The sequence below is a fragment of the Lepus europaeus genome, chromosome 17 (assembly GCF_033115175.1).
Source record: "Lepus europaeus isolate LE1 chromosome 17, mLepTim1.pri, whole genome shotgun sequence".
Taxonomy (NCBI): domain Eukaryota; kingdom Metazoa; phylum Chordata; class Mammalia; order Lagomorpha; family Leporidae; genus Lepus; species Lepus europaeus.
Genome location: NC_084843.1, coordinates 20,970,973 through 21,115,151, shown reverse-complemented (window position 1 = coordinate 21,115,151; position 144,179 = coordinate 20,970,973).

Below are 144,179 nucleotides of genomic sequence, written 5' to 3'. Positions count from 1 at the left end.
AACATAGACTAGAGGCTCAGATACCTACTTGTCCAGAAATGGTATTAAAACAAGAAAACATTGTGAAAGAGGCACTTTGTAGATATTAAAGACATACAAATATTTAGGACTCAAAAGCTCAAGTCCTTTAAAAGAGCAGAATCATAAATGTGCACCATATACAACTGGTTCATGGCACAGTTGTTCTCAATTACTTTTCATATAGGTACAAATATGTTTTAGTCAAAATCAATGGTTGCTACTATTCACAACTCTCTATGGAAGTCCAATAACAATCATAACTTCTTTGAAACAGAGAATTACATCCCGATTGCCACCTGGCTCTTGTATCAGAAAGTCACTAAACTATTGAATAAATCCATTCTATTTTGCAGCACCCAAATTAAAACCTGTACCTGTGCTTTCTCCTGAATGTTTCTGATCTAATTCTTCAAAATTTCTTAGAAAGCAACAAATTTCAGAATGAGAGTCAAGGATAAAGAGTGAACTCTCTTCCTTGTTGGATTAGGGACAGCCGGAAAGTGGCAAGCATGCTAGCTTCAGTCCATTAACCATACTTCCCTAGGAATTTATTTATTGAAGACAGTTTCTATTACTGTGTCTTGCATTGCCTCAGTGCCAAAGATTAATGTTGGACAGAGTAGTTGATAGTGCTGAAACAGAGATCTCATAGTCATCATCATTTAAAAAGGGTCACACGTGTATCATATTTGCCTGCATATGACTATAAAGAAAATATAAAACAAAGGCCTGAAGTTATTTGAGATGTGATCTTAGGAGAGGGCTGAATAAGGAAGTTAAAGCGACAAAACCAACATAAAGAGGCCTTGGGATAATTGTGCTTGACCCCAGTGAGTCTGAGAAGTCTTCAGAAATGCATCTCAGAATTATTTTTTCAAAAGAACGAAAGGGGAGACATTTACTAAATTTCTCATCCTCTCTATTGCTCAGGTAATACAGTTATTGTGTAGGACATGAAACGAGGCTCTGTCATTTTTCATGAAGCAATCCCCAGATCATAAGGAATGTCATTTCCACAGATACTGAAAAAAATCACATTTTGGTGAACTTGCAAAGTTTTAGGACTTTTACATTTAAGATAAAATGTTTATTCCTATTACCCATAGAGTAGTAATTTTTCATTCATTATCAGGATGCTTAATACTTTTACTAATCCCTGCACGATAAATCAGGGAGTTTTATATCTACTTGAATATTTTTTCTTATTCCAAAATCAAACTATTGTGTTATGCTGATTCCAAAGATAGGCTTAAGGTCTGTATGTACAGTATGTATAGAACCCATTGAATTACATGGCAAGATTGATAGATGAGGTTTCTAATCTCCTCCTTGGAATGGTTAGGATTCCTGAAACAGGTACTGGAATGTCTCTGAAAGCCTTAGAAACCTTTGGCATTACAGAGGGATAGAGGAGCTGAGTACCACAAACCAATGAAGCCGTCATCAGGACACACCCATGTGCTCACCAAGCCAGTGGGAATCTCGGCATTCCTGACTTCACCTCTTGCTTCTAACTCTCATGCACAATCAGTCATTGGCTGAACAGCCAGGCGATAACTGAAATCAGCACATCAAGAGGCCCCAAAGGCATTTTGGGACCTCTTAGGTATGATCCAGTATGTTTTTTTCTTTTTCCTACCGAGAACACTTGGATGTGTGTACGAAACATGCCAAAGAAAGCAGAGACCGTGAAAATGCTTTTTCAGTAAACTTTCAATTCCTAAGTACAATGGGCTCCCATGAACTTCCATATCTGGTGTTGTTTTCTAAGAGGGCGGCATCATAAAGGAGACAATGTGCAATAGGATAAATGACACTGATGATCCAGAAGACTAGCTGAAATTCACGCAATGACACCCAGAACAATAAAACATTTTGCATCATAAAAATTTATACCTGTAGTTTCATCTTCAAAAACGTCACGAAATTCATGTCAAGAAAATTCTCCATGAAATGATTCTCAAATTTTCAAGGGCAATCGTATTTGTCATTGCTGACGAACCAATATCAGTGTTATGTCAAAATCCCTAAATACAAGATACTATAAACTATGGGACATGTTGAACAGATAGATCTAAGGGTTACTGTATAAACCACCTAACATCTTCCCTCTCCCTTTTTAGAATAGTTTTCATCTAAATATCTATTTATCATTCTGTCATGTCATATATAACACAAGAGTTTATCTTTTTCTGTGTTAATATAATCTCACCTGAGCACTATGCTTTATAATTCATGAGAATACTTTCACATGAATTTTTATGTTGCTTGTAAAATTATCTAAGGTAGGTAATGAAGGTTTAACTTTTCCCTACTCTTTGAACTAAAATGTGGGGCTGAAAGAAGTTAAGAATCACCTTGGTTTTCCATTTTTGGTAACTAGAACAACTAAGATAATAGTTGGGAGAATAGTTGTCATTCATTAACCTTACAAATTGGGATATCTCCATCAGAACAATGTTCATACAACCTAGCTAACACAAAGACTTTAAAAATTATGAAAGATGGTATATGGGGCTGGTGCTGCGTTGTAGCAGGTAAAGCCACCTCCTGCAGTGATGGCATTCCATATGGGTGCTGGTGGAGTCCCAGCTTCTTCACTTCCAATCCAGCTCTCTCCTATGGCCTGAGAAAGCAGTAAAAGATGGCCCAGTTCTTGGATCCCTGTACTTGCTTGGGAGAACCGGAAAAAGCTCCTAGCTCCTGGCTTCTGATCTGTGCAGCTCCAGCCATTGTGGCCATTTGAGGAGTGAACCAGCAGATGGAAAACCTCTTTCTCTCTCTCTTTCTCTAACTCTGCCTTTCAAATAAATAAATCTATAAAAATGATTTATGAAATTTTCTAAAATATCACATATTGGTCCCATGGCTAACACTACAGAGAGTCTTCCTAATGTCCCTATGGATTTCAGTCTTACTTTTAAGAGCAGAAACTCAACAGTTCTGTCCTCACTCTTAATGGTTTACTAAACTCCAAGAGTGGAACAACCTGAAAATTGCACAATGATATATCATGGGAGAAGAGATATATGGTTACAATCAATGCTCCCCTCTGTCCTCTAAGTCACAACTTCTTCCAGCAACAATAAGCCTGGAATTTTTAACTATATAACAGAGGTTAAAATATTTTCTTTAAAGAAAGAACACTATTTCAGAAAGGAAAAATTCCTTAAATCTAGAGAAGGTATCACCAAAGGGTACCAGACCATAAAGTCTTTTTTATGGTGAAATACACAGATCCTCTTATAACATGGTAGCAGTTTTCATAATCTGTACTTATGGAAAGCCAAGACACTGTGGCAAAAAAATGACCTAAGTGAAAGATGTCTATGAGTGAGATCTCAGTGGAAAGAAGGGGCCATCAAAGAAGGAGGTACCTTTCTCTGAAGGGAGGAGAGAACTTCCACTTTGATTATGGCCTTGTCTATATAATGTCAGAGTCTGTGAACTCAAGAGGCTTCCATAGCTTTGGCAGCTCACGACAAGAGCCTCCGGTGATTACTGACATCATAAATAAGAGTGTCAATTGTTAAATCAACAACAGGAATCACTGTGCAATTACTCCCCATGTAGGATCTCTGTCCTTAATGTGTTGTACTATGAGAATTACCAGTAAAACAAGTCTTCAAACAGTACTTTATACCTTGTGTGCCTGTGTGGGTGCAAACTATTGAAATCTTAGTGTAGAGTTGATCTTCTGTATATAAAGGTAATTAAAAATGAATCTTAAAGAAGAATGGGTTGGGAGAGGGAGTAAGAGGTGAGATGGTCTGGGGATGAGAGGGTGGGTACGGGGGGAAGAATCACCATAATAAAAAAGTTATACTTAAGAAATTTATATATATTAAATAAAAGGATTAGAAAAAGAAAAAAAACCCCTGTGCTTAAAAATGCTACCTAAGAATTCTTTTCTAAAAATAATATATTTATTGAGTACCAGTTGTTTGTCTTCCAGTGTGCCTGGCATTTATATAAACTCTGATGTAATAATTTTTGAAGACTCACATTACAGAGAAAGCTTTTCAGATACCACAATATTGTGTTATTTATTGATTTAACTGCAGAATAATCACATCATTTAAAAAGGGCAAAAATAAGAGGTGGAACTAAAGATAAATGTAACTTAGCAAACAAATTCCCATGCACTTCAGGCAAAAAGGATGATGTAGCCAGTGCTGTGGCACAGCAGATTGAAGCCCTGGCCTGCAGCACCAGCATCCCATACGGGCACTGATTCGAGTCCTGCCTGCTCCACTTTGGATCCAGCTTCCTGGTAATGGCCCCTGGAAAAGCAGCAGAGGATGGTGCAAGTGCTGTGTCCCTGCAATCCACGTGGGAGACTCAGAAGAAGCTCCTGGCTCCTGGCTTCAGATAGGCTCAGCTCCGGCTATTGCAGCCATTTGAGGAGTAAATCAGCAGATGGAAGACCTCTCTCTGTAACTCTTTCAAATAAATTAAATAAATCTTATTTTTAAAAGAAGGATGATATAAGTGGTTTCCCTGAGCACTTCTTGTATGCTGCATTTTCTAATGTCAGACATTATTAAAGATAGGCAGTACTTTCACTTGATGTTGAAACTTTAATGCTAACTTAATTTTTAAAGATTTATTTATTTATTTGAAAAGCAGAGAGAGAGAGAGGGAGGGAGAAAAGGAGACAGATCTTCCATCTGCTGATTTAGCCTCAGTGGTTGCAACTGCCAACGTTGGGCGAAGCCAGAGCCAGGAGCCCAGATCACTATCTGGGTTTCCCATATGGGTAGCAGGGCCCAAGCACTTGTGCAATCTTCTGCGGCCTTCCTGGTTGCATTAGCAAGGAGATAAATCTGAAGCAGAGCAAACAAGACTCAGACTGGCACTCAGATACAACTGCTGGTGTTGTAAGTGGCAGCTTAGCTCTCTGTGCCACAAAGCCAGTCCCTTTAACATCAACTTAATGAGGGGACCAGAGCTGTATTATAGGACTGTTTTAAACAATTTCCATTTGTTTGTAGGTGAAGGCACAGACAGCATGTAAAACAATATACAGATGATTTCTGGCTAAGGAAGTTCAACACTCAAAATCATATATAGGGCATTCAGCTAAGAGGGAAAGTATTTTTAAAAGGTAGCAAGATCTTTGTTGCTGTTATACAGAAAGTAGTAGTGTGTAAAGTACAATATACAAATTCTTATGTCTAAGATGGTAGAACTATGGTTTAAGAGCTATTCATTTTGTAGAAAACTATGAAGGGGTCATTGGCTTCTACTTGATCACGAACCTGTAGTTCAACCAGCAGAATGCCTCATCATTCTTCATTACGTGACTCGTGTCGACATGGTGCTAGGCATTTTATATGACACATTTAATTCTCCCAACAATCACAGGATTAATACTGTCATCCCTATTTTGTCACCAGGATTCAAATGTGGATCTTCTCATGTAAACTTCCTCCTATTAATTCTGCACTGTACTGTACTCTCTCCCAACAATGTCTATCAAGGACACGCCCTAGGCATTTGAGATGACACTGGGAACGAGCTAGATGTAATACACAGAAGAAGACAACAAAAACAAGAAAAAGACTTGAAAATTGGCCCATGCACAAAGCAAATAGAAATTTTCTTTGAAAAGATGAATTATTTGTCTAGGGAAGATGGTGTGCAGAGACTATTCTAGATAGTGACTATACAAATACAGCCCTGTATGTGACTTAAATTCCTCTGGAAATCTGAAAAAGAGTTGATGCTTCACTGCTGTAATGAGGCAAACGTTTTCTCAGTACAAAGAAGCAGCATAAATTTCAGAATCCATGCAATAGCATGAGTCAGTCTGTAAGAGTAAATTCCAAGGCCGGCACCACGGCTCACTTGGATAATCCTCTGCCTGCGGCGCGGGCACCCCGGGTTCTAGTCCCGGTTCAGGTGCCGGTTCTGTCCCAGTTGCCCCTCTTCCAGGCCAGCTCTCTGCTGTGGCCCGGGAGTGCAGTGGAGGATGGCCCAAGCACTTGGGCTCTGCACCCTCATGGGAGACCAGGAGGAAGCACCTGGCTCCTCGCTTTGGGTCGGCACGCTGCAGCCGTTTGGGTTGTGAACCAACAGAAGGAAGACCTTTCTCTCTCCCTCTCTCTCTCTCTCACTATCTAACTCTGCCTGTCAAAAAAAGAGTAAATTCCGTATTATTAGCTGTTCAGACATACCAGTATTGCAGTTAAGATTTCCAGAGAAAAACAACAACCAATTTCCATATTCATCTTTTCTTTTCATGTACTCATTATTTATCTTACCAGATAAGGTTTCTGAACAATGTTTCACTTACATTTTTCATCAGTGTTCACAGGATAAGGCAATAAATCATTGAAGATTGTGTCATCTGGTCCAGTGAGCTGGTGTAGTGGGTTTAGCTGCTGCCTGTGACACCAGTATTCCATACAGGCACTGGTTTGAGTCCTAGCTGCTTCACTTCTGATCCAATGCCTTACTAATGCTCCTAGGAGAGTAGTGGAAGATGACCAAAGTATTTAAGTTCCTGCCACACATATTGGAAACCTAGATGAAGCTCCTGGCTTCAGCCTGACCAAGGCAAGCACTTGTAGCCATTTTGGGAGTGAACCAGAGGATGGAAAAAATCTCTCTCTGTCTGTCTGTTTCTCCCTCTCTCTCTGTAACTCTGCCTTTCAAATAAAATAAATAAATCTTTAAAAAGATTGTACCAGTTATCATTTTTTTAATTAATTGATAACCATTAGCTTTTTTGTAATTACCTTTAAATACATCATTTAGCTTTTCTTTCCTTATTTATTTATTTATTTATTAAGATTTATTTACTTCTTTGAAAGGCAGAGTTACAGAGAGCAGCGGCAGAGAGAGAGAGGCAGAGAGAGAGAGAGAGAGAGAGAGAGAGAGAGAGAGGTCTTCCAACTGCTGGTTCACTCCCTAGTTGGCTGCAAAGCCAGAGCTGCACCGATCCAAAGCCAGAAGCTTCCTCCAGGCCTCTCACGCAGGTGCAAGGGCCCAAAGACTTGAGCTTTCCTCTTCTGCTTTCCCAGGCCATAGCAGAGAGCTGGATTGGAAGTGGAGCAGCTGGGACTCGAATCAGTGTGCATATGGGATGCCAGCACTGCAGTTGGCGGCTTTACCTGCTACACCACAGCGCCAGCCCGTAGCGCAGGCCCCTTAGCTTCTCTTTCAATACATATCTCCAGTAGAGTAATTAGAGAGTGGTGTAAATGTAATGATTTAGCCATGGCTTTCTTCATACTCAAAATCAGTTTAACAATATACAAGGGAAATTTTAACCATCACTCATTAACCTTTTATTTTTGTGGAATTTTATTGAAAATTTCTAAGTCAACATTTGCGCAAGTGACTCATTATAAAATATCATCTTCACCCACTAGAGGCTGAATCCAAATCCAGTTTACCACTGCTACTGTTGTGGGCTAGGCTGGGGTCTAAAAATCCCTATTCCAGGCTCTTGCCTCTGACCAAGAGAAGCATTCTAATTATAGATACAAATGCGACTTCCAAAGCAATAAAGTTTATTACAAGATGAGAAAGTCACGCATGCACATGGCTGCAAACACACACACACACACACACATGCACGTCATGTTCAGGAATACAGTAGGCCAGGAAGGGAAGAAATGAGAGATTTCAGTACCCTACTCCTTCTAAGTCCATGGCAGAGCAGAACTGCTCAAGATAAGAAAGTGAGAGGCCGGCACTTTGGCAGAGCAGGTAACACTGCTGCCTGCAATGCTGGCATTCCATGTGGGAGCCAGTTCGAGTCCTGGCTGCTCCAGTTCCAATCTAGCTCCCTGCTAATGTGTCTGGGAAAGCAGCAGAGGATGACCCAAGTACTTGGACACCTGCACCCACATGGAAGACCTGGAGGAAGCTCCTGGTTCCTTGCTTCGGATTGGTCCAGCTCTGGCCATTGCAGCCATCTGGGGGAGTGAACCAGCGATTGAAGACATCTCTCTCTGCCTCTGCTTCTCTGTAACTCTGACTTTCAAATGAATAAAGAAATCTTTAAAAAAAAAAAAAGAAAATGGTGCCCCAGGGGCCATTTCTTGATGATTATACTAATTAATGATAAACCATTCCTTTCTAAATAAGTACAAGAGTAGATAAATGAGCATATAAACAAACAGTGCTGGCTTTAACCTACCAGCCTACATCTTGCCTTTCTCCTGAGTGCTCTGAGAGTTCCTATGCCCTGCATATGCCAGGGGGTTACAGTGCTGCTTCTCTGCCCATGCTGTTTCCTGTGTCATCAAAGACCACCCACTCCTCCCATCTCCCTGTGACCCTCCCGAGAATCTTCTCATCCTCAATAACCGCTAAAAGAATATCAGCTTTTCCTGAGAGCCCCAGGCAGAGATGTGCTCCTTCTGCACCCTGGTGCATTGGTTCGCATCACTTTATTTTATTGAGAAATATGCTACATAGTCCCAAATGTCTGTTTTCAATAATACCCTTTGTGTTACTTCAGGGCAAGAATATGATTTCTTTTCATTTCCTTAGTGTTTAATTTCATATCTGACACAGGCTAAATGCTAAGTTAATGTTTATTTTTGTATTGCATCATATCCTAAATTCCATGAAAGGAGTACAATTTAAAAAAAATAATAGCAGGACATGCCCATCTACATTAATGTACTACTTGGAAAATCAAGGAAAATAATATATAGAAAATGATACATCACAGGACAGAATTCTACCAAGTAAATTTGTGTTACCTAGAAGTAAACATCATTGTGTTATATATGATTATTTGTTAAATTCCAATGAATGGATCAATGGAACATCAAGAGCTTTGGTTTAAAAAAAAAATCACATTAATGCCAAACCTAAGATGTTTCATTGCAGGCTCAGATGGTAACTGACAAAGACTATATGAAATACCAGCTCCTCTAAGGAAATTTCTAAAAGGTCGGTATTCACATTTGGTGAACCTAGGTCCAGAACAGCACAGCAACACTACAGTGCCTTAGAGTCCTCTGAGATACTCTTGACCGTGGAAAGAAATCTGTGAAATGTATGTGTGTTGGAAGTCAGGAAATAAGCAACATGAGCAGAGAAAGAGAAAATATAAAATGGCCTTGAGAGACCTTCTTTCAATTACACAATGCTCCCTTGACATAGAATATAATAGTGACAGCCACTTTAAAACCTTAAGTAATATGGTCCCAATCTGCACATGCATGTTTATTTGTCACTATGCTCTCTACACCTCAAATAAACAATAACAAAATTAAACTAATGAATCAACAAAGCCAACACCTGTTTCACTTAATCTTCTACTGATAGTGGATTCCTACTGACTTCGCCCAGAACAGGCCATTCTATTATGTTGATTTCCAAAACCACTCTACTCCAATCTCAACTCCTATGGTTTGTGTGTGACTGATGACTTTGTGGTGGACATGTGACTCCAGACAACCTCTTTGTCACACAAAGTGTGACATATGAACTGAGTTTTGTGGTAAGAACCTTACTGAATCTAAACAAATCATTACAAAAAGACTGCTTTGTTGCCAGGGTTGTCAAGAAAGTTGGATTTAGAATTGGGTCTACTGGTGGTCATTTTTCTTCAATGTGTAAAGAATTTTTTTGAGAATTAAAGCAATGTTGAGAAAGCAAGGTGAGAGAGGAAGACAGAAATATTTCCAATGACATTCTTCCTGTTATGACAAATAAAGATCATTTTTTCCATTTAATACAAATGTATTATTTTCCCTACTTTGCAACCAAAAGATTCTTGAATAATATGTTGCTAAAGATCCTGTATTGCATCCCCTCTCCAGAGCTAGGCACTCTTTGTCTCATTTATATGTACACCTGCAACATACTTTATTGTTAATTTCCTGATTAAGGCTTACCTCCTCTGAGAAGTGTCTTCCTAACCCAGAAAACATGGTAGCCTCTTCCTCTGCCCTCCCAGATCACTGCTAGTTTGAGCAATTCAGATGAAATGGCCTTGGGGTTTAGGGTTTTGGAGCCATCCTTTTGTAATTCAGATTTTAGCAGGGACTCCATTCCCAGCCAAGCCCCATCCCTTTTCATCGCATTCCTCAGATGTGTATTAACACAGCTTAAATCACTAAAATCAAAGCACTTCAAAAGCCCTCACCACCTCCATGATCTCTGCAAGTCAGGGTGCTTAACTTCTCTTAAAGCTCTCAGGCTTCTAGGTGTCTTCACATAGGATTTATATTTACCTCATATATAAGCCCTTGTTTATGTTTTATGACTAATGCCCAGATGCCAAGGATCTAAAAGTTAAAGAAGATGTATGTGTTGGTAAAAAGTACAGTTTTCTACCACCCTAATACTCTCCCCACTTTTTTTTCTCTTCCCAACTTCATTTTTTATCCATCTCTGTCCTTTTTCAATAACAGTATAAACCCTTAAATTTCTGGATTTAGTAAACATCTCTCTCTCTCTCTCTCTCTCTCTCTCTCTCTCTCTCTCTCTATTTTCAGACCATATACAATACCCAAGTGCTTGTCAGGCATATTTCCTCAATCAATATTTTGGTCTCCCAAAGAGGAATTACAAGAGATAAAATTACTGTTTAAGCAAGTCCTGTCTTCCTACCTTGATTCTAAGAACTTTGATAAGCAATGCAATAAAGTACAAAAGGGTCCAATGTTATAAGTAATTACTGTCAGTTTGAATCCTGCCTCTACTGCTTTACATTTTAAGTTACATAAATTATCTAACCTTTAAAGTTTTCAACTACCAGATAACATTTATTTTAAAAATGAAACAATGCACACCAAATGCCCTGTACTTAGAATTTCCTAATCCATGTACAATATACGTTTAGCACTTAACATAAATCACTGGTGTAGTAGTTGTTGAATAAACAACTAGTGGTGTAATGATGGTGGTGTTCTAGGATTATAGCATAACACTGCACTGCTGAAGAAAATTTATTTGCCCCCACATTCTGACTGCTGGGCCTCTGTAGCCTCCCCTATCATATTGTATCCCCTAGTCAGTCCTTTGTCCTGAAGTCTAGTGATGCATTGGTTTAAATTTAGTATTTTGTGAACTTTGCCAAAAGCTATGATTCATAAACATGAATATCAAAATAAAAATGATATTTGCATGTGTATATCTGTGTGTGTTTAGCAACTAGAAAGACTAATAGAAGACAACTCCATTTAAAAAAAATTCCTCTGTAGAAACAGTAAAAGTGCATAATATTTATAATTATATATTCAGGAATTGCTACCTATTCCATTACCCAGGGATCATCCTGTATAATTCCAAAGCTGCTATAATTAACACTAGTGCCCAGCATGGCAGGTGGCCCATCTCTAATTCCTACTGCATCATCTGGCATACTAAATTAAATCTTGCCCCCAAGCTCAAATCCTCATTCTATTTATCTGATAGAAAGAGCTCCGAAGCAGTCCCAGACAAAGGTGAAGTTACAAGTAGTAAAGCATGATGGCAAGTTTGAAACTAATACTACCAGTGTTGTTCCATAACACTGTAATCAAATCACACCTTGCTTTACTTCTATGAAAAAGATAGAGCCAAAGAATATATTAGAGCAATATGTTCCAAATGAGGCCTGGTATGCATAAAACCAGAAAAAATACTTTGATAGGCAATAATCTTCAGATGAATATAATTAACTGAATTGATGAAATTGAACATTCTGTGGAAACCTTATATAAAAAGAGTATACAAAATAGAAAGAGAAGTCTCTCTCCACCTCTGTTAAACAAACATACACACAGAGATGGAGAGAGGGATAAAGATACAGAGACAGAGGAAGGAAGGGAGGAAGGGAGGGAGGGAGGGAGGGAGAAAGGGAGGGAGGAAAAGAGGAAAGGAGGGAGGGAGGAAGGGAGGGAGGAAAGGAGGGAGGGAGGGAGGGAGAAAGGGAGGGAGGAAAAGAGGAATAAGGGAAGGAGGAGAGGAGGGAGGGAGGGAGAGAGAGAGAGAGAGAGGGAGGGAGGGAAAGAGGGAGGGAAAGAGAGAGAGAAGGAGAGAGGGAGGGAGGGAGGGAATGAAGGAATATCAGAAAGCCCCTTTTGCTCTTGGATTTCCTGCTGTGCTCCAAACACAAATTCCCTTGCTTTGTTTCTCATTTTTCCCCTAAAAGTCTTCTCATCTCATGCTTTAACAATGGGGTTGTCATATTTTAAAGTCCTTTCTTTTCAAGCTGTGGCTGCACATGCATAGAGGGAACCCAGAGCAGAAAATTGTGTGTCACACAACCTGGATATGTGCAGAAGAGGAAAATCTAACTGGCAGAACCAAAGAAATCAGAGCAACACTGAAACTTTAATACACAGCTTTTTGAGAAGCAAGAGATCTCTTAAACAGAAATCAAAAATGTTAAGTCTATCTTAGCATACTGCCCAGGGGCTGGTGCTGTTTCAGAGAAGGTTAATCCTCTACCTGCAGCACCAGCATCAATATGGGTGCCAGTTTGATTCCTGGCTGCTCCACTTCCAATCCAGCTCCCGCTAATGGCCTGGGAAAGCAGTAGAAGATGGTGCAAGTGCTTGGACCCATGCACCCATGTGGGAAGACGTGGAAGAAGCCCCTAGCTTCTGGGTTCCAATTGGCCCAGCTATGGTTGTTGTGGCCATTTAGGGAGTTAGCCAGTGGATGAGAGATCTCTCCTTTGTCTATTCCCCAACCCCTCTCTCTGTAGCTCTGCCTTTCAAATAAATAAATAAATATTTAAAAAAAAATACAGGTCTAACTCCAAGTGCCTCCAACAAGAACTTGCCTCACCAAGCACTTCTGCACACCAGAATCCTCTAACTTGATCCAGAACCTTTTACCCAGACACTCTAGCAGAGGAGGAAGATTTGAGTCTTTTCTCCTGCCTTCTTCCTCATCAGCAACAAAGCCTTTCTCTTTTCAAAAGAGTGGCATCACTGAATGTACTGGGAGCAACAGGCAGATGAACTTATTTCTTTCTGTAGCAGAAGAGAGACAGGAAGTAAAGGAAGGATGAATGTGGGGAGGGGAGAGGGAGTGAGGACATTCTAAGCTGTTGTAGATCAATCATAAAAATGTCTCCAACTTTCCATGTCTCTCTGTATGCACATCCTTTGCCATCTGACTTTGCAGCTCTTTCTACTAACTGCACCATACTTTCTATCTGGCTTGGCTTTTTTATTTATTTCAGCCAATAAATTGAGATGGAAATGACAATGTGTGTGTGTTCTGACGTTGCAAGAAGAATATCAGTTAACTCTCACTGTACAGTATACATCCCTGCAACTCAGTAGCTTAGAACAACTAGTGGTTTGGTTTTGTTTTGTTTTGTTGTTTTTTTTTTTTTTTTTTAGTTGTTCAGAAACCTACAGATTAACTGAGAGTCTGCTGATCTAGGCCATGAGTGGCTGACCTTGGCAGAGCTTGTTCATCAGACAGAAGGCAAGTCCAGACCTTTCACAGGGCAGTAGCAGGTTTTTCATAACAGCTAGAAGTGACAGGTCCCTTCATCCTTAGACCCAGAACAAGCACAATGTCACATGTACTCATTCTGCTTTTAGGGGTGCTAAAAATGCACATGTCAAAGGGTGTGGATCAGTATGAATAGATAACTGGGGCCTTTTCCATAATTACTCCAACATAGAAAACCTGAACGTTTAGGCTCACCCTTTTGGAATCTGTCCTCAGCCATGAGAACAACCCAGCCAGCTTTCTAGTGACGTGAGACATGCAGTCTCACTCTTGACAACCCAATCAAATGGCAACCAACTTCCACCTTCTGAATCACATTATTTTAAGAAGATTTTTGCATATTTTATTTGAAAAGTATCATTACAGAGAGGGAGAGATAAGGAGAGAGAGAGAGAATCTTCAATCTGATGATGCACTCCTCAAATGGCTACCATGGCTGGGGATGGGACAGCCTGAAGCCAGGAGGCTCATCCTGGTCTCCCTCATGGCTGCAGGGGCCCAGGGGCTTACGTCATCTTCTGCTGATTTCCCAAGCTCATTATCAGGGAGCTGGATTGAGAGTGGAGCAGCTGGGACTTGAAATATTGCCCATTTGAGATGCCAGCAAGGCAGACAGCAGCTTAACCCACTATGCCACAACAGCGATCCCGGTCAAATCATTCTCAACAAGATAGACTCCAGAAAACTGACCAGCTCATCAAATATGCAAGAGGAAAACAAGGAAAGCCAAGAGCCACTTATCTGTACCAACCCAAACTGCTGACCCATAGAATATTGAGCTAAATAAATAAAACTATTGTGGAGCAATCAAATTTTGGAAAAGCATGTTATTCAGGAGCACTATAACATTGACAAATCACTGGTGCACAAGCTTCCAAATGACATATGTGACTGAATTTATGATTAACCTACAAGGCACAGTGAATAGTGCAAAGTGGATGTAGAACACAATATTTGTCCCATGGTACTGACAGTCTTGCTGGTAAGACAATGACACAGACCACTACTACTTTAATATATGCCTATGTCTACGTATACGAAGCTGCTATTCCATGACCTTCAAGAATGAACTGACCTCAAGGCATTCTTTATTTGTTTAAATGTTTATTTTCATGCAAATGTTTAACTAGAAGCAGAGTTTTTGTATACTGAATTCATCCATCTGGTAATGTTTTGCATGATCTAAAGCCATTTGTTTTTCATCAATCATCTATTTGATCATTAATTAATCCACATATCTGTTGTGGGCTCTAGATATATGCAAATTGCTGTGGAAGAAATTAGATATAGAATAGTAAAATATATTCAACAACTGACAGGAAGAGGCTTCCAGAACAGAAACAGAACATGAGAAGAAAAAGGCAACTGCGCACCAGGTGATCAGCGCTGAGATGGGTTTACAGGAGTGTTATGTGGGACAATGGGCCAACTCACATGGGACTGGAGAGGTTGTGATAGTGATATCCTCTAATAGCCATATTTTTAAAATAATTTCAGGGGAAAAACATCTTTAATAAGGATTCAGTATCTTGTTAGAAATGCAGATTCTAGGGCCAGCATTATGCAATAGCAGGTGAATCTGCCGCCTGAGATGCTGGTATCCCATATGAGTGCCGACTTGAGTCCCAGCTGCTCTACTTTTGATCTAGCTCCCTGCTAATGTGCCTGGAAAGCAGTGGAAGATGATCCAAATTTTGGGCCCCTGCTACCCACATGGTAAACCCTGACAAAGCTCCTTGCTCCTGGCTTTGGCCTGCCCCAGCACTAGTCATTTCAGCCAGCGGGGAGTGAGTCACCAGATGGAAGATCTCCCTGTCTATGATTCTCTCCCCTACTTGTCTCTTTAAAAATTATAAAATTATGTATTTAAAAGTCATTTTAAATATTATTATTTAATATTGTTTAATATTATTAAGTTTTAAATATTATTTAAAATTTTAAAAATATTTATTTATTTAATTGAAAGGCGAAGTTAGAGAGACAGAGGCAGAGAGAGAGAGAGAGAGAGAGAGAGAGAAAGGTCTTCCATTCACTGGTTCACTCCCCAAATGGCAGCAAAGGTAAAGCCGGGCCAATCAAAAGCCAGGAGCCAGGGATTTCTTCTGGGTCTCCCATGTGGGTGCAGGGGCCCAAGGACTTGGGCCATCTTCTACTGCTTTCCCAGGCCATAGCAGAGAACTGGATTGGAAGTGGAGCAGCGTCCACTTCCTGCGCCCATATGGGATATCAGCACTGCAGGCAGCCGTTTCACCTTCTATGCCACAGCACCGGCCCCTAAATAATTTATTTAAAAAAATGCAGACTCTAAGACTCTAAAATAGAATTCATGTATTAGAATCTCTGGGCCCAGGACTGAGTGTCCCACAATTTTACAAGTACTCCAGATGACTCTTGTACCCAGTAAACTCTGAGAACCACTAGTCTGTACTGATATCTATCTGGATATCTGAATACTCAATATGATTTAATTTAACTCTTACTTCCTCCCTAATGCATATGTAATAAGTGCTCATCAATTTAATATACAATTCAGTTGTAGAGACTTCTGAGATAGCATTGATTCAAATTCATTCATTGATACATTGATTTTTAACTATGGTAACAAATTAACTTGCAACATACTTCATAACTGATGAAAACATAGGAGACAGAATAACAGTTTCAGTACTTAGGGGCAGGTGTTTATCCTAGTGCTTAAGACACCAGTTAAGATGCCACCGATGGGGCTTGTGTTGTGACTTAGCAGGTTAAGCTGCTGCCAGCAACGCCAACATCCGATCAGAGTGGTTGTTCTGGTCCTGGCTGCTCTGCTTCCAATCCAGCTCCCAGCTATGTGTCTGGGCCCCTGCCACCCATGTGGCAGGCTCAGAGCTGGCTGTTGTGGCCATTTGCAGAGTGAACAAGCAGATGAGGGAATCTATTTGTCTCTCTCTCTCTTTCTCTCTCTCTCTCTTTCTCCTTCCCTGTGTCTCAATTGAGTAAGTTTAAAATTGTAGTTAAATCCTGGCCCTGCCACTTACTTTGGTAAAAGTAACCTAAAGCAAATCACTTAATCTCTCTGTGACTTCTTTTCATATGTGAAACAGAGATCTTAGTGAGATATCCACCACACTGGCAGCTGTGAGGACAAAATAAGTTAATATATGCAAAGTACTTAATACATGTTAATATATGTAAATTAATTGGCACATTAAAAGTGCAAAGAAATTCCTAGGTTTTACCTTCAATCTGCCTCTTGATCCTTCCTGTCTATAGCCTAACCTAGTTTCACTATCTTCCCCTTCCTTACTTACCATTCCCCTGTCTTTTCTGACAGAACATCACTTTTTTTCTGGACAGGGCCAATCTATGCTGTTCATAGCAGGGCGAGAGAGATTTGCTCCCCCAAGAAGTGTGGCTCTCAGGCTGGGTCAGCATGATCTTGAGGAGAAACAGTCAATTTGCCCTTAGGATAGTAAAAATCTACAAATCTGATATTTCAATTTTATCTCATATAAGCAGCAAATGATTTTGCTCCCTGTTCAGCAGCACACTCTTTGGTCCTTCAGAGCAAAGTTGTTGGCCGTGAGGATTGGCTGAGAATGGGAATATTAGCCAGTGGGCATTTATTGGAAGCAGCTCTTTTATCTTCCAGCGTGCTGTGTGGAAATTACAGTGCTGCTTCCTTTCCTCTCTGCCAGCCTGCCTTCCTTGTATGTGAGGAAACACATTTCTCAGCTCTTCCATAGGGGTCATTTCAAGGCCTGTACTCTTGAAACCCCCTTGAGACTTCATGGATTCTTCAGATAATGTGTTCTGTAAACTGAATTTGGAAAATTTGAATCCCATCACATACCTTCACACTCTAAAGTTTTGTAAAATTCTTGTACAATTAAACAAACTTTAAAAAGAATCATATTGAATGTTTGAAATCCTGACAAAGAAAATTTTAGGTACATATTAAAAACAGATCACTGCTTTAGAAATTAAACCTCTTCAGTTCTCTAGTGGACACTAGTTTTCTATGTCTTTAAAAATGAGTCACTTGCATATTTTTATCAAGTATAATACCTTATTAAAGAGTTGTAAGGGACCATTATTCTTTCTGGATATAAGTAGTTTATCAAATATATTTTTACAAATATTTTCCCTTAGCCTCTGACTTTCCATTAAAAGTATCTTTGGAAAAGTATAGGTTTTGATAAAAATTTTAAAATTATTTATAAAGTCTTAGGAACTTTTGGTTTTATGATTCATGATCTTGTGTCAGACCTAAGCAATATTGGTGTAACATAACTCACAGATATTTATACTTTTTTAAAAAAAGAAGTCAGTAAGTTTATATATATTTCAAATTAAAATGTACAGAATATTTTAATATTGATTTTACTTATTTGAAAAGCAGAGAGGTGAAGAGACAGACAGACTAGCAGAGATCACCCATCAGCTGGTTCACATCCCAGAATAGCACAAGAGCCAGGGCTAGGACACACTGAAACCAAGAGCCAGGATCTCACTCCAAGTTTCCCAAGTGGGGTCAGGCACTCAAGTACTTGATCCATCACCTGCTGTATCCTAAGTTGTGCATTATCAAGAAAATGGACTCAGGAGGGGAGCAGGGACTCAGGTATTAAAATATGGGATGTGGGCATTCCGAGTATCATCTTAATTACTATACCAAACACTCACAAATTATGCAAATGGGAAATAGGCATCATAAGTGAGGTGCAATATCATCACTCATTAGGGAAATAAATGAAAACCATGAAATACTACTCTATCCCTGGTAGAATACTTAAAAGACTGACAGTATCAAGTGTCAATGAAAGGAACTAACTACTGCTATATGAAATAAGACAAATGAACCTCAAAATCTTTATGTTCAGTGAGAAAAACTGAACATAAAAGCCTAAATAGTAACTCCATTTGTGTGAATTCAAGAAAAGATAGAACTATTGTGACAGAAAACAGAGACCTGGTTTTCAGAGCCTGGGGCTACAGAGAAAGCTTTGACTATGAAGAGATCAAGGGAATGCTTTGCAACAATAGCAGTACTTCTATTTTTAATTTATTTTCATTTCATTTGAAGAGCAGAGAGAGAGACAGAGAGGGAGAAAGAGAGAGAGAGAGACTGACTCTTCCATATTCTGGTTTACTTCCCAAACAGCCTCAACAGCGAGGGTTGGGATAGGCAGAAGCCAAGTGCCTGGAACACCATCCAGGTCTCCCACATGAGAGTCAGGGACCCAAGTACTTGAGCCATCACTGCCTTCTAGGCAGGGGAATAGCTGGAACTTGAAAAGGCACTCTTGTGTGGGATGAAGGCATCCCAAGAGGTAACTTAAGCTGCTGCTCCCAATGCTCATCCCCAGTCTTTGGCTTCTTTATTGCAGTAGTAGTAAATGACCATATATATTCGTCAACATGAACTGAAGTGCGCTCTTTTAACTGGTGAATTTTATTGTATGTGAAATATTTTTTGGTAGTTGGTTTTAAAATGCAGTAAAATTAAATTGTCTTTAAATTGGAAAGCAGAGTAACTTAAAAGTCTGATTTTCCCTTCCCCCAAAATAAATAAAGTAAAGGTCTTCGGTGGATATAGACATAGTTAACAGCATTTACACTGTACTCTAAGAGCCATGTCAAAGCTTATTGCTTAGTGTAAACTCTAACAATTCTAATTACTCCCTTTCACTGCAGCATAAATTGATTACAGTCACCACAAAGAGGTAAAGGCACAGTTACCGACTCATTATTTAAAAGCCATTCTTTTGTCTTCTAATGGGAATTTCAAGTACTTTTTCAATGGCTACAACACTTTCATCTGGAAAATTTTGAAATAATGAGAATTATTCATTCTTTAACAAAACATGCAAGGGACAGTTCAAGTAAAAATGATCTAAAAGCATTATATATACTAATAAATTAGAACATTAAAGTATCACGATCTATTATTGTTGTCAGCACCTTCTTTGCATTTTAAGCCACTTAAAACCTTTTTGGAAACAAAGTGAAAGACAAGAACAAGAGGAGGACACCAAGGGTTTCCAAAATAGGTAAAATGTTCTCTAAATGTTTAAGTAACAAAACAAGGAGTTCACAATGGGGCTGTGGAAATTAAGCACTAACAAGATAAAATAATAGGATATTATTTATACAGAAGCTTGCCATCCCCGAGTTGCTGAAAATTTAAATATTAAAAGATGACAGGGGCTGGCTATGTAGCTCAGCTGGTTAACGCCCTGGCCTGAAGCGCCGGCATCCCATACGGGTGTTGGTTCAGGTCCTGGCTGCTCCACTTCCAATCTAGCTATCTGCTGTGGCCTGGGAAAGCAGTGGAAGATAGCCCAAGTCCTTGGGCCCCTGCACCCACGTGGGAGACCAGGAAGAAGCTCCTGGCTCCTGGCTTCAGTTCGGTGCAGCTCTGGTCATTGTGCCCATCTGGAGAGTGAACCAGTGGATGGAAGACCTCTCTCTCTCGCTCTCTCTCCCTCTCTGCATCTCCTTTCCCTGTATAACTCTGCCTTTCAAATAAATAAATATTTTTTTTTAAATGACATAACTTCTGATACAACCTGTAGCATTCCAAAAACAGTGCTTAGAAAGAGCAAACTATCAGGAGGTCAAAGGAGGATTACCAGGTTCTCATACCTACTTTTCATGCCATATGTACAACAAGGATCATGTGTGAGAAAACGAGAGCAAGGTTTCAGGATGGAAAGAGGAGGACTAGGACAGTCAGACATAATCTTAAGAGATCTGGAGTTTTTGGTTGAACAGTATTTGGATGAACAGAAGGGAAAACAGAGTTGGGAAACAAGATAGAATGGACTTATAATAACACAAGTGGGGAGCAGGTGGAAATGTTGTCAACCATAGTCAACATGCCAAGCAGAGCCTGGAGATGGTCAAACCAGGACTACTGGACTTCTGTGAAAACAGAAATAGTTTTCTAATGAACATAATGTGACTTTTAAAAACCTTACTATAGACTTATGATTGAAAATGGTTGCTTCCAAACAAAGTTATAAAAAAATGTTCAGCACTGAATGGCATTCAAATCTGGGTTGAAAAGATCCCCTGAGCTTTCATTTGGTGGGCCTGTGGCATAGCAGTGTGATATGGACTTGGGATGTCAGCATCCTGTATCAGCATGCTTGGGTTCCAGTCCCAGCTCTATTCCTGGTTCCAGTTTCCTGCTAATGTGCACCCATGAGGGAGCAGGTGATGGCCTAAGAATTGGATCCCTGAAAGCCACATGGGAGACTCAGAGATTTCCCAGTTTCTGGCTTGGCCCAGCCTTGGCTATTGGAGGCATTTGGGAAGTGAAGCAATGAATGGAAGATCACTTTCTCCTGTGTGTGTGTGTGTGCGTGTGTGTCTGTTCTCTGTGCCTCAACTCCACCCAGCTTTTGAAATAAGTAACTTTTTAAAATAGAAAAAGGTGAAAAAAAACCCATTGAAGTCATTAAAACAAAACAAAACAAAAAGGGGGAGTACAAATCAAGGTACATATGAGGGTGTTTAACAATGTTCATGGAAAATGGAATTAAAACAAATTTATCTTTAGGCAAACAATTTTTTAAAAGTTAATGAAAAAATGTATATTATGAAATAAACTATGAATAGAAATCAAATTTTTTTGCATGAAAACAAACCTATGATTTAATTGTATTTTCCACAAAATGAGTGAGGTACCTTCATAGCAGTGGAATTTGAATGTATGAGATATAAGATCTTACATGCTTTTTGACTGCTAGAACAATATGAATATCAGAAGGGCACCAGTATTCTCCTTGGTAGGATTGGATGCTAAAGAAAATATAGCATGGGGGCCGGCATGGTGGTGCAGTGAGTTAACACCCTGGCCTAAAGCACCGGCATCCCATATGGGCGCCAGTTCGAGACCCAGCTACTCCACTTCCTGTCCGGTTCTCTGCTATGCCCTGGAGAAAGCAGAGGAAGATAGCCCAAGTCCTTGGGCCCCTGCACCCATGTGGGAGACCCAGAAGAAGCTCCTGGCTCCTAGCTCTGGATCAGCACAGCTTTGGCCGTTGTGGCCATCTGGGGAGTGAACCATCGGATGGAAGACCTCTCTCTCTCTCTCTCTTTCTCTCTCTCTCTCTCTCTGCCTCTCCTCTCTCTGTGTAACTCTTTCAAATAAATAAATAAATCTTGAAAAAAAGAAAATATAGTATGTAAAATTTTAGAGTAATTAGTTTAATGTATACTTATGTATTCAAGTGAACTTTCATTAAATTTGAAGATAAGGTGCTGGTATTGTGTGTAGTGGGTTAAGCCATAGCCTGTGATGACAGCATTCCATGTAAGTACCAGTTCAAGACCCAGCTGTCCATCTTCTGATCTAGCTCCTGCTAGTGCACCTGGAAAAGCAGTGGAAGATGGCCCAAGTGCTTGGGCCCCTGCACTCCTGTGGGAAACCAGGAAGAAACTCTGGGATCCTGGCTTCAGCCTGGTACAGCCTGGCCATTTTGGTCATTTGAGGAGTGAACCAGAGAATAGAAGGTCTCTCTCTCTCTCATTCTCTCTCTCTCTCTCTCTCTTTCTCTCTCTGCATCTCTCGAATAAATATAAATATTTTTAAAATGAAGACAAAAAGAGGATTTTTATATATAAGCACTCTTTTTTGCTGTATTGTTTTGATTTATTTTGTTTTTGTTTTTTGGTCCTGTCTTCCTCAAGAAACTACTACTGAGGAGAAATCCAAACAAATGAAACAGATGACAAAGTCAGAAAGAAGGATATAGACTCAATATCCAGAATATAATAGATAAAAGAAAAAGGTCTAAAAAGTCATTGGTAAAGACTCCAGTATTTGGATGGAGAAAGAAAATTTTAAGAGGCAGACCTTAGGGGCACTAAACAGAGTCCAGTAGTTCAACTAAAGGTTAAAATGGCCTATTGTTTATTTTATAAAGAGACAGGATATTGGGGCTCACAAGCTCCAAAAATACAGGAATGAAATGGACATGGAAATGCTCATTATCTGGTTTGATCAGTTCATACTACATACAAGTGAAATCGGAGAAGACCCCCTAAAATCTACACTGAAATGTGGCCCCTGGAAGTTCCCTAGAAATGCTATCCAGAGTGCCACATGTGCTACCGGAACTTGGGGTGCCTTACAATTTCACCACGGGCTTATTACTAAATCCCCGATATTAATAAGCCCAAGAGGGTTCTTGCCTAATATTTAGAGAAGAATTCTAAATACCAGCACAGATAAACGAGGCAGCATGGTACATTTTAAGCTTTTATTTAGTGAGAAAGATGCATAGGAGAGTGAGAGCTTTATTTAGGAGAGAGAGGTGAATAGGGAACGAGCCACATGGATGAGCATCTAGGCCTGTATCTGGGCCAGGAAGTAGAGCACATGGCCCGGAGGCCATGCGCCCTGGAGGCGCGGGGCTACAGCAAACCCCTCCTGACAAGAGGCCCAGGAAGAAGAGCCTGTGGGCCACACCATGTCGGGGCTTTTAACCCACTTCCAAAGCGGAGTGGTTAATTAACCTGATTGGCTGGTGGGCACCCAGGTGTGGCCATGTAGGGGCATGAGGCCACACAGGGGCATGGCGAAGATGTGGTCTTCCAGTTCACAAATCTAATCAATTTTAACTTATATGCCTGCCTACTTCACAAGTGTTTAAATATTATACTGTATCCCCCCCCCAAAAAAAAGGGTACAAATATTACACATTAACCAAAATTAAATGAATTTATGATTTTCAGAATTGCTTGAATCATTTGGGGAAAAATACTGATTATCTTACAATAGTAAAGACAGAAATAATTTATTCCAGCTATGTTAAAAAGTATGCAGGGAAAGAACAGAAAATGATCCGGGTTTCTATCTGGCTCTACAGGGACTAATATATACAGAATCATAATAGCATTATGACAGGCTAATATTTTATTATTTTTATTCATTCTATTTTTAAAAATTGGAAAACAATAGCTGGTGATAGTGATAAATGTCTATCACAATACAATATCAAAAAACATAAACTTTTAAGTTGTAAAACAAATACATCAAGACAGCATTTTAAACTTACATAAATAATTAATGGCATGCTTCTTATGAACTGGGGAATTTGAAATGGTGAAAGATTGTACTGTAGAATCGGAATCAAAATGGAGTGAGTGTAGCTAAAAACTAATTGCAGATCTCTTGCTTCTGTACATAGTAGCTTTGCTTGCTAACGGCTAAGGGCGTATGTTGTGAAACTATGTGGGCCCAAAGTCCCAGGAACTAGTGTTAGGAAAATGGCAGTTTTATCTGTGGCGTGATCCACACCCTGACACCATCCTTGGCTCTAGCCCCTGCGGCTATTTCTGGAAGCCAAGTGGCCACATGGCCCAGCCGCCTTTGTCAAGCTCCACCCCCATCCTAATGGGATTCGCTGCTTCTGCTTCTCTACCCACCCTCCGGCCAAGTTTTAAAAGGACCTGCTGATGAACACGTGGCTCTCTCCTCTCCCACCCGCTCTCTCCTCTCTCTTGCTCCCCTCTCTTCACTCCTTTCTCCTGTTGGCTGGCTCGCTTGCTCTCTTCTCTCTCCTCTCCTCTCTCTCCCTCTCTCTCTCTCTCTCTCTTACTCTTTTTCCTTCTTCGCTCAGGTCTGCTGGGTTATCCCCAATAAACCCTTTCCCTTACTCTGGTGTTTGGTGTGTTTTGTGATGATCTTACACATAGGTTGACCAAAACGTGTCCTTCACTGTTATCTTACAACCATAGCTTGGATTTGGTATTGAGTTTGTTGTTAACTGTTATCCGGTTTTCCTTTTTATTGTTCACTGCATGCCAGGGGCCCAGTTTGAAACTGTAAGCCCTAGTGGACAGTGACAGAATACTATAAAAAGCTATGTAACCCGCTGTTGGGGGCCATATCTGGTATTTGTTTGGCCATTCTATTACATTTGAATATTTCTCATATATTCTAGGTCTATATGGATTTCACCTGGAATATTGACTTAATCTAGAGCGATAGGAAAGTCTCCAGATCACACATTTTCTGAGTGGTTGAAGGAAGTTAAGGTTGCTCCACTTAGAAACAAAGATCTCCTGTAACGCTGAGTTCTAATGTGAGCAGGCCCGTTTGAATTTTGTGTAACAGAGCAGAATTCAGAATACTTCACAGAAGTTATGGCAGTGGAGGTCTGAGCTCTCTGTCCCTATAGTTACTCAAGGAAAGCCAACAATTCTCATATCTTACACATTACAGCAACCGAGTAGTAGCTTTAGAGTATAAGTAATTTAAATATTATTACATTTTGCTTGATTTAATTCTATAGTACTTGAATTGTAAGGGAGATTTTAACAACAGTCAATTGTAATTCTCCAATTCACAGATAAGAAACTAAGAACCAGAGCTATGGAAGGAATTCAAATCAGTTCATATGCTGAATGGGGATGGCATGGGAAACAAAGGCTCCTTGAATTCAACTCCATACCTTTTTTTACTCCTGAGGGGACCCCTAAACAAGAGTCTTGTTCAATAAAATAGAAAGACATTCAGATGAAGAGAACAAAGCAACATAATGGAATGACAAACATGGGGATTAACAGCTTATAGCAAGAAGCCATCCAGTCCTGAAGGAGGACACAAAAAAAGAATTATGACTCAGAAAGTGCACTTTTTCTCTGGCTTAGTTTGAACGGAAATGCTAGTAATGAAGTCGAGACCAGAGATTGGCAAGCTTTTTCTCTGTAATAGGGCAAATTATAAATAGTTTATGCTTTTCAGGCCGCATAATGCTTTTTGACATTTATTATTTGCTTTTGTTTTCTTCTATCCCATTATAGATAGGAAGATCACTTTTAGCTAGAAGGTTTTCTAAAAATAGGCTACTGGCCAGATTGAGTTCACAGATGGTAAAATCCTGACCACTGGTCTAGGCTATTATAAATGCCCTGTAAAAGACAGAAAGTGGGCATCCATCTATTGTTAGCAGCAAATAATTTCAGAGCATCTAGGCTATAAATACTCATCTTGGTGGGCAATGTGGTGAGCAGGTGAATTTGTTGCTTCGAATGCCCTGGCCCATATTAGAGTACCTGGGTTCAAGTTCAAGCTCCTTTGCTTCTGGTCAACCCTACTGTTAATGGAGGCAGCAACTGATGGTCTAAAACACTTGAGCTCCTGCCACCCATTGAAATCAGGCATGACCCCCTAAAATCTACACAAAGATGTGGCCCTTTAAAGTTCCCCAGAAGTGCTATCTGGGGTGCTGGTAGCTTTGGGATCCATAAGGAGAGAAGGCCTATACTTCCAGGAATGGAGAGTCCCTACCTGTACTCTCAGGGAAGAAAAGTCCTTGTCAAGGTCCCCACAGGTGCCTTAAGGTCAACCCATGAGGATCAGACCTGCCTCAACCTTTAACCCCCACACCCTGTATCTATAAAAGGAGCCCTCCCAACCTCTGATGCATGACTTCCCCGGACCCGCTCTGTTGGGACCTTGGAACCTCGCCCGGGAGCGGAATCCCAGTAAAAGCTTGTAAATTAATTGAATCATCTGCCTGAGATTTGTTACGCACCGGACAACTTGTAGGTGCCACGTATGCTACTGGAATTTGGGGTGCCATACGATTTCACCATATGCTTATTAATAAATCCCCAATATTAATAAGTTCAAGAGGATTCTTACCTAATATTTAGAAAAATCTAAATACCGGCACAGATAAACGAGGCAGTATGGTACATTTTAGGATTTTATTTAGTGCGAAAGATGCATAGGAGAGTAAGAGCTTTAGTAAAAGAGAGAGGTAAATCTGGGTTCATACCAAACACCAGGAACCAGCCACATGGAGGAGCATCTAGGTCAGGAAGCCCAGAGCACGTGGCCTGAAGGCCATCGCCCTGGAGGCACAGGGCTATAGCAAGCTCCCTCCTGGCAAGAGGTCAGGAAGAAGAGGAGGGCGGGGACACACTGTGTCCCAGGCTTTTAACTCACTTCAAAGAGGAGTGGTTAATTAACCTGATTGGCTGGTGGGCACCCAGGTGTGGCCAGGTAGGGGGATGAGGTCACACAGGGGCATGGTGAAGGCATGGTCTTCCAGCTCACAAACCTAATCAATTTTAACTTGTGTGCCTGCCTACTTCACTATGTAGGAAACCCAGATGGGGCTCCTGGCTCTAGGCTTTGGCCTGGCCACACTGCCACAGATACTGTAGACAATTGAGGGGTGAACCAGAAGGATCTCTCTGTCTCCCTATCTTTGTCTCTTTCTCTCTGTCATTCTGCCTTTCAAATAAACAAACACATGAATCTTAAAAAAGAGGGTCCTAAAATCTGTGAGAAACAAAAAGTAATATCAGAGACAAATTATATACACTAGATGAGAGCCTTGTGCAATCATTGGGACTCAATGTGTTCCATGTTGCATGATATTATATCAATTAAAGGCATACATAGCAATTAAAAAGTAATTATAATCAAATCTAAAAATAGATGTTAAGAACAGAAAGAAGAAGGAAATATTACACAAAATTCAGTGGTGAAATGTTACTTACTGCATTATTAATCAAAAACATAAAAATTGGTGGGTTTTAGAAAAATCTCTATTCCATCACCTCTCACAATGGGGAAAAGGATAAGACTCCAGTGTGCAGCCATTAAGCAGATGATTTTTCATTGCAAAGCAAAAAAGTAAGCAGAGGAAAATGAAAGCATACCTGTCCTCCAGTTCTAAGATTTTTGAAATGCTACTGGACATTAAGCTTTCTGTGGATATGTACGCAGACAGATATATAGATAAATAACACACATATGTACATTCATACATAGACAGATAATGAATGCAGACCCAGAGAAATAAACTGATAAATCATGTGTACTATGTACTCTACTAGTTCATGTATACACATTGATTAATTCTCACAAGGAAAATTACACAGTATGTCATCTATTCCTCACTCTAGAGGTGGGAAGCCAAGGCTCATGGGGTTAGGTGTTTGACCAAGATATCCTAGGCAGGATGAGGTGGAGTCAGGATTTGAATACTGATTTCTTTGATGCCAAAGCTTTTGTTGATTCTCCATTTCTTGCTTCCTCCCTGAGAGCCACCTTTCACCTCTGTTAACTCTAAGAGCCTCCCAGGTTCTATATTCTCATAGACAATCTGCCTATGTGTTGAAGTTAGCCAGGTGATTCCAATGCAGAGCCAATACAGGACTCTCCAGAGTGCTGCCTCCTTGGAGATGCTGCCTTGAAGAAGTTATGCAGGTATGGTTGAAGACAGTGGCACAGTGCCAGAGTATGATGCTAGGTGAGATTATGCACATACAAGTAAAATCAGCAAAAGAATTCAAGGATGCCTGTGTCTTAACCTCTGAATCACTCCATCAATAGGGACAGCAAGTTCTTCCACCAAAACTGTATATGGTAAGAACTTTAAGATTTGTATGGACTATCACATGTTGCTTATATTTAAATTTAAGATGAGAGAAGAAGGAGAGCAATGGAAATCCATGCTCAGTGAAAGCTCAGAAACACCAGCAGAGAACCCAGGAAGAAAAGCCCGAGCGCAGCAGCGACATGAAGTGAAGAAGATCAGAGTGTAAAAGCAGCAGTGACAGCGGGAGTAGCTTCCTAAGTCAATTGGAGGACTGAGGTCATCCCTAACAGTGCTTCACAGTGGAGGTCATGCTGGTGATCACTCAGCTCCTGCGCTTCAAAACTGAGCTACAACTGTTTCAGGAAGACAGTCTAATAGGCAGGAGCAAGTCTCTCTGTGTTATAAGTACCTTTTATTCAGAGGAGTTGTGTTTGTTAATGACCTTTTGTTAATAAAAATTTCCCCATTTTTTTAAAAAAAGATGGCATTCAGAAAATATAGAAAAACTGTGTCCCAAGGTATTGCTGTGGGAAAACTGGTGAGATGAGTCCGAGTTCTGTCCTGGTGTGGATGATGAGGGCTATTTGTATGCCTTTATCAAGGCTTTATCAAATTATCTACAAGGAACAAAGATAGTGGTTCTATATTAGTTACTGTGAATGGGGGCAGGGGGAGCAGTGCTATCTTAATTAATTTGAGACATATCTTGGCCTTAATCTAATTGAGACACCTATCTTGGCCTTGAAATCCAGCTCTTGTCATCATTGGCAAGTATCGGGGCTTTGCTTCTAGTCATGGGCTCTCTCAGCATCACTGAGGGATTGCATCAACCCAACCCTAAAGAATCCCCAAACTTCTGAGGTCTAAGGACTGTTCCCTTGCCCCTAAAATTTTCTGTGTTTGTGTATTCATTCTGTGGTCTAAAAATTAATTTCCTTATATAAGATCCCATTTTCCTTACATATTAACAATGAGATCCCTCTTTTCGTTCTTCCTATCCTCTTGTCTGCTGCCTTGTGAATGTCATTCTCTTTTTTCATGTAAGAAACAGAACAAAGTATAACAGTTTTGCCATTTCCCTCAATGCAATCAAACCTTAATCCTCAGAGGCTGGAAAAGGAAGGAGCATCCCTATCGGTTGAACTAATACAATCACCAAGATCTCCCATAGATAATGATTAAACTATCAATCTCCATTCAGTATCTGTTTGCTTCAGCTATGAAAGTAGGAGGGCTCCTTCCATAATAACTAAGAAACCTTTGGATTATTTGACTCAGTTTAGGATTAAACACAAGTGCTGATATTTTTTTCTTGAGAAATTTTGTTTTATTTGGCCCTAATCTTTTAAATGTCATATTTCAGAGGCTAGAATCTTGTATATGGTATATATCTATACAATTTTTTTATTTTTTTAAAGTTTAATTGGTCATTTAAGGATAATTATCCTCCATTCTAATGTAGTCTCATTCTGAATCACATTCCGAAACTAAAGCAATATGCTAATGTCATTTGGATTGTAATCTAAACTTGCATTTAAGTGTATTGCAGAGAGAAAAGCCAAGGCTCTTAGGAATAAATATTGATTACTTGGAGGGCATCTAGGATGCCAAAGTAAAATCCCCAGAGGAATTATAAATAAATGATTATGCCAGGGAAAGGATAGTTACCCTGACATTTGGATGAGTGTCCCTTATTGGAGACTAAAAGGGCCCACACCCTGTCACAATGGAAAAACCTCACTTCCCCATAACACAGGGCAGGTGTGCTGTCTCAACTTCGGTCTTAGTGTTTACTGCCTGCTACTGCAATTTATCTTTTGCTACACATATTTCTTTATCCTGGCTAGGTTAGGCGCCCTTTCCAGACAGTTCCATTATGTATGTATCTTCAATATTTACCCTGCATGATGCCTGGATGTTACTAAAACCCATGAAAGCTTTGTTGCTGTAATTTATGCAAATGAAATACATTGGAGTTTCTGTAATTTATGTTGACTTGCCTAGAAAAGAATAAAAATTGATGACCTGAAAACTATACAAGAATATGAAAAGATACAGAATTTCTCATTTTTGAAATATATTTCATATAAAATACTAAAGTCTAAATGAGAGGTAAAACTCATTTGCACTACAAGCAACATAAGCAAACAAATCATATTCCAAGGGAAGGTAATTTCATTCTTCAAGCCAGCTGGTGACTATAGAAGTCAGCCTATGATGCCTCTCTTCCTGCCACAATATTAACAATTTTGTAAAAAGGAACTGGATTAATAATATAACAAATCAAATCTGAATGTTTTCTTCCATTATTTCTAGTAGGCAGCAATGCTCTCTTACAATGAAGCATAACCAAATTATCTATTATATATTTACTGTTGCTCCAAAACAAGTTAAATTTATTTTCTGGAAACCACTGAGCACTTACCACTGACATAAGATCGATTCTGACTCTCTCTAAAGAAGTCTTTCCTTTTATATTTTTATTTTTATGCTTTAATCGGTGTTAATGTGCCCACATTGGCTTGGTAAATATCAATGTTAAAATATTTCCACCTGGAGTATTTTATATATGTAAAATATCCAGTCATTTCTGGAACTTAATAGTTAGAAGAAACTTCTTTCTAAATCCAATATTGTTTTTAAATAAAGATCTTAAGAGGAACTGAATGAGAGAGAAGAATTATACTGTTCTCAGAAAATCTACTAGTTCTCAGAAAACCTTTTTGTGTCACAGAAAACTTCAAGAGGCAGTAGATGATAATGACACTTCTTGAAAGATTTTTGTGGTTTTTTTAGTTCACAAATAATCTAAAGTGGAACAAGCTATTAGGAAAAATTAAACACTATTTGCTAAAAGTTGATATTTACTGAATAACAAATCTAAAACTTATTTTTACTAATAATGATTACAAAATGAAACATCTTTTAGAAAATGCATTTTAAAGGAAAATCTCATAAAAGATGTTTTCCTTTGCACCATGATCTGTTAATCTTAGTAAATATTCCACTTGCCACAAAACAGTAGCATAATGTACAGTCACTACCACTCATTCATGCTTTCACCAATTTATTAAACAACTACTCTATGCTAGAAAGAAATAATAGGTGCTCTTTAATTTTACAATTACATCTGTTTTCATAAGTAACTATCCAACTGCCCCTTGAAATCAAAGCAAGTCTTTTCCTATTCTTAAACCACATGGATAGTTCATTTAAAACAATCCTTTATAATTTAAATGTCTATACTGCTTTGGATGACTATCTGGAGAAGAGAACATTTGATGTATTATTGATGTCTTTCAAATTTAAAAAATAGCATGACCCATGGTACCATGGTGTGGATGTGGCATTAGTGCTTATAGTTCTTAACTGAATGTCATTTAATGAAATGTTAAGAACATATATAGTCTGAGAGTTTCCTGATTAGATGTACACAGTTTGTTTCTGAACACATGTCCAGTTACTAAAATGTAACACCAGATAGATTTTTTTTTTAAATATAGAAGCCATGTAGTGAGGTGATATTGTCTTTTCTCGGAGTCAAATGACACTGACATACTCCAGGGCTTAGTTAGAGAAGAACGTGAAAACTGGCCTTCTGCTTTCATTAATGCCTCTAGTAGAATTACTCTTTTGTCCTAGGCACCATCATGGTTAGCTTGAGAGCTGTTAACATCATCCTCTTACAGTGTATGTCTGTCCATATTAGTGCTTATGTGAGTGTAGGATCTCTACATGCATGATAACTGTATGATGTATGTGTGTATGTGAATGTTTATTGAACAACCTACAGTATAGGTATGAAATAGACAGTTTTTGTTTTGAGCCTTATTCCATTATTTCTACATTCATTTGATAATTAGTTACTCTGACCAACCATAATAGAAGCTTTGGAAGCGTGATTATCTTAGAAACCAATGCATAACAGACTTTTAATACAGGGAACTGTCTTTTTCTTAATGCAAGGAATGTTCTCATAATTTATCCATATTAGCAACATTTAGTGAGTGGAATGCTTTGGATCATGTTTCTAGGGAGACATAATTATCAGCAACTGAAACCATTACTGAAAATATCGCCATGACTATGAAATAGTAGCCATCAAAAACTCAACTTTTCTGTAACATATTTAAATCAATAGTGCTTTGTAACTATTCCTAGGAGTAAACATTGAAAAACCGAATAGTTCCAGCATCTAGATTCTTCCCTCTGGAACATTAATAAAAATGAAAATATTTCAATTTCAAAAGGTGATAAATTCTTTAACGACCTATATTAGCAAACATATGAAATGAGTTCCATTTCTTATTTTTGAAAATGAAGAAAGATATTCAATTCGTCCTGTGCCTTTAAAACACTATTATTATTAATGCCTAAAGCAAATTATTTCATAAATTAAATGAGAAGAATTTTCTAAAGAAAGTTATTTACTTTTGCCCTAAGTCTAAGGTGCTTAACAAGATGATTAGGCAATCAGAGTTACTACTGCAAACAATAATTCAGCCAAAGGGATTTAGTGAAATCTATGAGAAAATAATTCAGTGACTAAATTCCTGTGTTCTCATTTGTTTGTGTCTAAGTGAAAACAAATACATCTTATTTACCAAATAAAATTGCTTACAAGCCTCAAAAACAGTGTGTAAACCAGTGGTTACATGAGTTAGAAGGAACCACAAGAAGGATACAAAAGAACTATGGAGTTGAGAGTCACAATATTGTTTCCATAACAATAGTTTGCTAATGTTAAGAAAATATAATCAATGTACCACTTAAACATATCTATTTACGAAAGAGCAACTGTGGATAGGCGTAAAATCATTTGGATGAAGATATTATTTGATCATAAGTGTTTTAATGAAGCACAAGAGCACAGCATTAAAGTCATGTTTAGGAACCTTTCAAAGAGGGAAGAATCCTATTTCCCAGACCATCTTTGAGACCAGCAATCATATTATGCAAGAAGTCAGCCAAAAAAAAAAAAAAAGATACCAAAATGACATCTACAATTTAAACACGTGGTTAACATCAGTGTCATTAAGTTTTATTAGGACCTTGTGTGTTGGTTAATGATTATCTAGAGGCAAATACTTCCTTGTAAACATAGCCATGGTTGAATTTTTCACACCCTCTCTGGAAGATAATCCATGTCAAGGATTGATATGTCATGCTTGACCCAAATGGGTAGCACAGTGCATGAGTTTCACCAGTGTTGGTATTAAAATGCTCTTGTTTTATTCCAGCATCTGATTTTGTTCTCTTTACTATATTTTTCACAGTTTTCTCCTATCCCAGAAATTAAGGATTCTGTCTTTGTCTTGAGCCATTCTGAGATAGTATATGATCATGAACTAAAAAGTAAGAAGCCACAGGGTGTGAAAACACTATGGAAAGAATATGATAGACTTCAGTAGTATAGCAACTTAGAAAAAATGCACAAAGTAGCATAATCTTACTGCACTGATTTTCTCATATAACAGGTGGTAGAAAGTTCCTAATTTGGTTAAATGTGCAACACTGTAAAATTATCAATGACCAAGATGCTTTAATGTTTTCATTTGGTATAGACAAAAATTGATCTTTATATACAGGTTTAGTCATTTTGCACATACAGTGCAACACCACTCCAGTCATCAGGTTCTTACCCAAATACAAGAAGGAAAAACACTCCTCCTGCCTACTTTTCTCAGAAGTCCCTCTATGGAGCTATGGCATTGTTCTTAGGTCTCATTGGCTGGGGTTAGGTTACATACTTATTATCCTACTGCACAGCCAATCACATTTCTCCCAAGTTGACAAGATGAAACCTTCACCCATAAGGAACTCTATTCAGAGAAGAGACTTTACATGGGAATCAAAGTTAAGTTAAATTATAAGAATGGGACTTTGTCTCAACAAGTTAGGTGGCCTTCTAAGAACAAAAATAAGTCATTGTCTTTCTATTGAGCACACAACAGGAAATACCATGTGAGCATAAAGTGAGTGTTGAATAGAGGAGGTAGGACTCAGTATTATGGCAAACATATCATATCTTTTGTCATTAAATATGATATTAACAGTAGGATATTTTTATAGATACCTTTTATCAATTTTTTTCTAGTTTGTTGTATTTTTTAAAATCCCAAATGGTTGTTGGATTTTCACAATTTTTTTACTAAAACAATTTCATAACCTATAAACTACACAAATTTTCTTTTCTTTTTAGTTCTTTAATCTGATAGATTGCCTTTGTTTGATTTTCAAACTCAAAGTTTGATTTTTTTTAAGTTTTCCAAAGTTGATTATAAAATTTTGGTTATGCTTATTACATATCACTGGTTTCAATTTACTATAATTTTGTTAACAATAGTCACATCTATGTCTATAATGTATATTGTTATTTAATTTTCTTTATTTTGTTAGTCTTTCTTCCTTTGGTATAAAGTTAATGTTAGCTTTATAAAGTGAATTTAGAAACACTTATTTTTCAGCTTTTATTTTGTAGATGAGTTTGTGTGTATTTCATATCATTTATTCCTAAAATGTTCAATTGAACTACCTAAAAAGTTCATTTGGACCTATAGTTTTCATTGTGAAGATGTTTTTAACTATTATTTCAAATATTTTAAGTGAACACAGATCATATCAAGACATGTTTTCTTCAGTAGGTGTGAATAGTATGTGTTTTTCAAAATGTATTTTCTATTTCAGCTATTTAAAAAAATTATTTGCATCTACTCATTTATAATAACCTTATTATCACTTAACTTTTTAAATTGAAAGACAGGGAGGTAGGGACAGCATCAGAAGGGGTTGGACAAGATCAAAGCCAGGAGCCAAGAACTCAGTCCAGGTCTCCAAGTACTACAGCCATCACCTGCTACCTCCCACGGAGTACAACAGCAGGAATCTGGACACTCCAATATGGGGCTTGGGCATCCCCAAAGGCATCTTTTTTTTTTTTTTTTTTGACCCTCTGAGCCAATGCTGAGTTTATAGCCTTCTCAAACTGAAGTAGAACTTGAAGGACAAGTTGAGGGGTGATCTGTTGAGACTGAATGAGCTCATCTAGGCTCTCCTGAAGACTGTTTCCCAAAGTCGTATTTCTGTACAACTGATATGCCATGGCTCAGAAGGAAGAAAGTGCTCTTCTTATTTAGGCTTGCATTTATGTCTGCCTGTGGGGAAGGCACTTCCCGCCATAGAGGGGATAGAAGTGGCACAGCAAGCGGCCAGGAAGGAGGTCCCTACTTCCCCCAAAGGCATCTTAACCCATGCACCAAACACTTACCTCTCCATATTATTTTAATGTGAGTAGAAATTCTAATGATGTTAACTAGACTGCGATATGAATATCTCATCAACTTTGATGCTAATGCTTGAGTCTTTTTTAACCAGTATGGTTAAATTTTATCAATTTATTTACTTTTAAAATAATAAATTATTCTTTTCTTTTTTTTAGTTCACTGCCCATTTTTGTTTGTTTGTTTGTTTTGTTTGTTTGCTTTTCCTTGCCTTCACCTTCATAATTTCTTTTCCTTTTGGTTAATTTGGGTTTAATGCACTTTCAGCTCCTAGGAACTTTTCTTTAATTCCTAATTTTATATTTTCTTAGTATTTATTTATTTATTTGAAAGTCAGAGTTGCAGAAAGAGAGGGAGAGAGAGAGAGAGAAAGAGAGAGAGAGAGAGACCGACCTTCCATCCTCTGGTTCACTCCCCAAGTAGCCACGATTGTCAGGGCTGAGCCAGACTGAAGCTCTGAGCCAGGATCCAGGAAACAGATTAATCTAGGACTCCCACATGGGTAGCAGGAACCCAAGCACCTGGGTCATCCTCCACAGCTTTTCCAGGCCACTAGCATTGGAAGTAGAACAACAGAAACAGGAACCAGCACTCATATGAGATACCAGAATCACAGGCTGTGACTTTACCTCCTATGCCACAACCCTCTCCTAGGGTTTTAAAGTAGAAACTTAAACCATTGCTTCTTGACCATTTATTTATTCTAGAATAAGCAGCTGAGACTATAGAATTCCCTAATACATATTGCTTTAAGTGCACCTGAAATTTTTATGCTTTTTCTTTATTGGTATTCAATTTTTTTTCTAATTTGTCTTGTGAGTTTTTTTCTTAACTGTTTAAGTGATGTGTTATTTAATTCCCAAGTATTTGAGGATTTTCCAGAAATTTTTGTTGCTTTCTATCTCCAGTGTAATTTCACTATAGTAAGAGAAGACACTTCATATAATTCTAATATTTTTAATGCATAGAAAAATTTTCTAGCCCATAATATGGCATATTCAGTTAAATGTGCCATTTTCACATGAGAAGAATGCATATTCTGCTATTGTGGGCTGAAATATTTGATAAATGTTAATGATGTCTAGTTGGTTTATAGGGCTCTTTAAGTCCTCCATTTTCTAACATGTTCTTACTTTTTTTTGTATAATTTAGAAAGTTTAAAAATCATTAACTATTAATTGTGGAGTTAACTATTTTTGCTTCAATTCTATTTGTTTTGAGTTACATAACTTGAAGTTTTTTAATATAAAATTAGGTAACAGTTTATGTACGTATATTGGTGTGTGACTAACCTTTCCTCCTTATTGACAAAAGATTAACTGGAAGCTTCTAAATAGGAACCTGGATACGAATGAAGCTCCACTGCCCGTCAGAAGTCTGACAAGAGCAAGTTCATGATTTCTCTTGGCCTCAGTTTGGCATGTACAAAATGAGAACCAATATGTTTTATATCATAATTGGGAAGATTAACTCAATTTATAAAATATATGAAGTTTACCATAGGGTCTCAAAAGTGCAAAAGACAATCATTGCTATCTTTTCTTATAACAACCCATTCTTCACAGGTTTTGGAGCCCTCCTGTGGAAAAGTAGGATTAATTACAGGATCATTCAGAATTAATCTCCCTTTGGCTCCTGTTTAATTCCACAGACTACTCTTACGGAATACTTCATCAGGCCTCTAAGCTTAAGATATAATGATATTGTCATCATTATCATAGCACACAGTGAAACTTTCAGCTCAGTATACAAAGGTATTTCAAAAAGGTCATAGAAAATGGAATTAAAATGTTTATTTATTTATTTATTTATTTTGACAGGCAGAGTTAGACAGTGAGAGAGAGAGAGACAGAGAGAACGGTCTTCCTTTTCCGTTGCTTCACCCCCCAAGTGGCCGCTATGGCCAGCGTGCTGCGGCCGCTGCGCTGCGCCAATCCGAAGCCAGGAGCCAGGTGCTTCCTCCTGGTCTCCCATGTGGGTGCAGGGCTCAAGCACTTGGGCCATCCTCCACTGCTCTCCTGGGCCACAGCAGAGAGCTGGACTAGAAGAGGAGCAACCAGGACAGAATCTGGTGCCACGACTGGGACTAGAACCCAGGGTGCCGGCGCCGCAGGTGGAGGATTAGCCTAGTGAGCCGTGGCGCCGGCCCAAAATGTATATTTTTGAAACAATTTTATTTTTAGAAAATAAATAAAATTGATTATTTAAACCAATGCATAGTTCTCTTCATAGTACACATTTTTTCACAAATTTTTTAACAGCCATCATAGTCATGTTTTTCAAGAAGGTTTTTCATCGAAATAAACTTACTTTTAATCCCATTTCCATACTCTTTGGAAGTACCCCATATTTTGTATAGACTCTTCTGAGTGCAACATGTTCTACTATCTATTCACCTGGAAAGCTCTTACTAATCCTTCAAATCCCAGCGTATTGTAAAGCCCTTGGTAAAGCCTTGGTTAATTCTCCTGAAGTATGCAAGATAATCGCTCTACTTATTTATAATCCACTAAACATTCTTTATGCTCATAATTACCCTCAAATGTTAACATTAGGGTTTTCCTGTTTACATAACTCCATCAGGCTGCAAGCACATCTAAGGAAAAAAACACAGAGGTTTTTTTGTGTGTTTGTTTCATGTTTGTATGCGCAACACATAGCAATTATTATTTATCAGCAGGATGTAATATATATGCATGTTTGGTAATTCAATCACAAAGAGTTATTAGGCATCAGTATGAGCCAATCGTGTTCTTGGCATAAAGATGGAAACAGAAGCATAAAACACACTAAGAGTGGAAAGATTTAGACTCTGACTCTCTTGAGTTATTGCTGGTTGTAATCTTAAGACCCTTGTTGATTCATTTTAAAAATAGAATTATTGTAAAATACTATCCCACATAATAGTTTTTAAAAGTGAAATGAAACTGCAGCTGTAAAAATCTAAAATAAAAATTATAGCTGTCTCTAAAACATGGCCCTTTGATTTTATGGAATTTTGAAGGTGTGCATTGAATTTAACTGGAGTTTATGATCCATACATACCCAAGATAATTCAATAAAATCTATAATATGATAATAATATGACACTGTAATATGTGTCTAAAAAATAGAGCCATTAGTTTATTTTCTAACAACTAAGAAAAGAATGACAGGTGTGAATTGAAAGCATTAGAGGAGTCAACACAGAGGAGATACATTTAGAAGAATTGGTAAGATTCAAACATATGGGTTGCAAACTAATTATGTATTTGTTAAGGCTGCAGGTACCAAATCACAATATGAATTTGCAATTCATTCACAGACAGTTTCAATAGGCATCTCCTGTTTTAATTTGTATGCAAGGATGGAAGCAATAGCCAATTACCGATGCAAAATGACAACAGTTCTCTTTTTATAACATAAGAGTTGGCAAATGTCATTATACAACCTGAAATATGGTGACAGTATGGTTTCGATGAGAATTTGGGTATCACATAAAGTGGCGGCTATAGAAACAGAACTGTAATATTGCCCCAAGAGTATCAGCAGGTTCCTAGTTCTTCACATGAACACAAAAAATTCTGCCTTTTACCTGCCCTGTCATTTAAAGGCAGCTTCTGACTTTTCATTATGTTTATATTACACTGCAAGTCAATGATTCTGCTCTTTTTTCCTTCATGAGTGTCCTAACCCAACCCACATGTTGTTGGATTTGCTGAATAGTTTAGCCAAATGTTTGTATGCATATTGCAAGCCAAAGTTGTTTTTGCAAAACTGTCAGTGTTAAAATGAGATATTTTCATAATTAAATACAAAAGAAATAAAATACGAATTATATTCATATATTATAGCCATTGCATTGAGTAGGATTTTTCTAAAAAATTAAGGCTTCCCCTTAACTCTCCTTTCCTAACCACTGATTTATAAGGGACATCCTAAATACCCCAGGTCACTATTATCCAATTATAAACTTGAAAGTTGTCTTCCTGTTTCTATTCTGTTGGCATGATATTCCAATTCTTTGTATAGCAAATGTATTATTTGTAAACCTAGCAAGCATGTTCAAAAGTCATTTGCATTTTGCTTTCACTCACAGTAATGTTCTTTTGGGCAGAGGCATTGCACTTGACAATCACCACCTGGAGGCCTGAAAACAATGAATAAATATATATTTTAGAATGATAACAGTTTCCAGAAGAAAAAGGTAAACATAAGCCCTAGTTAGAAATCATTCTAATCATTTATCACAAGATCATATTTTATCTGCTTGACCCAAATGAATGAAAATACCATGGAGCCAAGGATATTGGATACAGATATATGGATATAGATCCCTACTTATACCAATACAAGCTGACTAATCCAACCTCTTATGAACAGGGTTGGCTAGAAATGCCCACTTGTTCTGTAACCTGATAGTCTTCAAGAATTAATCACATATGTAGTAAAAATTGCCCAGAATCACAAAGTATTTCACTGGAAAGACTAGATTATCCAGCTTAGACTCAAAATACTTGCCTTCTTCTTTAGATTAATTCACTATTGTGGGAGGAAGTGGTTTTGTTATAGACCAGACTTTTGTGAACTGATACTGTGGATTTAAATCCATGTTAGAAATAATAGCAAGTATTCGCTATTATGAAGGTCCTGGACTAAGCTGGTTATGTGTATTACTTTACTTCTAGCTCCAGCAGCTCCCACTCACATTCCAGAATCATTCCCACACATCTCAGTGTTCGCTCTTCTTACATATGGGTTTTCCTTAGGCTTCTATTAGATACTATGCTCTTACTTATACATGATTTTCCTACACACTTGTTCCCTATGACTAGAGGTCCTTTTATCTGCTTCCTGTTACCATTCCTCATTGCTTAATATATTCTTTTATATTATTTATGTCCCATTTGAGACAATGTATTAGAGAATATTAATCTATTACGCATAACAGAAATTCAGGGGCTCCTATCTGTAGCTTTTATCACATTGTTCTTTGGTTTCAATATTTATCATCTCTATGTCTGTCTCATCTTAAATTCAAGTACCAAATAGTTGTTACATTTCAGTTTACATGAGACTTCTCAAGGACAAAAAACATAGAACAAAGGACATCACGTGGACAATTAATCAACATAAAATAGCCAAATAAACTAACAAATGAATGGAATGTTCACACATTCAGTTTCAAAATTTTATTTCTACCTCCGTCATTCCCTGTCAGCATGGGATACCAGTAGTTCAGATGAGTCTCTAACAGTAACACAGAAATTTTGGGTGTTCAAAAGATATACTCTACTCTGTTGATTCATCCAATTTCCACCCTATCCTACTCAAATATCAAGTCTCTGAGAAAATAAAACAATCAAGCTCTTTACTTGCAAATAAATATTCTATTCTCCTAATGCAATGGATGAAGTTTTAAAATATCACGTTGTTGTGAATATTTCCCCAAGATGGTTATGCACTGTCAATTCTAATTCTAAAATGGAGGTAATGATTTTATTATCTGTGTTTCATGCTGGTAGCTGTGGCATTCATTTACAAATGTATCTAATTTAGTGGCAATAAGTGAGATACAAATCCTCACAAATATTAATAATCCCTTTGAAGGCACAAAATGTCACCATTTTCTCATGAATGTCTTTTGCTGTCATAGGCTTCAACCACAACGAGGCTTTACTCTTGGGTTAAGTGAATGTTCTTCCCTATTGGTGTTCTATTTGGGTTGCATCATGTGAGCATGTGAGTGTTTTGTTGCAAGACATTTCCACTGCTGCTCTATTAATAAGATACAATGTATTTATTTATTGCAACAATAAACACAGCTGTAAAATGGCCATAAAAATAGATGACATGAAAATTTCTGTAACTAATGTGTCAGCTGTAATTGAGAAATAAATGAACCATCTGCTTCCCACCATTGATTCCCATATTTTCTTCAGAATTTGGGTATTTAAAATGAAGTCAGTATTATTTATACTAATTATTCAGTAACAAGAATGGTACATTTATATTGATTAGCTTTGTAATATTATTTTGCCAATCACTAACATATTGTTGCTTTTTCCAATACCCTTGAATTCAATGAGCACATGAACTCCCTGTCTCATTAATCTCATTTTCTCTTTAACTTACACTATTAAGTTTTGTCTGTGTTGGTGACTTAGAAGATTTTGTGCAATGTGTGGATGAATTACCTAATCTATTGTTGTCTTGTAGCATAGTGTATGGTGCAAGTTGAAGCAGTTAACAATAATCGGAATGAACTATTTATATAATTATATTACTTATTTTCTCTCATATTTTTAAGTGGCCTATAAGTAGACAGTGCGTCAAGTCAGGGACCACAACAATGGTTTATTTTATTTCTTTAAAGGTTTATTTATTTTTATTTAGTTGAAAAGAAGAGATAATATGTAGATGATAGATAGATAGATAGATAGATAGAGATATCTTTCATCAAATGGTTTACTATCCAAATGCCCACAAAACTAGAACTGGACGAGGTTAATGTCAAGATCCAGCAACTCCATCTGAGTTTCCTACTTGGGTGGGCATACACAAGTCATCATCTTCTGCCTATCAGGGTGAACATTAGCAGGAAGCTGACTTGGAAGCTGGACTAGATTCCAGCTGGTCCAATATGGGATAAGAGAATCCCAAGTGACAGCTAAGCCTTTACTGCCACATCGGCCTCATGATTTTTACTTTTATTGTTTCAAATATGTACATACATAATTTTAATTTTAATCTTTTTCTGCTGCTGAAACCATTTTTTCTCCCTCTAGTGCACAACATTATTTTGGTCTTGGCCCAGTCAATGATTTGCAACATTTTTGAGAGACAATTATAATACAAAGCTGCATGTGTACATGTGTTTTCTTGCAATGTTTTATTAATTTTTTTTTTTTACAGGCAGAGTGGACAGTGAGAGAGAGACAGAGAGAAAGGTCTTCCTTTTGCCGTTGGTTCACCCTCCAATGGCCGCCGCGGTAGGCGCGCTGCGGCCTGCGCACCGCGCTGATCCGATGGCAGGAGCCAGGTGCTTATCCTGGTCTCCCATGAGGTGCAGGGCCCAAGGACCTGGGCCATCCTCCACTGCACTCCCTAGCCACAGCAGAGAGCTGGCCTGGAAGAGGGGCAACCGGGACAGGATCGGTGCCCCGACCGGGACTAGAACCCGGTGTGCCGGTGCCGCAAGGCGGAGGATTAGCCTAGTGAGCCGCGGCGCCGGCTGTTTTATTAATTTAATTACATAGATAATTCATATTCATGGTGATAATAATAGACAGTATGGGTAAGAAAGCAAAATAGAAATCATCCTGGTATCTATAAAGACCTATAACAAGTTTTTGTGTGTCTGTTTCAATTATTCATCACTTTGTAACAAATTAATGCAAAATTTGATTACTTTAAATAATCACAACATTTATTTTGTTCACAAATCTTCAGTGTGGATAAGGCTGATGTGTCAAGTTTATCTTTACACACTGGGCCATACCTATTTTATTTGGTAACAAATGTTTCAGTAGAGTTCAAACGACAGTAGTAGCAGCTTTCCAAATCCACATCTTCATTTCTAAACTTCCAACATACCTTCCCTGCTTGCCTAACATTTCCTGCCTGGATGTTATCTGACATTCAAAAGATGATCCAGAATTGGGCTCATCATCTGTACTCCCAAACCATGTCTTCTCCCTTTTATTTCTTGTTAACAGTGCCCATATCTACCCAGCTGTCCGATCACACAGAATTCCCCTTCATTCCTCAAGGACCCAAAACTGAATTCATAGTAAAAATAAGATGATGATTCTGCACGTTCAAAGCCCGTGACATACAGCTCTGGTAGAATTAAAGAGGCTTAATCTATTTGGCCTAATTCCATTAGAAGTCAAAATTATTTCGACTAAGGAATTACATTTATAGCACATGAAACCCAAACCCCCCACTCCACATATACACACATAATTACAGTTCAAGGCTAAAAAACTGGCATTTCTGGTTATGTGTCAAGTTTAAGCAACACACATTAACGCTGAGAAGCTCAGAAATTGTCAAAAACATAAGAAATATATTAATTACAACATGTTTCTGCCTATTCATTTTTTAGCTTTTATTTAATAAATATAAATTTCCAAAGAACAACTTTTGGATTATAGTAGCTTTTTCCCCCCATAACCTCCCTCCCACCCGCAACCACCCCATCTCCCACTCCCTCCCCCATCCCATTCTTCATCAAGATTCATTTTCAATTATCTTTATATACAGAAGATCAAATTAGTATATACTAAGTAAAGATTTCAAAAGTTTGCACCCACACAAAAACACAAAATATAAAGTACTGTTTGAGTACTAGTAATACTGTTAATTCACATAGTACAACACATTAAGGACAGAGATCTTACATGGGGAGTAAGTGCACAGTGACTCCTGTTGTTGATTTAGCAATTGACACTCTTATTTATGACGTCAGTAATCACCCCACGCCCTTGTCATGAGCTGGCAAGGCTATGGAAGCCTCTTGAGTTCACCAACTCCAATCTTATTTAGACAAGGCCATAGCCAAAGTGGAAGTTCTCTCATATCATCTGCAAAGAGTGATAGTTTGAGTTCTTCCTTTCCAATTTGTATCCCTTTAATTTCTTTTTCTTGCCTAATGGCTCTGGCTAAAACTTCCAGTACTATATTGATTAGCAGAGGTGAGAGTGGCCATCCCTGTCTGGTACCAGATTTCAGCGGAAATGCTTCCAACTTGTCCCCATTCAGTAGAATGCTGACCATGGGTTTTTCATAAATTGCTTCAATTGTATTGAGGAATGTACCTTCTATATCCAATTTGTTTAGAGTTTTCATCATGAAAGGGTGTTGTATTTTATCAAATGCTTTCTCTGAATTTATTGAGATAATCATATGATTTTTCTTCTGCAGTTTGTTAATGTGGTGTATCACATGGATTGATTTGCAAACATTGAACCATCCCTGCATACCAGGGATCAATCCCACTTGATCTGGGTGGATGATCTTTCTCATGTGTTGTTGCATTCTATTGGCCAGAATTTTATTGAGAATTTTTGCGTCTATGTTCATCAGGGATATTGGTCTGTAATTCTCTTTCAATGCTGCATCTTTTTCAGGATTAAGAATTAAGGTGATGCTGGCTTCATAGAAAGAATTTGGGAGGATTCCCTCTTTTTAGATTGTTCTGAATAGTTTGAGAAGAATTGCAGTTAGTTCTTCTTTAAATGTCTGGTAGAATTCGGCAGTGAATCCATCTGGTCCTGGGTTTTTCTTTGTTGGGAGGGCCTTTATTATGATTCAATTTCTTTCTTGGTTATGGTTCTGTTTAGGTTTTCTATGTCTCCATGGTTCAGTTTAGGTATGTTATATGTGTCCAGGAATATATCCATTTCTGATAGATTTCCCTGTTTGTTGGCATACAACTCTTTGTAGTAATTTCTGATGACTCTTTTTATTCTTGTGGTGTCTGTTGTTACACTCCCATTTTCATCTCTGATTTTATTGATTTGGGTCTTTTCTCTTCTATTTTTAGTTAGTTGGGCCAATGGAGTGTCAATTTTGTTTATTTTCTCAAAAAACCAGCTCTTCATTTTGCTGATCTTTTGTAATTTTTTTTTATTCAATTCTATTGATTTCTTCTCTAATTTTAATTATTTCTCTTCTCCTACTAGTTTTGGATCTGGTTTGCTGTAGTTTTTCAAGTTCTTGAGATGCACTGAAAGCTCATTTATTTGGTGCCTTTCCATTTCTTGATGTAGGCACCTATTGCTTAAACTTTCCTCTTAACAGTGCTTTTTCTGTATCCGATAAGTTTTGATATGTTATGTTGTTATCATCATTTACTTCCAGAAAGTTTTTGATTTATCTTTTGAATTCTTCTATGACCCAGTGTTCATTCAGGAGCATGTTGTTCAGTCTCCATATGTTTGTATATGCTCTAGGGATTCCTGAGTTGCTAATTTCCAGCTTCATTCCACTGTGGTCTGAGAAGCTGCATGATATGATTTCTATTCTTTTGAATTTGCTGAGGCTTGCTTTATAGCCTAGTATGTGGTCAATCCTAGAGTAGGTTCCATGTACTGCTGAGAAGAATGTGTATTCTTTAAGTGGAGGATGAAATGTTCTGTAGATTTGCTAGATCCATTTGGGCTATAATGTCGATTAAATCTGCTGTTTCCTTGTTGATCTTCTGTGTGGTTGATCTGTCTATTGCTGAAAATAGAGTATTGAAATCCCCCAATACTATTGTATTTAAGTTCCTTAACATATCTTTTAAATAAATCAGTGCCCTGTAATTAGGTGCATATACTTTTGTAATAGTTATATCTTCCTGTTGAATTGATACCTTAGTCATTATATAGTGCCCCTTTTTGTCTCTCTTAAGAGTTTTTGTGTTAAAGTTTATTTTGCCTGATATTAAGATGGCTACACCAGCTCTTTTTTGGTTTCTGTTGGCATGGAATATCTTTTTCCAACCTTTCACTTTCAGTCTGCATGCATCTTTGTTGGAAAGATGTGTTTTTTGTAAGCAGCAAATCGATGGGTTTTGCTTTTTAATCCATTTAGCCAGTCTGTCCCTTTTAACTGGAGAGTTAAGGCCATTTACATTCAATGTGACTATTGATAGTAGTGACTTTGCCCTGGCATTTTCCCAAAGATATTTCTAATATATGCTTTGAACTTCCTGTGATCTTTTACTGGGAGATTTTCTTCCTTTACCTTCTTTTGCATTGATGGCTGTGTCTGTGTTTCTGTGTATAATACATCTTTAAGCATCTTTTGCAGGGCTGGATGAGTGGTGACAAATTCTTTTAATTTGTTTGCTAGGAAACGTCTTTATTTTACCTTCATTCACAAATGAGAGCTTTGCAGGATATAATATGCTGGGCTGGCATTTTTTAATTTTTTTTTTCTCTTAGTACCTGGGCTATATCTTGACATTCCCTTCTAGCATGTAGGGTTTCTGAGAAGTCTGCTGTGAGTCTAATTGGAGATCCTCTGAGAGTAATCTGACATTTCTCTCTTGTACATTTTAGAATCTTTTCTTTATGTTTCACTGTGGTAAGTTTGCTTTCAACGTGTCATGGTGAGGATCTCTTTTGGTCATGTTTACTAGGGGTTCTATGGGCTTCCTGTACTTGGATGTCTCTGTTCTTCTCCAAATCTAGGAAGTTTTCTGCTAGTATCTCACTAAAAAGGCCTTCTAATCCTTTCTCTCTCTTCATGCCTTCAGGAACTCCTAGAACCTGAATGTTGGGGTTTTTAATAGTATCCTGTAGATTCCCAACAATATTTTTTTAGATTTTTAATTTCCTCTTCTTTTCTTTGGTTTGACTGTATACTTTCCTGTGCTCTGTCTTCTAAGTCTGATAGTCTCTCTTCTGCATCACTGACCCTGTTTTTTTTTTTTTTTTTTTTTTGACAGGCAGAGTGGACAGTGAGAGAGAGACAGAGAGAAAGGTCTTCCTTTTGCCGTTGGTTCACCCTCCAATGGCCGCCGCAGTAGCACGCTGTGGCCGGCGCACCGCGCTGATCCGATGGCAGGAGCCAGGTGTTTATCCTGGTCTCCCATGGGGTGCAGGGCCCAAGGTCTTGGGCCATCCTCCACTGCACTCCCTGGCCACAGCAGAGAGCTGGCCTGGAAGAGGGGCAACCGGGACAGGATCGGTGCCCCGATCAGGACTAGAACCCGGTGTGCCGGCGCCACTCTCAAATGTGTTTTTCATTTGTTCTATTGAATTCTTCGTTTCATTTTGCTTTCTCTTCAGGGTTAAGGGTGTGCCAAAGGTGACACACCCAGGTTTGGGGTAGTAAATCTTCTCTCTCTCTCTTTTTTTTTAATTCAGAAGGGAAGTAATTCCACTCAGCTGAGCTCTTCTTGATGGCAATCAGTACCTGAGCACTAGCCTCTGCCCCAGTGACCACACAAAGGATCTGTGCAGTCCTCAGTGTAAGCTCAGATTTCCCTGCAATGTCTCCCACCAGGTAGCCAAGGCTACTGAGTTTGTGGTATCTCCCAGTGAGACTACTCACGTCTCAACAACACCATGAATTCTCCCACACACCCTCATTTTTTTTTTTCCACAGTCCTGGTTCATAAGCTCCACGCATTCACCAGGTCTTAGTCTCCTGTTATTACTCCCAACCAGAGTCATGTTTTTCTTCTGGCTGAGGGCTGGCACAGCCCCGAGCTGGTGCAGTTGTTATGTATATCCAAAATGGTGCTTGCTCTATTGTCTCGCGCACCTTTGTAAGCTGTGTGGAGACAGAGAATGGTGTCTGTACCATCCCTTTTGTTTTTTTCTCTCCTGTAGTTAGGCTGGTGTACTTTCCTCCATGGGGCTTCAAGCCTCATTCCCTTTAGGCTCTTCCTGCCGCTTTTCTGACAGTGTGTCGGGCTACTGCGGTTTCACCTCACCTCTCTTTCCAGCGCTGGTGTGGAGGAGAAGATTCTCAGCAGCTGGGCTCCCAAGCTGTGGGTGCCCATGTCCTCCATATAGATCCACCATGTTCCTCTAATTCCAGAAGAGTTTCCTCTGCAGTTTTTTCCCTAACTCCTCCCTGAGACTTCACTATCTCCACTTTTCCTGGTCTATCAGTGAGCTCCCTCCCTATTCTGCCATCTTGGAGCCACTCTGCCTATTCATTTTAATATCTTATTCTATTTATTTGAAAGGCATAGTTACAGAAATAAGGAGAGACACAGAGAAATAGAGTGATCTTCCATTCACTAGTTCACTCCCCAAATGACAACAGTCAGGGCTGGGCCAGGCTGAAGCCAGGAGCAAGGAGCTTCATCTCTGTCTCCTAGGTGGGTGCAGGCACCCAAGCACTTGGGCCATCTTCCACTGCTTTCTCAGGCACAGTAACAGGAAGTTTGATGGGAAGTAGAGCCATTGGGACTTGAACCAGAGCCCATATGCAATGCCAGCATTGAGGGCGGTAGCTTTACCTGTTGTGCCATGACTTTGGCCCCATCTGCTCATTTACTTATTAGCTTTGATACATCAAAATTTGTTTAGGGAAATAAGGCCATATAATGTCAAAGGACAGTCTTAAGAGATCTTGCAGTATACACAAAAATTATCTCAAAATAGATTAAGGATGTAAAAATAAAACCTAAATCTACATAACTCAAGTTAAAACAGGGGGATAGATTCAAGATTGAATTTAGTAATGATTTCTCACAGCAACAAAAGCAAAAGTTGACAAATGGGACTACGTGAAACTAAAAAAAAAGCAAAAAATAAAAAATATTCTGTACGTCAAATAAAACAACCAACAGAATGCAAAATAAGCAGTTAATATCAACAACATACAAAAGACACTTGTAAGTCCACAATGAAATAATCAAGATTAAAGCTGGTCAAATATTTGACTACTTTCCAAAGGAGATATGTAGACAGAATAAGTATATAATAGAATACAAAGATTTAAAATAATATGCTTCTTCTATGAACTTCCAGAAACCCTTATATGCATGTATTTCAAAATAAATTTTCCATTTTATTCCATTTGTCCATGAACATTTTGAAATATTTCTTACACTTCCACTTATATAAGGTTTCTAATGTAGTCAAACTCACAGAAACAGAAAGTAGAAGAGTGATTGACAGTGGCTTGGCAAAGAGCAATGAAGAGTTAGTGTTCAATGGGTATAGAACTTAAATTTTAAGTTTTATAGCATAAACATCCCTTTGATCTGTTGTACAAAAATGTGAACATAATTAACTGACTGAACTGTACACTAGGAAGAATCCCTATGTTCATAAAGTTGTATTTATGAAATGCATGAAGTTTCTATACCTTAAATAAAATGTTTCTGGGAACTTAAAAATAAAAAATATATAAAGCATTTATTTCTAAAAAAAGGTGGCTAAAGTGGTAAATTTTTTGGTTTATGTATTTAGCACAATTAAAATTTCTAACTCTTTGGAACACACAGAAATTAATCTCCAGGTTGTCTTGAAAGAATTTCTGTTACCAGAGAAATCATCAAGCCCTAATAAGGTCCTGGAAGGATATTCTAGAATGCTGTGCACAAAAAGCCATCTACCCAGCAATTTCCCAGAAGAGTGCAAGGACCTCAGGCGATCGTTTTTGGTAAGTCTTCATTGTTAAGTGCACAGGTCTCAGGGGAAATCCACAACTCTCTGGATTTGGGTGAGGATGCTTTTTGTTACAAGGTAGAGAAATACTGTCATAATTGGCTTACATAATAAACCTAGTTACTACCTTACATATTAAGAATTTCAGAAGCAGGAATCTCAAGGGCTCAATGTCATCATCATGGCCTTGATTCCTGCTAACTTGCTGCCCTGCCAGTTTGCTCCTCGTTTGGTCAGATCATGTCTGCTACAGTAGCATCAGGAACATGGTGATAGGCAACATTATGCTCAAGAACGGGTCTCTGGCTTCTTAAGAGTCTCTCTTTAAGGTAAAACATAAAATAAAAATAAGAAAGAAACAAAACCTACCACAAAAACATTCTATCCAGAGCCCTGTTAGAAGACACCCCTGATTTCACTGACAATCACTCTCACAACATTAGTCAACGGGAATGCTATAACCTTGTTTTGCAGACAAACAACAGTGTCTCCTATGCCGCTACTAACTAGTTTTACAAGTTAAAATACATGTTTTTTCTTGGATTCAACTTTCTTTTCCTTCATTTTGAGGTATAAGGTCTAACTTGGACTATATGTGCTTCAAAACCCTAATTCAGGCAGTACTTTCTATGCTTTTGGTGTGTGTAGGCTTCTATGCTAGGTTGCAAGTGATTTAGAGGACAGAGGTATAATTATTGTGTTCTAGGATCTTAGGTTACTAAGAACAAAAGACACTTTTCAGGCCACTGGAATGAACCTCAGGAGACAAAGGTCAGAGCTGCTAGCAAACAACTTGACACCTGGTAGACCCTGAAAATGGAACTCACACTGGATTAGAATCAGGAAGTAGAGACTGGATTCTTAGGACATCATTTGAGACAAATCAATATTCCACAAAGTCTAGCAAGTTCTGAATTTTTCTATAATTTGGACCAATAAAATTTCCTCTAATTTAAATGTTAAACCCGTATGGCAAACAAATGCATAAAGCTACAGAAGCCCTGAGAGTTTCAAAAAGAGAGAGAAAAAAATAAGTGAAGTATTTCTTAAAATATAAAAAGAAAAAAATAAAAGAGAGACATACTTTACAATATAAGGTATTATTCAACCAACACATTCAAGGGTTGACATTTTTCTCCAATGTCAGTCCACATCATGTATGTCCATGAAAATCAATCTAAAATGAAATAGCAAGTGAGTCCAAGTTGATGAAATGTCATTTTCCCTGACTGCCTGATTTCCTTTCACCCTCCTCAGGTTGCCTCTCTTACTGCGTCACACGTGGGTTAATTGACACAAGATAGTTTTCATTAAATGAAGCATTTTCTGTATACACAGTTCAGATTGGATCAGAAATGCACATATGAGCCAGGATAAGAGGAAATGTGATATTGTTGGTTATGATGATGATAATAATGAAGATGTCAGTAATGCTTAAGTATACAAATCTTTGAGTGATTTTCAAATTCTAAACACTGTTACACTGTGCTAAGAATATCAAATACATAATTTATACCATTACTTCCACTCTATTAAAGGCTGCTGAAGATCTGATAACATAAGCTGATTGCTTATGGAGTTTGAGTTTTCAAATGTTAAAACTAAAATCATACAGAAATCTGTTTGATTCCAAGCTGTGATCTTTTACATAATACGTGTAATTTCTCCACATATTTTCTGAAGATTCATAAACTCATAGTGCATTGTCACAATTTATACCTAATAAGTACATGAAGTGTAAATAGAAAGCTGCTATCCTTCTCTTACTGGCAGAAAAATTATCACTGCTTTATTTGGACAAAATCTTGAGTGTTTATTTGGTTGCCCACCTTAGTTTAAGTCTGAGTTTTGCAGCCTCAGCCTTATTGGTATGTGGAGCCAGATGTTGTTGTTATTGTTATGGGACTGGTCTGTGCACTGTAGGACGTTTAGCAGAACCCCTGATTCCCCTATAATCCAAATTCCAGCAGCACCCCTTCTAGGTGTGACAACCAAAGATATTCCCTGATATATCTGAAATGTCAAATCCACATCTGGTTGAGAAAAACTAGTCAAGAACCCTGCCACTAAAGTTTCTTGACTTCATCTGTTCTGTGCTGCTACAACAGAATACTTGAGATTGGATAATTTACAATGTGGAGAAATTTATTGCCTTACAGTTATGTATGCTAGGCACCAGTAGATCCAGGATCTGGCGATGCCATACACTTTTCCCAAGATGTGCCTTGCAGGCTGCATTTTCTGGAGAGGGAGAAGGCTAAATCCTCACAAAGCAGAGCCAAAAGGCAAAAGGGAACGGAATTCACTGTTTTCCAATGGCATTAACGTGACTTGTGATCTTAGAGCCCTAATGGCTAATCACATTTCTATTTTCTTTTTTTTTTTAAATCACTTTTCAAAGGTCTTGGTTCTTAACACTGTTACAGTAGCAATTAAAATTCAACAGGAGTTTCAGAGGTGACACTCATTGAAACATAGCATTAGTGGTGAAAACATGAAGACTGAACTTTGTTGTTTGAAACTGGAACTATCAAATGGCATGTTATTCTGGAATATGCCATGTTCCTTTTTATTAAAAACATAACTCCTATTGATGAAACAAGAAACACAAGGGCCCGACAAGGTATGCCAGCATTACCATGATACCAAATCAAAGACATTATAAGAAAACTGCATACCACCCTGCCTTATGAACAATAGTAAAAACTGCCCAACAAAATACTAGCAAAAACAAATTTAGCAATATTATGAAAAGATTTTAAACCATGACAAAGCGGGAGCTCTTCCTGACATGCAAAGATGTTTGAACATGCTGGAGCAGATCAGTGCAAGAGACTATCACCAAAATGCAGGACAGACCCACATGATCATCTCAACTGATGAAGAAAAGGTATTTGAAAAATTCAATTCTGTTTCTTGATTTAAAAAATTACTCAACAGAGTAGAAACAAACTATATTAACATAATAAAAAGCAAATATTAAAAATCATGGCAAATATCATACTCATTGTTGAAAGACTGATTTATCTCTAAGATCTTGAACAACACAAGAATGTTCACTTGCACCATCTGTACTCAACATGGAATTTGAAGCTCTAGGCACAGAAATAATGTTAAGAAAAAAAAGTAAGGTGTCCAAATGGTAAGTGAGGTAAAATTATCTCTGTTCACAGATGATATGATTTATATGAAGAAAGTCTTAAAATTTTCACAGAAAAAAATCTCTTAGAATAAATAAAAACTCAGAAAGGAAGAAAGGAAAAAAGTCAACACACAAAAATCATTTACATTTTTACATAATAAACAATGAACAACTGAATACAATTGAAAATACAATTCCACTTATAATAACATTGAAAAGAGGAAAACACTTAGAAATTAACTCATCTAAAGAGATGAAAGACTTGGCAACCCAGTGGGAGACCGCAGGAGAATTGAGCCCACACTGAGGGCAGCACAGATTCCCTGTGTGGTCCTTGGGAAAGAGCTTCTGATCTCTGGCTCCTGTGGGTATATCACTCACCTGCTAACTACCTTCAATTCTGCTCAGCTGTGCAGAATTCTCTTCTGAATCAAAAAAAAAAAAGAAAAAGAAAAGAAAAAGAAAAGAAAGAAACAGAGAGATTTACCACACCTAACCTGGGAGTGTCACCTTTGGCACACCCTTAACCCTGAGGAACCAAACAGAGCTCTCAGGCCACACCCATCTCAAGCCTCTAAGGCTCCATCAAAAGCAGACAGTCCACTTAATACAGTCATAGTATAACAAGAAAAAAACACCACAGTGAGGGAAGAAGAATCCAAATAATATCTCCACGGTGCCAAGCAACAAACACAGAAACCGAGGTCCCCGAATGAACAAGACACTCAAACCAAGATTATGAAGATGATATGGAAGAAATACAAGATACAGATTTCAAAAAATTTATAAGAACATTTAGAAGTTTTCAAAAACAAATGCTTGAGCTATATAAATCCCTATTGGACAGGATAGAAAATCTCTCTCATGAAAATGAAATCTTAAGGAGGAATCAAAATGAAACACAGAAACTAGTAGAACAGAAAAGTGTGATAGTGAAGATAAATCAAAATGAAATGAAGAACTCAATAGATCAAATGACAAACACATTAGAGAGCCTTAAAAACAGAATGGGTGAAGCAGAAGAGAGACTATCAGACTTAGAAGACAGAGCACAGGAAAGTATACAGTCAAACCAAAGAAAAGAAGAGGAAATTAAAAATCTAAAAAATATTGTTGGGAATCTACAGGATACTATTAAAAACCCCAACATTCAGGTTCTAGGAGTTCCTGAAGGCATGGAGAGAGAGAAAGGATTAGAAGGCCTTTTTAGTGAGATACTTGCAGAGAACTTCCCAGGTCTGGAGAAGGACAGAGACATCATACTACAGGAAGCTCTAGAACCCTAGTAAACATGACCAAAAGAGATCCTCACCACGACAGGTTGTAATCAAACTCACCACAGTGAAACACACACAAAAAAGATTCTAAAATGTGCAAGAGAGAAATATCAGATTACTCTCAGAGGATCTCCAACTAGACTCACAGCAGACTTCTCATCAGAAACGCTACAGGCTAGAAGTGAATGGCAAGATAGCCCAGGTACTAAGAGAGAAAAACTACCAGCCCAGAATATTATATCCTGCAGAAATTACTACAAGGACTTGTATGCCAGCAAACAGGGAAATCTATCAGAAATGGATAGATTTCTGGACACTACAAACTACATAAATTGAACCATGAAGACACAGAAAAATTAAACAGACCCATAGCTGAGACAGTAATTGAAACAGTAAAAAAAGGCCCTCCCAACAAAGAGAAGCCCAGGACCAGATGGATTCACTGCTGAATTCTACCAGACATTTAAAGAACTAACTCCAATTCTCCTCAAACTATTCAGAACAATTGAAAAGAGGGAATCCTCCCAAAGTCTTACTATGAAACCACCATCACCTTCATCCCTAAGCCAGAGAAAGATGAAGCATTGAAAGAAAATTACAGACCAATATCCCTGATGAATATAGATGCAAAAAATCCTCAATAAAATTCTGGCCAATAGAATACAACACATCAGAAAAATCATTCACCCAGACCAGGTGGGATTAATCCCTGGTATGCAGGGATTAATCCATGTGTGCAGATCAATCAATGTGATACACCACATTAACAGACTGCAGAAGAAAAACCATAGGATTCTCTCAATAGGTGCAGAGAAAGCATTCGATAAAATTCAACACCCTTTCATGATGAAAACTCTAAACAAATTGGGTATAGAAGGAACATTCTTCAATACAGTCAAAGCAGTTTATGAAAAACCCATGGCCAGCATCCTATTGAATGGGGAAAAGTTGGAAGCATTTCCACTGAGATCTGGTATCAGACAGGGATGCCCACTCTCACCACTGCTATTCAATATAGTTCTGGAAGTCTTAGCCAGAGCCATCAGGCAAGAAAAAGAAATTAAATGGATACAAATTGGGAAGGAAGAAGTCAAACTATCCCTCTTTGCAGATGATATGATTCTTTACTTAGGGGATCCAAAGAACTCTACTAAGAGACTATTGGAACTCATAGAAGAGTTTGGCTAAGTAGCAGGATATAAAATCAATGCACAAAAATCAACAGCCTTTATATACACAGGCAATGCCAAGGCTGAGAAAGAACTGCTAAGATCAATCCCATCACAATAGCTACAAGAACAATCAAATACATTGGAATAAACTTAGCTAAGGACGTTAAAGATCTCTACAATGAGAATTACAAAATCTTAAAGAAAGAAATAGAAGAGGATACCAAAAAATGGAGAAATCTTCAATGCTCATGGATTGGAAGAATCAACATCATCAAAATGTCCATTCTCCCAAAAGCAATTTATATATTCCATGTGATACCAATCAAGATACCAAAGGCATTCTTCACAGATCTAGAAAAATGATGCTGAAATTCATATGGAGGCACAGGAGACCTCGAATAGCTAAAGCAATCTTGTACAACAAAGACAAAGCCGAGGGCATCACAATGCCAGATTTCAGGACATACTACAGGGCAGTTGTTATCAAAACAGCATGGTACTGGTACAGAAACAGACGGATAGACCAATGGAACAGAATACAAACACAAGAAATCAACCCAAACATCTACAGCCAACTGATATTTGATCAAGGATCTAAAAACCAATTCCTGGAGCAAGGACAGTCTATTCAATAAATGGTGCTGGAAAAACTGGATTTCCACGTGCAGAATCATGAAGCAAGACCCCTACCTTTCACCTTATTCTAAAGTCCACTCAACATGGATTAAAGACCTAAATCTATGACCCAACACCATCAAATTATTAGAGAACATCAGAGAAACCCTCCAAGATATAGGCACTGGCAAAGACTTCTTGGAAAAGACCTCAGAGGCACAGGCAGTGAAAGCCAAAATTAACTATTGGGATTGCATCAAATTGAGAAGTTTCTTTACTGCAAAAGAAACAGCCAAGAAAGTGAAGAGGCAACTGACAGAATGGGAAAATATTTGCAAACTATGCAACAGATAAAGGATAAATAACTAGAATCTACAATGAGATCAAGAAACTCCACAACAACAAAACAAATAACCCACTTAAGAGATGGGCCAAACACCTCAGTAGACATTTTTCAAAAGAGGAAATCCAAATGGCCAACAGACACATGAAAAAATGTTCAGGATCACTAGCAATCAGGGAAATGCAAATCAAAACCACAATGAGGTTTCACCTCACCCCAGTCAGAATGGCTCACATACAGAAATCTACCAACAATAGATGCTGGAGAGGATGTGGGGAAAAAGGGACACTAACCCACTGTTTGTGGGAATGCAAACTGGTAAAGCCACTATGGAAGTCAGTCTGGGGATTCCTCAGAAACCTGAATATAACCCTACCATTCAACCCAGCCATCCCACTCCTTGGAATTTACCCAAAGGAAATGAAACTGGCAAAAAAAAGCTGTCTGCACATTAATGTTTATTGCAGCTCAATTCACAATAGCTAAGACCTGAAATCAACCCAAATGCCCATCAACAGAACCCTGGGTAAAAAATTATGGGACATGTGTTCTATGGAATACTATACAGCAGTCAAAAACAATGAAACCCAGTCATTTGCAACAAAATGGAGGAATCTGGAAAACATCATGCTGAGTGAATTAAGCCTGTCCCAAAGGGACAAATATCATATGTTCTCCCTGATCGGTGACAACTAACCAACCACAAAAAAGGAAACCTGTTGAAGTGAAAGTGACACTATGAGAAACAGTGACTTGATCAGCCCTTATCATAACTGTTGATGTACAATTTAATACTATATCCCTTTTAATATTTTTTGTTCTAGTTAATACTATTGGTTGAACTCTGTAATTAACACACAATTATTCTTAGGTGTTTAAATTTTAACTGAAAAGTGATCCCTGTTAAATATAAGAATGGGAAAAAGAGAGGGAGGACATGTACAATTGGGGACATGCTCAATCGGACTTGCCCCAAATAGTGGAGTTAGAAATGTGCCAGGGGATTCCAATACAATCCCATCAAGATTGCATATACCAATGCCATCTCACTAGTCCAAGTGATCAATTTTAGTTCACAGTCGATCACACTGATAGATCCAAGAGTTAAAGGGATCACACAAACAAGACTAGTATCTGCGAATACTAAGTGATAGAATCAAAAAGGGCGAGAATGATCCAACATGGGAAGCAGGATACACAGCAGACTCATATAATGGCAGATGTCCTAAATAGCACTCTGGCCTCAGAATCAGCCCTTAAGGCACTTGGATCTGGCTGAAGAGCCCATGAGAGTATTTTAGGCATGGAAAGCTAAGAGATTCTGGCAAAAAAAAAAAAGGACCTAAATGAAAGGTCTCTTTGAGTGAGATCCCAGTAGAAAGAACGGGGCCATCAAAGCAGGAGGTACCTTTCTCTGAAGGGAGGAGAGAACTTCCACTTTGACTATGACTTTGTCTAAATAAGATTGAAGTCAGCGAACTCAAGAGGCTTCCATAGCCTTGGAAACTCATGACTAGAGTCTAGGGAGATTTCTGACGCCATAAACAAGAGTGTCAAATTGTTAAGTCAACAACAGGAGTCACTGTGTACTTACTTCTTATGTGGGATCTCTGTCTTTAATGTGTCACCCAATGTGAATTAATGCTATAACTAGTACTGAAACAGTATTTTACACTTTATGTTCTGTGTGGGTGCAAACTGATGAAATCTTTACTTAATATATTCTAAACTGATCTTCTGTATATAAATATAATTGAAAATGAATTTTGATGTGAATGGAATGGGTGAGGGAGAGGAAGATGGGAGGGGTGCGGGTGGGAGGGAAGTTATGGGGGGGGGAGCCATTGTAATCCATAAACTGTACTTTGGAAAAGTATGTTTACTAAATAAAAGTTGAAATACAATAAAAACCACTCCATGAAAAAAAAAAAAGAGATGAAAGACTTGTACAACAAAAATTAAAGAACAATGCTGAAAGAAATTAAGGAAAACACAAGTGAATGGAAAGACAGCCCAATCTTCTGGATGGAAAGACTGTATCATTCGGATGTAAACTACTCAGTAATCTACAGTCAATGTATTCCCTGTTAAAATTCTTACCATATTTTTTGCAGAGATAGAAAAATTTACTACAATGCTACAGTAATAAAAAAAAGTGGTATTGGCTTAAATACAGGCACAAAAACAGTAAACTTGAATGCAGAGCCCTTGCATATATATTCAGATGATTTTTGACAAAGGGTCAATGATTATTCAAGGAGGAAAGGTCAGTCTTTTTAATAAACGTTGTTGGGAGAATTGGAGATGCACACACCAAAAAATGAAGTTGAACTATAACCCCATATACAAAATTATCTCACAATGGATCACAGGCCCTAAAGATCCAGAAAACTTTTAAGATGCTTCTAATAAAATTTACAGCAAAAGCTTCCTAACATTGGAATTGACATGACAACAAAGGCACAGACTTCAAAAGAAAATCAGCAAATTGGACTTTATGATTATTTATTAAAGTGCATCAAAATGTCATCAATAGGAGTCGGCATTTGGCACAACAGTTAAGTCAGTGCAAGTCAGTGCTGCTGTTCCATAGTGGGGTGCCCGGTCTGATTTCCAGGTGTTTCACTTCTGCTGATATGCGCCATGGGATGCAGCAGAGAGGATGGCTCAAGTACTCGGGTCCTTTTTACCTACATGGGCGATCCCCGATGGAGGTCCTGGCTTCTGAACTTAGCCTGGCCTAGCCTCAACTGCTGCAGGCATTTGGGGAATGAATCAACTGATGAAAGACAAATACACCTCGCATTTTATGATAGTTTCCACCTTTTTCCATTGTACCTAATTATTATTTTTCCTTCACCAGACACAGGTGTGGGTTATGGAACTACAAAAAAGGAACTTGGAAAATAACAACTAGGTATTCCTGAGAACAACATGCAAATGAGTCTTTTAAAATTGTTCAAACCTATGGCACTGATGTCGATACCATGGTAGTAAAATTCAAGTTGTTATACAGTGCTTTTGTGGGAAAGAAAAAGTAGGTGAACATGTATTCATACAGGCAACACCTCACCCGTAGTCTAGAAATGTGGCCTCATCTCTTGTACCTTCACTCCTTAAATACATACATTAGAAAACTTAAGAGGGGTTTGCTAACTGGCATACATGTCCTCAGGTGAGTCCTGTAACCATAGCCTGAGCTTGTGCTGCAGCTCAGATCTGCCTACTCTCTGAGGGGTAACACCTTCACTCTGGGTAGTACTCTGTATTCTACTTCAGGAAGTGACCACTTTTCCTGGAAAATATTTCTTGAGATCCGAATGCTAGCAAAAAAAAAATATGGGGGAATTATTCAGAATCTATAGTCTCACCAGCAAGACTCAGCTTAGTCCCCTTCCCAGGGTAACCAAGTAACAACTCCACTGAGAAGGCTGTGCCTCTCCCAAGCACCAAGGATAGATGGTCTGCTCCTTAGGGAAGATGGCACGCATGATATGTGAAGGCTCTTAGCATTCATTCCCTTAGAGTTTATAATTAACAGAATATGTGGCCCTTAAGATGACTAACACTGCTAGTAAGTTAAACACATTTCAGCAAAAAAATCCCACAAAGAAGAAGGAAGGTGATGAATATTTAAGCGGTGTCCCACTTTACCAAAGGATAAGTAGACATGGCATGTGGGGCACTCATCTGATCCAGACATTTCATGACTGCCTACCACGAGTGGGATGGCACTAGGAACCTTCCTGTAGTGCCTCATTTCATCCTTTTGATAGCTCTGTGATCCAAGTCTGATTATGTACTTCATATAAATCACTTAAGACTCAGAGAAATGAATTTATACCTGAGGCACTGGTAAATCATGAGGCTGGGACACTAACCTGGACTTCTTTTCCCAGCCCAACATCCTCAAGCCTTCCCAACTATGCCCTGTACACACTCTCTTGGCTTGCGTTAGTACTTAGGAGACGGAACATTACTGAGGAACACATAAAATGAAAATTATTTGTGCAGAAAAGATAAGTAAATTATTTCAAGTGTATTAAATTGCATGTGCCATAAAAATACTATATGAAGTAATAAAAATAATATAAATATTTTAGTCTTATTATCCAAGAATAGGCTAAATGCTTTTTTTCCCAATTATTTCAAGGAAATCTACACAGTTACTCCAAGAAGAAGGTACTACTATTATCATCCATATTTTACAAATAAGAAAATGATATTCTAAATAGATTCTAAGTAATACTTTTCATGTCTATAATTTGGAATTTTTTAAAATATTTTATTTTATCTGAGAGGTAGAGTTACAGACAGTGAAAAGGGAGACAGAGAGAAAGGTCTTCCTTCCGTTGTTTCACTCCCCAGATGGCCACAATGGCCAGAACTGCGCTGATCTGCTAGGAGCCAGGTGCTTCCCCCCTGTCTTCCATGTGGGTGCAGGGGCCCATGGACTTGGGCCATCTTCTACTGCTCTCCCAGGTTATAGCAGAAAGCTGGATAGGAAGAGGAGCAACCGAGACTAGAACTGGCGCCCATATGGGATGCCGGCGCTTTAGGCAGAGGATTAACCTACTGCGCCACAGTGCCAGCCCCTATAATTTAAACAATTTAAAACAAACAACTTGAGTAAAAAACAGTGTCAAGTAATAATATTGAACATAATATTTTTTAGATTAAAAATTATGAACAAACTTGCATTTACCAAGTACAACAGATTGTGTTGAATTTTGTATGCTTTGTGGATTAGGTACATCATGCTCATTAACATATGCATTATTTCACATACTTTTTAACGGAAAGAACATTTAAAATCTCTTAATAATTTTCAAGAACACATGTATTGTTAAGAGATATAGTAGTCATACCATATAATACACTGCTTTTTAAAAAAACAGATTTTATTAATTTATTTGAGAGGTAGAGCTTCAGACAGAGAGAGGAGGAGACAGAGAAAGAGGTCTTCCATCCACTGGTTCACTCCACAAGTGGCCACAAAGGTCAGAGCTGGGTCAATCCAAAGCCAGGAGCTAGGAACCAGGAGCTTTTTCTAGGTCTTCCACATGGTGTAGGGGCCCAAGCACATGGGTGATCTTCCACTGCTTTCCCAGGTGGATTGGAAGAGGAGCAGCCGGACACAAACTGGCACTCATATGGAATGCTGGCAACACAGGTTGGCCTAGTAGGCCAACAGAGCTGGCTCCAACACTTCTCCAATATTTCTATCGACAGTAATTTGTTACTATCTTAACAAGCATAAAATGAACCTATCTTGATTACGGTAAGTGCTTGAATTTCAGTTGGGGTTGCCACTGCAGAAATCATCATGAAAGAGTGGAAAGGACATACTTGCAGAATATATATAGCATACATAAAATTGATCTGAAAATTTTTATGAAAAAATAATGTGTTACTCCTTTTTTTTATTTAATTGGTGGAAGCATTGTCAAAGCTGGGACTGGCTTACAGATCTGCATCCAAGAGCAATGACCCCAAAATAACAATGAAATGGAAGACTCGGTTCTCATCCCATACTTAGTTTCACACACACACACACAAACACAGGACACAAAGGTATCAGAGAAATACCTAGCTCTCAAATTCAGCTTAGGAACAACAGTTGAGGGACACATACTAACACAAATTCTATTGAGCATGACCCCTGTTTCCATAAAGACAAACTCCACAGAAATGTTATAACATTGTATCACTTAGGAAGTAATTTTTATCAAGTTATGCTCCTAAGTGAGCTTTGGCTACTGTCATGAGCAACCTGTGTTTTCTGAAGTCTAGGAAAGGTAATGCGGTTTCAGTCAAGATGAGAGTGCTCACAAAGAATAAAGGAGAGGGGCTGGCGCTGTGGCATAGCAGGTAAAGCCAACACCTGCAGTGCTGGCATCACATAGCGGCAGCAGTTTGAGTCCTGGCTGCTCCATTTCCAATCCAGTTCTCCGCTATGGCCTGGGAAAGCAGTAGAAGATGGCCCAAGTCCTTGGGCCCCTGTACCCATGTGGGAGACCCAGAAGAAACTCCTAGCTCGTGGCTTCGGATCAGCACAGCTCCTGATGTTGCCACCAATTGGGGATTAAACCAGCAGATGGAAGACCTCTCTCTCTCTTTCTCACTGCTTCTCTGTAACTCTGCATTTAATATAAATAAATAAATATTTAAAACAGAGAATGAAGGAGAAAGAATTTTTGGGCCTAATCCAAATATAACACAAGATTTCCCCTTCCCTATGGCTGCAGCAGAGCTTATCTCTCCTCACTGTTAATCAAGAAATTATGACTCCTCAGAGAAATATTTTCAGTCAGACAGGTAGATTTCACTAACAACTGGGTAAAGATAAATTTCACATGCAGGCAAAACATGGACTCTAATGAATCGTAGAAGATCGAGTTCAGTGAGACAGATAGACATCGTGTATTATTCTTATCTGATTCCCATATTTGATGCATGCCTGATTGCATGTCCCTGCTCTGTAGTCATTTGGGCAATGCTAGAACACCAGCAATAATAGGGAGATCACTACTCCCACATGGCTGGATAATTGTGATCATTATTTACTTATACAAACATTTATTAAAGGCTATTGTTTGACAGATAGTCTACATGACAGTGAAACAGATACACACAGCCACACCCAGAGTATCAATAGCCTAGCATGAAGTGCTTCTAAAGCATCAAAATATGTTTAACAATCTCTGTAAGACAAACCCTTCAGCTATTAAGATTTCATCAGGCTGCTCTTTTGCAAGCTGACAATCCCCATTTCAACCCACAGATTCCCTGATTCATCCATTCACTTCACAGATGTTTTTATGCATCATTATGTACCAGATCCAGGAGACACAGGACACTGACTCTATCTTCATGAAGTGAACGACCTGATGCTCTAGCATCTTCCATACTGTTTGGTGAAGTTATTCTTCTACAAATTTCCCTCCACTCATTCCTTGAAATAAAATCAGTGTATAAAAATTTATGCTACATAAACCTTTTTTTTCACAGAATTTAGCATTGTTGAGCCAAGTACAGTTTCTGTATCCTTAATTTTATCATGAGTTGCCAAGGCAATTAGTTATATAGTGGTATTTCTGATTAACATATTTCCCTATACCATCTTATCTCAAACATATCTAGATATCTAATATATATGTTTATCATTGAAATATATATATGCATATATATGTAATATAAAGTTTTTTTGTTGAACATATGCCAAATATCTTATAGTAATTATTGGGCTGTGTGTAGACTCTGAGAATTCCTCTTCTAATGTTTAAATCAGAAAGGTGTAAATCTACAAAAATCGATGCTTTTCCTGGGATGATTGTTGAAAACTTATGACCTACCAGTTTTCCATAAACCCATATAGCTTCTAAATAGTATAGGAGATCAGGATGATAAACCCAGCCCTGCTTCTCTCTGGAACTGGCTGCACTGTGCCTTCAGTACATTTAGTGCTTCCAACATAATGCCAAGTGAGGGGTAAGTGTTTTGCATAGCAATTAAGATGTATCTTGGGATATCTGTAGTACACATCAGAACGCCTAGTTTTGAGACCATGGTCAGCTCCTGGTTTGAACATTCTGCTAATTTGTACCCTAGTAGCCAGCAGGTGATAGTTCAAGTAGTTGAGTATTTGGTACTCAGTGGGAGATCCAGACTGAGTTCCTGGCTCAGGGCTTTGGCATAATATAGTTCCAAATGCTGGGGGCATTTGGAGAATGAGCCAACAGATGGGAGATCTATGTTTCTCTGTTGGTCGTTTATTCTCTCTCTCTCTCTCTCTCTCTCTCTCTCCACACACACACACACACACACCCTTCAAATGAAATAAATGTGTTTTGGAAAAGCCAAATGCCACTCCAGCAAAGATTCTAGATTTCCCAAGAACCACTTCAATATACTCAGGGTTTAAAGTGATTGTCATTTGTTCTCTTCTTTTTCTTGGGTTTCTTTTTTTACCTTTCATGGACAGAGTTACTGCCTTTCTCTACTCAGTCCACAAAATCGCACTAAAGTTTTTCCATCACTACAATATAATCACATGATTTTTTAATGACCATTTTCTCATGTGGATGCATTGATATGACATATTTTAGATTTACCTGTTCACCTAATACAAAACTTCATACACAGTAAGCTTGTATCATGGGATCACTGTTTCATTTTCTAATTTTTTTTTGACAGGCAGAGTGGACAGTGAGAGAGACACAGAGAGAAAGGTCTTCCTTTTCCATTGGTTCACTCTCCAATGGCCGCTACGGCCGGCGCACCGTGCTGATCCAAAGTCAGGAGCCAGGTGCTTTTCCTGGTCCCCCATGCGGGTGCAAGGCACAAGGATTTGGGCCATCCTCCATTGCACTCCCGGGCCACAGCAAAGAGCTGGACTGGAAGAGGAGCGACTGGGACAGAATCCAGTGCCCCAACCGGACTAGAACCCAGTGTGCCGGCGCAGCAGGTGGAGGATTATGGTATGGAGCCACGGCGCTGGCCATGGTTTCATTTTCTATGGAACATTTGCTATTATCTAGAGTAATTTTGATAATCTATATATATATATATATAATTATTTGTTTATATTTTTATTATCCCACTACAGACCATCCCCATTCCTAACTACAGTGTCAGTTCTACAAGAATGGCTGATACAAAATAAACAGGAGGGGCCAGCACTGGGGCACAGCAGGTTAAAGCCCTGGCCTGCAGCACCAGCATTCCATATGGGCACCAGTTTGTGTCCTGGCTGTTCCACCTCTGATCCAGCTCTCTGCAATGGCCTGGGAAAGCAGTAGAAGATGGCCCAAGTCCTTGGGCCCCTGCACCCATGTGGGAGTCCAGGAAGAAGCTCCTGGCTTCTGGTTTCAGATTTGCTCAGCTCCAGCTGTTGCAGCCATTTCAGGAGTGAACCAGCAGATGGAAGACCTCTCTCTCTCTCTCTCTCTCTCTTTCTCTCTCTCTCTGTATCTACCTCTCTCTGTTAATCTTTCAAATAAATAAATCTTTTTAAAAAATAAATAAAATAGGAAAAAATTTACACCTATATACATACACTTGCTAAAGAATAATTAAACCAGGAGAAATATGTTTTTTCATTCCATCGATTGATGTCAAGTGTTCATTGTTGAAATTTTACCTTATGTGGGTATATCTAGTATTTTCTCACTTCTGTTCAACAGTAAAAATTAATTAATATTTTGTTTTCATTTAATAAATAGATTTATTGGCTGGTGACGTGGCTCTCTAGGCTAATTCTCCACCTGCGGCACCATCACCCCGGGTTCTAGTCCCAGTCGGGGCACAGGATTCTGTCCTGGTTGCTCCTCTTCCAGTCCAGCTCTGCTCTGTGGCCCGGGAGTGCAGTGGAGGATGGCCCAAGTCCTTGGGCCCTGCACCCACATGGGAGACCAGGAGGAAGCACCTGGCTCCTGGCTTTGGATCAGCGCAGCGTGTCAGCCACAATGTGCTGGCTGTAGTGGCCACTTGGGGTTGAACCAACGGAAAAAGTAAGACCTTTCTCTCTGTCTCTCTCTCTCACTGTCTAACTCTTCCTGTCAATAAATAAATAAATAGATTTATTTGCAAAGTCACAAATTTAATTTTTTTCATCAAATCTCATGTTAATATATTAACACAAAGAGAACAGACTCAATCTAGTTCATGAATGTAATTTGAAGAATTTGATCCTTCCCTTCCTGACTCCCTCCCTCTCAATTTCCTCCATACCCCTTCCTTCCTTCCTCCTTTGTTCCTTTGTTCCTTTCTCTCTTGAAATTCACAAAGCATATTTTTATGTACTACTTTATTTTTTTTAACCACATTGAAAGCCACTGCAGTGGACTGGCCTGTTGGGTCTCCTTGAGAGCAGATCACTGTACAGATCAGCCATTAATAGGCCTGCCACCCATTGCTTCTGATGCCGAGCTTTCTTTTCCTCCTGGTTTGTGTTAAAGCAGACGAGAGGATGCAAGTCAAGGGAGTGCCCGTGTCCCATCTCTAATCTTCGGTGGCCTGAACTACAAGTCTATAGTCACAGGCATGTTCTGTAGTAGTTTTTCTAAGGTAGACAATGCCCATGAGGAAAATTATATTCTCACTTTAAAACTTTCTTTCCCTTTGGTCTGAAAGGGAGGTTTTTTTCTACTTACTGTATACTTCGCTGATGGCGAAGTGAATCTAGCTATGAGATTATTATTTAAGTTCTTATTTTGGCTATGCTATTACAGAAAAATGTTAGCCATTTCTTTTATAAGGTCTAAAGATTAAATTGTGCATCCTACAGATTCCTTCATAATAGAATTAGTTTCCTACCTTGAAGAGAATAGAGAAATGAAAGAACAAGTTGGGCTTAGAATAGAGAAATGAGGGAGCAAGTCCTAGATCACTTGCTGACAATAGCAATATCACATGAATACTTAGCAAACAGTTTCAACCATTAGATAACAACTTAAGAAAACATTTACCAGAAGGTCCAATGCCTTCTATAAATTTTAAGAATCATGTATTTGAAAACACCTCTTAAATATCTAACATGGTATAGTTTGTTTAACCAGTAAAGCTTGATTTTTATAAACATATAATCAAAATTTTTCATTCATTTAATTTTTTAATATTCTTAAAACTTTGCAAGATAATCAAAGTTGATGTAACTTGTTGCCTCAGACCTAGATCTGAACCTGTGAAACTCAATTTACACTAAATCACAGCCTTAACTTCTCTGATTGCTAGAAGATGAAACAATAAATCATAAAATGTTAAACTTCAGGGGCTTGTTCTCCCAGCATTCCTCTTTAGGAAAGGGCCAAAATGTGACAGACAGATAAACCTCACTGGTTAGGACAACAAACAGAATACAGTAATTTTAATTTTTGTACAATCAGGAAAATATACACCATATACATGTAAGTGGCCAACACTTTGGTTTCTGTTTTTGCCTTCTGAAAATGGAACAAAACCACATTAAAGAAGCAAGGGGGAGGCCGGTGTTGTGGCTCACTTGGCTAATCTTCCGCCTGCTGCGCCAGCACCCCGGATTCTATCCGGTTGCCCCTCTTCCAGTCCAGCTCTCTGCTGTGGCCCGGGAAGGCAGTGGAGGATGGCTCAAGTGCTTGGGCCCTGCACCCGCATGTGAAACCAGGAGGAAGCTCCTGGCTCCTGGCTTCGGATTGGCGCAGCGTGCTGGCTGCAGCGCACTGGCCGTAGTGGCCATTTTGGGGGATGAACCAACGGAAAAAAGGAAGACCTTTCCCTCTGTGTCTCTCTCTCTTTCACTGTCTAACTCTGTCTATCAAAAAAAAAAAAAATAAGAAGCAAGGGGGAAAATTGCTTCTTGCATGCAGATTTCTCACCTTCGAGAGCCTGGCTAGAAAATCAGCTATCTGTTTGCATCTTTGTTCATGCCTCCTTTCAACCACTTACACAGTTATTACATTCTTCATAACCTTGAAATTATTCCATAAGAAACAGAAATGCTAACAAAGAAACTTCAATAAATTAGATGGAACCAATTCTTTGACATGCAAATATATTTTAGTTTTGCCCCACTAGGTCGTATGTTTCATTATGATTAAAAATGTCAAACAATATTTTGCCTGCTGGGAGTATAGGTTTTACTCCGTTTTTCAATTTTGCTCAAAATGCCTTATTGCATAATTTATGAGGTACAGCAGCCTTTGGTTGTTGTTTTTTAAAATTACAAGCTATGAGCCCCATGGTAGCATTTTGCTAAATGGTTGTACATATTGGCTTTTGAACATTTATAGAACAAAAGTACGCAATGAGCAACTCTTTTTGGATGATTATTCTCTTGTGTGCAACCTTCAGCTGTGAAAATAGTCTAGCCTCATTAATGGAACAAGGAAGTCTTGCCTTCTGCATACTCAATTCACAAGTTCTAATTTATTGTGGGAGGTGAAATCCTCAAACTACTTTATTAGCCTCTCTCTCTCTCTCTCTCTCTCTCTCTCTCTCTCTCCTTCTTCAGTAACTCTCCCCCACAATCCTTTTATTGAGAAACTCATTTATTTATCAGGGATTATGTGTAGAGAACTTAGGATCTTAAAGCTGGGTGGACAGCATATTAAAACCTCTGCTTTCTCCCCAGCCTTCTTCTCTGGGGATGTGTGAACAAAATGAACATGCCATGTCCGCTTGCAGTGTGCTAAGGCTGTTGAAAAATAATTCCCTTTAAAATGGGAAATATTTGAAGGGTACCTGTGGGAGAAATGGAACAATATATTTGAGAAAATCAACAGAGTTGTGAACGCTAGTGTTTTAAAAGTGGGATTTTAAATCACTAGGTTTTGTTTAATAACCTTTCTGAAAAATTTATTTTTATGAGCAGAATTTCCTCTCAGTATGGACAGGTCGTGATTATGTATGTTCAGAGGAAAATCTGGCCTTTGGAAAATGTATGGTATTGTTTTCGCTTACATAAAATTCACCGTGATTATACCAAGAGGATCTGGAATATCTTTTTGTTAAAAAAAAAATCACTTATTTGAAAGGAAAAGAGACCAAGAAAGACAGAAACAGAAAATTCTCCCATTTGCTGGTTCACTCTCTAAATTCTCGCAACTACCAGGGCTGGGTCAGGCTGAAGCAAGGAGGAAGAAACTCAGGTGGGTGGCAGAGAGGCAAGCGCTTGAGCCATAACCTGCTATCTCCCAGCGTGTGCATTAGCAGACTGCTGGAATCAGGAGCAGTGACAAGACCTAAGTTGCAGGTGTCCTTGTGGCATGTTATTCAACCACTACATCAAACACTCATCCCTAAATATAACCCGTAAGGAGAACTCTGGTTGTTTCAGAAAAACTAATAAGAAAAGGGAATATTGACATTTTTGCAACACAGCTGCATGACAAGCAGGAGCTAGTACTTTAAGTCCTCTAGGATTGCCATAATCAAAAAGACAAAAAAATGTTTTGGTGACTATGAGAACCAATGGAAATTGCTGGTAGGATTATAAAATGGTATGGCTACTATGGAAAGTAGTTTGACAACTCCTTAAAATTAAATATAGAGTTAAAATATGACCCAACAAGGTGACTGCCAGGCATATGCTCAAGAAAAGGAAAACACGGGCTCACAAAAACTGCATGAGAGACAGCATTACCCGTAGTAACCAAAAGGTCGAAACAACCCAAATGTTCATCAACTGATCAATGGATAAACAGAACAGGTTATGTGATGAAATATCTGTTGGCCTTTCACAGAGAATGACACGCAGTAGTTCCCACTTATCTGAAAGGGATATAGTCTAGGACCCATGATGAACGATTGAAACCCTGGATAGAACAAAAGCCTACATATACTGTTTTTTTCTATACCCACAACCCTATACCTACGATGAAGTTTAATTTATGAAACAGGCACAATAAGAAATTAACAACTAGTAACAAAATAAGGGGCCAGCTTTGTGGAGGAGCAGATTCAGCCTTCGCGTGTGATGACAGCACACAATACAGGCACCAGTTCAGGACCTGGCTGCTCTACTTCTGATCCAACTCTCTGCTAATGCACCTGGGAAAGCAGGGGAACATGGCACTAGTCTTTGCACCCTTGCACCTATGTGGCAGACCCAGGAGAAGCTCTGGGCTCCTGACTTTGGCCTGACCCAGCCCCAGCTATTACGGCTATTTGGGGAGTGAACCAGTAGATGGAAGATTCTCTCTCTTTCTTTCTCTCCCTCCCTCCCTCTCTCTCTTTTTCTCTCTCTCTGTCTTTCTTCCTCTCTCTGTAACTCTGCCCTTCTAATAGATAAAAACAAAAATAAAACAATCACAGCAATATATTGCAATCAACTTTAAATCAATGGATTATATGTATTATATAATTATAATCGATCCAGTGTATGTATTACATATGCATTATATGTTTTACACAATCTGCTTTCAACATCTTATTGTACAGTACTGATCATCCTTCTTGTAGTGATGTGAGATGATGTGATGTCTGTATGATGATAAGAAGTGACGTGTGTGAGGCAGGCATTGCAACACAGCATTAGGCTACATTCCGTCAGAGGAGGATCATTGGCTGCTGGGGATGCTGGATCACTTGCCACTTAATATTTTCAGACTGACATCACCTTCATGCAACTCAAGTTAGAAAGTAGAACCTCAGATAAGGATGATTACTGTACTAATATATGCTAAAACATGGATGAGCTCTGAAAACTCATGGTACATGAGAAAAGCCAGAAGCAAAAGACTACGTATTTATTATATGATACATTTCTATGAAATGTCCACGATCGTGGCTGGCACTGTGCCGCAGAGGGTTAAAACCCTGGCCTGAAGCACGGGCATCCCATATGGGCGCCAGTTCCAGTCCTGGCTGCTCCGCTTCTGATCCAGCTCTCTGCTATGGCCAGGGAAAGCAGTGGAGGATGGCCCAAGTCCTTGGGCCCCTGCACCCACGTGGGAGACCTGGAGGAAGCTCCTGGCTCCTGGCCTCGGATTGGCGCAGCTCCAGCCATTATGGCCATCTGGGGAGTGAACCAGTGGATGGAAGACCTCTCTCTCTGTCTCTACCTCTCTCTGTAACTCTGTCTTTCAAATAAATAAAATAAATCTTTAAAAAAATAAAGCATAACAGAGGGTATATTTTGACCTCTTTTGTGATTGCCTATTTCTACACTAGCTCTCCTTTTTACAGCAATCAGAGCTGTGTATTAGCATTTTTTCCTGCAGTTGATTGGTTTAATTTCACAAATAATGTTGACAAAGCACTTAACACTTACATTTTCTATTTTATTTATGATTACAGCTGGCATTCTGGTGAGATCAGGAAGACTTAAAACTTTGACTATATATAAGTGGTTATGAGTTATGAGTGGTTGGCCCTGAGATATATCTAAACTGTGGCCTTCATTTTTATTTTTCTTTCATAATCCTTTTTCTGTTTGAAACAGCTTAAAGGAAGTCTTGCTCAAAAGTCAACCTTGGAAAACATATGGAACAAAAATGACGATGTCTGTCCAAATAAAGTAACCTTGGCCTTTTACATATGGAGAGAATTAAGGATCCCAAGACTTTATATTCAGCTTGAGAACCTGAGGCTCAGAGCTACTGGTACCCAAGGCCATGTTTAGTGAAAGACAGAGAACAACCCTGCTTCTTACTTTCCAGGCCTCTCAGGATCGTCTATCTCCCTGACCAATGAATCAGCTAATAAAGTGAGCAGTGCCCCAACCTGACTACAACTTTACATCATCTGGGGGACTTCTAAAGGAATTAGTATACGGATCATCAATCTAATCAGCTCAGTAAGACTTTCTGGGGACACAGGTGCTAATTAACGTGGTTTTTTTTTTTAATTTTATTTTATTTGAAAGGCAGACAGAAAGAGCTTTCATCTGTCTATTTATTCCTCAAATGCCTACACCATCTGGCACTGGACTGGGCTGAAGCCAGGAGCTGTGAACTCCGTCAACATGGGTGGAATGGACCCAGCCACTTGACCCTGGTGCCTCTCAGTGTGTGCACTAGCAGGAAGCTAGAATTTAGAGCAGAGCTGGGACTAGAAAACAGGCTATCCCATATGGGATTCAGGCATTCAAACAATGGCTTAACAACTGCACTAAGTGCCCACCAAGGGTTAATTTTTAATAGCTTTAAAATAATGGGTAATAAAGATTGACCACCATTGTTAAACAAAATCACCTAAATGAGAAAATGTGCCCTTTTCAATTATTTCAGTTCTTTGGTTTTAATAAGGCAAAGTTTGGAGCAACTGAATCAAGTTAGGTGTAAAGACATTTTTTTCATTGTGTTTTTTATCACATATTTGCAGCCAGTGAGGAAATATGTATGTGTGTGTGTATTAAAACACAAAAGGACAAACGCAGACAAGTCGTTTAGCTTAGTATGTTAAACTAAGGTGATTTATATGGGGTGAATCATAACTGCATTGAAATACAGAACTACAAGTAGAAAACATGGATTTTACACCAATATGCCTATATCTCTCATCAAGTCCTTTCACACCTCTGGGTACCAGGCTTCAAAACCAAGTTGACTCTTAAATTAACCCATGATCAGCCCCTCCCTGAGTAAGCTCTACTGTTTAACAGGTTCACAACTATGCCAGACTCATAGTGATTAAAGAAAAAGGAAAAGGAGTGAAGAGAGCAATGGAAGAGAAGGAGGGAGGGAGGAGAGAGAAAGAAAAATAAGAAAAGAAGGAACGAGAGAAGGAAGGAAGGAAGGAAGGAAGGAGGGAGGGAAGGAAGGAAGATGGAATACAAGGAGGAAGGAAGAGAGGGAGGGAAGGAACAAAATGGGAAGAGGTGAGGAAGAAAGGGTAGAGAAAATATGATTCAAGATTGCTGGATACGCAAAGACTCTTCATAAAGTTTGTGGGAAAACTGATTAAAAGTTTGGGCACAAAAACACTTGGAAATTCATGCATGGTTTTTTTGTAACATGCATTTTCCTTGAATTTTAGAGATATCTGGGCTATTTATTTATTTATATATATCTCATAAATACAACATTTGGAACACAGCAATTCTTCACACAATACCCACCCTCCCACCCACTCTCCCACTGAGAAAGAGAAAAAGAAAAGAAAGAGAAAAATAAAGTAAAATGAAAAAACTAAGAAAACCATTCCTCAACAGTCCAGAAAAGGGCTGTTCAAAGTTGTTGCTTCTTGAAGGTGACTTCACTTTTTTCCCCCTTTCTCCTTTCCATTCTTTCCTCCCCTTCTTTCCTTTTAGAAACTGAATTACCTAAAGGTAATTCTTCTTAAAAGAAGAACCAAAGAATGATACCTCTTTTGTGAACTCTTAGATATAACTTATGAGACATAATAATATCTCCATTTAATACACTAAAAGGAAGTGATTCTTAAGAACAAATTTTACTGTTCCGTCTCATGATACAACTCTTTGGGGACAGAGGTCCTACATGGGAAGTTAGTGCATAGTGACTCTTATTGTTTATTCAACAATTAACACTCTTGTATATGATGCTAGTATGATGTCAGTGATCACCCAAGGCTCTTGACATGAGCTGCCCAGGCTATGGGAGCCTTTTGGATCCACTAGCTCATAAGCAAAGTGGAAGTTCTTTCCCTGCTTCAGAGAAAAGTACATCCTTCTTTGGTGGCCACTTCTTTCCACTGGGTTCTTATCCACAGAGGTACTTTATGAAGATCATTTTTTTGCCAGAGTGACTTGGATTTTCATGCCTGAAATGCTCCCCTGGGCTTTTCAGCCAGATCAGAATGCCTTAGGGTTAATTCTGAGGTCAGTATACTACTTAAAGCAATTGTCATCTTATGAGTCTAATATATGGACTGCTTCCCATGTTGACCTTTACTCCTTTTTAATTCTATTATTCTTTCCAGATATTTAGTCCTATTTATATGATCACTTTAACACTTGTTCCTATCTATATGGTCACTTTACCAATTAATCCTATCCATTTGATCTTTATAACACTTAAGCTGCTATTTTTACCAGCCATCTTAAGGGAATTTGGGGTCCCATGGAAAACTTTCAAACTATACACTTAGAAATAAGTCCATGGGAATGTACACAGAACTATACTGCTTTGCAGTTATGTACTTCATACATTTCACAACTACAACTTTAGGATCTTGGTAATCATGTCCGCCCTCCTACCCATACTCCCCCTTAACTTCCCTCTTCCCTTTCTTATTCTCTTAATTTTTACTAAGATCTATTTTCAATTAACTTTATATACATATAGTTAACTCTATGTTAAGAGTTCAACAATTAGTCTGAAAGAAAAAAGATAAGGAAGATATGATGAAGGAAAGGAACACAAAAATATAGAATAAAAAGCTACAACAGCCATATCTGTTTTTGAAAAAAAGAAATACATCAGGTAAGATAAATAAATCTGTGGAATTTCAGCCACTAAGGTTAATTTAGAAAGGATTTTCTAATGGCCCACCGTGGGCTAAAGAGTTAATGCTTTGCCTTTGGCAGGCATTATCTCTTTCCTGCCTGTTCCTTTTCTAAACGCATACTCCAGTTCTGATTTCGTTCCTACTTTGCATTAAAGTGACACTTTTTTGTCAGGTGCTATTAATTCAGACAACCAAGGACTTGCCTCTTTTGTTTAGAAGCTAATGCCCTGTTGTAGCCAAGATCTTGGTTCTCAGAGCCAGAAAATATGTCTGAATAACTAGGCTGAAGACCACAGCAAACCTGCAACTAACATTCAATTCTCCCCCAGTGCAAACTGCTGTCCCCTATCCAGCCCTTCAATCACAGACAGAGCATGGCTAGAACCCTCTGATGTCCTCTTCCCTCTTCCCTGTGGACACATTACATTAGGAGAAGTTTGTTAATGAAGGCTTATGGTGTTTTCTTGTGGCAGCAGTAGCTCCAGTCAGCCTGAAGGCAGAGAAAGAAAATTGAAGACTATTGTAATAATCCAAGCAGGAATACAGCAAGTGAGAAACTCCTTAACAGATGAGTTTTGGGGAAGCAGAATGAAAACTCAGGGGGGAGAAATGAATGTGTAATCAACAGGGGTCACTAATGAATTTCAAAACACAATGAAAATCTTCTCTGGCTTGAATGGCAGAGGAGATGGTGGGGCTGCCAATGAGATGACAAATTGGAAAGCACATTGAGCTGGGGATACCTATAGAACTTTGGGCTGACAGTGAGTTCTAGAAATTGGAAATTCCAGGTGGAAACAGATGTAAAACCCAGTCATTTTCTTTTTTTCAAAAAAAAAAAACAAACATATGCAATTCAAACAAAGCATGTGTGAGAAAGGTATGTCCTAATACATGAAATAAGGACAAAATTAAGGGAAGAGAGATAATGCTTTTTGATTAAATGCAGCAACCTCCTACAACAAAATGGTCATTGATTCCTGCTGATTAAAAGGTGATTCACCATAAATCACTAAATTTTAGATTAAGAATTTTATGGTAGTGGGCCAGCGCCACAGCTCACTAGGCTAATCCTCCACCTGCTGCGCCGGCACACCGGGTTCTAATCTCGGTCGGGGCGCCAGATTCTGTCCCGGTGGCTCCTCTTCCAGTCCAGCTCTCTGCTGTGGCCCAGGAGGGCAGTGGAGGATGGCCCAAGTGCTTGGGCCCCTGCATCTGCATGGGAGACCAGGAGGAAGCACATGGCTTCTGGCTTCGGATCATCGCACGTACCGGCCACAATGTGCCAGCCGCAGCGGCCACTTGGGGAGTGAACCAACGGAAAAAGGAAGACCTTTCTCTCTGTCTCTCTCTCTCACTGTCTAACTCTGCCTGTCAAAAAAAAAAAAAAAAAGAATTTTATGGTAGCATATAATAAGCCTATAATGTTGCATTAGTCCACTTTCTGTTACCATAACAAAATATCTGAGGTCAAGGACTTTATAAAATAAAGGAGCTTATTTGGCTCACAAGTCTGGTGGCCTGAGAGTCCAGACAGCATGGAGCCAACATCCTGATGAGGGGTCTCTGGCTACATCAATAGGGAGAGGGAAGTGGCCATCTGCAGAAGAAGTTAAGTAAATTGGTGAACTGACTTATAAAACTGTTCAAAGAGCTAAACAGAGTCCCACTAGAATTACATTAATGTCTTCCAAAAGTCAGGTTCCCAGTGACTCAACTACCTCCCATCAAATCCTACCTCTTGAAAGTCAACATCACCACACTGGGGACCAAACTTCCAGCACATGAACCTTTGGGGAACACACTTCAGTCATATCCAAACAATGGCAGATGATTAAAAAACTGCTTCATCAGTTAAACTTTAGTGATTTGGGAGTGCACTCCAGGCTTCCTTCTGTCTCCCACCCGTCCAGAATGACCTCATCTCAGACCTGAGCCCAGTTTCTAAATAATCTCCAGAGAAGACCATGAACTCTCATAAAGTGATTGAGTATCATCAAGATACCCTGATGTTTACATGTCAGCCTAAAGGGATGCCTTGCTGGATGTGGGGAGAAGGCACAGCAAGAAACCTGTTTTAAGGATTTGAAAAGATCTGCAGATACTGAGCTTCAAAAAGCGCTTTGGGCCAAATTTCAAATTTCAAATAAGCCACAATGGCAGACCCTAAAATATCAACCTTGACCACTGACTGTTGTATGAAACAAAATACTAAGAGTGCAACTAATCTACTAAATACTGTAGCAACATTTGCACACACACAGAAAAAAACACCATCAGCATCAGCATACAGAACACAGGAGCCTATGACAAACGAATCACAAGCGTTTGTTGCTCCCAGATACCAATGACTCACATCAGAAAGAAAGAAAAATAACCAGCAAATACAAGGTCAATCATTTATTATCTGAGTGAGTCTGCTAAATTAAAGTCATAAATGGCCACGGTTAAATGAGAGGGGCTTTGTATTTCCTCATTTGTGTATTAATTTCATACATTTCACAGCAGGAACCCAATTAGTTTTTACTTCCACTGTTAATCAAAAATATCAGATAATTAAATTAACATTCACAATACAGACTAGCCAGATTCATAATAAAATAATTACTGAATGCTCTTCCCTCACTCAGTGTATTAATTTATTGCATGTTCTTTTCTTCTGTAGACATTACATGGATTTTCAAATTTATTTGCAATATTTGGAAGCCCTGCCTAATGATAAGCTGGTTATTTTTCCTTAAATTGAAAAGTGTTGAATAATACAATTGTCCAACCCTAAAATGAAAACAAAAAACTTTGCAGATCAGTGTGGAGTATTTCTATATCTTTACTAAACTAATTTGCAAGTAGCATTTTTAGACTTCCAAACTATCATATATCTATATACCCATATCTATATCTATTTACCCGCATCTATATATCTCCAAACATCATTTTGAACATTTAGCATCTTATAAATTTATAACCAAAATAGCCATGTCTATTATCTACTGGTTTTCCTTTGAAGTTCTATCAATGAATTCATTATCTCCTTTAACATCGCTGCCACCTCAATTATTTTTCTTTAAAAATATGCATTTCTTTTAAGGATAAGTAGAAAACCAAATTTCGTTATCTATGTTACTGGAAGGCAAAGGGTAGACAGTCATTAAAACCTTGGTAAGCAAAAAAGTTCAATTTACATGATTATTTTGACTTGTACAAAATAAGAGAAAGAGTGTTTCATATAACCATTACATTTATTTCATCCTAAAGATAAAACTCTGATATGGTATCATGAATTGTTCACTTTAACTCTGGTGAGAATACTGGGCTCCATATTCCAGAAAGGCTAAGAAAAGCCAGCCTTAAAAACTATGATTTAATAACTTCAGAAGGTAAATCAACTCAAATCCACCTTCCAAAGATTTTTGAAAAAATTTTTCTAAAGATACTAATGATGACAAATGGCCCAACAATATGTTCTCAAATTGGCTAATATCAGCCTGCCCATTTGCAGAGGGATAAGTCAATGGCAGGAGGCTCATATGCAGTGAAATGACAGAAACAGAAATAAAAAAAGGACAAGAGTCAAGACAGAGTAATAGAAAACAAACTAGAATCTTGACAGAGACATAAATGTATAAATATATAAGTAGATACCTGATTCCATTACTCTCATTCTTTTAAGTGTTATTCTGTTGAGAGTGTCAGTTATACTGAAAGAACGCAGATTGAATTTCAGTCTGTTTCATATAAACTATATCATTAGGAAAGTTACTTAACTTCTCTGAGATACACATCTCACATTAAAAAAAAGGGGTATAAACTTTCTCACAGGGTAATTGTGAAAATATATATAAAATGCAGAAAATTTAGCCAGGAATAGGCAATAACTTGTTCCTGGCCCTATTTCATCCAACAAACATTTGTAATCACATTTGCAAATGTAGCTCTTTTTTAAAACCCATTGGTGGTAACGGCAGTGGTAATAAAGGTACTGACTATATTTCAAGCACTGGGTATAAAATAGTTTGGAAGCAGCTTGCCTAAATTTCCAGACTGTGTCCACTTCTAAACTACGCTTGGGACATATTTTGTCTGCTTCCAGTAATAGCCTCTTTGTTGTATATATGCACTACCATGATTTGTCAGAGAGCATTTGGGAGGGAGAAAGTATACCTTTTACATGAACAACAATGACCAGCATACAGATGATCTGCCTGGAGTGGCTGATCACTTAAATTAGCTGAATATCATACAGCAATCTTTCATGGTTAGCTGACATCACTTCTCCAAAATATATTACATATGTTCAACATAATATCTATTAGCTTTAAAGTAGCTTTCTGTCTCTCTCTATTTTTTAAATGGGGTGTTTTATTTGTTCTATTAAGTACTGTTAAAAATAATCATGCTTTGCAAAATCATGCAATGAAGGCAATAGGGACTATGGGGAGAAATGGGATGAGAGGTATAACACTAAAATACTTCATCAGTAGAAAAGAATAAGACTGGAGCAATTAAAAAAAACAAAACAGTAGCAACATGTAAATAAAAACTACAATGAGGTATCACTTTACTCCAGTTAGAATGGCTATTATCCAAACATCAAAAAATAAATTCTGGAAAGGATGTGGAAAGAAAGGTACCCTGTTGGTAGGTATGGGAATTAGAATAATCATTACGAAAAACAGCACAGAGACTCCTAAGAAAACTAAAAATAGATCTACCATGTGGCCAGCTATCCCACTCCTGAGACTATATCCAAATGGAGTCAAATCAGCATATGAACAAGATAATTTTACTCCCATGTTTATAGCAGCTTAATTCACAATAGCAAAGATATGGAATCAATCTAGATGTCCCTCAGTTGAAGACTGCATAAAGGAAGAAGTGCACACACACACACGTGCACACACGTGCACACACATGATACAATATTATTCAGTCATTAAAAAGAATGAAATCCTGACATCTGTAACAAAAACAATGGAACTGGAAATCATTATGCTAAGTGAAATAAGCCAGACCCAGAAAGACAGATAACACGTTTTCTCTAATTTGTTGAAAGTGATATATCGGGAAACTATAAAAAGCTGTGTGGAGGTCATATTATTTGGTATTTAGTTAGACATTTTTCTTCACTGAATCACACCAGGTAAATGACAATATCCTCTTCTTTCTCCATGTCACTATCATTATGAATACTTCACTCTGACATTGATATATGCTTTCTCAAGAAAAACAATATTATATGTGTATCTATATAATCTCTACACTTGAAATGAGCATGGCAAAATGTTAACAACCTGTAAAATAATAAATAAATGTATCTTTGAATTAAAAAATAAAGCGCAGAATTATTTTCCTTTCATGAAAACCATGACAGAATTACGAATTGGTGAACCCACATTTGATTACACTTATGTTGTGGGTATTGTTAGGTAGCAGAACCCAGTTAAATCATAACATTATATAGTTTGGACTTTGAATCTCTTAAAGTGAATTCATTTCCAATTAGATTTATTTCAGATAATGTAAAATGAACTCTCCTTTTCAGATGATACTTCAATCACAGAAGTAGGGCAAAGTTTGATGAGAAATATCTCAGGTGGGATTCTGCTCATTGTGTTTGCCTTCAAAGACTCATAATCGACTCAGCAGCCATGTTTCAAGCCTCTGAGGGGCTAGAGCGGCAGGTCCTCTCTGGATCCCAGTCATGAGTGACTTATTCTCATCTGATGTCTTATCTCCCACACTCATCTCCAAACTGGGAGACTCTTATTAAACAACATCTTTCTTTTCCTCCCTGTGGCTAAATATCTTGCTCATCCTTTTATTCCTCACGAGTTTTTTTTAATATAATTACAGGATATATTCCTAGTTAAACCAGCAAATTTTCTGTGTTTATCAACAGAAATCATGACAAATATAACTTGGAGAAAACACCAGTGTGACTTCTCCTCCCAGCAGAATCTTCCCATTCTCCTCCTCTCTAATCCCCTCTGCAAGAACAGAGATGCCACAGCCCACCTGGTTAAGCTAAGTGTTACTCAAGCCACTAAATGTAGAGGGAGGGAGAAACAAGTGTACCAATCCACGTGTGAAACAAACAGTACTCCAGCATTTTTTCCCACTTGGTTTCAGCTCTGGGGACAGCTGGAGACAAACAGCACAGCACACCCTACACTGGCTCTGGGCCCAGTGCTCACTTTCACCTCCCTGCCCGTTACTCCCTGTGCCCACTATCCCTTTTTTCATACCCCCATCCTTTCTCTCCCTCCACAACTTTGATATTCTCAATTCCTTCCCCCCCTATTTGTGTATTTCAACCTTGTCTCTGGCCTTGACACCAAAAGCTGAACAACTGATGGCAAGTATTAGAAATAGGATTCCTTTTTGGTCACTCTTGTGTTTCTGTTCAGTCTTTGTCATTTTATTGTGGCCTTGGGGAAGTTACTTCAACTCTACAAGCTTCAGTTATAGCATCTTCAAAATGAATATGATAATTTTTCAGGATTGCTTGAAGAATAAAATAAACTATGTAAAAACTTGGCACATGATAACTGTGGAACAAATACTTTCACTTCCCTTGTAATTACATTCTTTCACCAAAAAGAAACAAAAAAAGATCTAGATAGGAAAAGGTGAGTCGTATCCCCTAAGGGGTAATGTAAGTATATGCAAGGACAAAGGAAGAAGTTAATTGATGTCTGGGACAGGTTCCAAGCCCTTCGCTTTCAAGATTTCAGATATTCTTTCAGAAGAGATGCAGCATACCATGTGATTAAAGCCTCAGACTGATTGATTCAAAGACTGGCAATCCTCACTCTGGTACTTTTAAGCTGAGTTGACTTGGACAGGATATTGGTTTAAGTTACATCTATAAACAGATGATGAAAGTCCCTGCTTCTCAGGGGGCATGTGGATGCATGACAGGGAAAATTAAACAACACATTACTTTTAGGTTCAAGACTTGGTAGTTATAAGCATATAGTTTAATTTTTGTTATTTTAATGACAATAATAATGTCATAAAGCATAAAAACACCCACACTTCAATATGGCTTAAACATACTTACTTATTTTGAATTAAGGGGCTATTTCTATAATAGTTCAAATAGTTTATCAGATTGTTGGTACTGATGTATAATGCACTGTGTAAAGTTACCTCTTTACCAGAGGGTAACCAGTCTACTACCTGTCAACATAACATATCTTACATAAAATATGTGAAGTATGCTGAGGGTTGTCAGAGGAATTCAAGGAACAAAATATGTATTGAACTATTTCATCTTTTTTTTAATGTTGTAGAGAGTGGTGGCAAAGGCACATATATAATCATATATAACTTCAAATATTTACTTTGCTTTCCTGATGTCATATGAAATGAATATTTGGGAAAAAATGACAGTATAGAGAATGCCAAGATTAAAAGGTCACAGGAGTTCTTTTAAAGATAGTTCACTAGAGTGACTGTTTGGTATGGTAGTTACGTCAGTACTTGGGATGCACAAACCCCACCCATATCAGTGTGCCTGAGTTAGAGTCCAGGCTCTGCTTCCAATTCCAGCTTCCTGCTAATGTATGCCCAAGGAGCCAATGGGTGATGGCTCAAATGGCTGGGTGCCTGCCACCTACATGGTAGACTGGAATTGAGTCTCCAGTGCTTGGCTTCGGCTGTTGCCAACATTTGGGGGAATGAACTAGCAGATGGAAGATGCTCGCTCTCTCTCTCTCTCTCTCTCTCTCTCTCTCACTGTCACTCACCTTCTCTCTTTGTATATGTGTGTGACTTCCTTTCAAATAAAAAAAATAAATATATGACAACTTAAATAAATAAATAAATAAAAGCAGCTTGGGAAAGTACAGGGAAACTTTCCAAAGTAGACTGATTATTAGAGTAGATCATATTAACCCAAAATACCCACGAGAGGTTTTTTATCTGACTATCTTTAGGATCCCGTGTTTTTCTCGTGTATCCATTAAGCATAATGTTAAGTCACTTGCTCTTACTTCCCACTGAAAGATGTGTACATCACCCATATAGCAGGTAAATCCCAGCCTAAACTCCCCATCTGTACATCTTTAAATTTGAGAGTAGAACAAGACGAACACAATCTTTAGAAACGCCATGTCCCATTTAGCCTCATTTTCTCCAGCTTAACTAAATATGTCTTAGCTTCTAAATCTCTCTCTCGAATAAATAACATTCCTCCTTCCCTAAGATGACTTTGTAAATAGTTTTTTCTTATGAAAATGTTTACAAATTGGGCAATTATCTGTGCTGAAGATTCTCCTCATATACCTGACATCTTCCCACACCTCAGAGAAATTCACCTGTTTGGTGTAATGCTGTATGCTATGCACCTGAGAGATACAAATGCATTCTGTGCTGCCACCCAATTGTCTGGACTATGGGTAAGCATCCTCTACTGCTGACAGTCTTAGAGCTAGACTAGTCTCATATAGACATAATATTGCCTACCGATAGAACTATGTTTCTTTATAAATGTCTAGAGAAAATTAACCTTAGCAAGTTCCCAGGGAACATTATATAATGTCCAACCTATAAAGCAGTGAAAATTATGATACTTTTGGAAGTAATATTTTTCTCTTCAAAAGTAAAAACTTTTGGACAAAAGCCAGTAAGCCACTTACTCCTCTTACATGATCTTTTCACCACTTTCTACCTCCCTATAAACTTGTGGTTTATGGATGTCCTGAGGCAAGGAGGTGAAAACATGGCCAATGCACCTGAGGATTAATAATCTGGTAGTAGTGGCCTGTGGTCATAGCCAGCATCATAAGTTGCTTTGCATGATTAAAAACAAGAATTTGGTGTTTGAGAAATAGAAGGGAGGCATTAGACAAGAGTGGTACTCAGCACCCAGGCTGAGACTGAAGCAGATCCTCCATCATGATAGTGTTGCTGATTGACCTCAGACTGGAAATCAGAGAGCAGGTTTGTTCCGTCTGAAGCTGTGAGTGAAGGATCTATTCCAAGCCGCCCGCTTTGGCTTGTAGATGTCTGTCCGTTCAATGTGTCATTTCATCTTTGTGTGTATCTTTCTGGGTAGCCTGATTTCCTCTTTTAGTAAGTATTCCAATCATATTGGGGCATACTTATAATAATATATAATTATATATTATAATAATATGTGTACTCACAATAATAAGCAGTATTTGTAATTAATATTTATTTTTTCATCCATTAAATCTTATAGTATCATGGGGGCACATTACTTTTTTTAAAAATGTAACAGTTTATTTCAGAATAGTTTTAAATTTAAAAAATAAATAATAAAACCAAAATAGTCCATTAGTAATACAAAGAGTTCCCCTCATCCATATACCCCTGATTCTATTTCCCCTATTAACATCTCATATTAGTATCTTTAATATCATTAATGAATCATACCAGCTTTTTCTTTTTTGTATATATAAACTTCTTTTATCCCTCCTACCCCATTCTTGGCAAACAAATATTTATAAAATGATCTTAGTCTGAAGAGAATTAGCATCACTTCCACAAGGCATACTTAGTCGGCCTCCAACAGTGATAAGAAATGTGCAACCACAGCACTAACTTTTATGAGATATCAATGGGTTCCTAGGCACTGAATGACATGCTGAGGAATTATATCAAGCTAAAAGATTAAAATGTAGTATTTGAAATATGAGAGAGTGTTTTGTCACTGTAGAACACTGTACTAAGGTGAAGCTTCATTTAAGAATGAAATTACCCCTTCTCTCCTCTTCTGTAATTAAAGGACATCTTATAAGTTGAGGCAGTTTGGATGCTTTGGATTTTTTAAAAGGAAAATAATAGTAAGCTTCAACACAGAGCTTCATAGTCATCAGTCTTGGCACTGAAGATGATTGGCATACTAGTTCAATAAGTGAAGTGATGAACACTCTGAATTTCTGAAGAATTATGAAATACATTAAAAGACACAATAACCACAACCTGTATAGCAAAATGCTACCAGAAGTCCCTCCATGGTGCGAATATACTTAAGTCAACTAATGTTGAAATTTTCTCATTACCCTATTTATTGTTAGGCTGAAAATAATGCCCCAAGAGAGATTAAAAAGGGCCAATTCATTAAAGTAATATAAATTTCCCTCTTTATACTTGTCTAAATCATTGGCTGTTTGATTTAATCTTGACAATACTTTCTTACACAGTTAGACTTTACAATTTAAAGGCCATTTCCAGAAGTTCTGGTTCTAGTGAAAATACAATGGCTGTCTTCATTTATCCCAACTAAAAACTCTGAATTTAACAAAACAAGCAATAGGAAGGCTATTTAAGGTGGAGTATTAAGGATGCTAGAATTAACATGGTCATAAGTTTCCTCAGTTTTCTTTTTGCCTCCCATATATCCTACCCTGGTTATTGCATAAGCCTTCAATCTGGAATTGCCAACAGGCCCAGAAAAAAAAATAATCATCTAAGAAAAGTCTGTTTCCTCTAGCCAAAAGATTAAAAAATTAATAGCATAAAAGAATAAAAATTGTCAGTTCCCAGAGAGTTGTTTAGGACAACTGCCATTCTATGAGTCTGCTGTGTATCCCGCTTCCCATGTTGGATCATTCTCTCCTTTTTAATTCTATCAGTTTGTATTAGCAGACACTCTGGCAAAAAAAAAAAAAAAAAGACAAAAAGACCTAAATGAAAGATCCCTGCGAATGAGATCCCAGTGGAAAGAATGGGCCATCAAAGAAGGAGGTACCTTTCTCTGAAGGGAGGAGAGAACTTCCACTTTGACTATGACCTTGTCTAATAAGATTGGAGTTGGCAAACTCAAAAGGCTTCCATAGCCTTGGCAACTCATGACAAGAGCCTACGGAGATTACTGACGCCATAAACAAGAGTGTCACTTTGTTAAGTCAACAACAGGAGTCACTGTGCCCTTACTCCTCATGTAGGATCTCTGTCCTTAATGTGTTGTACAAAGTGAATTAATGCTATAACTAGTACTCAAACAGTATTTTACACTTTGGTTTTCAGTGTAGGTGCAAACTATTGAAATGTTTACTTAATATATTCTAAACTGATCTTCTGTATATAAAGATAACGGAAAATGGGGGGAAAATTGCCAGTTCCCAACCTACTCCTTCCAAACACCAACACAAAAACTATTCACACATTACTCCCCAGTTTCACTGGAGCCGAGTGGAAATCAATCTAATCTGCCTCCAGAGACCCATCCTCTGAAAGCAGGCAGCAGTTCCCCAATTGCTCTACCCAGTGGTGGCCTTGGGATTGAATGGGGGAACTGATCTCCAATCTTCCACTTAATGAATGAAGGTGGTATTCCAAAGCCCCTGCCCAGGTAGTTCCACTGAGGCAAGTGGGGAGCTAATCATCATTTGCCTCATGGAAGAAAAAAGTGCTCTAATTCCACCAGGTACTATCAGTGGAGTCTAACGACCAGCCGAGTGTATCTACTCCCACTCAGACTTAGCAAGGTGCCTGGATATTGATCTAGAATGGTCCCCTGCTTCCTCCTTCCATTCCTCCAGTGTCAGAGAGGCCTAGTGTAGAATCAAGGTGTACCCCTCAACCCAAAACAACAAGGTGATATGCACCAGCTCTCTGTTTTCTCTCTTCCTGGTATCAGAAGGGCAGAGCAGGGAGTTGGTACTGGCACCTTATTTTTGCCAGAAAGGTGTTACTAGACTGAGATGGAAGCTGAACTTCTACCTGATCTCTGTGTATAGAGGCAGCATTCGTTTTTGCCAATAGTGTGACCTTTGGGTTCCAGCAGAGAGCTGAACACGAATGCCCATGTGTCCTCATGCCATAATCTCAGAAGAGGGAATGTAGGATTCAGAAATTTATAATATCCAGATGTCTAAGGACTATTAAGAAACTACTCATCAGGGCCGGCGCCGTGGCTCACTTGGTTAATCCTCCACCTGCAGCATCAGCATCTCTTATGGGCGCCCGTTCTAGTCCCGGTTGCGCCCGTTCTAGTCCAGCTCTCTGCTGTGGCCCGGGAAGGCAGTGGAGGATGGCCCAAGTGCTTGGGCCCCTGCAACCACGTGGGAGACCAGGAGAAGCACCTGGCTCCTGGCTTCGGATCAGCGCGGTGCGCTGGCCGCAGCAGCCACTGGGGGGTGAACCAACGGTGAAGGAAGACCTTTCTATCTGTCTCTCTCTCACTGTCTATAACTCTACCTGTCAAATAAAACAACAACAACAACTACTACTCATCATACCAAGGACAGGAAAAATCGTAACTTGAATGACAAAAGGTCATCAATAGCTATAAACACTGAACTGAATCAGATATTGAAACTGTTTAACAAATGTTTAAATGTAGCTATTACAAAAAGTTTCAATGTACAGTGACCAATAACCCTGAATCAAATAAGTAAGAAGAAATGATCAGCTAAAACTTTCAAGTTACAAAAATGAACCAAAAGAGAATTTGAACACTGAAAAATGTAATAGCAAACAAACTAAAGCGTATACCAGAGAGGCTCAAAACTAAAGTAGAAATGACAGAGAATAGAGTATGTGACAGAGGAATATAATTTATCAAATGTGAGAAACAGAACAAAAATAGACTGTAAAATAATTGAGAGTACAAGGGCTTTGTGATATAATAACCAAAGAGTCAAATTTCTATCATCAGATTTACAGAAGTATAGGAGAGAGAAAGCATGGCACTAAAAAGGTATGAAGGGAAATTATCAAAGAAAACCTCCCAAATGTGATGGAAGACATAATCTACAGATTTAAAAAGTGGAATTAACCCTAACACAATAAACCCAAACATCATATTTAAACTCTTGAACATTAAAACATGTAGAAAACACTTTAAAAAGCAGTCTGAAAAATGAAAGTCCAATACAAATGAAAGATTTCTGAAGCGAAAAAACAGATACATCTGAAGCAAGTGGGACATCTTTCAAGTACTAAAAAGAATTATCAACCATGAATCCTGTATTTGATGACAACATCCTTCAGGACTGAAGAAGACATCACGGCATTCTCAGACAATAGAAAACCACGAGCATTTATTGCTAGCAAAACCACCACTTAATAAAAAGGCAAAAGCAAATTCTTGCCGGCGCCGCGGCTCAATAGGCTAATCCTCTGCCTTGCGGCGCCGGCACACTGGGTTCTAGTCCTGGTTGGGGCGCCAGATTCTGTCCCAGTTGTTCCTCTTCCAGGCCAGCTCTCTGCTGTGGCCCGGGAAGGCAGTGGAGGATGGCCCAAGTGCTTGGGCCCCTGCAACCACGTGGGAGACCAGGAGAAGCACCTGGCTCCTGGCTTCGGATCAGCACGGTGCACCGGCTGCAGTGCGCCAGCCGTGGCAGCCATTGGAGGGTGAACCAATGGCAAAGGCAGACCTTTCTCTCTGTCTCTCTCTCTCACTGTCCACTCTGCCTGTTAAAAAAAAAAAAGCAAATTCTCTAGACAGAAAGGAAATTATAGGAGCAATGGTGAGGTTTTAGAAGGGACGTAAAAGCACAAGCAGCGGCAAAAGCAGGAAGAGTACATGTAATATCCTAATTTATTTCTTTTTAAAATTAAAAAAAAATTATTTGAAAGGCAGAGAGAAACAGTGAGATGGAGAAAGACAGAATTACTGCTTGTCCACTCTCCAAATGCCCACAGTGTCTGGGGATGAGCAGGCTGAAGCGAGGAGTCAAGATGTCCATCTGGTTCTCCAAAAGGAGTAGCAGGCACCCAGGTCTGTGAGCCATTTATCTGCGGCACTCCCAGGCTGTGTATTAGCAGGAAGCAGGGGCCAGACCCAAATCCAGCCACTGAACTATGAAATGCGGAATCCCAACCAGCAGCTTCGACCGCTAGACCAACACCTGCCCATCACTAACCTCTGTTTTAATTTCTTAAATAACATTTCATTGTTAAAACAGAAATTATAACCCCATAAAACCTGTTACTCAATGCAGATAGAGGAAATACTTAGGCAATCCTATTTTTTTTTATTTTTTTTTATTTTTGACAGGCAGAGTGGACAGTGAGAGAGAGAGACAGAGAGAAAGGTCTTCCTTTTGCCGTTGGTTCACCCTCCAATGGCCGCCGCGGTAGGCGCGCTGCGGCCGGCGCACCGCACTGATCCGATGGCAGGAGCCAGGTGCTTCTCCTGGTCTCCCATGGGGTGCAGGGCCCAAGCACTTGGGCCATCCTCCACTGCACTCCCTGGCCACAGCAGAGAGCTGGCCTGGAAGAGGGGCAACCGGGACAGGATTGGTGCCCCGACCGGGACTAGAACCCGGTGTGCCAGCGCCGTAAGGCAGAGGATTAGCCTAGTGAGCTGCGGCGCCGGCCTAGGCAATCCTATTTTAAAATTAGGGAGAGTGAAGGGATCCAAAGGAAAGACAGATTTCTATGGTTGATTCAAAATAATAAAAGCATAGTCTTAGTCAAATTATGCATGGTCTGATGAGAGCAAAGCAGGGATGAACCATTTCCAAAACCACAGTGATATTTAAGACATCCGGTACTTGTCCCAAAGCATCTTTCATATCTTGTTTTTCATTGTTTTTTTTTTTCATATCTTGTTTTTCATTGTTTTTCCAGATTATCAGTAATTCTAAGTCAATTAATTTATTCTACTTTGTCCCATTTTAAAACAGGTTTAGAACTTTCTGAGAGTGATAGAAACTTACTAAAACAGGATTTGATAATGGCTGTCCAATAGTTTGAGTTGATTAAATTTATAGAACTTTAACAATTAACAATGCATCCTGTGGAATGTATATTACACCTCAATATTGCTGCTGAAAATGGGAGAAAATTAGGGTAGCCTGACAATAATTTTCAAAAATCAAGACCAAAAGCAAATCTCTAGATTATTTCTATAGTTCACAGAGACATATCTGATGCAATATAGGCTTTCTGATGTTCAAGTCAAAGAGGGGAAGCCAATTTCTGTAGTTTTTGCTGAGTATAACTGCATTGCCAAATTTGTCTTTTTAAAACATTTTAGACTTGTTTCAATTTGAAAAGAAATGTGCATGAGTGCACACATATTTTCACTTTAAATTTAACATTTTCTTCTACATCTATGCAGAAAGAGAAGATAATTGAAATTGAATCACCTTTGAATTTTTATCCCAGAATCCATTCTTCTTTCCCCCTTTGTCTGTATGGCTACTGCAGAGGATTATATACGAAGGAAATTATACTCACCATATGCATAAAACATTTTTTTTTTTTGCTAGTGGCAGTAAAGGTTTAATTAAGTTTCTTATAGTGTGGTTATTGTATTACACTCAGAACCCACTGGAATTTTTCTGATTGAATACTTCCTTGTGTAATTTTATTTAATTCTAATAACACACAATACTGAAAAATATTTCATGGAATAGAGAGGGAGAAACCTAAGGGAAAAGTAAATAAAGATCTAAGACATGAAGTCAAAAACACATGAATTTTATTAATTTTAGTGGAAAAAGAGAGTTCTTTACTGCAGAAATTAGAATTAAAATGTCAAATATAAAACTCTTCAGATTAGGGCCGGTTCTGTGACATAATGGATTAAGCCACCAACTGTGGTGCCAGCATCCCATTTGAGCACTGGTTTCACTTCTAACCCAGCTCCCTGCTAATGTGCCTGGGAAAGCAGCAGAAGATGACTCAAGTATTTGGACCCTGGTATGCATATGGAAGACCTAGATGAATCTCAGGGCTCCTGGCTTCAGCCCAGCCCAGACCAGGTCATTGTGGGCATTTGGGGAGAGAATCAGCAGATGGAAGATCTCTCTGTCTATCCCTCTCTCTCTGTGACTCTGACTTCCAAATGAATAAAATAAATCTTAACAAAAACTCTTTAAGTTGCTTCATTATAATTATAATTACAGATTGAAAGTTAATATTATTGATGGGACACAAGACAACAATAACTGGAGGAGCATGGATTTGGGAACTGGCTGAACAAAGTCCTGATGCCACTTTGACAGCCAATGAGTCACATGCTTTCCCAACTCATTTTTCTTTTTTTTTCCTTTTATTTATTTATTTATTTTTTATCTTTTATTTAATGAATATAATTTTCCAAAGTACAGCTTATAGATTACAATGGCTTCCCCCCCTTAACTTCCCTCCCACCGCAACCCTCCCCTTTCCCGCTCCCTCTGCCCTTCTATTCACATCGATTCATTTTCAATTCTCTTTATATACAGAAAATCAGTTTAGTATATGTAAAGTAAAGATTTCAACAGTTTGCCCTCACATAGAAACACAAAGTGAAAAATATTGTTGGAGTACTAGTTATAGCATTAAATAACAGTGTACAGCACATTGAGGACAGAGATCCTACATGATATTTTTTTTAAAAAATTAATTTTCTATGTAATTTTCAATTTAACCCCAAGTTGTTTTTTTTTTTCATTTTCAATTATCTTTATATACAGAAGATCGATTCAGTATATACTAAGTAAAGATTTCATCAGTTTGCACCCACACAGAAACACAAAGTGTAAAAATACTGTTCAGTACTAGCTATATCATTACTTCACATTGGACAACCCATTAAGGACAGATCCCACATGGGACATAAGTACACAGTGACTCTTGATGTTGATTTAACAATTTAACACTCTTGTTTATGGCGTCAATAATCTCCCTAGGCTCTAGTCATGAGTTGCCGAGGCTATGGAAGCCTTTAGGGTTCGCCGACTTCGATCTTATTCCGACAGGGTCACAGTCAAAGTGGAAGTTTTCTCCTCCCTTCAGAGAAAGGTACCTCTTACCTTGATGGCCCCGTTCTTTCCACTGGGATCACACTTGCTGAGATCTTTCATTTAGGTCTTCTTCTTCTTTTTTTTTTTTTCCAGAGTGTCTTGGCTTTCCATGCCTAAAATACTCTCATAGGCTCTTCAGGCAGATCCAAATGCCTTAAGGGCTGATTCTGAGGCCATAGGGCTATTTAGGACATCTGCCATGCTATGAGTCTGCTGTGTCTCCCACTTCCCATATTGGATTGTTCTCTCCCTTTTTGATTCTATCAGTTAGTATTAGCAGACATTAGTCTTGTTTGTGTGATCCCTTTGACTCTTAGATCCATCAGTGTGAACAATTGTGAACTGAAATTGATCACGTGGACTAGTGAGATGGCATTGGTACATGCCACCTTGATGGGATTGTATTGGAATCCCTTAGCACATTTCTAACTCCATCATTTGGGGCAAGTCCAATTGTCCCAACTCATTTTTCAAGTTTGGAAAATGGAATTAATGACACTGTGAATTTCTTTCTTTCTTTTTTTTTTTTTTTTTTGACAGGCAGAGTGGACAGTGAGAGAGAGAGACAGAGAAAAAGGTCTGCCTTTTGCTGTTGGTTCACCCTCCAATGGCCACCGTGGCCAGCGCACTGCGGCCGGCGCATTGCGCTGATTCAAAGTCAGGAGCCAGGTGCTTCTCCTGGTCTCCCATGGGGTGCAGGGCCCAAGGACTTGGGCCGTCCTCCACTGCACTCCTGGGCCATAGCAGAGGGCTGGCCTGGAAGAGGGGCAACTGGAACAGAATCTGGCACCCCGACCGGGACTAGAACCCGGTGTGACGGCGCCACAGGCAGAGGATTAGCCTATTGAGCTTCGGCGCCGGTCTACACCGTAAATTTCAATATTCAATGCAGTAACACACATGCTATTCCGTAATAAAGTGTAAGTTATAAAATTGTATAGTTTGAATGTATAAAGTTTAAATTATGAAGGTTGGGGCAATAACTGTTCTTTCCAAAATTTATTTTAAACTATAACACAACAGACTTTAGTTCCAGATAATAAAAATCTGCCCAAGCTACAGAGTAGTTTTGTTTTGTTTAAGATTTATTTATTTATTTGGCAGGCAGAGTCTTACACACACACAGAGAGAGAGAGAAAGAGAGTGAGAGATCTTCCATTTGCTGATTCACTCCTCAAATGCCTGTAACAGAATTGGGCCAGGCTGAAGGAGCCTGGAACTCCATCCAGGTCTTCCTTTTGGGTCATAGGGTACTCGGGATATTTTCCACCATTTTTCCAGGCACATTAGTGGGAAGCAAGATCAGAAGCAGAGTAGCTGGGCTTCAAACTAGTGCTCACATATGGGATGCCTGCAGCACCTGCACTGTAGGCAGTGGCTTAACCCACTGTGCCAGAGCACTGGCCCATGGAGTAGCGTGTGTTTTTTTTTTTTTAAAGCATATTGTTAATTAATTTACTTTAATGTCTCTAAGATGAACATTTAGCCCTCTAATTCCTTTAGAGTTCCTGTTTGTTCATGTGAATGGGCTTTTAAAAGGCAATGAAAAACTCGATGACCTTGGGCTAGAACTACAGATGGAATAGTTCTGTGATAGAAAAGAAAGTAAAAAATGCAAGGGTCCTTAAAAAAAAAAAGCTGAAGCAAGGGCTAAACAGCTGGTTGTTCGTTTACAACCACCTCTGCCTTCCAGCTGTGGCTGAATCAGAGAACGGTAACAGACACTGAATCTTCAAAATATTCTACCCTCACTCACAGATAAATTAAGACCCGAGGAACTGAATTTTCCTCAAGTCACCCAGCTAGTAACTGGAAGAGAAGTATTCAGTCTAGATTGTCCCTGGGAATCTCAAACTCCATTTCTTTTCATTGCACTGACCCAAACGGTCAAGCATTCCTCCTATAAACAAGGGCTTCCAATGCTGTTATTTATCTGTCTGTAATTAATGGTTAAGCTTAACCCAAATGGCAATTTCTCTACTAGCCTCTCACCTTTGGGAAAACACCCATTAGATCTTAAATATGTTCTAAGGAGAGAGGCCAGATGGCTCCTAATGACTATTTCGAATCACAGGAGGTAAGAAGCAAAAGACAGATGGGCTTCTTCATTTATCAGCCATGTGAAAGCACAGAACCAAATATTAGATTACCAAATAGCTTGGAGTTGAGGCCGGCGCTGTGGCATAACGGGTAAAGACGCCACCTGCAGTGCCGGCATTCCATATGGGCACCAGTTCAAGTCCCAGCTGCTCCACTTCTGATCCAGCTCTCTGCTATGGCCTGGGAAAGCAATAGAAGCTCCTGCCTTCGAATCATTGTGGCCAATTGGGGAGTGAACCTGCGGATGGGAAACCTCTCTCTTTCTGTCTCTCCTTTTCTCTCTGTGTAACTCTGACTTTCAAATAAATAAATAAATAAATCTTTAAAAAATAGCTTGTAGTGCTAGACATCAAAATTTACAGCTCTCTGGCAGGAGCAACAACATCACTGACGTGGGTCCATTGACCAGCCCACTAATTAAAAGAGGTCTTGGCTCTGCCTCACACTACAGAAATCATCCAGGATACTTAAACATCAGTCTTCAGGTCTACAAATTCATGATGGTATTCAGAGAGGAACCACCCAAGAAAATGCCTTATTATGTACTCTGTGTCATTCTCAACCTGAGAGCACTCTTTAAAAGAAGTTTCCAGACATATTGGAGCAGAGGAAAAAGAGACCCAACATGCCATGTAGTTTGGCAGGAGAAAGAGACCCAAACGTGTCATGTGGTTTGATAACATGGCATCTGAGATAAGAGGGCTCATTTCCAGTGTCCTATAACAGTCACAGCACAGATACCCTCCAGATAATCCCCACCCCAGCCCACACCTTAAGTTAATTAAACATTTTTCCCTTTGTATCCCAAGTGTAAGTGTATGTCTTCAACTGCACAGAACCCCTTTCTGGGGAACTCTAATCCTCACCATAACCCTATGGAGTAGATACTACTACTCTCTCCACTCTGAGTGCCCAGTCGCTCAGACTGGGGGAGAGCGGGGTTACATGGTTGAGTGGAGAATACACCTGACCAGGCCAGGCGGGCGGCTCAGCAGCGAGGCAGAGGGGCTGAGTGTGCAGTCTGGTTGAGGCCAGGGGTCTTTAAGGGGATGGGTCTTTGTCTTCTCACATCTCCTCCTGAAACAAAAGACTTTATGGGTGTAAATACTAGAAACTCCTATCTGACTTTTCCCCCTGAAGTTATCAGACAGGGGAAAGCCTGGCTGGTGCTGCCCGGGTTAGAGGATCGGGATTGGAGCAGGATATTTGAAATGCAGATACTGGGCTGCATCTGGAAGGTTATCAGGCAGAAGGGGCGGGGACCCCCACCTGGCAGGTTATTGGGTAGAAGGGTCAGGGCAGGATGCAAATCCTGGGCTGCCTCTGAAACGTTATTGGGGTGACTTTGAGATGCATATGCTGGACCTAGATGTCAACTCTTTAGGCCTTTGTCACACACACATCAGCTCACATCTGACTTCCTACCTAACAGGGTCAGACATGGTAAGGACTTCCAGCAGGGACTTTCCAGTAATAAGAAGGCAAAGGGACTGTCTGAGAAAAGCCACTGTGAAGGTGAGCAGTTTTAGTATACACATGTGCTGCCTGGTAACAATTATATAAGCAGTGCTATAGCTCTAAAATAGCCAATCAAAATATGTTTCACCAAGTATGTAAACGGAAACACAACAGTTGTTTGTGCCAGAGTATGTAAGACAAGGCTCTTTTTTGTTCAGGACCCAGATTGCAGATACAAATCCTCTGGGACTACCAGCGTAAAATACAACCTGCTTCCTGCTAAGAGCCGTGATGTCCCGCCTCTCTGTCTGAGAGTCTCAGTACACTGGGGCCAAGGTGTCTTAGTGATCTGACCAGGACAAGGAGTCATCCACGACTGAGATTTTTCTACTTTGCTCCTGCAGCTTCCTAACTTTGCCTTTTCCCAGCTTGATCTACATTGGGCACTATTGTTTACAAAACCACAGACACACACAGCCCAAAAGACAAAGCAGATCCATAGTACAGTATAAATAATGACCCAGAGGAGACCCAAAGGGTGAAAAATGCAATTAGAGTCCTTAAGATAAGAAAATAAGCAACCCATGCAACTTTACAAAATGCTCCTTCTGATTCTAGGCCATTAATCACGCACAGGTAGGTCTCTCCTTGCAGCTATTAATCCTGACACCATTGTCTTAAAAAAAGGGGGGGGGAATAGCAAAGCTGTCCTGGGTGTCCTCCCTGGGGGCTCAGGTGCTTGGCAGTTGACATACAGAGGGAATTTCATTGTGTTGTTTGTCACACTTGTGATTCTGAGGGAACTGGGACTTAAACTTTTAGAAGGACAAGCAATCGGCTCACTGGGGAGAGTGGTGAACACTTTCTATTGCTTTGGGTGAACTCTTGTGATGTTCAAGGAGTCTTTGGTCATTTCTAACATTGACATTCAGGACAGTAAAATCTTGAATCTCTAAGGACAGGTAAGTCCAAGTATTTCTCTACTTCATGCACCTTATCTAGTGTGGGATTGTGGCAGTGGCAAAGGTACTGTTAGTTGGGGCTAAGTTTATAAATGTTATTTTCTATCCACTATTGTCAACTGCTACACCCACAGCTGTTGTGACACCTGCGTAGCAAAATGTTGTGGCGTTGGGGGTCTACGGCTGCAAGGTCGAGGTGGGAACTCCGTGGAGTGGAGCCTCGGGCGGTTCCTGTGCAGCCAACGGTCGTAAAGACCCTCGGCTCACTCACGTAATAAGAAGTGAAAGACCTAATTGCTGCTGGTTAATAAAGCAATGTGTCCCAGCATTGACAATGATTTTATTATGCATGATTTACTTGCTTTATTTGTATTTAGTAGTTATGCCACGTAGTGCGTCAGGACAAGTGCACCATGATTAAAAACAAGGAAATCAAATAGTGCCAATAAACATTTCACAAAAATTAACAAAAAACACTTTAGACTTTGGCCCACCAGTCATTAGGGCTATTTACGAGGAGGCATTAAACACTGACAAGAAACAGCACACCCTAGACAAGATAAAACAAAGGGAGCTGATGTGTGAGTTTTAGGGAGCTGAGGTGTGATTTAGATTCCGGGTTATCAGAAGGTTTAGGCAACATGGGGATGAGAAAGCTACATTCAATCTTACATAGGTGATATATGGGACTTGGGCTAACAAGCACCACCATCTGATAACTCCCCTGTCCCAGGTTTTCATAATAAGAGGTTAACTAGTAACCTGACCTTTACCTTTCCTTAAAAGTAGGACTGCGAATCATCACCACAATGTCTCCCTGTGTCCCTTGTAAAGTTAATCATGTAACCCTATTAACCTTAACAAGTTTTTGTAATCTTGGAATTTCTTTTGTCTTCAGCAATGTAGGCTTCCCTATATAAACTCTGGTTTCCTCTCTAATAAACTGCAGCAGCAGCATACTCATAGTGTGTGTGTCTGTCTGTCATTTCCCCGCCGATTCCTGATTCTCCTGGCCCTTCGCCCCTCGTTCTCCCTCGGTCGGTGTCTCCGCGAGAGCCGGTCCGGGGCAGTCAACCAGTTTAGTGATTATAAGGATGGATGGTGGAGTCAGACATAGCTATGCTTAAACACTGACTATATCATTTACTACCTGAGTGACCATCAATAACTTATTTATGCTATCTAGTCCTCAAAGTAAAAGGGGATATTGACTACTTATCTAACAACTCTACTTAGAGATACATTAAACAAGTGCATGTAAAGTTGTACAGGACTTAAAATTCACTTTTGACACTATACCCCAGAATTCTGGATGAGCAAAGACAACATGTGTGTACATATGTATACATGATAACATGCACACACTACATTTCTCTATATAAGAATATTGGTTTGGAGATTTTTTTTCAACTTCATAGGTATATTTGCTTGAGATATATTAATTAGCTATAAACTTATTTGTTCTGATGCATTATAACCTATTTGTCTTCTCCACTTTGGTAGAAGTCTTGAATTATGCAAAGAAGTACAATGCTTTTTGTTTACATAACAAGAAGGCAGAAGACACAAGAAAAGCCTGGAAATGCCTCCAGAAGTCAGATTATTCAGAACCTTGTAGGTCAAGGTAAGAAGTAACAATTATATTGAAAGTACAATATGAAAATATCTAAGGATTTGAAGAGATATGCTTGTTTGTGGCTTTGTTTTGCTAATAAATTGACCCTACAATAAACATTGTTCTACGTCTTCATGCACACATATAAATATGTATTGCTAGAAGTGGAATTACTAAGACAAACATTTTTCATATATTTAAGATTAATATATAAATTACTTTATGATAGTGTTTTGCTGAGACTATCAAAAGTATGAATCCATATCCAATTTAACCAGCTTATTATTATCAATGATTTTAAGAATTAAATCAATCTTAGGATGAAAAACAATGAAACTGAGTTGCTTATTTTACTGGTATTGGGTTCCATATTCAGCATGTAACATAAAAGCTGCCTGTTGTCTTAAATTATCCTGGCAAGTCTCTGGAGTCACCCACAAGGTACAATACATGCAGCTGGAAGTACGTAACCCCGTACAGTAACACATTTGCTTGGGGAAATGAAAGATACACCAAACCAGATGAAAAGGAAGGGACCAAAAGAAAGTCCTGTGCTGTAACTCAAATAACTTCTCTCATTTCAGGAAAACTCTTAGAACATTGGCATTTTTGCCCTTAAACAGTGGCTGTCTCACCCAGATTCTAGTTATGTCCAAGTGCAAAAAGTGGCCAATATTTTATTTCCACTTGGCCTCCTAAAGCCCAGTACAAACACCTTTAAAAATAAAAACCTGCCATTAGCTTCAAATACATAATAGCCTCTGTCACTAAACTAACAATTCATCAGGTTAAATTCACCCTAATGCTCTTGGTGACGCTGAGTGTCTTCACTCTTGACTAGTGCTAGGATTATAATGAGCTGACCCTGTATTAACTCCGAAAGAAAACTCAAAAATTAAGTAAGCCTCTGCCTGAAGGAGACATTGGCCTATGAAGTCCTTAGTTGACCTGTAGTACAACACTCTGTGGCTCTGCCACAGAGTAAAGTGGTGAAAATGTGCTCACTAGCAAGGATGCACTGCAGAGAGACCAAAGCAAAACTGGAAAGGTGGTTATTCATTGCTATTGCCATCCATCTGGATTTTCCATTTTGCCTGCTCATAGTGATGGATCCAGAACTTCCTAATGTTAGGTATGAATTTGTCTCTAAGCCAAAATTTCAGAAATAGCTTCAAAGCAACAAAGATCTAGAGGATATTAGTGTTAAAAACGGCTTTGTGCAAGTGTTTTGTTTGTTTGTTTGTTTTGATAGGCAGAGTGGACACAGAGAGAGAGACAGAGAGAAAGGTCTTCCTTTGCCGTTGGTTCACCCTCCAATGGCCACCGTGGCCGGTGCACTGCACTGATCCGATGGCAGGAGCCAGGTGCTTCTCCTGGTCTCCCATGGGGTGCAGGACCCAAGGACTTGGGCCATCCTCCACTGCCTTCCCGGGCCATAGCAGAGAGCTGGCCTGGAAGAGGGGCAACCAGGACAGAATCCGGCGCCCCGACCAGGACTAGAATCCAGTGTGCCGGCGCCTCTAGGCGGAGGATTAGCCTATTGAGCCACGGCGCCAGCCTTGTTTTGTTTTTTAAATATTCATGCTGGGATCAGTGATATGGCACAAAAGTTCAACCACTACCTGTGATGCTACCAGCATTCCATTTCAGTGCCATTTCAAGTTCTGGCTGCTCCATTTCTGATCCAGCCCCCTGCTGATATTCCTGAGAAAGCAGTGGAAGTGATTGGTCTCCTGTTACCCATGTGGGAGACTTGGATGGAGTTCCAAGCTCCTGGCTTCAGCCTGGACCAACCCCGGTTGTTCTGGCCATTTGAGGAGTGAACCTGCAAATGGAACAGCCTTCCCTCTCTCCCTGCCCCCCACCCTGCCCATGGCTCCACCTTTCAAACAAATATTTTTTAAAGAGGAAATTACTCCTCTTTCACTTAAACCCACTGATATGCTCTTTGATATGCTTTTGCTTACTTATTTTTTGTGTTTCCTTAAAATGTCCACTTAGTTTTATACAATTTGTTGAGGTGAAAAACCACAAGAAGAACAAGTATCTAAATGCCTGAGGGAACTCCAGATATTGTGTGGGAATCCTCATCTTTTAAGTAGAGACTGATGACACAAACTCTGCCTTCATCAAGTCTGTGACAAAGGCAGACTTACAACCATTTTGGAAGGGAGACAACCGAATCTCAGGAAGTTTAAGGAAATTTGCCAAGATGAGATAGGGAGTAAATGATTCAGTGAGAATTTTTGTTTAAAGGCCACATTCTGTTGTTTTTGTTTCTGTTTTTGTTTTTGTTTTTTTTTGAAGATTAGTTTTGTTTAGAGGTAGAGACAGATAGAGAGGTCTTCCATTCACTGGTTCACTCCCCAAATGGCTACAATGGCCAGGGTTGGGTCAGGCCGAAGTGAGGAGCTTCCTCTGTGTTTTTCGGGTGAGTGTGGGGCCCAAGCACTTGGGCCATCCTCTGTTGCTTTTTGCAGGCCATTATCAGAGAGTTGGATCAGAAGTGGAGCAGCTGGGACTTGAACTGGTGCTCATACAGGATGGCAGAATTGCAAGCGGCCCCTTTCCCTGCTATGCCACAATGCCAGTGCCTTGAATGGGAATTTAAACTCAAGTCAGCTTGCTTTTAAAGTGGAAACTTCTTCAACTCCTACACATTACCCTCAGGTACAACTATAAGAATTGTGTCTCCTATTGTGCAGCTTTACAGATCATAGAAATTCCTGTATAATCTACTGTCTCATAAAGAAAGAGAGCTACATTTCTCTCACAATATAAGGGGGACAAACACACCTCCTGAGGCCATCCAGTGGGTATGAAGATCTATGGGCCACTTGGTCACAGGTAGAATGTCCTTCACATGCAGGCTGCCAGCTGTGGCTGGGAAGCTTGTTTTCAGACCTGCCAACATCTCCCCCATTATAGCTTCTTGTGCTACATGTGTGACCTTGTCATTTTAAATCACATCTTCAAGTTAGTAGCAATCTTCCACATAGAGCTAGTAGAAGAGGGGGCTGAGCCCCTGAGGAGAATTGATCTATCTGCATGAGACCCTTACTATCTCCATGAACCCCCAGCCAATCAGCATACAGTATGTGAACCACCCCCACAATGGATATCCTCATAGGATGACCCAACGAAAAGATAGTAATGCCTTAAAAACCCTGGGTACTTCCTTAAAGCTAGTATCCCATTAAGGCACTGCACCTGGTTTCCTCTTGGACCAGATGCTTTTCTTCGCTTGCCAAAGTTTCTGTTTCTTTGCAATTTGTCTTGGCTTTTTATTTCTATACTGAGTGGAGTAAAAGAACCCAGGAAATTCACTCTGGCAACTGCCTTCCCCTCTGTGACTGGTAACACCACTTAAATATTGTGTGTGTTCCTCTGGGTAAAGCTAAAAATTTGCCATAGGTCTCCAAATTCCATTAAGTTGGCAGGTATTAATGCCATTCTACTAGTTAAAATGATCATTTCAAGTGTGTAATTGATCACATAGATAGGATTAAGTGTTAAAGGGATCACATAAATAAGACAAAGTGTCTTGTAATAACAATAGATAGAATTAAAAAGGAGAGAATGATCCATAATGGGAAGCAGGCCACATAGCAGACTCAGAATGACAAATGCCCTAAGCAGCACTCTGACCTCAGAATCAGCCCTTAAGGCATTCAGATCTGGCTGCAAAGTCCAAGAGCATTTCAGGCATGGAAAGCCAAAACACTGTGGCAAAAAAATGACCTACATGAAGGATCTCTGTGAGTGAGATCCCAGTGGAAAGAAGGGGCCATCAAAGAAGGATGTACTTTTCTCCAAGGGAGGAGAGAACTTCCACTTTGACTATGGCCCTGAATAAATAATGATGGAGTTTGTGAACTCAGAAGGCTTCCATAGCCTTGGCAGCTCATGACAAGAGCCTTGGGTGATCACTGACATCATAAATAAGAGTGTCAATTGTTAAATCAACAACAGGAGTCACTGTGCACTTGCTCCCTATGTAGGACCTCTGTCCTTAATGAGTTGCACTATAAGAATTAATGGTAAAACTTGTCTTCAGGGGCTGGCGCCACGGCTCAATAGGCTAATCCTCTGCCTGCGGTGCCAGCACACCGGGTTCTAGTCCCAGTTGGGGCGCCAGATTCTGTCCCGGTTGCCCCTCTTCCAGGCCAGCTCTCTGCTATGGCCCGGGAGTGCAGTGGAGGATGGCCCAGGTCCTTGGGCCCTGCACCTGCATGGGAGACCAGGAGAAGCACCTGGCTCCTGGCTTTGGATCAGCGTGATGCACCGGCTTCAGCGTGCTGGCCGCGGTGGCCATTGGAGAGTGAACCAACAGCAAAGGAAGACCTTTCTCTCTGTCTCTCTCTCTCACTGTCCACTCTGCCTGTCAAAAAAAAAAAAAAAAACTGTCTTCAAACAGCACTTTATACTTTGTGTGTCTTTATAGGTATAAACTGTTGAACTCTTTACTCAGTATAGAATTGATCATCTGTATATAAAGATAATTAAAAATGAATCTTAATAAAGAATGGGAGAGGGAAAAGGAGGTGGGATGGTTTGGGAGTGGGTGGGCGAGTGAGGGGAAGAACTGCTATATTCCAAAAGTTGTACCTATGAAATTTATATTTCTTAAATAAAAGCTTTCTAAAAAAACCCTATTGTGTGTGTTTTAAAAGCTTTTCACTCAATTTTATAACAGCTCATGAGCAAAATAAGCCTTTTATTTCTTATTTTTACAAATGAGAAAACAGAGGTCAAATGAACTCCTGCTGATCCCAAGCTGAGTTAGTGGAGTGACCAGACTGGAAACCAGACTTCCAACCTACCTCTCAGGTAGAAGCCTCTTCCCACCACATCATGCTACTTGGAGATCTGAATAGAAAGACAACTCTTTATATTCTGACATTAGGTGCTTTTTCATATAGAGAAGTTAGATTGTCTCCTCTTTTCAAGATAGGAGGGTAATAGGAAGTCAAATATTTGCTCATATCCAGGCTTAGGAGCTGCTGATCCATTCTGGATGTAGCCTCACCCCTTTCATGCTCTCAACTCCTCCTGCCCACAGAAACTACAGAAAGAATATTACACTAGGAAATGTCCCCAGATAAAAAGTGATGTCAGCCATTCTGATAGACCTCTACCTGGGGGATGGCTCAGGATGCTTGGCTGCCTCCAGCTGCTCCATAAGGACAAACAGCAGAGGGGGAGGTTCCCACTGTGACCCATTAGAGCACTGATGTGTTTAACCTTCCAATTACCTCTGTACATTGAAAGTCTCAGAGGAACACACACAACCCCCAATACAAAAAAATATATATGCATATGATATTTACATAATTATTCAAATAAATAAACCAACATTTATAAAGAATTTTATTATTATAGCATTATTTACAACAGCCAAGATATGGAATCAGTGAAAATGACCACGGATGGATGGATGGATGGATGAAGGAAATGGGGTAAATATACAGATGGAAAAACTATTCAACCAGAGGAAACAATAAAATCCTGTCATTTGTGGCAGCATGGATGGACCTGAATTCATTATGTTAAGTGAATCAGGCATAGAAAGACTGATACCATATGATCTCTCTCTTAAGTAGAATTTAAAGAAATTGATTTCACAGAAGTAGAGTAGAATGGTGGTTACCACAGCCTGGGCAGGGAGAGATTGGTGAATGTGTACAAAGTTATAGTTAGATAAGAGGAATAAGTTCTGGTCTTCTAGAGTATGGAGGGTGACTGTGGTTAATATATCATATTTACTATTTCAATATGGGTAGAGAGAGGCTCTTAAATGTTCTCATAACAAAGATATTGTAAATGTATGAAGTGATGGAAATGCTGAATATCCTGATTTGATTGTTACATAATGAAAATGGGCTACTTCTATCTCTTGCTTAGTAAATTAGTCACTCTCAATTCTGCAGCCATCACTTTTCCTTTTTTCAAAGACTATTTGAAAGAGGGAGGGAGGAGGGGCTGGCGCTGTGGCACATTGGGTTAACGCAGTGGCCTGAAGCGCCGGCATCCCATATGGGCACTGTTTCGAGGCCCGGCAGCTCCACTTCCAATCCAGCTCTCTGCTGTGGCCTGGGAAAGCAGTAGAAGATGGCCCAAGTCCTTGGGCCACTGCACCCACGTGGGAGACTGAGAAGAAGCTCCTGGCTCCTGGCTTCGGATGGGCTCAGCTCCGCCCCGTTGTGGCCAATTGGAGAGTGAACCATTGGACGGAAGACCTCTCTCTCTCTCTCTCTCTCTCTCTCTCTCTCTCTCTGCCTTTCCTCTCTCTGTGTAATTCTGACTTTCAAATAAATAAATAAATCTTTTTAAAAAAGAACAAAAAATGGACCAGAGTTGCTGGAGGAGAGAAGAGAGCATGGAGTGAGCTTCTCAGGGAGGAAACTGGCTTGCCAGCATACAGTCTTACAAGCTCAGACTTGCAGTCCAGGGGCCACCTGTGTCACTGTTGTAGTGTTCTACGTTCTGATCCGTCCCTTCTCCGGTCCTGATTACTGTACTCAATAGTTTTAGATGGCATGGACATGAATAAATGCACCTTTATAAAAAAAAGAGGGAGGGAAGGAGGGAAGCAGGGAGAAGGAGAGGGAGACAGAGAGAGAGAGAGAGAGTGAGAGAGAGAGAGAGAGAGGGAGGGAGAGAGAGATCTTCCATCTTCTGGTTTACTACCCAATGACTGCAATAGCTGAGCCAATCTGACTCTGAAGCCAGGAGGCAGGAACTCCATCAGGTTCTCCCATGTGGGTGGCAGGGACAAAAATACTTTACGCATCATTGGCTACCTTCTCAGTATTAGCAGGAAGCTGTATTGAAAGTGCAGTGGCCAATACTCAAACTGTCCCTCTGATATGAGAGGAAGGTGCCCCAAGAAGCGACTTTATCTGCTGTCATACAATGCCCATCCCATCACATTTCCTTTTGTCTGCAACAGCTTTATGTAAAATATTCATTTGATATTATGTAAAATATTCATCTGATCTCAAAACACTCTAACACCCAGTTTGCAAACAATAGAAGGACAAGCCACACAACTTTTGCAGAGTTGCTATGCTCAAAGAGATATATTTTCATCTATAAAATTAGGGGTCTTGACTACATTATCTGCAGAAGGAAGGAAAAGTAGAAAGGAGGAAAGAAGATTTTTTTTTAACACAGAAGTGGAATGATCATAATAGGAGAATTGGAGTGGAATTTAGGGGACATAAAATCTATTGTATTCAGTTTTTGCAATGTAGAAACATTATGTCAATAGCACTTAATTGGTATGGGTTATAGACTCCATTGAGAGTCAGATAAAAACTACAAACTCATACAAGAGACGTGTATGCATACAATTTCACTGAAACCCACCATAACCTTAGGTTAAGAACCTTGTAAATGCTATACAGCTCAAGATTCAATGCAATTAGTATTAGAATACATATTTAGTACTTAATTTAGAAAACATGTTCTAGGTCATATAATTACTTTCAGTATTATTTAACTGATTGATGTTTATTAAGCTAGTATATTTAACCTGAATACTTGCTGAATATATTTATATAGAAGCTATAGGTAAAAAATATCAGAAGAAAATGTGCAAATATCTAAGTCAAATTGAAGAAATAAAGTTGTGGTACAATGCATTTCACATTAAACCAATTTACTTCCATGATATTAACAGAACTTTATTATATATATATATAAATATAATATATATATACACATATGATGTTAACAGTTTTATATATATATATATTTCACCAAGTAACAATTTATCACATGAAGTACTCTCTATACTAAGGAATAGATTATTCAAGTGAAAATTTTTGTCTTTAGATATTTGAAATTGAAAGATTGTAAGGTTAGGTTTTATTTTAATTAAGTGAAAACCTGAGAAAGTGGTCCTTCTCTGCTTGGGTGATAAATGATTGTACACCTAAAATCTTATTATAATTTCACTGAATCATGAAACATAGATAATATAATTAATCATAAAACATAGCAAATATGCTGAAGAGAAATAATTAAAAAATGAACTCAGCAGTATTTTGAAACCTGATAAAGAGGTGTTTAAAATGTTTCTTTAAACTTTCTTGTTTCAGTGGCTTCATATCCTTTTTTAAAACAAGTTTTATTATAGTCCATAGTAAGAATATATAATTTACTACAGTAGGCAAACTTAAGTCAGAAACTGCAGGAAGTAGCAGGAGGACAAAAACATGGAAATATATTATAAGAAGCATCAGCAATCTCTTCAAACAGATACATTAGTGCTTTGCTTAATGTGTTCAGTAAGAAAGGCCAGAAGAAGCTGAGTCCAGACAGTACCAGTGCAGGAGGTTTTCCAATGCACAAAATAGGCTCAGTCTTTGTGTAATTGCTTATACTGCAAAATTCAGCTCTGACAATCCACATACACCTTAGGTTTCCCCCAAGTAATCGCTCCATGTAATCTTTGAGAGAGTATTTTCTGAAGATAATTATCTACGTAAGGATATAAGTGACACAGAGTTCAAGTCCAATCCAGACCATTCAAATTTTGAAAGACCCATGCCAATTCCAACCAGGGGTGTAAACGCATTCCTCTTCCTAGCATCTCTGGCTGGTCTTAGAAAATCACAGATCCAGAACTGGAAAAGATTATGTGCTATTTTTACCTGAACACACTCTATTTTAAATCAGAAATATAAAAGGGGCCAGCACTGTGGCACAGCTGGTAAAGCTGCCGCCTACAGTGCCAGCATCCCATATTGGTGCTGGATTGAGTCCTGGCTGCTCCATTTCAGATCCAGTTCCCTGCTAATGCCCCTGGAAAGCAGTAGGAGATGGCCCAAGTTCTTGGACCCCTGCATCCATGTGGGAGACCTGGAGGGTTTGGTAGGTAGAAAGTGATCACTCTAATTCTAATATTTCACCGAGGCATAAGCCCAATTCTGAAAATTTTATTTACTCAAAATTATTGAGTGCTTGCAATGGACAAGGTGCTGTGGTATATACCATGTATTTAAATAGGAGGAATAGATGGTCAATAGCATTAAAGCTTTTAAAATATAGTGAGGTGAAAGGAGGAAAAATTATCAGAATCCTAAAAGAGACATACTCTAAAAATTCCATGCACTCCTGAGAATTGACCCCTCTCCCATAATCATGAAGCTTTATAAATAAAATTTCACATCTCTAAGAATGTGTTCTCTCTCAGAATGCAAATTTGGTCCATAAAATGGTAATGAATTGCAGAGTTTCCTACCAGTCAGTTAGACATGCCCTAATGTGTAGGAATGCTAATGGCAAGAAAGAGCAAAAAGCCAAGATGATATTCTCATTCCAGATTAAGGATTCAGAATGTGATAAAATGTTGAACTGTCCCAGCCTTCTAAATATATCCTGATATCTTATACACATTGAGGCCAATTATTTACTCATTTGCCAAGAGGAAGTCAGCAAAATTCTTGGATGACCCCAGGAAAATGAAATCTGTATCAAATGTCACAAGCCTGAATTACATTTGATTCTTTCAAGCACAAAGTCCTACAGTCTGGCATACAGTTCAGGTCCTAAGGCTATTCTAAATGCCAATGTCACTGAAGCCAAATTACATACTCAGCCTCTTTGAATATGGACTAATGGAGATTGTACTTGAACCTACAACTCATGAACTGAATGAGTTGCCGCAACTGAGTTTCTAAATATAAATACAAAACCTCTCTGTGCATATAGCTGAAGCATCTCTCAGCTTCTTAACTCGATGTGTGTTCTGCCACTCATAGGGTCAGTGGCCAGAATTACTGCATAGTAGAGAACTGGAAGTGATCTTTTTCAGAGCACAATTTGTCAGGTTTACTTGGACGTTTGTATAGGACAAGAGACTATCATGGATCGTGCATATAGTCCCCTCCATTGTATGCCTGGGACCCGTTACAGTTTCTGACATATGACTGGTACTCAACAATGAACCCCCAGGACAGACAGTAACACTCCATAGAAGAGGTGTTTCTTTTGCAGAAGAAGTCTTTTTTTTTTTTTTTTTTTTTGACAGGTAGAGTGGACTGTGAGAGAGAGACACAGAGAGAAAGGTCTTCCTTTTACCGTTGGTTCACCCTCCAATGGCTGCTGCGGCCGGCGCACCGCGCTGATCCGAAGCCAGGAGCCGGGTGCTTCCTCCTGGTCTCTCATGCAGGTGCAGGGCCCAAGCACTTGGGCCATCCTCCACTGCACTCCTGGGCCACAGCAGAGAGCTAGACTGGAAGAGGAGCAACCGGGACAGAATCCGGCACCCCAACTGGGACTAGAACCTGGTGTGCCAGCGCTGCAGGTGGAGGATTAGCCTATTGAGCCTGCCACAGTGCCAGCCAGAAAAAGTCTTTTGAAGACAGCTGTACATGCTAATGATTGCCCCCTTTTCACGGACTTGGTGACCAACCTCATACAAAGTGCTATTCAATACTACCATTTTACAAATCTCTTATCGCAGAGGCAAAGCTGGGTATCTTTCAACAAACAATACTGCTCTAGGGTGGAAAATCAGAACACTCAGGAATCTCTGGAAGATTATTGAGCCAATCAATGTTGGAAAACACCATAGGAATGCATGACAAGCGTAGCACTCCAAAGTAAGTAAAGTTTCATCACAGAGCAGTTAAGACAGGAAAACTTTTTGAAGAAGAAGAAAGGAATACCAATGACTAAGGCTGCTAATTCATTTATGCAAAATAAATTTTCATTATACTGAAAATAAAAAGTTATGCTAATATTTAAAAATAAAGAATTCAAGGAAATTTCTTTTTGAGTGTGCAGTTCAACATAATGACATGCAATCACATTAAGAAAGCATAAACATATCTTCAAACACTTTCACTTTATCTCTAAGTTTGTCTCCTTATTTGTAAAATGTGGATAATAATTGTGCCCACTTTCTAGGGCTGTTCTAATACTCAATGTATAAGTTGCATGGAACTCTTAATGTATTGTTTTTCTAAGATGACTTTTTTCAGTTATTAAGGAGAGAGAAGTAAAAAGTTGATAATCTGTGAGCTTAGAAATAATGAATTAAATCAAATTAAGGAAGTGCATTTCCTATAAGGTATCACAGTTCAGAACCAATAATATGATAAGGTGCATTATAAATCTCCAAGATGTGGATGTGGTACACTACATTTCTGAAATAACCCCATCTATGCCTCCCACAAACTATGTTCTTCTAAAGCATCAGGAAAAGTTTGCATGTACCACTTTGGGAATCATTGACTTAAATCAACTTTTTTATCTAAAAGTAAGGCAACTGAGAGGGTATGGAGTAGAGATAGGCAACTGAAGGAAGCCCATTCTCAGGGCTGATGTTTCAGCTTCAAGACTCCAAGGGTGAGTGTAATTGAGGGCCTCCATAAACTGAATGCTTTAGCCACTTCACTCACCTCATCCTAGGCCTAATCCTAGAGTTAGGATACTGAACAGCAGAGTGCTTTCCCATCAAACAGGGAAAGGAGTGGCAGCTGCACTTGATACAGCCACCCTGATTTACATGCTAATAATCTCTTCCCATAATATTATCTTTGAGTATAAATGAAAAATTCTTGAGCAACGTCAAACATCTGGCATATCAAGCTATATACTCCCCTACTGGAGAGTCTTAAGAGTTTTTCTTCCAGCTCCAACTCCAGGTTAACTGTGGATTCAAGTCTGATGTTTTATTAAGACAATACTAAATATTGACCTGTATGATTCATGATATGATAAAAAACAACACAAAACTGAAAGTTAGCATTTAGGGGCATGAGTCAAAGAAACTCATTCTTTACAGGATTGAGAAATTGATGTGATGGTCACTGAATTCTATAGTGAGCCTGTGAAAACATTCAATGCTTACCTGAATACTTCACCTGTTGTTATGAGACAGTTCTACCAAGGGCTCAGTTCCTAAAAGGAGGTTTAACTGCTGCAATCTGATGCCATTCAGACTATCTACAAACGTCATAAACCATTTCTTTTCAAGATTTGCTCGCTTTCATCACCAAGTGATTTTTTTTTTTCTGTATAAGCTGAAATTTATGAAAACAAGCTTGTAATATTCACTTACTGAATGTTCTCTGGAGGTCCACAGTTGTTAAATTAGTGAGAAAAGGTTGTAATCATATCTTATGGAGAGGCTTTGGAAAGACACTACCACTACCAAGAACAACAAAACTTTAGATATATACAATGAACAGGCTTGTTTCTACTTTCAAGGATGTGTGCCTAAGGCCTGGGTGCATTTATCCAAAAAAATCAAACAAATAAACCCAAAACCACCTTAAACAGCAAATTCAGTCTTAGGTGTACACAAACAGCTACAGATTATCCATCAAAACTGATCTGTTCACTGACAAGCAAAGCTCTCAATGTTTCTATTATATTTGATATTCTAGTTAATTATTATTTAGTTTAGCCATCATTTTTGACCAGTTCACTCTAGCATTAATATTAGAATCAGAAATACCTACTTTGCCAGACATACCCAGGAAACTAAATAAATAACAAATAAAAGTAGAGAGAAAAAAATTACAAAAAATACGCAAATAGCAAAAAACACTAAATAGTAACTGAGGAAAAAGTCCTATAGATTTCAAAAATGCTATATTGCAGTGTCCAAATGCCATAGAACATGGTTAACAACAGTTATAAAATATATCCATTATTTTAACATAGAATACTTGAATCTATAAAGAGAGCATCATTGTAGGTTAGAGAAAATTTGGAATGTAACAAAGAGCCCTTACAATTTAAGGTGTTTTATACACACACACACAGACACACATTTCTGTTAAGATTCGTTAAGGTTTTGTTCATAGAGAAAGAAAGAGATGGACAAAGAAATGATAGAAATAGAGACAGAAACAGAGACAGAGATAGAAATGGCTCTGTTAAAAAAAAGCAATATGTGCATTTGAAAAAGCAGCCCTATTAAAAGCTTTCTTTGTGTACTTATTCATTCACTAATTCATATTGGGATCTTAAGTATATGCATAATGCTTCATAAATCAAAATGAACCAGTATGTGAAGTTTTTCTATGTTTCCCTTACACTTTCTATCTCTACTCCTCTGTTCCCTCAGCAAACAATAATGTGGTCAATGAAGAGTTGGCAAAAAGAGGAAGAAGATGAGACCAAGCACACCTCATCCACAGACAGGAAACCCGATGTCAGGGACGCAGGGAGGTTGTACTGCACATGCTGGTACTGGACGGTAACAGAGCTGTGCCTTGTGACAAAGCACTTGGGAGTCCTGCAGACTTGACTTCAGATCCTAGTTCAGCCAACTAGTGACTTCACAAACTGGGACAAGTAAATATTCCTTTCTGAGCCAGAGATTCCTGTAACACTGTTTTTACAAAATACCTCCATTACAGCATTATAAAGGAACTCACTTGAGCATGAGCTAGGAACTTTCAAATATTATGTTAACTAAGATATCAATAAGAGGAACATAAATGGAAGCTGCTTTCTCTTTCTTACCTTCTTCACTTCCAAGTAAAAGCAAGATGAAACTCAGTCTCTAGGTCAGATATACCAGTGAAGTACAAAAGATAGCTCGTCCAGACCAGGATTGCATGTGCTGTGTTTATGGAAATAGATTTGTCTTTGAGACTGAATCTACCTAGGAAATTCCAGACTCTCACTTCGTAACAGTGAGCTAAAGATACCATCATGGCTTCAGAAGCAGAGGGAGGAGCAGGTATTTTGAGCAGCAGTGAAGATACTGCTTGGGACACTCAGTCTCCATATTTTAATGCCTTGGCTTAAGACCTAGTTCTGCTTTTGATCATCTTCCTGCTAATACACACCCTGGGTATATTAGTGATGGCTTAACTACTTGGGCTTGTCCCTAATACATGGGAGACTCAGATCGAGCTTTGGGCTCCTGACATTGACCTGACTCAGTCCTAGCTGTTCATCCTTCTGATGAGTGAACCAGTGGGTGGAAGATCTGGTTCTTTCTGTCTCTGTCTTTCCACCTGTATCTCTGCCTTTCAAATAAATGAATATTTTTTTTAAAGGAAAGGGAATGCTTGCTTCCATAATCTATCCATGGTGCATGTAGTCACATGCAAATTGCTCTGTTTCAAGTCTACAAAACCCTAATGATCTTAAACATGAAAACACGTACTGTGCTGCCAAAATCACTAATGACCAAGAGCAAATAAGAGGAAAATGAGTGCACTAAAAAGAGATCTGACCCAATCTTGGATCTTGGCCAGATGTTCAAGGAGTGCCAAATGCTTTCTGCACAGGTCACACCTGCTTAATTAGCAATAATAAGGGCTTTTGGAAGTTCAGAGGGAAATTAAATAGTTACAGATAAATGATCTAACAATTTTGTCTCAACCACAGAAGGAACAGGATGCAATTTAATAACATGATCACAAATGGAATTTCAGGTTAATGACCTTGCACTTTATAATTTAATGGGGCACACATAGTACCAGGCTGAAAGTAAATGGATTGTCAAATACAAATGCATAAAGCAGCATTTTATAAATAAATTAGTATAGCACTAATTACAATTAAATTGCTGGGTGTTAATATGGCCTACTAATTAAGTCATGAGTGGGTTGTTGCCTGGTTCCTTTTCTGAACTGGTACCAAATAAAACTATTTAACTCAGCTAAAGTAGTTCTGAATACACCCTCAATCTCTCGTATTGCAGTGGATATAGGAACTCCACCTATACACATAAGTAGTTTTTCTTCCTATCTCTCGCCTTTGTGATGAGTGTTTACAAAGGAAAATGGTATCACAGTGAATTGGGTAAATTCAAACCTTTCCTGAATCAGCCTTCTCCTGGGTGATTTTTCTTCTCTTAAAACTTAAAGCACTTTTGTTTCATTCATTTTTACTACCAATGTATTCATGGATACTAGGTATCCATGCCAGAAATGCTATTGCAGTTGTGAGCTCTAGTTGTGCGTAAAACTGCCAAGTGATCCCTTTGAGTCTTGTGTTTCCCTCTGTACTCTCATGGCTCCTGTGTCTAGTTTCACCTGGGAAACAGGGATGGTAACATCCAACTTGCACAGATCTGGGACAGATTAAATATATCACTGCCTATACAGTTTCCAAGCCCATGGTTGTCATGAATTTGGACAACGTAGGCTTGGCTTTTGCTGGACATTTTGCCAAGCGAAGGGTTAACTGGGTTTCAGGCCCCATTTACCCTCTTGTCCCTGTTCCTCTGTGTACAAGACAACTTCAACGCTCGTGCACCATTGTCCTGAATAAGAGACATGTAGTAAGCGAAAATCATTGTCACATTACTGTAGATGCCATGTGTCAGGAAAACAACATAGATTTATTTAAGGAAGTTGAAACTAATGTTTTTCCTTACACGAAGTTTATATAACTGGTAGAGTAGTTAGGATGGAATTTTAAAAAGAGTCATGAAGGATTTCAGCTAGTTAAGACAATCAATGCAGTTCAGTGAATTGTCAGAAAAACCAATTACATCTCATTGGTTATAATGAAAAGTGGTTTGCACTTATCTATTTCAAATTAATTTTTTAACCAGATGCCTGACCAAATTCAGCCTAAGTACAATCAGGAACAGGTTGACATTGAAAAAAAATATACCTTGTACTTCCAAAAGATAGGCCACCAGCCAGGAAAGAGCTGATCTATAACGCAGAGTGTATAATTCAAAGTGACATTAAATGGAGAGAAAAAGCCTTGCCTAATTTTATAAACACAGAAGATAAATTTTGCTGACAGATTTATGGGTTATAACTAACTGAAGTTCTGTAAATGTTCAGTTGTTTCCTTAAAATACAAGAAAATCAGTTAATCCTAAAGCCCTACAGATGGTCTTTTCCCAGGACTTGATATGTAGTGAGAATCTCGGATAGAGATGCGGAACACCAAGGTTCTTAACAGGAAAACAGCTTTTATTCTTGTGGGCAGTCCCAGAGGATTTGTATCTAGAGTCTGGGCCATAAACAAAACAAGGTGTTGTCTTATGGACCCTGGCACAAACTACTGTCAGTTTTCTTTTACATATTTCATTACACATATTTGATCGGATAGTTAAAAGTGATAGCACTGCTTATACAACTGATATACAATGCCACACCTGCATGCATTAGATTTGCTTTAGTTGACCTAGTTGTAATTTTGGTATTTCTCAGAAATCTCCCTCCAATTCCCATTCCCAGAGAGCCCCTGCTGCCCCACCATCTTTACCTTTAGCTAGTTCATTTGCTACTTATGGGAAGGTGGGGTGGGGTGGGGTGGGGGGTGGGAGGGAGTCCGTGTCACAGATGAACTCTGAAGTGGTCTAAGAGGAACTTATTTAATCTGTTTACTGCCACAGAAGGAAGCAGTCTGAGACCCTGAAGTATAGCCATTCCAAGAAGTGACACTGACCTCCCTCCAAGGAGATTTACATAGAGGGCAGAGAGTTGGCGATAATCAATACAGTCCAAATTAGAAATAGGGTGGTGGCATTATGTGCAGCTCCTGATTCTCTTTGTGGGCCCAAAGTGGCTGAGCTACTCAAATCCGTGTGTACGTGACACTGCTTAATCATCCAGACAACATCTCAGGCGAGGCAGAGGTAAAAGAAATGGGAAACATGGTTCTTAGCTTCAAAGCAAGGGAATATGACAGACAAAAAGGTGCCTCAAGTAGACACTGAAAATTGGTTTAAAAATATCATCCAAAGGACAAGGCAGAGGAAATACTTGTGTTTCCAGGCTGGGCAGGCCCAAGTCTGTGTTAACGTTTTAAAGTTATCCAGTTCAGGAAAAACTTCAATCTAGCAGTGATAGTCATGAAAAGTCAAGTATTTTTTTTTAATATCACTAAATTGGGTTAAATTGACCTATTCTATCCATGTACTCCTACCAACAACATCTAAAATCAAGAAAATAGAAATAATATTCCTGTGACATAACTCTGGAAAAGCCTAGTAAGCTGACTGGAGTGCACTAACTTCATGCCAACATGACCCTCCCTTCACCAGGTTCACTATCAGCCTTCTCCTGAGGTCACCTACTGAAACTTCCTACTGAGTCTTGTCGGAGTGGTTAATGCTGACCAAAGACACACTTCTCTGATGGAAGTGTGTTCCCTCAAAAAGTCTGAATGTTCAGAAATCACTATTATCCTTTGTGCTTATTTGCTACTTAGGAAACCCTAAGTCAAGTAGGGGAGTAGTGAAGGGAGATCCCAGCTAACTCTCTCATGACAAGTGTAGGCAAACTGCCTGGTGCCTCCAGGTGACAGCTGCACATGTCTTCCCTAAGATAAAAGGTGACGATTATTTGGAATCTTTAGAACTTAACAAACCTGCTTTTGAATCCAATGGGTTCAAAAAACCATTAACTTTGTGTGACCCATAGTTCCCTTATTATTAAAAATGGTGAGACTTTCTACAATTTAAGACTGAGGTGAGTGATAAATGAGATAATATGAGAAGACATTGTGGTGAGGCCCATCAGCTCACAATAAGTGGGAAAACATAGCTTAGTAACATCTCCATGTAAATTAGTACATGAGTCTCGATTTCCTGCGTGATGGGAGGTTTTTAGGGAACCTGGGAAGCCCACTGATCAAGGGAAGACTGAGTGCATAAAAAAGGAGTGGATTTCTGATCATGAACATTGCTAAATATTACAGAAGTCCGCAAGTCACTCAGAGCATCCCTTTCCTGAAGACGAAGAAAAGCCAACCAACTTTCACATGGTATGTTACACTCTAAAATACGTATGGAAGCAAAACTACCACAATGTTCACTGCCATTCTATCATAATACAGAGGACCAGAACACATCATGGCAATGTCTAATTCTAAACTGAGGTCTAGAATACAAAGCTCCAGACATCATTCTTGATGGAAAAATAAGAATAAATGAAAGAAAGGAGTAGGAAAGGGAATATAAGCATCTAGCCCTGAGAGCTATCTCTGGCTTTTAGCTCTGAGCATCAGGATGACTAGAGTGCATCAAGCTTTGTGAACAGCCAACGTGTGCTTCTGTTTTACATCACCTGCCCACATCACCTCCAGTTTGTGAAATTCTTGAGACTGAGAACACAAGGGTGATAGAGGGGCTCAACTCGGGTGCTCTAGTCACAGTGCCTGAGTTTGCATGCCAGATTGTGCTCTGATCAGCACTGTGAGCTTGGAGTCTCTCAGCTTGTCTAATACTCACTTTCTTCCTCTTTAATGGTGACAAACAATAGTGCCCCCTGACAGGACTGGCATGAACAACAGGATGTACATGTTCAAAGCTCAGCCAAGGACAGTTCAGGAATAGTGTTTGCATTTGAAGGATTGTAGGTTACTTTATCCCTTAGTTTGACTGTGAACGTTATTCATTGATTGTTGGTGTTCCTATTTACTTTTTCTGTCTAGTTTTACATGAAAATTCAATAAGACTGATGAATATCACTGCCGCTTTTCCAAAATCCTCTCCATAAGTTTTGACGTCCTGAGGCTGGTATTGTGGTGCAGCGAGTTAAGCCGCTGCTTTCTACACTGGCATCCAATATCAGAGTGATGGTTCAAACCTGGCTGCTTAGCTTCCATTCCAGCTTCCTGCTATTACAACTGGAAAGGCAGCAGAAGATGGCCAAAGTACGTGGGTCGGTCCCTGTCACCCACGCAGGAGATAAGGATGCAGTTCCTGGCTCCTGGCTTCTCCCTGTCCAGCCCTGACAGTTGTAGCCATTTGAGGAATAAAAGATACCTATTTTTGTCTTCTTTCTCCCTGCCTCTTCCTGTCACTCTCCTTTTCACATATATAAATAAATCAATCAAGTAAAAAGTTTTGAAGTTCCCCCATATCTCTTTTAAGAAGTAGCTTTAATAAAGTTTAAAAATTTTAATAGAGTTTGATTTATAGAATATATATATATATATATATATATACAGAATTCACATAGAAACCCTTAAAAAGTTGATCTTGAGCCTTCAGTCTGCGAAGTTGGTACCATCATGGACAACATGTATAACATGTACAACACCACCCAAATGACAGAGGTTTTCATCTTGCTGGCACTATATCTCTTGCTGGCGGATTCTCTCCAGCCCCTAGCTTTCTCATTCTGATGAAGCGCATTGCCTTGATAACGTATTCTGTGGAGTTCTCCTTCACTGATGAAGCCCTGCACTGCCCCATCACAAAGGTGCTAAGTAGGAGGGTGGGGTATCTTCTAAGCAAAAGGATGCATTGTTTTGAGTAGACTGAAAGAAAAGCTATCTACATGCACTTACCGCCCCTTTGACATCCCCCTCTTGGTTAATATTCATAGAAACTTGTGGGAATATCTGTTAATACCCAGATTTGAAATCTCAGAGCCAAGTACTGTAGCCATGGGGCCTGATTTGCATCCATGAATATGCAGCAGCACGAGTCCCTTGCTTGGATCTCTGCCCTATGAGTGGTATCAGTGGTGTGTGTGTATGGCTGCGCATTTTTCCTTCCTGAATTGAAGGCCCAACACAGGAAATGAAGTCAGAGCTGGAGAGCAGAGGAGGATGGCAGCCCCCTTTTCATGCCTTTCTAGAGCAAAACTCACACTTGCTTTGCAATTCCCTGGCATGTTTATACTCTGTCTAAATTCCGCAAGAGTTGATGTGATTTTATAGTTTCTCCCAGCCCTCAGGTTTGAAACATGGTAAATAAACCACTGAATTATAGTGCTATACCAATAGGTCACTCAGAATCAAGCAAATAGACATATAAATTAAAAATAAGCTTTGTATAATGATCTAGAAAATATCAAGAAATGACTCATTTGTAGAGATTTAAGAATGACGGATTGTATTACTTGCTGTTTTCAATAATTCTATTTCCATTGGATAGGCATGTGTCCTGTAGATAAAAAGCCTTAGAAATAAGCAAACAGATGCTGGGGATCATTCTGATGTTGGAAGAATGACTATTGTCATTCCTTAATAAATGGTACCAGTTGAAGTGGGTCTTGAGTGCTATTCAAATCACCACCATCTTTTTCATAATCACTACCTTTGAGGGGACCAAGATGATTTACAGAGTATCAGGAGAGCCTCTCTAGAGGAAGAATTAGTAGTTACAGCTCAGGCTGCTCCCCGTGAAAACTAAGCTTTCTCACCAGATCCTTTTTCTACAGAGATATTGTCTAGGCCACAGAGGCAACAGGTTTGAGAGGGTCAGTTGAGTTCAATTGGGTTTAAAGCCTCAACACTTTGAGGTATTTGGAATTATATTCACAGGGAGTGGGGCATTTCTTTAAAAATGTCAGAAGACCTCAGAAAAAACAGTATACCACTTGGTAACAAGCAAGATCATTGCTTTCAGACTAGGTGAAAAGAGGTAGAAATCAATCCACAAATATTTTGCAAAGAAAAAATGCTACCAACATCAACAGAGTGCCCAGGGTTCACAGACTTGATTGTAAATTATTCAACTGCTGTAGAAGATATTTGGTTCCATCCCCATTTCATAATCAAGGGAATTGAGGCCCAGAGTCATCACATAATTTGTTAAGATTACAAAGTCAATGTGCTGGAGATAATAAAAGTAAAAAACATTTATGCTCAATTCTCATTTCTGGTCCCTTTACATCCCACCAGGCTGGCACAAGAAATATGCACCCTAACCTTCACTCTCTAACAAGTCATCAGTATTACTTTGGGCTGATACTTTTTTCTCGGTCAGGTTGTTTTATTATGTGAGTAAAGAAGTTGTTTAGAATAGGTAACTTCTGAGGTTTCATAAGAAAATGAGCTCTCCACAATGTGACCTGAAGGAACAGTGTGATAGGTACCCAACAGGACTGGAAACTATACCTGCAAGCTAGATGGACGGGAATAATTACCTGAGAACATATCCTAATTTTCTTCAGAAAAGTCTTGAACTCCAGAAAAATCCCAACCTAGATCATATTGGGCTTTGATTTGGCTTCAGACATCAGAGGACAGGGTGCACTGTTATGGGGCTAGGGAAGTCTGCCTTTGTCTTTTAGACAAGATCCAACCTACAGATCCCTTCTTCAAGGAGCCTATGAGATGAAATTATGGTTCTGGTCTCAGCACAGCACCACCCCTGGCATCCTTAGACAAGCAATTCCTAAGTTTCTTCAGCTTTATATGGGAATAATATCTGTGTTCTTAGGTAGATCCTATGATGTTAACTGGTAAAACAATTAGATATAAAAAGGACCTGAAGGGATAAAATATTATGATTACAAATAGAAGAAAATATTTACAACATAAAAATTAAGATGTTAAATGCTACTTATTTTGATAACTTATGCCTATTCATACGACTATCATCTTCTTGTAGTTTTTAAAATGCAAACACACATACATACACACTGGTAACTACATCTCTATTTAATAGTGCTTTTCAAATTTTGGCACAACATGCCTGAGTAGGAACTATCTGGTGAATTTATTTCAAAAACTGGGAAAGGCTTGGACATTTACTGTTTAAAATGTCTACATCCCACGTTGGAGGATTGGGTTTGATTCCCAGCTCCAGCTCCTGCCAATGCAAACCCTGGAGAGGCAGCATTGATGACTCTAGTAATTGGGTTTCTGCTACCCACAGGGGAGATTTGAATTCCATTCCAGGTATTGGCCTGGCTCAGCCCTGGCAGTTGGAGGGCATTTGGGGAATGAATCAGTGCATGGGAATGCTCTCCCTCTCCTTCTTCTCTTATAAAAATAAAAATTTCAAAATAAAATAAAATCACATCCTTGGAACCTACTCATGCTTAATTATAATCAGAATTCCAATGTACAGAGTAAATAAGAAATTGCTTTTTCAAGTCATTCCCCTAATTCTTTGATCTGCAGACCACAATGTGAGAAATCTGCATGACAGATATCCTCTGGCATCATTTGAGACTATTGGTCTTGTAAATCTATATGAGCCCTTAGCAAATCTCTGAGGCCTGTCATGTTAGGGTTAGAAGATGCAGCCCTTGTACCTGAACACAGGTTTATCTTCATTGATTGGCATTCATACACATTCCAGGCAGTCCGGGGTGGGAGTGGGGAAATGTGGTATAGCATAGGAACCTAATCCAATGTTTCTACAGATTGTTCTTTTCCTCTTGCTCTCACTAGGGCAGACACTATATCTGACAATGAAAACATAAACGAATCTGTAAAAAGTAAGTCAACTTGGGGTTGTAGCTTTGGAAGAAAATCAGGACAAATTTAAGATCCTTGATTGACTCCTGGTCTTCAGATACATGAACTCATCACCTTTCCTAGGCCTACCCTTAGTTAAGCACCACATCCAAAAGCAAAAGTTCTTAAAAATGTTCATTGAAAAATGCATGTTATGAAAAGCTATGCATGGATTTCAATTTCAGGTTTTTTGCACCTGAGTCAACTTTATAAAAAGTTTCATTAATTTGTCTTTATTTGTTTGAAATGCAGAGCTAGAGAGGGAGAAGGAGAGGATGCCTGTTCTTGTCCCAGTGACTCCACTTCCTGTGCAGCTCCCTCCTAATAGCCTGGGAAAAGCAGCGGAAGATGGCCCAAGTATTTGGGCCCTGCCACCATGTAGGAGACCTGGAAGAAGCTCCTGTCTCCTGTCTTCAGCCTCTGCAACCCCTGGCTATCGTAGCTATTTGGGGAGTGAATCAGCAGATGCAAGACCTGTTTCTCTCTTCCTCTCTCCCTCACACCCCCTTTCTCTCCCTCCCTCCCTCTGTCACTGACTTTTAAATACATACATAAATCTTTAAAAAAAGTAAATTCAATTTGGAAACTAAAAGCTCCAGTTGATCAGTTCTCTCCATCCCCACTTCGATCTCCAACAAATGAAACGACCCCCCCCCCCACCACCACCATTTGATCAACCAACACCAATGAGGCAAGGGATAATGTGAATTCATATCTTAAAATTTCAAATACTTTTTTCTATTATATAAGGTTACTTCAAAAAGTTCATGGAAAATGGGATTAAAAGATAATTTGGGACAGGCATTTGTTGTAGCTGTTAAGATGTCACATGAAATGCTTTCATCCCATATACAAGTGCACTGGTCACTTCCTGATTCCAATTCAACTTCCCGAAATGTGCTTGGGAGGCAGCACGTATGCTTTAGGACTTGGATGACCTTAGTACTTGGGTCACTGTGATCCACACAAAAGACCTGTGTGGAGTTCCTGGTTCCTGGTTTTGGCCTGTTCTAGCTCTGGCTAATACAGGCACTTGGAGACTGAGAAAGCAGATCAAAGATCTCTCTCTCTCTCTCTCTCTCTCTCTCTCTCTCTCTCTCTCTCTCCTCCCTCTCTCCCTCCTTCTTTCCCTCTTCTCCCTCTTCTTCTCCCTGTGTGTGTGTGGGTGTGTGTGTGTGTGGGTGTGTGTGTGGGTGTGTGAGAGAGAGAGAGAGGGACAAAGAGAGAGAGAGCGACTTTGCGTTTCAAATAAATAGAAAAATAAATAAGTTTTTAAAAACAAGATAAATTGGGGAACCATGCTGTGGTACAGAAGTATTAAGCTGCCACTCATCACACCAGCATCAAATATTGACATCCTGGTTCAAGTCTTTGCTGCTCTGTTTTCAATCCAGCTCCCTGCTAATGTACCTGGGAAAGTCAGATGATGGTGCAAGTGTTTTGGACCTGCCACTCATGTGGGAGACTCAGATAGAGTTCCAGGCTCCTGGTGTTAACCTGGCCTGTGGGCACTTGGGGAGTGGACCAAAGGATTACAGATTTCTTTCTCTCTGTCCCTCCTTCTCTTAGTCACTCTCTGTTTTTAAAAAGAAATTTTTAGTCAGTGCCGCAGCTCAGTTGGCTAATCCTCCACCTGTGGTGCCAGCACCCTGGGTTCTAGTCCCAGTTGGGGTGCCGGATTCTGTCCCAGTTGCTCCTCTTCCAGTCCAGCTCTTTGCTGTGGCCCGGGAAGCCAATGCAGGATGGCCCAAGTGCTTGAGCCCCTGCACCTGGCGGGAGACCAGGAGGAAGCACCTGGCTCCTGGCTTCGGATTGGCGCAGCGCTGGCCATGGTGGCCATTTGGGGGGTGAACCACAGAAGGAAGACTTTTCTGTCTCTCTCTCTCACTGTCTAACTCTGCCTGTCAAAAAAAAGAGAGAAATTTTTAAAAAAGATAAATTCATATGGGTGTTTGGTGCAGTGGTAAAATACACCTTGGGATGCCCTCATCCCATATCGGAGTGCTTGGTTTTGAGTCTCCATTCCACTTCTGTTCTAGCTTCCTGCTAATAATGGGCAAGATAGGAGGCACCAGATGATGTCACAAGCTATCAGGTCCCCGCTACACACATGGAAGAAGCAGATCGATTAGTTTCCTGGTTTCAGTCTGACCGAGCTCTGGCTGTTGTAGGCATTCATTTGTAGTGAATCAATGGATGGGAGTGTTCTTGCGCTCTCTTTCTCTCTCTCTCTGCCTCCCCCAAGCTCTGCCTTTCAAACAACTAAAGATAAATAAATAAAACTTTAAAGTGTTGATTCAGGTGCAAAAAAACTGAAAATGAAATCCACGTATAGCTTTTTCATAATGTACATTTTTCATGAACATTTTTAAGAACTTTTGTGTTTTGGGATGTGGTACTTAGCTAAGGGTAGGCCTAGGAAAGGTAATGATTCCAAGCATCCAAGGAGCAGGAGTCAATCAGGGATCCTTAAATCTGTCCTGGTACAAGCTTCCTAATACTCAATATCTACAGAATCAAGATTGGCTCAGGAGTTGGAAACCAAACACTTAGTTAGGAATCAAATCTGATTATTAGAGTCTCTCATACATCAGAAATATCCTAGAAGCCATAGGAAAATATAGTAAAACTCTGGATCAGGAAGCTGGGAGTGACTTCCAGTTTGACCAGTTATTAGATGGGTGACCATGAAACCATTTGTTTCTCTGAAAAATAGAGGAAATAATAGTAATTATTCAATTGTATCTTTATAAGCTTTCGTTTAGATGACTTTGATCAGCAGAGTGATGAGAAACTGATCACTGTGTTTAGTTTAGTTCAATAAAGACATGGTGACAATCCCTAGGAATTTAATGGATGTCTACTCCCCTACCCCCAGGAATAGCTTTCTTAAACAAATACTTAAGCCAAGATTGGTGTCTTCCTCACCTGATTACAGAATCTGTTTCAATCTTCATCTTTCTAAACATGTTAAATATGTATCTATAAAAATATCTATAAAAGTATAGTCACTGATATGACTGGTTTCCAGTTTCCCTAATGTGATCAGGCACTAAATAAGTGATTCAAGATATATCTACAGGCATGAACTTTGTACTAACCCCCATGTTAAGATGGATTAATCCATTTAAAATGTAACTTTGATTTTTAAAGTACAATTTGATGCAACAGATCTCCAGGATGTGTTCATACTAATTCAAACTCTGTGTCCATTGACCAATAGCTCCCCTGTCCCCACCATCCCCAGCCCATGGTTCGGACTTTTCTACTCTCTGCTGCCATGATTCCAATACTTCAGATTTCATATACAAGAGAGATCACATGATATTTGTCTTTTTCTGCCTGGCTTATTTCACTTAGCATTATATACTCCAGTTTATCCATGTTCTTGCAAAGAAAAACATTTCCTTATTTTTTAGGGCTGGAAAAAAAAAAAGATGGTTCCTTAACACTCAGTTTGTAACAACAACTTCTATTGGTTAGACAACATTTCCTATTTTTAAGGGTGAGAAAATGAGATTCAAAGAGATACATTTCCCAAAGTCAGTTGTAGTGGACATCAAACTAGAAATTTTTATTTTGAGATTTAAAAGCAAGATTTATTAGTCAAAGGCCTCCAGCCAGAGTGGCATGGAGGGGAGCTTCCAAGGGAGGAAAATCCCAAAGAAGCTGGTGGTAGTGGAGTTTTTTAGTATAATTTTGGGGAAGAAACTGACAATCACTAAGGTGGGGGCAAACCCAATTTGAATGTGGTTTTTAAACTCAAAACATATATTCTTTAAACTCAGTAACTATCATGAAATACATGTATACCACCAACACCATGCAATTCAGAGGAGGGGGAACAATATCAGGAGGTCTCCACAAGGGATAAAGAGTAAACTTCTGAATTATCAACGGTGAGATAAATGATAAATGTCTCCCAGCTACCACTGGCTCACAAAGAAACAGAAATTCATTGGTACTGAATATAAGTGCCCCCGCAGCCCCATGCTATCTGGCATCATGCAGCTTCCTCTCTTCAAATAGGAGGCTTAGGCATGAGAAACCTACATCATGATAATGAGATCAAGATCAAGTAAACACATCTCACTTTGCTGCTGACACACCCTCCCTAAGGCATCAATTCAGTTACAAGGGAGTCATTATCTTTCCCTGACAGTGAGGAGCAGAAATCAGATTCTGCTGAAGGAACTTCATAGGATTAATACCTTTAAACAGGCAACAGCATGCATGGAGGTGCAAGCTTCTCAGCCTCTTCCTACTGGGCCTCGTGTGGATCTGTGGATCACAGCCAGGTCTCCCCAACAAATCTGACCCTTGATTGATGGCTTTGCTCACTGGCATTTTCATATGTAATATTTGCTTGTTGGTACATTCTGAAAGCTAAAAAAACAAAAAAACAAAAAAAAAAACAAAACAAACAAACAAAAAAAACAGCTACAGATCTTGACCCTGCATCTTTAATAAACCCAGTTCATGTTTTTATCACCATAGCTCAAGTATTGATGTTACTTTCTTTATAATCTTGTGAAATTTATGTATGTAAAAATAAACCACAATACAATATTTCTTTTCCTTTTTTCATAAAAGGTAGTGTGCTATGCAACATTCTGAATTTTATTCCTCCATTTTTAATGATGTATCTTGCAGTTTTCTTCAGCACATGGAAAATCGTGGGGTTTGTAAAACACAGTTTAAACAAAATGTTATTATGTTTGCATGAACCATTATGTATTTAACCAAATATATAGAAATAATACAGATTATTCCTGATCTTTTGGTATCATAAGTAGCAAGGCAGTGAATAACACTGAACACATATCATTTATGTAAGACAGAATATTTCATGTAGATTTGCTGAGTAAAGAATAGGCAAATTTACAATTTAAAAAAAATAACTATTTTTCAAATACAATAGTCAAAATTAGAAAATGAATGTATCTTTAAAAATGTTCACTAGCTAGTATAAATATTTCATGTTGTTTACAGAAAGAAAATTGTTGCAAGGTTCTTTCCTTCAAAACGGAGATATCTCAATTCTTAGCAGCCAAGGCCTGTGTGATCAACTTAATATACCGAGCACCTGGCTTAAATCATAAATAATTTCATGAATAAGTCATAGAATACAGTCTGGAACTCAAGACCATTTGCTAACAGCATTGAAATTTCTACTACTTTTCTATAAAAACATGTGCTGTGTATAAAACATTGGAATATAATTATATAAGCCCTCAACTCCTTGTCAGAGCTAAATTCTGAGGTTACTGATATTGTGGGCCAAACTGGATCACCAAAATCATATCAATTTCTAGCACCGAAGTTCTAATTTAAAAGAAAAATGTTTGTCTTGGGGTCCCAGACTATGAACATTAGCCCTGTCTCTTGTCCCCTGCTCCAGGTACAGTTCATTCTACTTTTTCCTCCCAAACTTTTCAGTGTTTCTAGTATTCCAGTGACACGCATTTCCTTTCATTCTGAAGGCCATAATGATGGTCAAACATGGCTCAGATTTCCATATATCCTCACTCGAGGTGTGAAACACAATCTATTCCCACAACTCCTGTGTTCTGATGAAGTTGAACAATTTCTATTGAAATGCTACCATAAAGGTGACCCAAAATATCATTGAAAGAAATTCTCTCTTTTCTCTTTTCCTTTTTTACCTTGAATACATAGGATGACACAGTTTGTGAATTTCAGGACGCTAAATCAAGAATAATGCTCAGAGAACAGAATGTTACTCACAGAAACACAGTCAATCTAAACATTTTCCTCTACTATCCTCCATACCTTTATGTCTTCTTTGGTGAAGGATTATTTTGACTTTTTTTTTTTTTCTGATAAATTTCCTTGTGCTTAACCATAAAACAATGCACCCAATGCCCAGGCACATGCCATGATGTTATACTAGATAAAGAAAAAAAACCTAAAATTTTCCTACATTATAAAAATTTTCATTTATCAGTCATTTGAGACATGCAGGTCTACATTCTGTTACCAACTTAATCATTAGTTTAAGATCATCATCACACATTACTAGAATAGTAATAAAAAGCTTCCAGATATAAGCATGACAAGGATAAAAAAAGAGATGATCATTTATACTAGTTATAATACATTATTCCAACATATCATATTTTCCCCTCTTCAGCCAGTTAGAACTTCATACTTCTTTAATAAGTGTTTTGTTTTAATTTTTTTAAAACCTTTTTCACTCACTTTCAATTTGATCACCTGGATTTGCAATTTCATCCATGATAGAGAAATAATGATCAGTTCTACCATATTTCTTCAAATAAAACCACATGAATCACTTTTGTATCTGATATTGAATAACAAAAAGCGTAAGAGTGACTCAGCAGCAAACACAACAAATGTGAGATTTGTATTTTCATCACTTTAAGCCTAGACATCCCCTCCATATGGTAACTGAGAAAAGTGAATCCTCACACAGAGCTCCATTCCTTCTGGTGTCAGTGAGCAGAAGACATGACGTGTGGGCGTCTGAGGGAATGTGTAAGTTGTGGCCAGAGGAACACAGACAAGCACCCTGCCTGGGTGCGACATGAGCAGAGATGACAGATGGCAAAGAGTTATGGGGAGCTGGCAACGACATAATATTGAGAGATACCGGCATTCAGAGCACTTCGAGATCACTTCAATCCCAGGCTCTAAGAACCCAAACAGAAGCCAGACCTGAAGAGGAGGGCTGCCATGACTTCAGGTGAGGGCAACGCAGCCTAACACAATGAAGCCTGAGGTCATGCTTAGACGGGAACAAGCTGAACTGTCGAACAGTCAAATACATGCACGGAAAAAACCACAACACATTTTAAAGACACAAAGCACTCAACAATACAACAGCAACAATTTCAACACAAAGTGTCATTATGCTCTTAGAATTATATCTATAAAGCATAATGAATCTGTTAAAAACTAATATAAAATTAATATTCTTAAAATTTTAAAAATATTGGAAATATGAAAAATTCAATAGTGCAATACATAACCAGGATAAATATAAGACAAATATAGCCAAAGATGACATAGACATTGAAATCAGCATGTGATAAATTTCCAACTATTATGAATATGATTTAAAGAATGATTTAAAGAAACTGGGGTCACTATGTGTGTTAACATATGAAACAGAAATTATTAAAATATGGAAATCCAATATCTAAATATCACAATAACGAATATAATCAACCCACTATAGTGCTTGGGTATAGTGTTCTAATTATTTTAATTATTAAAAGTATGTATCAGTATTGTTCAAATTATATAAGTTTTTACTTGCTTCTCCCTTTTGATCTAGTTATTCTGCAATTAATGGAATGGAAGTTTAAAGATCTTCATTTATAATTGCAAATTCTTACTTTCACTTGCAACTGTCAGTTTTTTCCCCGATGTAACTTCACTATTAAACATATGAACATTTATGAGTATCCTCCTGATGAATTCACATTTTTATCTTTATTAAACTTCCCTTTCATCTATCCTGGCACCATGTTTTGAAGACTATTTTATTTGCAACTAATAGAAGATTTCAGATATATTTTGTTTATCATTTGCATGATATAACTTTCTATCCATTTGTCTTCAGCCTATCTATGTCTTAATATTCAAAGTATATCTGACAGATAACACAAAGTTGTGGGTTTTTTTTTTTTTTTTTGGCTTTTCATCTTTCTGCTAATCTCTGCAAATTAGATCAGGTATTTTGCCACAAAATGCAATTTTGATCTTATTTAATATATAACTATTGCTTTAATTTCCTATATTTTTATGGTTTCCTCTGTTTATCTTTCCTTATCTTTTTTGTTTCCTTTATTATCTTTTTTATTGGTTAGATAAGTATTAGAATTTCATTTTTTTTGTTTTTATTGATATCTATTTGCAACATTATTTTAAATAATTTCCTCTAGGATATACAACAAGTATTTTTTGACTATTCACATATTTCTTAGAGTTAATATTGTAATACTTCCAATAAGTGTTGAGCGGTGGGTATTTTGTATAGCAGTTAAGATGCCACTTGGGCTGCCTGCTTGGGTTTGAGTCCTGGCTCCTCCTGCAATTGCAGCTTCCTGCTAACACAAACCATGACACACAGCAGGTTATGGCTCAGGTAATTGGGTCTTTGCCACTCACCAGGAGATCTGGAATGCTGGATTCAGTTCTTATCTCCTGGCTCCTAGCTTTGGCCTAGCCCCAATTATTCATTTTCTCTATCTTTTCTCTTTGTTCACATGTTGAGTCATTTTGTACCATATTATACAGCATTTTAAATGTTTTGAATTGTGTGTGTGTGTATAAAATTTGGCTGTTTTCAAATTATCTGTTTTTGCAGGCCACCATTGTGTTGCAGTATAACAGGTGATACTGCCTGCGATGCTGGCATCCCATATGGGCAGCTGCTCCACTTACGACCCAGCTCCCTGTAGAAAGCAGCAGAGAATGACCCAAGTGATTGGGCCGCTGCAACCACATAGAAGATGTGGATAAAGCTCCTGGTTACTGACTTCAATCTGACCCAGCCTTGGCCTTTGTACCCATTTGGGGAGTGACTCAGTGCACCAAAGATCTGTCTCTCCTCTCTCACTAACTCTGCCTTTTAAATAAACAAACACATATTTAAAAAGAATTATAGGTTTGTGTTTTTCAGAAGATTGACAATGATGACTATTGAGTCCAAATTTTGCAGATAATTATGGTCAATTCACCTGAAAATTCATGAGTAGGTACAACTATGAATTTGAGTCCATAGGAACAAAAAATGAAAGTGTGTAGGTGCTAGGTGGGATGCCTTTCTATTTCATACCCATAGCATGTTTCCAGGACCGATGCTAGTAGCCATCTCAAGGACCTCACAACATTCCCTAACAAAGTAGAAAATATACCATTGTCTTTAGCTTACTGTTGCCCAGCTGTATGCTGCTAAAATCAAATAGTACAATACAAAGTCACAGGTGCTTGATAGTATATTCAATACCATAAGAGAAGCTGGGGGCCGGCACCGTGGTGCAGCGGGGTAAAGCCCTGGCCTGAAGCGCCAGAATCCCGACTGCTCCTCTTCCAGTCCAGCTCTCTGCTGTGGCCTGGGATAGCGGTAGAAGATGGCCCAACTCCTTGGGCCCCTGCACCTGCATGGGAGACCAGAAGAAGTTCCTGGCTCCTGGCTTCAGATCAGGGCAGCTCCAGCCGTCGTGGCCAATTGGGGAGTGAACCATCAGATGGAAGACCTCTCTGTGTAACTCTGACTTTCAAATAAATAAATAAATCTTTAAAAAAAATAGAGAAGCCGAACCTTATTTCTAAATCCATGCTAAAGAATGGATTCAGTTTCACCAGCAGCACTTTCCCCAAAAGCAAATTTTCTGCCTCTGCTTCTCTATTTACTCTCCCCACCACATACACACACACACACACACAAACATACACACACCTCACATATATTAAGGTTCTCTCTCTCTCTCTCTCTCACACACACACACACACATACACACACGCACATACACAATTCACGTACATTAAGGTCTAAAAGCATTCTTTAAAGTAGAATTCCAACCTCATGTCATATTATGGACTTAACCAATTCCTAAGCCAATCCTGGTGCAGTTTCTTTGTTTCTTTTTAATATCTTCAATTTGTCATTAAATTGACTTTCACGGCACAGAATTTTAATGTTAGTTCACTTACTACACAAAAATGGTTAAGCTTCCCCATTAACTCCAAAACCCTTAGCCAAATTGCTTTGATGTAGCCCAATTTTGCTTTTCCAGGTTAATCTTTCCTCCAGAAATGAGACAAATCAGCCATCAGTAGGGCTAGAAAAATGATTACATACCCTCTTGATAACGGAATCTCATGCAATTATTTTTTTCCTTCTCTTAAACAAGGAACTTTTCTAACCAGAGTACTTCAAAAATTTCATACAAGATATAATTTAAAGATGAGTTTATTTTTATGCAAAAAAATGAAATCCATGCATAGTTTGCTCACAACACTCACTTTCCATGAACTTTTGTGAGGTAATATTGCTACAATTATCTCCAAGATATGTTATTCAATGATAACAAAACAGTCAATATGCACATCTCTCTAAAAGTGGGGGGAAAATGACATCTGCTGAAGAGTACAAAAGAAACTAATAACACAGATTTCCTTCAGGGAAGAAAACTGGACAGCTAGCACTGGATAAAGCAGCAAAAGGCAGAATTTCTTCTTTGTAAATTTTACTCCTATTGAATCCTGAACAATAAAAATGCATTACCTATTCACGAAACAAATAAAACTAGATTTAATTAAATGTAATTTTAAAAACTGAATTTAATACGAATCATTGTCTCCTTGTATTGCTATTTATGAAGGATGTTTCTCTCAGTGAATCCTAAGAGGACTCTCAGGAGAGACTGTGAAATGCAAAGGTAGAGTGTGCTTATAGGATGGTCAGTACCCTAAACAAAAGGTAAGGAGGGGAGGGAGAACACTGTAGGAGTGTTCTTGGTGAGTTTACCATGGGGAACTTCCTTCCTACAACAGAAACGCAACCAGTAGCTATTCTATAATCTCAACTCCTTTTAACAATGACAACTCTTGCCAAGTAAGAAATAATAAAGATAAAGGTAGTGTCAAAAACTAAACTAGGGGCCAGCACTATGGCATAGCGGAAATAGCTACCACCTGCAGTGTCGGAATCCCATAAGAGCGCTGATTCAAGTGCCGGCTCCTCCATTTCCCATCCAGCTCTCCGCTATGGCCTGGGAAAGCAGTAGAAGATGGCTCAAGTCCTTGGGACCCTGCACCCACATGGGAGACCCAGAGGAAGCTCCTGGCTCCTGGCTTTGGATTGGCACAGCTCCAGCTGTTACAGCCAACTGGGGAGTGAACCAGTGGATGGAAAACTCTCTCTCTCTCTGCCTCTCCTTCTCTCTCTGTGTAACTCTGACTTTCAAATAAATAAATAAATCTTTAAAAAAAAAAAACTAAACAACACTTTTCAAAGAGGAGAATGCTGTTTTTTTAATTCTCCAAATATTTTACATACTGGTAAAGCCAGTAAAGATGCTTCTGAGAATGTATGTCATCACTGAGGTACATTTAATTCAATGCCTGTTCATTAATACATATTATAAGACTGGTTTTCTTAGTGTCTTCATATTTCTCAATATAAGTAAATAGAAATGAGGTATATAAAGGGCTTTTTTAAAAAAATGGAAAGAAATGGTATCTTGTCAGGACTAAAAAAATCAAACAATATTTATTTAATAATTCTTTATATTAATAATATGAATAACTGGGAAAAATAAGAACTCTCAGGAAACATGAAGGATGGTTTGCTAACCTTATTTTTGATGAGAGATTTTCTTAAACTCTTTAATTTCTGCTTCCCAGAAAGGAATTTATTTCTCATAGGTGAAGATATATTTCCCATATCTTGAAGTTCTGATAGTCACAAAGTATCACATCAAGATCAAATTAATCAGTTCCATGATTATATAATTTCAAATTCACTCTATTTAACTACTCCTGACTGGGATGTAAGCCAGAATTATTAGTAAGGAATGATTTTATCTCCACCTTATCATTCTTAAAAAGAAGCGTCATGCCTTTACTTTGTCTCATATACAATTACAGCTGCTTCACCACAGAGACATCGTTGAGTTTAAGTATTTGCCCCCCAAAATGCAATTTATATATTGTGAAGAGGAGATAAGAATAGCTTGAATATTCTAACCAACTGACAAAACATAATATTTAATATAAAAATGGGAAAATGATTGAGAACTCTCCATGAATTTAACTCCGAACTTCACCATGTGGATTATTTTATGAATTATTCCATTTATGCAATAATTATTACTTTTTCTCTAAAAAAGTCCTAAGTTTTAATTGCCTTAACACCCTGAAAAAAACTGGCCTTTCAAAATGTCTTTATCTAACATGTTAACAAAGCTTCCCAGGAGGGCAATCTTCAGTTAATTTTTTAAAATGACAGAAATTCTTCACTTCCTTTCCAGTATGAAAAAGACAAATATCTTCAGTGTTTCCCAGCAAAGCCTGAGGACCTTCTGGAAGATTCCTATGGAATTTATCTGATGAATCTAATGCCTACCAGACGTGGGAAAAGAAACAGTAATGGCAATGGGATTTTTTTTTTCCTGAATTTTTACAGGATAAGACAGGCCTCAACGTCTATTGCTTGTTGGTATTTTCAGGAGCAGATGTCCAAACCATTTAGGATCCTGCACTGACCCCTGTGTTACAAAAACCCATGCGGTGACCAAACCTCTTTCATGTAGAGTACCAGTTATAACTTAAGCACTTGCTACTGCTTCCTACTTTTCTTATTAAAGTATTGCACATCCAGAGATAGGCCCATTACTTTTGATAAGCTTGTTGGGTTCTTCTTTTGCTTTTTTCATGGCTTTAAGATTGGGCTAAAAGCTGATTTACTGAATGTTTTATATTTCCTTTTATTAAATATTAATTATGTATTTGAATGTCAGAATGAGAGAGAGAGAGAGAGATGTCTTTCATCAGCTTGTTCACTCCCTAAATGGCCTCTTCGGCCAGGGCTGGGCCAGGCAAAGTCAGGATCCAGGAGCTTCTTCCAGGTCTCCCGTGTGTATGCAGGGACCCAAGCACTTGGGTCATCCTCTGCTGCTTTCCAAGCTGAAGGGAGCTGGAATAGAAGTGGAGCAGCTAGGACTTGAACTGGTACCCATATGGGATGCCAGCACCACAGATTGCAGCTTAACCCTCTGAGCCACAGGGCCACCTTCATGAATCCTTTATATTTCTAGAAACTTCTTACACAAGTTAGAAAATGAATGAGTAAAAAGAACTGAAATACAATTGAGAAATTAAACTGTGGGTATAATTAATCTCTCCTAAAATCATACAGTATTTTAGAAAAAGAAAAAAAATACCAAACATGTTCACAGAAATAACAAAGATTATCTATAAGAGAGACAAGTGAAAATATCAGAAAAGAAAATTTAAAAAAAGACTTCTCTGTAAGTGAATAAATAGCCAAGAATTATCAAATGCTGATGAGGAGGAGTCATGAACAAAATAAAGATATCAATCAACAGAAAACAATTTCTGAAGGGACCAAGGAGAACAAATAGCCAAAAATCATAGGATAAATAAATATTATTGGGAAAAAACCAAGATTGATTGCAACCAATTAAACAAGACAAAAATTTTTAAATACTATATTCTGATAATTAGACATTAGATTGATGAAGGCTATAAAAGTTGAAAAAATAAAAATTTAAGATAGGATTGGCAGATACAAAAAAAGCAGTGCGTTACAATTAGAATAAGAGCTGAGTAAACTATAAAGAGTAAAATATAATTAGCTATTCAATTTATTATAAGATGATTAGCAGACAATTAACACAGAGAAACAGTAGCAAGTCCCACAGTGGAAGCTGAGAGAAAACTCTCCCATGTGTTTTATTTTTTCCATTTTTATTAATTTTTTAGAGATTTACATTTTATTTATTTGAAAGTCAGAGTTACAGAGAGAGAGTGAGACAGATCTTTCATCTACTGGTTCACTCCCAAAATGGTCACAACAATCAGAGCTGGGCCAGGCAGAAGCCAGGAGCCAAGAGCTCCCTCTCAATTTGCCACATGGGTGCATGGACCCAAATACTTAGGCTGTCTTCTGCCGCTTTCTTAGGCCATTAGCAGGGAAGCTGGATTGGAAGTGGAGCAGCCAGGACATAAACCTGTGTCCATACGGGATGCTGACACTGCAGATGCAGCTTAATCCACTGGGCTACAGTGCCAGCCCTTCTCTTGAGTTTTCATAAAGATATTATGTTCATTGGCATTCCTTTTTGTGATAATCTGCAATTATCACTGTGTTCTTAGGCAAGACCATTCCTCAGGTCAAACATTGTTTTTTGAAAGCACATTTCCTCCTTTCTTTTAATTGACAGTAGTTAATGGTACTTAATTATTTTTAAATATTTATTTACTTATTTATTTATTTATTATTTTAAAAATTTATTTGACAGATAGAGTTAGACAGTGAGAGAGAGAGAGAGACAAAGAAAAAGGTCTTCCTTCCTTTGGTTCACCCCCCAAATGGCTGCTAAGGGCAGTGCTACACAGATCTGAAGCCCGGAGCCAGGTGCTTTTTCCTGGTCTCCCACATGGATGCAGGGGCCCAAGTGCTTGGGCCATCCTCCACTGCTTTCCTGGGCCACAGCAGAGAGCTAGACTGGAAGAGGAGCAACCAGGACTAGAACCTGGTGCCCATATGGGATGCCGGCGCCGCAGGCAGAGGATTAACCAAGTGAGCTATGGTTCCGGCCCCTATTTTATTTATTTTAAAAGACAGAGTTACAGAGAGAGGTAGAGACAGAAAGAGAGGTCTTCCATCTGCTGGTTCACTCCCCAGATGGCCTCAACTGCCAGAGCTGCGTGGATCCGAAGACAGGAGCCAGGAGCTTCTTTCAGGTCTCCCATGTGGGTGCAGGGACCCAATAACTTGGGCCATCTTCTACTGCTTTCCCAGGCTACAGCATAGAGCTGGATTGGAATTGGAAAAGCCAGGACTAGAACCAGCACCCCTATGGGATGCTGACACTTCAGGCCAGTGCTTTAACCTGCTGCACCACAGTGCTGGCCCCATTGGTACTTAATTTTATGAGAGTTGTTTAAAAGGAGACCCCAGTGGACTTCTGGGAAATGTACGGTACCACTCTTCTTATAAGTACCAAGGTCTGTTATGTCAGCACATCAAAATCCACCTGCCCCAGGCATCTTGTAGAACTCAATGATCCCCTTTCACTTTCACCATGGATTCCTGACCTCAGATAACATCTCCAAAAGAATAACCAGGAGACTGCCTTCAGTGTCTAACAAGAGCCAAGGATATTCGCTCCTATTATCAGGAAGGATGATTCAAGAGAAGAGGGAGTGCAGAAGGAAAAAGGAGCCAGGCAGAGATCTGTTTTGTAACAAATGACTCCACAGGCACCTGCCTAAGGAGGATCAGACAGCAGCAGAGATTGTTTTGAAAGTTTAATTCCTGTAATAAAATGTAACTAAGCTTGTTAAGATAAAGCAGGCATGGGGTCAGCACTGTTGTAAAGTGGATAAAGCCACCAGTGCCTGTGACACCGGTATCCCATATGAGTCCAGGTTCAAGCTGTGGCTACTCCACTTCAGATCCAACCCCGTGCTAACGGCCTGTCACCCACGTGGGAGACCCTGAAGAAACTCCTTCTCCTGTCTGGGCTCTGGCCTAGTCCTGGCCATTGCTGTTATTTTGGGAGGAACCAGTGCATGGAAGATCAATCGATCTCACTCTACCTCTGATTCTCAAATAAATAAATAAATCAAGAGAAACTAAACATTATCAAATTACATATCTTCATTTTCAAATGAAAAGAAAACAAGAAAAGAAAAACACAAATCTGCCATCTTTTTCTTGGAAAGTTGACAGCTTTTATGCAAAAATAAAATTGCAATATCACAATTCAAATCTCTTTGCTGACAAGATTTTGCCAGCTAGTTTTGATCTCAAAGGCTGAATTTTATAAATTCCAGCTTCCCATATCTCCTTCTGTGTTCCCACCCCCAAAATCCTATCGATAAGAAAAATCAATATTCTAAATTAACTTCATCAGTATATGTGAGCTCAACTCCTATGTCCCCTGAAGACTCAAACTGGCTCAGTGCAAGATAGAAGCAGCCCTGACTAAACTACAAAAAAACAAAGCCAAAACATCTAAAAGGCTGAACTTTGGCCACAATTAGCATTTTGAACCACAGTATATATTCAACTAGTTTTAGTCTGGTTCTGATATTCACACAAATGTAATACAGAAATTACAGGAGGAGCTCACAAGCACAGGAGAAGAGTCATGGCTTTGGGTAACAAACCATTACAACAGGACAACATTTTATGGTTAGCAATTTAGGCACAGGCTTCAACTTTTGCAGAAGTGGGTTATAGTGGCAAAACCTATGTACCCTGCCAAGTATCAAGTAGACCAGCAGATTTTGTTTTTCAGAGGGAATCTGGGTCCAAAGTTAAAAAAAAAAATCAACGAGGGAGATGGGTGCTGACCCAACTAAAAATGGGAAGAAGCTGGGTTTGTTTTACTGGGCAGCGGTTCCGAGTGCAGACCACAGAGTAGGAACAAAGGATGCCAGATCTCTGGCACAAAGACTGACCCAAGCCCTATGACTGGCGTGCTGAGGAACTGCTGCGAAATGTCCAGAAGTAGGCAGGTTTCACCTACCAGTACTGCATTCCCAGCATTCCAGCTGAGAGGGCAGTCAGCCACTAGGCACCATACACTCTTCTTCCATAAAGAAGACAGTAAACCCACAACCAGCATGCTTGAGTTTTAGAGGGAATTTTGTAAAAATACAAATCAAAACAAACAGAAAAAAGAAATAAGGAGGGAGCCAGGGAAAGCTAGAGAATGGTCAGACAACACGGTCTGAGTCCGAGAAAGAAAAAGAGAGTGGAGTTTAGATAGGAACCCTGATAGTCCCAGGAAGGCTCAGTAAGTCACCTGTGAGTTCTTGAGCCAAAGGTTAACAGAGGAGTCCTGAGTGCCATAGGAATGGGCCTGCATTAGTATATCTGCTGTGCTCTGTCACTGTTTATGAGAATTTCCTGAAAACTGAGACCTCATCATAAACACAGAGTTGAATTTCTGAGAAAAACAGCCAGGGCTCTTGTTCGATTAAGCTCCCAATGTTAGATTGCAGCGACATTCTTATTCATGTCATGAGTTGAGATAACATTTCTCTGTATCATGTGTTTAAGCTATGGAACAACATGGGTCAAACTTATCTAACACAGGGCCAGTGTTGTGGTACAGAGGTTTAAGCAGCTGTCTACAGCTCCAGCATCCCATATGGGTGGTAGTTCAAGCCCCAGCTGCTCCACCTCTGATCCAGCTCCCTGCTAATGTGCCTGAGAAAGCAGCAGAAAATGACCCAAGTGCTTGGGCCCCTGTACCTAAGTGGGAGACCCAGAAGATGCTCCTGACTCCGGCTTCAGCCTGGCCCAGTACTGGCCATTGCAGCCATTTGGGTAGTGAACTGCTGGTGGAATATCTCTCCATCTCTCTTTTTCTCTATAATTCTGACTTTCAAATCGATCAGTAAATAAATCTTTAAAAAAATTTTGTCTAATACCTACATCATAACTTCTGGGTGGTTATTAGCTTATCTAGAGGGATTAAAATGATATATTAATTATGTATAATCTATTTTAAAATGAACATATAAAAAAAGGAAATTTGCTTGCTTCCAAGTTCACACAGCTAGGAAACAAGCAAGTCAACAGATCAAATGGGACTGTCCAATCTGGAGCCTGCTTGCCTGAATACTGTATCTAATGAAATCCCACTTGTACGCATTGAAACCGCACCTGTGAAGAACCAAATGGTAAGCCCCAAAGCAGAAGTGTCCTTATAGCTAACTATTATTTCAAATCAGGACAATCTTTAAAAAAAAAAAAGAGGAAGTAATTCTTCCAAATTCATTTTATAAGGCCAGCATTTTCTTAAAAACAAAATTACGCCAGGATACAACGACAAAAAGGTGGATAGCAATGTCCTTGATGGATATATTCAGAAGTCCTCAATAAAGCGGTAGCAAAACAAATCCAACAAAACAATAAAAGTATCCTTTACTATGATCAAGTAGGATTTATCCCAGGGATGCAACTCAATAAACTATATATACTGTATTAACACAATGAAGAGCAAAAATTATATGATAATCCTAATACTTGCAAAAAAATGAGATGAAATACAACACTGCTTCATGAAAACATTCTAGTTACAAAGGGAACGTACCTCAAAATAATGAATGTTGCAGAAAACAAGGAATACCTAGTAACACTATAAAGGGAGAAAAGTTGAAGGCTTTTTCTATAAGACTTATAACAAGACAAAGATAACAAAAATCATCACTTTTGTTCAACAAGGTATCCAAAGACATATGAACAAAATGCTGAACATCTCTAATCATCAGCGAAGAGAAAATCAAATCCACAAAGTACCATCCCATTCACTTAGATTAACTATTATAAGAAAGTTATATATAACTATTATAAAAATGTTATTTTTTATAACAATATTGCTGAGACAATGTGGAGAAAAGGGAATCCTTGCATCCTGTTTGTGGGAATGTCAGTGAATACGCCATTGTGGAAAGTAGTATGGCAGTTCCTCAAAAGTGGAACTACCATATGAGCCACCAGTCCTCCTACTGGGTATGTATCCGAGGGAAAAATCTGATCTGTCTGTCAGAGAGACACCTGCACTCTCATGTTTATTGCATTACTCTTCACAATAGCTAAGAAATGGAAACAGTAAGCATTCATCCACTGACAATGGATAAAGACACACAGACACAATGAAATAACATGCAGCTGTAAAGGATAGAATTTTGTAATTTACAGGAAAATGGATTGAACATGAGGTCATTATGTTAGTGAAATAAGCCAAACGCAGAAAGACAAGTGTCACATGAACTCACTCATATGTGGAGTCCAAAAACACAGGTGATCTCCTAGAAGTTAAAGGTATAATGGTGGTTATCAGACTGCAGATGGAATAGCAGGTGGGAAGAATGAGGAAATTAACAGGTACTAAGTTATAGCTAGACAGAAGTAACAAGTTCTAAGGATCTATTGCACAGTAAGGAGCAATAGATAGTATTGATATACCAAATATTTCCGTATATGAAAAATTAACTTGAGCCAGTGTTGTGGCATAGTAGATAAAGCTGCCACCTGCTGCACTGGCAACCAATATGGTTGCCGGTTTGTGTCACAGCTGCTCCACTCCTGATCCAATTCCCTGCTAATGGCCTGTGAAAGCACTGAAAGTTGACCTAAGTGTTTGGGATCTACTACCCACGTAGGAGACCTGGATAAAGCTCCTGGTTCCTGGCTTCTGCCTGATTTCACCCCTGGAGAGTTAATCAGCAGAGGGAAGACCCCTCTCTCTGTCTTTCCCCCTCTATCTGTAACTTTAATTTACAAATAAATAACTATAACTTTAAAAAAAAATAACTGGACGAAAGGATCCAAAGTCTTTTCACCATAAAGAAATGTTACATTTGTTCACTATTTTAAAATATTTATTCTAATCAAATCAATGTTTATTATTTATATTATTTTTCATTTAGAATGAAAATATAATATCAATATATAATCATACTTTTAGACTTTTACAAAATGTTTTTAAGCTTTTATAGTTTCAAACTGACATAGAATAGAAAAAATATATTAACAATAAATTTTAAATTTTTGAGGAGATGAATGTTTATTCTGATTGGACATTAAACAAGGCATACACATTTCCAAGCATCACACATGGTACCCTACAAATACAAAGAATTTTATATGACTGACAATTTTTTTTAAGTGAGGGCTGGTTGTGACTTTTGAGTATTAACAAGGACTCTGTGTATGATTTATCAATCATAGGAAGTTTATTTTCCTTTGAATACTGGAGGATTTCTGAGAGAGGGAAAATGTGGGGTCTGTTAAGTACTGGAGTTCAGTCTAGAAGTCAAGTCAGCCAAAATCTCTATCAAATGAGATTATTATTTTCTATACATCAGCAGCACAAAGACAAGGCAAGGCAGCATGGGAAGGATTACATAAAGTAACCATTTTATTTTTCCCCAACTTTTATTTAATAAATATAAATTTCCAAAGTACAACTTTTGGATTATAGTGGCTTTTCCCCTCATAACCTCCCTCCCACCTACAACCATCCCATCTCCCACTCCTTCTGCCATTCGATTCTTCATCAAGATTCATTTTCAATTATCTTTATATACAGAAGATCAAGTTAGTATATACTAAGTAAAGATATCAACAGACCGTACCCACACAGACACACAAAGTATAGAGTACTTTTTGAATAGTAGTTTTACCGTTAATTCACATAGTACAACACATTAAGGACAGAGAGCCTACATGGGGAGTAGGTGCACAGTGACTCCTGTTGTTGATTTAACAATTGACACACTTATTTATGGCGTCAGTAATCACCCAAGGCTCTTGTCATGAGCTGCCAAGGCTATGGAAACCTCTTGAGTTCACAAACTATGACCTTATTTAGACAAGGCCATATTCAAAGTGGAAGTTCTCTCCTCCCTTCAGAGGAAGGTACCTCCTTCTTTGATGGCCCGTTCTTTCCACTGGGATCTCACTCAGAGATCTTTCATTTAGGTCATTTTTTTTTGCCACAGTGTCTTGGCTTTCCAAAAACAACCATTTTAAAATCTAGAGTTGTTATAACAAAATATTTATTAAACTATTTTATTATATCTATTTTGAAATACACCTGAAAAGATTTGGCTAGTGTACTCAGCTTTTATGATATGATGATGAATTATATTTCCTCCACTACTCTATTCCCAAAAATTGGGACTTCTATTTCATTCTACTATGGGCTATTTTGGGGTATATTTCAAACAAATCTGAGTTTGATAAATTATTTAGTGCAGGTTGGATAACCCAACCTAGAACCATTGCACATAAAGCAACTTTAAGTAAATTGTATTTTTGATAAATGAGTTCTGCCTGAATGATTTATCAAGTTATTGTGGAATTGCCCTACAATTGCGTGGTATAGAGACTGTTTTGCATTTGAAGCTTCTATTGCAGGCTGAGAAAATGTAGGTGGAAGTATAAGTTATTTCCAATTAGAGATTAGGAAATAACTAGCTTTATGTAACTTGACAACATATGGCTAAAACAATAGAAAATAAAGTAGAAGCAATAAAGATACATAATTTTACTTAACTTTGAATTTATGTAAATGATCCAGGCCTGCTGAATAATGGAAAAGATTATAATTACTAATCTGATTTAACACTAAATTAAGTCGTAGCTTTTTATATCATAAATTTTTTTCCAAAGTTCCACTGTCTCCTTATGCTTACCTGCTGAACATTAAGTAATATAAAGATTGTCCATGCAATCTAAATGGGTAGAACATGCACTTGTTAAGAAGCATAATGTCAGGGGTCAGCGTAGTGGGGTAGTAGGTTAAGCTTCCAACTACAGTGCTAGCATTTCATATGGACACTGGTTTGAGTCCCCACTGCTCCATTTCCAATCCAGCTCCTTGTAATGGCCTGGGAAAGCAGTGGAAGATGGCCCAAGTGCTTGGGCCCCTGCACCCATGTGGGAGATCCGGAAGAGATTGTCCTAGCTCCTGCTGTTGTGGTCATTTGGGGAGTGAACTAGCAGATGGAACACCTCTCCCCAGCTCCTTTCTCTGTCTATAACTCTGCCTCTCAAATAAATAAATACATCTTTAAAAAACAAAACAAGCATATAATCCAGACCCCAAAGATCAGCCTTATTAACAAGAAACCACAGTGGTTTGATCTTTATGACAGGTGAAATCATGCTACTATTTATATCAACTAAGATCATAACAGAATTTCATCAATATAGATTGTGATATAAAATTTAGTTAAGCTAAAGAAGAGATAGGCACAGCCCTGTTCAGGTAGCACATCCGGCCGGCACCACGGTTCAATAGGCTAATCCTCTGCCTCTGGCACAGGCACACAGGGTTCTAGTCCCAGTCGGGGTGCCGGATTCTGTCCCTGTTGCCCCTCTTCCAGGCCAGCTCTCTGCTATGGCCCGGGAAGGCAGTGGAGGATGGCCCAAGTGCTTGGGCCCTGCACCCCATGGGAGACCAGGAGAAGCACCTGGCTCCTGGCTTCGGATCAGTGTGATGCGCCAGCCATGGTGGCCATTGGAGGTTTAACCAACAGCAAAAAGGAAGACCTTTCTCTCTATCTCTCTCTCTCTCACTATCCACTCTGCCTGTCAAAAAAAAAAAAAAACAAAGGTAGCACATCCTGAATTTGTAGTCCTCAATACATCAATTTCAAGTTCTAGGACACACAGTCATCTAATAATTTAATCAAATGCGTTTGGGAAATATCTATATCTGATACTACACTAGCCATGTGGGCTGTAGTGATAAATAACACAGGACTATTTCATGCACATGCTGAGTACTAATCTAATGGGTAGAATACTAATCTAATGGGTAGAACTGGCATTAAAGCAACAAAGGTACATAATATTAATTAATAAATATTGTTATTCCAAAAATAAAGATAACTGAAAATTGTATGTCCCAATAGAAGTGCACAAGATCATATATAACTCATTTATTACTCAAAGATTTGTGAATCTGAAGGTCTCTGACATGAAACATCAGTTTAAAGAAAATGTGGAGGAGGGAGACATGTCAACACTATGGAGATGCCTCTGGCAAAATTCAGGCTGCAGAAGAACATACAGGGAAAAAGAACTAGAATTCACTGAAAGAAACAATGATAGAAAACGGTATATGGAATCAATATATGGAATCAATAAATGAAGTCTCCTAAGTAATAATAATTGCAATAAAGGGACTCCAAATCAAATATGTAGCATTTCTATGAACAAAGAATATTAAGCAAAATTAAAGATCATTGGTCACTGGGTAGAATATCTTCACATTACTCTTGGAGGAGGGTTTATATATCTGGTGTTACTAAGGTACAGAATATGGTTTATTTAGAACTTAAAATGACTTTTTTATAGAGACCTATAAGTTAGAGATACACATTGACATGTTTATAAGCGAACTATGACATCTGGTTATTTTCAAAATAGCCTGGGGTTCAAGATTGCTTGTGATTATGACTGAAATAATATTGACACGTTGTCAATCATCGATGGTGAGAGTTGGCTGCATGTAGATTCATTATGTTAATTTATTTTGAAACTTAGAAGCTTCATTTCACTAAGGATAGAATATGAAAGGAAGAAATTATAAGGAAATACTGCATATATGGTAACTTAAAAACCCCATTAAGGATTTTGGATAAATGTAAAGCAAATATGAATTTATGAAAGTATTTTAATTAGAGAAGTAACAAAATTTTATTTAGTTTTATGAAAAAAACATTCAATCTCTTTCCTATGAGTTAAATGGAGATAAGAAAGAATGTAAAGACTACTGCAGTCTGCCAGCGTTGCTGCTCACTAGGCTAATCCTCCACCTTGCGGCGCCGGCACACCGGGTTCTAGTCCCGGTTGGGGCGCCGGATTCTGTCCCGGTTGCCCCTCTTCCAGGCTAGCTCTCTGCTGTGGCCCGGGAGTGCAGTGGAGGATAGCCCAAGTGCTTGAGCCCTGCATCCCATGGGAGACCAGGATAAGCACCTGGCTCCTGCCTTTGGATCAGTGCGGTGCGCCAGAGGGTGAACCAACGGCAAAGGAAGACCTCTCTCACTGTCCACTCTGCCTGTCAAAAAAAAAAAAAAAAAGAATGCTGCAGTGATCCAGATGACTTATGATAACAGGAACAGCGAAACAGGTAGAGTAAAATGAATAGACTCAGTAGATACTTAGATGATAACCACTAATTAGCAGGGAACTAGATTTCTGGGATTGTGCAGAAACAGATGGCTTGGAGAGCTCTTATAACTGAGTGTTAGTGTCACTCAGCAGGATATGGAAAAGGATATGCTGAGGAGTAATGCCCATGAGGTCAGTTCTGGACTTAGAAAATCTGAAGTGATTTTGTAACATCCAAGATAAAAGGCTAAGTAAACAGGTTTATAAAATGATGTAAACTCCAGAAGAGGTATCTTTGTTGCAAATATAAATTTAAACATCTGAAAACAGATGAGCTAACACAGAAAAATAACGAATACACAAAGGGCTTTGGTTTAAGTCTTCAGAAATATCACTCCTTAAGGCCCATGTTGATGATTTTGCTTTTTGAAAATTATAGCAAGTCACTGAAGTCATTGTACATGCATTGCGAAGTAAGTATAAGCTGCTTAACTTACTTAAATCACAATACTTTTTTAAAAATTAGAGAATGATTGAAGAAAAGTAGAATAAATGAGTTAGATTTAGATTTTCGTAGAGACACTTTTCAAAGACAGCTGAATGTTGCCTGCTAATTTCTTCCCTGAAGACATTTGCTGATCTTGTTCATTATTTTTTTAAATTTTTTTTTTGACAGGCAGAGTGGACAGTGAGAGAGAGACAGAGAGAAAGGTCTTCCTTTTGCCGTTGGTTCACACTCCAATGGCCACCGCGGTAGTGCGCTGCGGCCAGCGCACCACGCTGATCCGATGGCAGGAGCCAGGGGCTTATCCTGGTCTCCCATGGGGTGTAGGGCCCAAGCACTTGGGCCATCCTCCACTGCACTCCCTGGCCACAGCAGAGAGCTGGCCTGGAAGAGGGGCAACCGGGACAGGATCAGTGCCCCGACCGGGACTAGAACCCGGTGTGCCGGCGCCACAAGGCGGAGGATTAGCTTAGTGAGCCGCGGCGCCGGACGATCTTGTTCATTATTGAAGATCAACTCTGACCCAAACAGACATAGCATGTTGGGTAAATGAAAGATCACCAACTCATTGGTTGTCATGTGCACCTTAGGTGATAATGTAAACTCTTGAGAAACCTGAATGGGTAACTAGTTTTGTCACTGGTGTATCCCAGGTCTGTGCATGGAATACCATAGGGCAACATTAAAAGCATAATGAAATCTGTAATCTAGTCTGATTTTATAGGCAAGTTCTCACTATGAAGAGAGTGCCTATCTGAAACAAGTCTCTGAGATGGCCATTGACACATTCCTTCACCGAGCACAGACTTGGGTTATGGAAAAAAAAACAAAAGGAACTTGGAAAGTAATGACTAGGTATTCCCGAGAGCAACAGGCAAATGAGTCTTTTAAAGTTGTTCAAACCTATGGCACTGATGTTGGTACCACGGTAGTAAAATTCAAGTTGTTATACAGTGCTTTTGTGGGAAAGAAAAAGTAGGTGAGCATGTATTCATACAGGCAACACCTCAACCGTAGTCCAGAAATGTGGCCAAATCTCTTGTACCTTCACTCCTTAAATATGTACATTAGAAAACTTAAGAGGGGTTTGCTAACTGGCATACATGTCCTCAGGTGAGTCCTGTAATCCTAGCCTGAGCTCGTACTGCAGCTCAGATCTCCCGGGCCACAGCAGAGAGCTGGACTGGAAGAGGAGCAGCCAGGACTAGAACCCGGTGCCCATGTGGGATGTCGGTGCTACAGGCGGAGGATTAACCAAGTGAGCCATGGCACTGGCCCCTGCACAGAAGACTTTATCCCTTTTAGAAATTAAATTCATAACTGAAAAACTCAACAACAATGAAACCAAAAACTAGCCAAGATTTATTCATAGAGTTCTATCAATATTTAAAAAGGAAGTACCTATGTAATTTATACTTGCTCACTCTAGATTAGAGAAAAAACACTTTCCCTGTTGATCTTTTGAAGCCAATATACTATTGATTTCAAAATCTTGAAAATATTATGAGAATGAAAATTATTTCCCATCTTTCACAAAAATATACTTGCAAAATGCTCAATTCAATAATAGTAATCAATAACAGTAAATCATACAGCATCATAATCAAGTTGTTTTTATTCCAGCTATTCAAGATTGTTTTTCCATTGAAAAATCAATTTAAGTTACAATATTACCAAA